General features: G+C 35.0%; 7 protein-coding genes, 2 long non-coding RNA genes, 2 other non-coding genes and 1 pseudogene across 14 annotated transcripts; 6 read left to right on the top strand and 6 right to left on the bottom strand.

Annotated features, from left to right (window-relative positions):
* The first annotated feature begins 8,253 nt into the window (after nt 1–8,253).
* LOC145642091 (ELF3-like protein 2) lies at nt 8,254–15,210 on the top strand. The gene is made up of 4 exons (XM_081693175.1): nt 8,254–9,305; nt 11,123–11,955; nt 13,773–13,824; nt 13,914–15,210. The coding sequence occupies exons 1-4, from the start codon at nt 9,096–9,098 to the stop codon at nt 14,919–14,921; spliced, it is 2,103 nt and encodes a 700-aa protein (XP_081549301.1). The 5' UTR covers nt 8,254–9,095; the 3' UTR covers nt 14,922–15,210.
* Nucleotides 15,211–19,463: 4,253 nt separating this feature from the next.
* LOC145555397 (uncharacterized) lies at nt 19,464–35,860 on the bottom strand. Its single transcript, XM_081617140.1, has 4 exons — nt 35,124–35,860; nt 33,778–35,007; nt 20,727–21,595; nt 19,464–20,608 (listed from the first exon to the last, which is right to left on the bottom strand). The coding sequence occupies exons 1-4, from the start codon at nt 35,858–35,860 to the stop codon at nt 19,464–19,466; spliced, it is 3,981 nt and encodes a 1,326-aa protein (XP_081473266.1).
* Nucleotides 31,591–31,697, top strand: LOC145557002 (small nucleolar RNA R71). Its single transcript, XR_014092086.1, has one exon. It is a non-coding gene; the product is annotated as a small nucleolar RNA R71 (small nucleolar RNA).
* Nucleotides 35,861–38,290: 2,430 nt separating the features above from the next.
* On the top strand, nt 38,291–41,374 carry LOC145556382 (uncharacterized). Its single transcript, XM_081618028.1, has 4 exons — nt 38,291–38,511; nt 38,931–39,038; nt 40,328–40,498; nt 40,955–41,374. The coding sequence occupies exons 1-4, from the start codon at nt 38,410–38,412 to the stop codon at nt 41,078–41,080; spliced, it is 507 nt and encodes a 168-aa protein (XP_081474154.1). The 5' UTR covers nt 38,291–38,409; the 3' UTR covers nt 41,081–41,374.
* Nucleotides 41,375–44,192: 2,818 nt separating this feature from the next.
* Nucleotides 44,193–49,746, top strand: LOC145556381 (glycosyltransferase BC10-like). Its single transcript, XM_081618027.1, has 2 exons — nt 44,193–45,266; nt 48,729–49,746. Exons 1-2 carry the CDS (start codon nt 44,772–44,774, stop codon nt 49,365–49,367), a joined length of 1,134 nt encoding a protein of 377 aa, XP_081474153.1. The 5' UTR covers nt 44,193–44,771; the 3' UTR covers nt 49,368–49,746.
* A 1,027-nt stretch (nt 49,747–50,773) lies between these two features.
* TRNAH-GUG (transfer RNA histidin (anticodon GUG)) lies at nt 50,774–50,845 on the top strand. Its single transcript has one exon. It is a non-coding gene; the product is annotated as a tRNA-His (tRNA).
* A 13,008-nt stretch (nt 50,846–63,853) lies between these two features.
* Nucleotides 63,854–72,844, bottom strand: LOC145642089 (uncharacterized). Of its 2 annotated transcripts, none has more exons than XM_081693173.1 (8): nt 72,622–72,844; nt 72,309–72,370; nt 72,119–72,184; nt 71,925–72,027; nt 70,525–70,931; nt 66,023–66,359; nt 64,219–64,305; nt 63,854–64,051 (listed from the first exon to the last, which is right to left on the bottom strand). In XM_081693173.1, the coding sequence occupies exons 5-8, from the start codon at nt 70,920–70,922 to the stop codon at nt 63,998–64,000; spliced, it is 876 nt and encodes a 291-aa protein (XP_081549299.1). In that variant the 5' UTR covers nt 70,923–70,931; nt 71,925–72,027; nt 72,119–72,184; nt 72,309–72,370; nt 72,622–72,844; the 3' UTR covers nt 63,854–63,997. The 2 variants fall into 2 exon arrangements, with proteins under 2 accessions (XP_081549299.1, XP_081549300.1); XM_081693174.1 differs by having other exon boundaries at nt 64,228–64,305; nt 72,622–72,843.
* Nucleotides 69,346–70,511, bottom strand: LOC145642090 (uncharacterized). Its single transcript, XR_014115638.1, has 2 exons — nt 69,704–70,511; nt 69,346–69,634 (listed from the first exon to the last, which is right to left on the bottom strand). It is a non-coding gene; the product is annotated as an uncharacterized LOC145642090 (long non-coding RNA).
* Nucleotides 72,845–77,588: 4,744 nt separating the features above from the next.
* Nucleotides 77,589–83,679, bottom strand: LOC145642086 (vacuolar-processing enzyme-like). The gene is made up of 9 exons (XM_081693171.1): nt 83,387–83,679; nt 82,068–82,232; nt 81,828–81,984; nt 81,176–81,261; nt 80,736–80,935; nt 79,156–79,204; nt 78,659–78,871; nt 78,194–78,400; nt 77,589–77,987 (listed from the first exon to the last, which is right to left on the bottom strand). The coding sequence occupies exons 1-9, from the start codon at nt 83,609–83,611 to the stop codon at nt 77,805–77,807; spliced, it is 1,485 nt and encodes a 494-aa protein (XP_081549297.1). The 5' UTR covers nt 83,612–83,679; the 3' UTR covers nt 77,589–77,804.
* Nucleotides 83,680–86,166: 2,487 nt separating this feature from the next.
* Nucleotides 86,167–92,347, bottom strand: LOC145642085 (uncharacterized). 3 transcript variants are annotated; one of them, XR_014115636.1, is made up of 4 exons: nt 92,132–92,347; nt 88,691–89,990; nt 88,342–88,539; nt 86,167–86,490 (listed from the first exon to the last, which is right to left on the bottom strand). It is a non-coding gene; the product is annotated as an uncharacterized LOC145642085 (long non-coding RNA). The 3 variants fall into 3 exon arrangements; XR_014115637.1 differs by lacking the exon at nt 92,132–92,347 and having other exon boundaries at nt 86,169–86,490; nt 88,691–89,193; nt 89,388–91,295; XR_014115635.1 differs by lacking the exon at nt 92,132–92,347 and having other exon boundaries at nt 88,691–91,289.
* A 15,615-nt stretch (nt 92,348–107,962) lies between these two features.
* Nucleotides 107,963–113,427, bottom strand: LOC145642087 (vacuolar-processing enzyme-like). The gene is made up of 9 exons (XM_081693172.1): nt 113,128–113,427; nt 110,799–110,963; nt 110,545–110,701; nt 109,846–109,931; nt 109,473–109,672; nt 109,135–109,183; nt 108,788–108,997; nt 108,459–108,665; nt 107,963–108,356 (listed from the first exon to the last, which is right to left on the bottom strand). Exons 1-9 carry the CDS (start codon nt 113,353–113,355, stop codon nt 108,174–108,176), a joined length of 1,485 nt encoding a protein of 494 aa, XP_081549298.1. The 5' UTR covers nt 113,356–113,427; the 3' UTR covers nt 107,963–108,173.
* A 10,093-nt stretch (nt 113,428–123,520) lies between these two features.
* On the top strand, nt 123,521–127,494 carry LOC145555396 (wall-associated receptor kinase 2-like; annotated as a pseudogene).
* Nucleotides 127,495–136,519: the final 9,025 nt, after the last annotated feature.

The raw sequence follows: 136,519 nt of genomic DNA, 5'->3' as shown, positions 1-136,519 counted from the left end.
TTTTAAAATATTAATTCAAGCTTTGTGTGGTGGACAGACATGACACGTGGTTTTGATTATATGGGATTACGATCTGCAAAAATCTACCCCTTTATGATCTAATATCTCAATAAAGGATGATAAATGTGAACATTTTTAAGGTGTAATCAAGTATCCATTAGCTGTGTATCCTAAAGGATAGGATAAGATAGGATAAGTGTTACTCTAACGGATCCATTTCATTAATTTGAAAATCTTCAATTAATCAAAAGTGCGGATTGAGTTGTAGTGCAAGAAAAATATTGAGGCTCGGGCTATCAATTTGGGCAATTAGGTTGGGTTCGGGTCTAGTTAAGTCGGGTTGTGGGTCATATTTCAAGTTGGGTCCCTTTTGTCTCCAAGTCAAGTTCAAGTTCAAATTCAAATTCAAATTAGCAAAGGTCGATTCATATTGTGACGAGTCATTACCTTTTTGGGTGCAAGTTTGGATTGATTTGAGTCACATTAGGGTTGGGTTCGTTTTTAACTTTTGCTTGTGTTGGGTCCATAATAGGCTGTTTTATTGTGGGTTTATTAAGGTTTGAGTGAAGTTAAAGTTGGATTATTCTCAAATTGACCTGGTTCAATTTAGGTTAAGTCATTTGTAGTAGGGATGGCAATATTTCATGGATATCTGCTAACCCGCTCCACACGCTTTAAATAAATGGACAAAAACCCGAATTAAATGGATGAAAAGTGGGTGACGGATGAAGCAGGTGATGGATCGAAAGTAGATGATACTTTTTTCACCCGCTAACCATCTACCCACCCGTTTAACATATATTTAATTTTTAATCTAAGAAATTTAATAATAAAATATGAAATGTCCAATAAAACTACTTGTTTTTTTGTTGCAAATTTATTTTTCAAACAATATGTTGTTATTGTTTCCTTATTTAATTAATAAAATTTTGTATAAATGTTAAATACGGTTCTAGACCGCACCTGTCACGGGAGAGTGCAAGTCCACCACTCCACAAGACCAAGGAGGTTCCACCTCAAAACCATATGCCAATGAGGGGATAGCCCCTTAGTATTATATAGTGGTGGTAACTCTTGATTCTTAATTTCTATGTAGAATTTCATTACCACTACACTCCCCCTTTAGTCTTTAGTGTGGGACAATTAGTCATCTGCTCCACACGTTTCATCCGCGGATGATGGACGAAAGGATATGGGTGATGGACTGATGGGTAAACACTACTAGAAAAAGGGTCATTTCTCACGGAAAAATTCTATTGGAACCCCAAAATCCGTCGGAAAACCCATTTCCGACGAAATTCCGTCGTAATCGGTTGTCAAAAAAGCTTTCTAGGAAATTTGTCTTCTTTCGATAGAAATTCCGTCAGAAACACTTTTTCGACAGAATTTCCAACGGAATTTTCTGTCGAAAGAGGTTTTCCAGCACCAGGAAAATTAGCCGGAAATTTCCGACCGAATTGTAAATTCCGTCGGAAACTGTTTTTACGAAATTAAAAAAAAACGTCGCGCCACCATTGCACGGCGTATCAACCACCACCAACCACCAAAAAAACCCTTACCCCAACACCAGACCACCGCCACTACCACCACATCAAACAACCGCCACTACACTAGCCCCTAACTAACTCCCCACCACCAGCCCACACCACCAACCCCCTAACCCGTATCACTAGCCCCCTTAACCCGTCCCATTCCACCACCCACAACCACCAAAACCCCTACCCACCTAACCTTAACCCTAACCCACACAAACGAGCCCAGATCTACCACCCCACCTAAGCAAACCACCTCACCACCCACCTAAAACCACCACTGCCACCACCACCAAAACAAACTATTACAACCCAAAAATTAAACAAAAAAAAAATTAAAATCCCAACCCAACATCTAAAAACCCGAAAAAAATAAATTCATGACAAAAAAAAGATAAAAATTCAGAACAAAAAAAATTGAAAACAAAAGATAAAAGCTTACCGATTCAACCACAATCAACCGAAATTAGTCTTGAAATTGGTTATATAAGACCAAATTCGACCATGAAAACACTAGATCTTAAAACCATAAATTAGATATTAAAAAAAAACACGTCGGGAGATTAGTCGGAAAATGAATCAGGGATGCTTTGTGGGCTAGCTTGGCCAGAATTCAACATCGAAGAGGAAAGAGAGGAGAGGGAGTAGCAAAGGATAGAGGGAGACTGAAGAGAGCGAAGGAGAGGAGAGAGAAAGGAGAGATAAAGAGAAGAGAGAGAAAGGGGAGTTGATGGATGTGGAAGCGGGTGACATATGGATGTGGATGAAGCGATTAGAACAATGGATGATGCGGGTGAATCTCTATCCGATCCGAATCCGATCCATTGCCATCTCTAATTTGTAGTATCCAGTCAACTTTAGTTGGATTGCATAATGTCAAGGTTGAGGTGGGTAATGTTTGAATTAAGCTAATCACAATTATGTCAAAATCATTATTGGGTTTAAGTCGGATATATACAAGGTTTAGTCATGATTAAAGCTAAAAATTCTATTTCAAAGATGAATACAAACAATTATATTCAATTTATTTTGAATTCAAGATCTACGCAAATCAACTTTTTGGTTAAGTCAATCAATTAATATTTGTCTTTTTAAGTACTCCAATTTGACTAAGCTAGGCGTGTGTGGCACTAATACTATCTTTAATTATCAATAAGTATAAAGTATAAAAAGTTGATATACAAAAACTATACATTAAAACGTTTTAACAAAAACCAATATGACTATTTTTTTTCTTATAGATAAATCATTAATATTGGTCAAAGGGGATTGTAATAATTAAAAAAAAAAAAAAAAAAAAAAAAAAGTCAAAGTTAGGCACTTTAAAAATGAAAATAGTACTCCCTCCACCCTCAAATTAAAATTTCGACCCTTTTGGACGAATTTTAGTCTCAAAATAAGCAACCCATTTGCATTGAAATACCCACCAATTTATAACAATATTTGTGCAAAATTAGCTTCCCCATATAAAATTTGTTTTTTCATGTATTTTTAATACTTTTTTTCTCTACTTTTTTACAAACCCCGTGTAAATTTTTCTTTCCAATATGTTTTTATTTCTTTTTATTTAAGGTTTTTAATAACCGCGAAATCAACCCAAAAAGGGTCGAAGTTTTGGGGACGGAGGGACTCCAGGGAGTAGTAAAGTTCATTTTCCGTTGCTATATCAATATTTGTTGCTAACCCAATTTTGAAACCAACATTAATAGAGTAATAAGAAATTATATTAGTAATACTACATAATATCATAAAATGTTTGTATTTCTATAATGTTAATGTGGGTAAAAAAAAATAAGGTAGGGACGTAGGGTTGACTTCTATTCTCATGCTAGTTTTAGGCCAATGGCAAGTGTACTTAATAAATTGATGGGATGTAATTAGGTTATGACTCTTATGAGTAGGGGTGAACATGGTCTGGTTTGGTGCGGTTTGAGTCAAAACCAAAACAAACCACAAAATACGATTTGGTTAATTTTTCAAACCAAACCAAACCAAATTAGTATTGAAACCAAACCAAACCAAACCGACGATTTGGTGCGGTTTGGTTTGCGGATTATGATGAGACGATATTTTTTCCTAGAAATTGTCAAATAATACTTCGTAAATTTATAATAAAGTTTAATTAATTATCTCAAAGGGATTAAATTGTACTACAAAGTTATAATAAAAATAACTATCAACTAATAATCAAGTGCTAACACAGTAACACTTATAATTTTCTTTTGATTTTTCATGTTTTTTTGTTTTTTTTGTTTTTTTTTTCCCTATTTTTTTTTTAAATTTTATAGTATATAATAATTAATTTAATTTATTTAAAAATTATATAAATATTAAAATATGGTTTATAGGTTTACGGTTTGCTTTGGTTTATAATTTTTGAAAAACCAAACCAAACCATAAACAGTATTTACAAAAAAATCAAAACCAAATGGTATTTTTACAAACCGTGGACCAAACCAAAGGTTATGGCCCAAACCAAACTGTGTACATCCCTATTTATGAGTAGGGGTGTTAACTGAGCCAAAATCGAGCTTGGGTAGCTTAGGCTTGTTACACTATTGCTCTAGTTCAAGTAGAGCCTCAAGCTTTTTCGAGCTTAAATTATCAAGTTAAGTTACACTAAAATTCGAATTATGTTCGAAAATAGTAACAATATAATGTCTATTTTTAAGATATAAAATATTATAGCTAAGTTTATTTATTTTTCTTAGACTTATTAAAATATTCTACCAATATTTAAGGTTACGATGTTAAAAAAACTTCAATTCGAGCTTGTTCAAGAGCTTTCGAGCCGAACATAGTTGTGTCTCAGCTTGTAAAAATTTCGAGCCGAGCTTGAGTAGTTCGCGAGTCGGCTAAGCTCATTAACACCTCTAGTTATGAGTTAACACAAGTTGGGTAAATAATTAAGATGTGTAATCTTGTAATTTGTTCCACCATTCTTTTACATATGTTTAAATTATGTACGCTAAGTATTACACTTCCTTTGTTCTGTTTAACTGTCACTTTTTTTTAAACCTCATATTATATAAACCAATACACAATTTCAACGACTAATATCTCTAATTATTAATAAGCAAGTAAAAAAATTTATAACGCACTGAGGTGATTCTAACAAAAGTCACTCTTGTGACCTTTTTGATCATTTGATAGGGGGGGGGATAGGGAAAGTGGACAAAAGAGACTCGCATTTCCCAGTCGAAAAGAGGGGTTCCTTTTTCGTCTCGAATCTGCCTTTGCATTGTTGGAGTAGTGATTCACTGAGTAGAATTGGAAGCTTGATGGGAGTGTACCCCTATATGCTGATGCTTGCACCTCTGAACAAAGTAGAGTCTCCTTTGCTAGGCTTTTAATTTTCACGTGATTATATATATATATATATATATATATATATATATATATATATACACACACACACTAAAAGGTAGTTTGGGTAGAGTTTGTGAATAGTATCAAATATCAAAACGCTACAACAAAAAAAGAATGTTCGAGTTTTAAACAAGTCTGATGTATTTTGGGTTTAGGCAATTAATTATTCATATCAAATCTTTAATTATCTATTAATATATGGTTGAGTGTAAGCTCAGTGCGAGTTGTAAAGTATTAGTTCTATTTGATTATTGAATAATATCATATCTAGTTTAGGATGTGTTACATGACAATAATTTCACCCAATTTTCAAGTACAAGTTGAACACATGTTATTGTCAATTTAATTATGTTTCTCGAGTTAGGTTATTTTTAATAACTATAACTGGGGCAAGGGAAATATAGGAGGAGAAATGATCGACCATGAATGTGAAATTATTTTATTCAAAGATGCTTAGAATTAAAATTATTGTTATAAAGTAAAAGTAAATTATTAATTGATTTAAACTTGTTAAAGATTGAAAATAATTTTCTTGAATGGAATGGATGTGTCTCCCTCTCTTTATTTGTAAGCAAGAGATGCTCGTGCATTGTAACTTCTATTTGCATGTAAGACACTTTGAAAGTCGGGGAGGGGGTGTGTGGAAAAGGGTTCCCCACCTTTAAATAAAATGTCTCTAGTGATGATTGAACCTTCAACCTCATGGAAGGTACAATAATACTTATTACCAGACCAAGTTTAGTTTGGTATTTAATACTCCATGCGTTCATAATTAGAAGCCTATTTCTCTTTATTATGTGAATAACAAATGTTAGAAATTGGGTTCTAATTATAAAACGGGGGGGGGGGGGGGGGAATAATCATTGTTATTGGAGTATTTTTTAAAACTTGATATTTAGATATGACAAGGGTGGAGCCATAGGGGGGGCTGGTGGAGGCCCGACCCCGTGGCCTAACAACCAGGTCTTTTGTTTTTACAGTGTTGGCCCCCTTAAAATATTTAGATTTAGATTTGTGTGTAAATGTTGTCTAATATGCTATAGCTCAGCGGTAATTAGGTCTAATTGTAGAATAAAAACATAGGTCTTAGGTTCGATCCATACTACCTTTATCCTTTCAATTTTTGTACAAAATTCAAATTAGTATTACCTGTTTCTTTTAATCCAATATATTTTCTTTCTTTTGTTTTTATTTAATTATTTTTTTTAATAAATCTATACTAATATATTAAAAGGCGTTTATAAAAACGTCCATGTGCCACGTACATCCTTTTATAATACTAGGTTAAATCCTGTGCCATGCACGGTAATAATTAAAATTTATAACAAAAATTATAAAGAATGATGTTAATTTAACAATAATTTACCAAAAAAAAAAAATATTTATTGTTAAATTATTGTTACAAATATTTTGTTACAAATATATTTTTTTGGTAAATTATTGTTAAATTAACATCATTCTTTATAATTTTTGTTATAAAGTTTAATTATATTAAGGATATTGATGGTTAAAGTTGTGTCTCGACAAATGTGCAAATCCAATTATAACATATAAAAAATGGAAGGAGTATAATGTTATAAAATAATTTTGTTTGGTTGTTCTTATAAACGTTATGCATATGTTTAAGATTTATACAAAGTATGATACCAAAATATTTTTTTCTATTTTTAATTAAAATAAATTTTAAGTTGGAGGAAAAAAATTTGATGATATTATATTGTAATAATCTTGGATAATGATATACGAAGTATTTCAATACCTTAATTAAAAAAACGGGAAATTTTTTAATGACATCATGACAAGTGTCATTTTAGGTTCGCTTTTAGTATAGGTTAATTGATGCCACGTCACTTCACAGATAATTCATGATGCCACATCACCTACCCAACATCTCTTTATGCCACATCACCACCCAAGCATTACTTCATACTTGTATTAGTTGTATATAAAAATATAATGTTAAGGGGATTTGAACACCCAACCACTTATAACAAAGGTGGCTTATTAACCATCTTATCCCATTATCAAGTGTGTTGTAAATATTAAAATAAAATGTACATAAGTGTAAACCACATGATTTAAAAAAAAAAATCAATAGTGTAGATTTAATATTTCAAAATCATTAAAAAAATGCCCCAATTGCATGATTATAAAAGTAGCAACCGGTGGCAACACCCGGGCTACTCACTAGTTGACACTTAAACTTAAGCCACTTATCAACATTTTTGACAAATCTTACCGTTTGATATCTATAAAAATAATTGGTAAAGTTATGATATATGATTTATTTAAAATTATATAGTGAGTTTAACCATACAATTCAATTTACTTCCTTATTTTTAAAAATAATTAGTGTATTAAATTTTACACATTCGCATGCTCTTTTAATACTCTTTTGTATAAGATCTTGTTGGAAATGTCTCAACATTTGCTTTCAAGCAATCAACTTTTTATAATTTTCATTCATATATGATGTAACATATTAATGGTATATAATGACAATCATGAAATTCTTAACGTTAACCTAGTAACTTTTTATATATATATAAAATTATACGATGTAATTTATATACTAGTAAATATATGGTTAGGTAGATCAAAGCTAATGTATAATAGTGAAAAAGTAAATTTTTTGCTATGAAAATGTAGGAAAAAAAAATATATGTATTGAACTATTTTGTTTTATATAAAGCCTCGCCCCCCTCGAGGTTTAATTCTTTGCTTCGCCCTTGGATAAGAGTATTATTTTTAATAACTAAACTTTTTTTTTTATTAAGGAAAAATAAGTAAAACTTTTGAAGTTTTAATAGAGCATTATGGTTAGCAGTATTAATTAGGACAACCATTAAAAGTTCACCAAAACTCCAATTTTAAAAACTCGTGACTCACCTATATTTGCTTTTTAACGGTTCACAACTTTACATGCTTACCCATGGTAAATGACTTACTTCGTGAAAAAAATAATCCTTAAATTCTTCCCTCAAAAACCTATATTTTTTTTTTAATCAATAGTCATAATCAGATACCTAAACCATAAATCTATTCTTTGGAGGATAGTTAAAATAATCCATTTTAAGGATAGTTAACAATAATCCATTTTAAGATTTGCTCTACATTTGAATGGCCCTACTCATGTACTGTCATCTTCCACTCTAATTATAATACAGAGTTAATAAAATTAACAACTTGCCCAGAAATTTGATGATTTTACCTCTTACCAAACCAATAATAAATTTTAAATTATAATTTTCTAATGATTTCCTTCTTCCCTGTTTGGTTAGATAACATAAATAAGAAACTCAATGGTCCAAAATCTTTGAATAACAATATAATTTGGCAACAAAAAAAAAAAAAAAAAAAATTAATTTTGGGAGTTTTCTAGCTCTATCCAAACAGGACCCACAAAGCTCAACAACACTTTTTGCTCTTTCCTCTTTTCTACAAAGAAAAAAGCTTCAATCTTTCTATCAGAAAATCCCTAATTCTGCAGAAAAAAACAGCATCATTTCATGTTTCTCTCTCTAGAATTTATTCCTTTTCTCTCTCTAGATTAGAAATATCCATTGGTTTCTTGTCTGTTATTGTTGATTTTTTTTTTCTTAAATTGGGGAAACTATTTTTCACTGCTGTGGGATAATTTTCTAGGTCGGTTAGCTTTTTGACTGAATTGGAGGAGACTTGCTTGTTCCCAAGGAGGATATTTAACAAATATTTTGGCTTTTGGGTCTGCTAAAAAGCTGAGGGATTTCAATTTTAGGGTAAATTTTCTGGGTTTTATTTCCTTTTTGAAGATTTTGATTTATTTTTGTTCATTTTCAGTTTGAATTCGGGCTGGTAGTTCTCAATTGATTGCAATTTCTGGCGATTTGGGATTCTGGGTATTTGAAATTTCCAGGTTTTGTTTTTAATTTTAGTGTAATTGGGTATTTTTCAGCTTACTACTAGATTTGAGGGTTTTGATTGAGGGTTTGTTTGTTTGATGATTGAATGGTGTAATTGGGTTTGATTGAGGGGTTGTTTGCTTGGTAATTCAATGGGGTGATTGGGTTTTTTCCATTAAGGGGTTGTTTGTATGGTGATTTAATGGCATAATTTGGGGTTTTTAGGGTTTGATTGCAAAATTTGTGGATAATTGGGTTTTGAGCAAGGTAGTAAGTTAATTTAGAGGAATTTATAGAGAAGTGGGGAAAGAAGATGAAGAGAGGGAAAGATGATGATAAAATGATGGGACCTATGTTTCCAAGATTACATGTCAATGATACAGGGAAAGGAGGTCCAAGAGCACCACCTAGGAATAAGATGGCTCTCTATGAGCAGCTTACAATACCATCCCAACCGCGGTTCAATTCCGGTGCTCATCACAATAGTAACAACACTATGGCTCCTTCTACCTCAACGATGCAGGTGAGGTTCTATGGCTCTTCAAATCATATATATGTCGGTTCTCATATATATTTTGATGTTGATTTTTTGTGCTTTAATTAATTGAAATGTTGCTGCTGTGCTCATTCTTTTTCTTTGTGGATTTGTTGTACTGTAGTTGATTGAAGTGTTGTTGCAGTGCTCCTTTTCTTAGTAGTTATTTTGTGTTAATTGGAATATATGGACCTTGCCTTTGGTGTGCCCAAGACTTGACTGTATTTATGTCAACGTGTGGATATAAAGTATGTGTCAGTAAACAGCTGAATGCCACGGGTATAGAGGTAGAGGTATCCTTGCGTTTCTGAGCTGCCTGAACAAAGAAAGGTTTAGTAGAGTGGGAAATGAATCTTGTAGGGTGGGGGGTGGGGGATTCAGAAACGTAAACATTTTAATTAGCTAATGTGAAGCACTGAAGCATTCCTTATCCTAAATTGACTCGGTTGAATACTTGAATGACTATTGTTATTTCTAGCTTACCAACCTATTTTATACAACATAATTAGTTTTCTGTGATTAATTTGGTTATTCTTGTAGCAATTCGCTTGCTATTTTTATTTGATAGTGGAAGGCATAGTCCTTAACCCTTGTAGGAATTTGGAATGTATTATTAGGAGGAACTTAGACTTTCCCGTTTCAGAACTCCTATGCTTTTTTTCCTAGTCTTTGACTTCAGTCATTCAATCTGGTTGGTGAATTTACATCAACCCAGTTTTCTATTTTGTCTCTAAACTCGTTCTTACACACAATTAAGTCAATCTGCCGGGAAAATGTCTAGCCTTATTGCATTCATTTGTCATCTCTAGTCTGCCTGTTTGATTAGTTCTAAATGTTGATAAATGAGTCTCTATCCTCTTGGTGCAACATCTTAATATTATGTACTGACATGACCTTTTTGGCTGTTGATCTCAACCCCCAAACAGAAAGTGGAAAAAGGCTCGCATTGAATGGTTCCAACCAGATCTGAAAAATGATAAATTGATGGTCACTTTCATACATGCATCCTTTTAATATTCATATTATATAAAGGCCTATAATATAAGCAAGTTTAGTAAGGATTTAATTGGTGAGAATAAAAAGGCAATTAGCATTTTAACAAGGACATCATCTATTCTTTGCTGGTATAGAAAGTTTCTCCCAAAGCATGATTCAGATGTACAACCAATGCATGAGGTGCTTACTAACTGTGGTAGACTTGATCTGTCATAGCTCAATTCTCAACCTATGACCACTATGGGATCAAAGCATCCTTGTAACTTCCAAACTTCACACATAAGCATATTAATGGTAAGGTTGATTCTGTAAATATTGAGAGTTTGATGAAGTAAAGCAATAGAGGGTTGGCTATTACCTTGTAGAATTAGTATGGATCTGCTGTGGTCCTGTTACTTGCTGGTTGGTTTCTTGTGTGTTACCTTTATTTATTGTTGCCCTGACTTGCTGCATCATTGGTGATAGAATCAGCTTCAAAATTTCAGGGGAATTGTTACTATTCTCCTCACTTCCATCCTTTCTGTTCTTTCTATGGATAATCGAGTGACATTTTAATCATGTAGCATTGCAAATTGGCATAAAAACTAAGCGAGATTACAGGTTGTAATTTGAATGGGCCCTATGAGTTATGTTATAAATTTGGCTTTGTATTGTTTGATCTGTATTCTGAAATTATTAAGGCCCTCTTCTCCGTTAAGTTTTATGTTCATTCCCTGTTTGTGCATGGTCTTCATTGACACTTTTTTACTGATCAGGTCTGGTTGACGATTAGAATTTTGCTTCTTTTCGTGTATGGTTTATGTATGCAGGGTACTGGCCATGAACAAAGTATGTACTTCCCTCTTTATCGGCCACCCTTAGCCTCATCTTATGACGAGGTTCAAGTCAGTCGTCCTGAAGTGGTGGATGCAAGAAATCGACCGGTACAAGGGGAGAATTGGAAGCAGCAATTGGAAGAGGATGATTTTATGGTCCCCATATTTTCTCAACCTGGAATTAAGCTTTATAATGGCAAAACTCAGAATAATATGCACGAGGGAAGACGCAAACATCCAGGTTCAGGTCATTCAACAGCGCTTCCAAGTCCCGGTGAAAAAGAAACTGACCACAGAAATAGTGGAGACTTCATCTCTAAGCAGCAAATAAAAAATCTAGATGGAAGAAGTTCAAGAGTATATGATGCCCCTACTAGACACTCATCTGATATATTGATGAGGGAAAAGGATGACTGGAGGAAAGATGCTTGTGCACAGAGTGGATATCCAGATAGTTACAGAGCTATCAATTTAGAGAAAGCAGACGCCAATTTACGACAGGACCATGAGGACAATGTATCAGCTATAGATGCTACAAATCTTGTGGGTGTTTCAGAACAGCCATTGGATTACCCTAGCAAAGAAATTTCCTTGAGGCCGAGTCATGCTGCTCGTGTAGGATGTCATTATAGGGGTGATAACGAGATTGGCAGTGGAATGCAAAGGGTAGAAGAATATAGGACATTCGAGAAAGAAAGTTTAGATAAAGGGGATGATGTCTCTGAAACCTCCATGGAGGATACATCTGAATTGGACATAACTCCTGACGACGTTGTTCGCATAATTGGCCGTAAACATTTTTGGAAAGCTAGAACGGCTATTTCCACGTAAGTATTCTAGTACTTCACTCAGGTTTTATTTTTTCCCCATTGTGGATCAGATTTATTTATGGCTTTATAATAAATGATATGTTGTGAGTTGTGAAAATTTTAGATGCTGGATTAATTTCATACTATCTCTCTTTCTCTCTACATGTGATCTTTTTATCCTTAGCTTAGTTTAATAATAAGTGTAGGCAACCAGACATGAATCAAGTGTGTTCTTACCTAAATCAATCATCAAGTATTCCCTTTAATGAAATGCTCCTTCGTCCCAAAATATAGTGACAGGACTGACAATTTCAAAATGAAGAAATATACTGAGATATACTTTTTATTACTTTTTTCTACCCGCTTTTTGCATTATTCTAACACAATTTCAGTTACTTAACGAGTTAACTACAAATATTAATACCATATCTCTGGGATAAAATTTCCCGGTTAAGGGACGGTGGAATATATTTGGACTGCTGATTGTTTTATGGGTTTACTGTAAACAAAAGGTTACTATGTCGCTCTTTGTGATAATGTGATCTAAGCGCTTATGAAGTCAGATACTGCGGATGGGTGTGTAAATACCATGATGTGTGAAGCCCACATATAGTTCCTCAAGATGTTATTTGGTGCCGTGTAGCCTATTGGTTTTCTAAATGCTCTTGTTTAATTTTACTGGTCAATGGACTATACATGAGAGGGAGATTAATAACTGAATTGTAGTATGGCTTTCAGAAAAAAAAGTTTTCATAGAAATATATAGATGTGGATTTTTCACAAATTTACCTCCCTCTCATAAATGAAATTTGCAAGAAATTTAAATCTCCAAGCAATTTACCAAAAATAAATCTAATCTTTAAATTAGTTTTCTGTATTATGGATGTTGTTTTATGATTACTGTTGAAATGATTTTATATGTTGGATGTATCTTAACTGCTGGGATTGTGGTGAATATTTTTGTGATACTGTAAGCAGAGTGTAAAATTTGCTTTAAGGGAGGGAATATTGATGCCGTGGAGATCATCACTCCCTCCATTATATGGGTTGGCGAACCTTCATAAATTCCTGCAATTTCAATGCATTTGGTACGAGGCGAGTCTTGAGACGGTCAATCATCCATGATATTATGTCGTTTGTCTCTGCCTCTGGTGAAATATTATGTGTCTTTCCTTGATAATGCTTTGCAAACCACTAATGCTTAGGTAAGTCCTTGGTGCTCAGTGGGTGTGTACTATGAGGAAAATTAGTTTGCTGGTGAGGTGGCCCAAGTATCTCATAGCTAAATCAACAAAGAATTCTGTGACAATATGATGAATTTATCATGCTGCAGTTGTAGTAGGTACCAATGGGACAGACCTCCAGTAAAGCTTTATTAAATATGCCTATTGAACACTGATGCTTCAAGTGATTGATGCTTCAAGCTTTATTTTGTTGATGCGTGTTGAAAATAAATTTCATCCACTACCTTGTACCCAAGGATCTAAGAATTTGTGCCCAAGCTTGTAACTATATGATTGTTTTGTTTCTAATCTCGTCTTTCAGAATCTCATTTAGAATAGGAGAAATCTATGAATTCCTAGGCTTTATGCTGATTTTCATTTTTCTGGGTACAAATATAAGAGAGTGACTTGTTGAAACATTTGTATATTGAGGTTTGAGTATTATGCGTATCATAAAATTCAGTGCTTGTTAAGATGTGTGCTGGTAGGTCTTTTTTATGCAGTTATGTTGAGCTAAGGTGTGGCTCAGCAAAAGTACATATGTTTGTTATGTGACCTTTAGCTGATTCAATTTTCCTTATTCTTACTCCCTACTTATTTTACTCTTTTCAGTCAACAAAGATTGTTTGCTGTTCAAATATTCGAGTTGCACAGATTGATAAAGGTACTTTAAAGATGCATAGAAAGACTTGTGAGGATACTACAGTTCTGTGTTTAAACCTCATATATTGAGGCCTTTGGAATATTTTGTAGGTACAAAAACTTATTGCAGAATCCCCAGATTTGCTGCTAGAAGGCACTGCTTTTGTGAGTAAATCTTCTTTGAAGGATTCTGCTGTTAAGAAATATTCTTCAGAGTTTGCAGTAAAAGCTCTTGCTCGTAAGAGCTCGTCAAAAGATGATTCCCACAAGGCAACTGATAAGATGGAAGGTACAGCTGAGAATGCAGTTGCTAAGTCACCTTCGGTCCCAACTCAAAATGCTATCCAGCCTGCGGCTTATCAGCCTTCCTCTGTCAACACAGGCTCATCATTTCCACCAGCTAATATGGATCCGAAAATGAATCCCTGGAGCTTCCATCAACCAGGCCCTCATCAATGGTTGGTGCCTGTGATGTCCCCTTCAGAAGGTCTCGTATACAAGCCATATCCTGCACCTGGATTTACAGGCCCAGTTTGTGGGCCTGAAGGCCTTACACCTGTGATGAATCCGGCTTATGGAATGCCAACTCCACCTTATCTACAAGGGATGGGAATGCCACCAGGCATGCATTTTGGCGGGCAGGGTTACTTTCCTCCATATGGCATGCCCATGATGAGCCCAAGTGTATCAGGCTCAACTGTAGAGCAACTGAACCAGTTCTCAGGTCCAAACCCATATAGTCAAACAGGTCAGCCTGTAGGGACCAGTGCTAATTTTGGCAGCATGCAACATCAGGGTTCGTTCAATATGCCTAGTCAAAAGAATGGAACTATTGTGCCTTCTGCAAGACCCCGCCCCCCCAAGGAACGTGAGCTGCAAGGAAGCACGGCTAGCAGCCCCAGTGAAAGAACACAGGAAACAGGGACAGTTCCGCTCATGGAAGGAAGAGACGCACTTCCTCTTTTTCCTGCGGCTCCAGCCACCCAGATTTCTGAGGGCTCTCCATCTGAAAAGCCAACTAGAGTAATCAGAGTTGTTCCACAAAAATCTACAAGGGAATCAGCTGCACGTATTTTCCAGTCTATACAGGATGAAAGACGGCACTACGAGTACAACTAAACTCACTGTGACTGGGGTTGATGAATACGATGATTCTCGGTGATTTGATCCTCATAATTTTGCAGCTTTAACTGTTCTTATTTTGTAAACATACTTCGTATCTTGTAGAATTCTTGTGTCTGATCTGGTTATAGGGTTACTGATGTGTAGATATTGTATTTCCTCGAGTTTACAACTAATCTATATAAGAGGTTAGAATGTCCCTGGAATTTCTGTTTCTGTTTTGGATCTTATCAAAGAGATATTCAGAATGATCTATGTGTATGATATGAACACAATTTATCTGTAACAGTCCTAAGCAGCTAAGCTTGATATCTCTTGAAGATTTGAGCCTAGTATAGCCTAGTAAAAAAAAATTATAGTTATTACACACGGCAATTCGCTCCATTTTCATTCCCCTCTTTCTTCTTTTCTAGGGTTCCTGATTTTCTCCTCAAAGATTAATACCATTATCAAGTAATTTAAAATCAAAATTATTCAAGCACTTGCAATGACCGGTTTCTTAGGTGAGGTTTTGCCGTTTTGGTGGGCCCTGTTACTTTTTATTTTTCTTTTTTGTTGGGGAAGGGTGTTTTGGGATTGGTGGTGGCAACCATGCATGAATGATGAAGGGGGCAGAATAAAGAAAATGTTTTTTTTTTTTTTTTTTTTTTTTTTTTTTTTTTTTTTTGACAAAGAGTTCTATAAATGAAAAGCAAAATTACAACTTAAACCAAGTAAAGAAAGCAAGATTACACGATAGAACATTAGGGGTAGGACCATACAACTTCTTATGATTAGGAAACCAAGTATACCCGATGGGACAAGATGCTATTCTTTTAGAGCCGCTTAACCTGCAAAACAAAGAGTTAGTAAAAAACGCGGAAGACCTACTTTGCAGAGTGACATTTTTCCTTCGAAACTTGGGACGGGAAGATGAGACAGAGCCCAACAAAAATTCAGATGAGGACGCTGTTGGGGGAACGAATGTCTGCAGAGGGGAAGAAACGGGCAAGTTTGGTAGGAGTGTCGACGTAGCTTCACCTGATGACTCTTGACTTTCCATACCTATGGCTGAATATATATTCTTGAATCAAATCTGGAGTTGTTTCACACCTATCGTGCCCTTCCACCGGGGGGTGACTAAACTCCATTAGTGTAGGACCTTCTTGAGTTACACCACTATCCATCTTCCTTATAGGATTGGCTACTCGGATCGTAATGAAATTCTTTTGGAGAGAACAATAGTATTGTACTGTTCACCCTTTGGAAATCGCTCCATACAATGTTGGAGTGAGATGCAAATAGGAATCATATCGCTTCTGGCTTGAGAACCGAAAACTTGACCCTGTCAGATTTGGGTTTTTTGTTTCTGAAGTTCCCTTCAGGACACAATTGTTATCTATAAACGTCGGGCCTAAAATCTTGGTTGGTAGGGTTGACTTTACCCTCCAAATCCAAATAATTCCCATCAACGTTCTTTTCCATGTTGGTGTCGTCTTGCACACCTATACACCTTCGAACATGACCATTACCGCAACCATCTCCTTCCTTTCTTTTCCCTTTTTTCCTAACTTCCTACATTTATCTTCCTTCCTGCAATGAACATAATCTCTAAACTTCTCATTCTCCTGTGTTACTGCAAGAGCCTCATCAACGAAATCCGGAGACCACCCTGATAAGGATATCACCTCCTTTAGTTTTTGTTGGAACTCACTGTTTTTAGGATCTAACTTAAGGGCCTGTGCAAGATCCATGAAAGCTAAGGTAGGTTTATTAAGTTCTAACGCCGCAATCGCTCTTCTAAAATAAGCTTTCACATTAGTAGTATCAAAACAAAAAACCGCTGAACACAATTGACCCACTCTGTCATAGTCTTTCACCTTGATGAAGCAAGCTCCCAAGTTTAGATTAAGGGACACAGCTATGTCCAAAAACATCAATTTATCCTCATCACTACAAACAAAAGCAAAGGACAACATCTTAAGAGCAATAGAATATTTTGCAATAGCAGACCCCATTTGATTTTGCTTGTAGAGTATGTTTCCCTCATCTTTTAAACTCTTGACAAAATTGAGAATACCAAAAGGATTCTCAAACTACCCAACCATAAACTCCAACCCATGAGAAGAGACATCATTCTCTTCGACATGTGAAATACACAACATCCCCCTTAGTTCCTCAAAACTAGCCATTAAAGAAACTTTAGAAAACAAATTAAAACACCAAAGGCAAAGCTGAAAGTAACTACTATGCTTTCCTTAACTACATACAAGTACTAACCATACCAAGAAGAAGAGAAAACCGACAATGAAGATACCGAGCACTCCACTTTGTCTTCACCGACTGGACAAAAGATGCAACAGGTGGCTTGAAGAAGACTCTTAACTAGCTCACCTTTGAACCATGAAACAAGACGCCTAGAGAGAAGGAAGAAAAAAAACACCCCAAATTGAAACCCTAACCCTACCGATATATATACTTCAAAAAAACGAAGCTTATGGTGTCTAATCTACCACAACACCTTCGAAGACTGCTCGCCGGCGACCTTACAAGAGCAACGACGCTCAGGCCACCGGCGGCAGGGGACAAACACGGGGGTGGGACTGTGGCTCTGTTTTGAGGAGAGAAGGCAAAGCGTTTTTTGTATCATGTGTTGTATTTGAGAGTTATAAAGAAAATGGTTGATTGTGGTTAAAGTTAACAACTATTTAATGGCTTTAGGCTTATTAAGGTCATGGATGTAAGTTTTTAAAAATAAAGGGCACCAAAGGTAATCGAAATTGGCTATCATAAATTAAAAAAAAAAAAAAAAAAAAGGGTTGCATTGAAAATTCACTGTGTCTTGTGTGGAGCTAGTCACATCATGTGACCACTTGTAAAATAACAAAGTAACCTCTATAACACTGATCTGGTAACCCCTATAATACTGACCAAGTAATTCCTATAATATTGACGAAGTAACTCCTGTAAATTAAACCTGAACGAGTAACCCTTATAACACTAACAAAGTAACCTTTACGATGGATGATCACACCGTATGACCAACCATATATAAGATTTGTGTTGAAAATTTCTTTTTTATATATCGTAGTATTATAATTTTTGTAATCAGTGATTAGATATATAAGCTTAATATATCTAATTTTTTCACAAACCCTAAAATAACATATAACCTCGTTCAGTCCCCGATTCTATCGCATCACTTTCTTCTCTCATCAATCCAATCCACCTTCTTAATAATCGAGCACTTAATTAGAGAGAATCGATAAATAATATTCCTTTTTTTTTAATAGCTAAAGTTACTCTTTTCGTCCGTTTTTTTTATAAGCTGAAATCTCTTTTTAATAATATGTTTTTACTCTTTTTTACTTTATCATTTTTCACTCCTTTAATGCTCTCCGCTCCCTATAATTAAGTTAATGAAGCTATAGAAAGAATTTATATTTCTCTCAACTCGTTCTAGTGATATTGCAACAAGGCTGGAATTGCGCATTTTAAAGAAATTTATTTTGTCTATTAAATTCTAAAATTACATAAAAATAAAATATATAAAAATTTAATATTATGAATATATATTACGAGAAGAATCATATTAGAATCCAATATATTTCTCTGAACTTATACTTTTTTTTTTGAAACATCTCTTAACTTATACTTCATATACCATACAGTAATATATAGTCAAACAAGCGAGTTATGAATTATGCAAAAAGTCTAATTATTGTAATATTACTAAGGGTCTGTTCTCTTCATTTATTTTCATTTCATTTCAGTTCAGTTCCAATAAGTTCAGTTCAATTCAATTCTTAATTTCTTTCTCTCATATAATATTCAGTTCAGTTAAGCTCCAATAAGTTTAGTTAACTCAGCTTATTTCAGTCAATTAGAACAGACCCTAAAATAGGAAGAAGTATTATTTAGAATAGCGCAAGTAGAAAAGAGCACACCAAATACTCCCTTTTCATAGCGCCACCACACTTGCCATGTCATCTCATTTATAAGGGGGGTTTTTCTTTTTAGTCAAACTTTTAAGACCCTGTTCACCTCACCTTAAAAAAATAATATTCCGTAAAATTAATTTCAGTTTAACAAAAATAATTTCAGGTCATTCAAAATAAATTCAGTTCAGTAAAAATAATTTCAGTTTAGTGAAAATCAATAACTTTAAATATGAAATATAACAAAATATCAGTAAAAATAATTTCAGTTCAACAAAAATAATTTTAGTTCAGTAAAATTAATTTCAATTCAATAAAAATAATTTAAGTTCAACAAAAGTAATTTCAATTCAATACAATTTATTTCAATTCAGCAAAAATAAGGTGAAGTGTATAGGGTCTAAACACAGATCAATAATAAAAAGATTCCATTATATCAAGAAAAATGTGGAAGAAACTAAGAAAGGAAAGAAAGAAAATTTCAACCAATCAACTAACAACAGCGGAAAAAAAAAATCTAACACATTCATCAATCAAGCAGTTTAGGAAAAATAAATTTACTGGCTTCAATTAATCATCAACCAAATATTTTTTTTTTTTTTTTGACAAAGGTTTAAGCAAATTACATATTAATAGAAAAGCAAATTGAAAGTTGCGCTGCTTCAGCCGCTATTAGGTGAGCTCGATGAACGCGCCTTCTATCCGCCTTATGGACGTCGCACTGCCTGAAAGAAGCCCCAAGCCGTCTGATTTTGCGAATGGTCCAAAGTAGAGTAATGTCACCTTGTCCATTACCTCTAAGTAGGGTAACCAGATTATAAGAATCAGAAAAAAAGGTGACTGACTGAATACCCGCGCCTAAAGCCCAACGAAGGCCATACAAACAAGCTAAAGCCTCCGAGTGTAAAGCCGTAGTACATAACCCAAAATTACTGCCGCCCCTAATCCTCTGATCCGTCGCGTCTGGATTATTCATGCACCAACCCATCCCGGCTATATTTGAATCTGCAAACCAGGAACCGTCTATTTGGATTGAAATCATGTCTGATGTAGCAGCAAATTCCCCCAGTTGCGCTGCATAAAAACCCGGTGGCGTTGTACAGGCAGGAGTTAAGCGAGGAGTGTGGAAAGGTGTAATAGTAGGATCACCCTGTATAAAGAGAATATGTGATTGGAGTACTTCCAGAACTTGCAAAAGGATTGGTCGAGGAGGTGAAGAATCTGATTGGAAAACCCTGTTATTCCGAAATAACCAGAGACTCCAAAGAGTACCAATAAAGGTACTAATACGGGGGCTTAAAGTCCCATCTTGACTAATGAAAAGTCGGATATAATATTGGATCCAATATGTAAGAGAAAGGTCTCCATTGTATTGTGAGTGGATGCCAAGGCTTCCACCCCTCCATGCAATTCTTGCAATAATGCAATTCCTAAATAGGTGAAAAAAATCTTCCGGCTCAGTTATACATAAATCGCAGTGAATGTCTTCTATGGGTACTCCTCTGTGGCGAAGTTCCGTCTTTACTGCAAGAGCATTTTGTAAGAGTTTCCATAAAAACAACTTCCATTTCGGTTGTAATTGAAGGGACCAAAGAACTTTCCAAAAATTATCGAGGTGTTGAGGAGTCGCTGAGGTCGGAAGTTGTTGTTGTAACATTGCATATCCAGTTTTAACCGAATATGTCCCTGAAGGAGTACGAGACCAAAATTGAAAATCTTGTTCTGTTTCCTCCGGTGGTTCCATAACAAGTATTGTAGCAGCGGAATCTGGTTGGAAGCAGCACCTGACCTTAGCAGCATACCAAGATTCGGAATGAGGATTAGAGAAAAAATTAACCGTCCAATCCTTTGAGAGGAATTCCTGGTTTGAATTTTGGAATGGTACCGTTAGCCCATTTGGAAGATCCAGCGAGAATAGTAGCTTCGTTTCCTACTTTCCAACCACACCCTGTAGAAAGTAAGGTATCTGCTCTTGTAAGACCACGAAGGCCGTAAGAATTGCGCCCTGTGACTCTGTGCAGAGAAAGGGGGCACTGTGTAAGGAATTTGGTACGAGCACCAAAGATTCTTGAAACTAGAAGTTGCGGGTGCTTCACAAATCTCCAAACTTGCTTCATAAGAAAAGCTTTATTCAAGGTTGAGATGCAGCGAATTCCTAAACCACCCAGGCCTCGAGGCAAGTGCAACTTACCCTTATTGACCCAGTGCATTCCTTTGTTTTCCGAGTGGGACCAAAAGAACCGTGCTAGTAACGAATCGATTGTATTAGAAACTGACGCCGGTAGCTCAAAGCAAGAAAGAACATGAGAAGCCATAGCTACCAGAATAGAGTTAATAAAAATTAACTTTTGGGGTTGAGAAAGCCTAAACGTATTTAGATCATTTATTCGTCCCAGAATCTTGTCTATAAGAAACTGGAAATGATATATCTTTTTCCCAATGAAGTCAATAGGTATGCCAAGATGGTGGTTAAACTGAAGAACTTGAGTCATTCTGAAGATTGATTTAAATTCATCCTGAGCAAGAGAGGTAGTATTTGGGTTGAATCTGATAAGAGACTTTGACAAGTTAATTTCCTCGCCCGAAACCTTAGTAAACCGGTTGATGATTCCCATTATATTAGTGCAGGAAGCCGTATTGGCTTGGAAAAATATCATCGCATCATCCGCAAAGAATAGATGCGAAATAAGCGGACTGGCTCTTGAGATTTTGACCCCTGTAAACAATTTCAGATCTTGACCTAAATGCAACATCCTGGAGAAAATATCCATACAGAATAGAAAAAGGTATGGAGAGAGCGAATCCCCCTGCCGAAGACCACATTGGGGAAGGAAGGTCTCTGAGGTAGAACCATTTAGCAGGGATTTATAAGTAACCGTGGAGATACATTGTTGAATCATTTGTATCCAACGAGTAGGGAATCCATAGGCTATCAGTATTCGAAGTAAAAAACCCCAATGGATCCTATCGTATGCCTTGCTCATGTCAATTTTAACGGCGGCAAGGCAGTTGTTACCAGTCTTTGAGGAGTTGATTTTTTCCATTAATTCATGGCTAAGAAGAATATTTTCAGTCATAACCCGGCCTTAAACGAAGGCATGTTGAGAGTCTGAGATCAGTAAGGGCAGATACTGACGGATTCTAGCCACTAAACACTTGGAGGCACATTTGTAGATAGTGTTACAAAGGCTGATAGGACGAAGATGAGCTACTTCCGTTGGTGAGGCAATTTTCGGGATCATAACAAGAAGAGATTGATTCCATTCTCTCAGTAGAAACCCTGTCTGAAAGAAACTTAGAATGCCCGAAATGACCGAGGGTCCAACAATGTCCCAGTGTAACTTAAAAAACTCTGCTGTAACACCATCTGGTCATGTAGATTTACAGTTGCCTAAGTGACAGGGTAAAGTCGTATCCCCTAATCAAAATTAATTCCTAAATCCTCTAACTAACGTAGATAGGGAAGTAGGGTCGAATCCACAGAGAAACGAGTCTTTCTATTCCTAATTAATTAAAATAATCCAGATTATAAAGTAACCAATATATTGTAATTTAAGGAAACTAAACTACGAAGATTAAGAGTAGGGAGAAAACAATGAATAAAAGGATCTAGGGCATAGGTTCACCAATAAATAATATTCCAGGGTAGAATATAATAATCATTCATCAATGCATACATCAATCATATTATAAAGGGCTTTCACTACGTATTATAATCACACAATTAATTTACCGGTATTAAATCTCATCTTTCGAATCTCGACTTAACCATTTATAAATTAACCTGTCTATTGAAACTAGACCTAAACATCAATTCTCATCTGTCGAATCTCGAATCAATATTGTTAAACTCATGCATAAAAGATCTGCGCAAGTCTAGTCACAGAGCATTAAATCAATCAATAGGAAATTAATCTAGCATTGATAATCAACAACAATAAATTACCCCTTCATATTATTTATGGATCCCCATAAACCCTAGAAATAGAACTACTCACACATATTAAAAACTAAACAAATCAAAGCAATAAAATAAGTCATGATGAAGGGAAATAAGATTAAGAGAAGAGAAATCGTTACCAAACTAATCTGTATTAATGGAAATAATCAAGAACAAGAGTTGAGAGAAGAGTTAAGAGAGAGAAAAGATCCTAAGTAGAGAGAGAAAGTCTAAGAAGGAAGAAGAAGCCCCAATAATTCCGTACAAAATCGTATTTAAACGTTTTCTAAAACAAGAATTAAAACTAACTTAATCAGGTCTTCTAAAAACGCGCGCCCGATCGGGCGCGCCTTTTTCTTCGCGTTCTTCCCAAGCAGCATCGCCCGATCGTGCTAGCAGCTCACACGATCGGGCGCGCCTCAGCTTACTAATCTTGTCGCGCCCGATCGGGCTAGAGGTTGCCCGATCGGGTCTTTGCTCCTCTTGAGGCTTGGACTTCGATTGGGCTAGATTTCTCGGCCCAATCCGGATTTCCTCTCGGGTCTCGAATACTTGGTCCAAATGCCTCGGGATCCCAATTACCGAGCCCTTAATCACCGGCTCTCACCGATCCTGGGCTCCAAAAGTGGTCGCGTCCTTCTAGCTTCCGTAGTTGATCCATAAAGCCCGGGAAAATGCTCCAAGAGTGCAATTTCCTGTAAAATACAACTAAAACTACGAAAACACTAGAACACACAAATTAGTAATAAAAGTGGCCCGAAAGAGCCAAAAACACTACTAATAACGACCAAGGGACGGGGGTAAAACATTATATAAAATGGACATATCAAACTCCCCCAAGCCAAACCTTCGCTTGTCCCTAAGCAAAGATCTCATCAATGAATCAATAAATATGCTTCACCCCAATCCATAAAAATCAAGCACAAACGATTCAGGGTAAATCAAATAAACATGCTTCAGAGTCAACCAATCAAGTCCATCTAATTACCTTTCTTCCTTAACAATTGTCAAATAGAGCAAACCACAAGAGCATATAGAATTCAATACTAGTGCTCACACACTCAACTCTCATTTTTGTGGCGAGTAAAAGATGTACTCGATCGCTCTCCATCCAACCCCTCTATGTGAACAATGCCCTCCCAACTCACACTCTCGTGTGTATAAAACAATGAACGCTCAATCCTACTAGTCGACTCGAAATATGCCAAATCATAACTTGCATTGATAAACAACACTTTCACATTCATACAATTCTATGCACAAAGGTCAAAAGGTCTTTAAAGCTTGTAATGTAAGACTAGGGTAAAGGGTAGGATAAATTTGGAAATAAGTGAGAGAAAAGCTATGCTTAAAGGAGCCATATCCTTATAAAACCTATGATCAAAATAAATAGTGATCATACATCTCCAACATAACCAACTCTAACATCAACCAAATATACTCCAATCATAATAAATAATCTCAACTCTTACAATTTCACTCATAAGATATAATAATGAAGAAATAGAGTGAATAAACAAACTTTATTTTCCAAACTTGAATTTTTTTCCATTGAGGCTCCTATTTTTTTCTTTTGATCAACCTCAAACTAGAACATTTGAACATTTTTTTTTCTTTTGAAGTTCACTTATTTTTTTTTCACTTATTTTTTTTTTTGAACTTCTCTTTTTTTTCATAACTTCATGCTTTATTTTTTTTCAAGAAAATATAACTCTCAAACTCATCAAAAATAAACATGAACAACAAAACAACTTCTCAAAAACCCACCCTAATTGTGCAAATAATAAGCACACTACAAACTCCCTCACCTCACTCACTAATAGCTCCCCCAAGCCAAGCTTGGGACTAGTAACCAATGGGGCAAAATAGGCTTGTAATATGGCTAATAAACAACAAAAAGGTCAAGGCGACAACATGGGTAGCAAGAAGGGAACAAATGTATCTACAATCATCTGGAGGCTACCTAAAAGAACAAATGCCTTTGTCCTCCTCAATGTGCATAATAATGAATCATATAAACATTACTTATAGTTGCAAACCAATACTTAAATTCATTGACATACCAGGAATTATAGAACCATCACACATTCCTTGCCAAATCAACTAGTCAAGCACTATATTCACAAGTAGTTGGACAAAATTGACGCATGTTAAAGTTTCAGGGCAATCAAACATCAAATCATGATCAACTAATCCACAATGCCTATCATCAAAAACCAAGAATCAAAACAATTTTCTCAAGTAAGGGGCACAGGGAAGCATAATTTATAATTCATTGGAACGTATTTTTGGATTTTTTATTTTTCAATTTTTTTGTATTTTTCATATATAAGAAAGCAATAAAAACTAACCTAGAAAGCAAGAAATCTAACCTAAGAAAACACACCAAAAATAAAAGAAAAGAGAAAGAAAAATACCAAACAAAAATCTTCCCCAGGCCAGAATCAGACAATGTCCTCATTGGCTCGGAAACTAGCCCAGCATAGCTAGTCCTCATCATCATCCATCCTCTCATATCCTCCTCCATGACTCGAGCCGACACCACCCTGACTCGAGCCGGTACCACCCTGGCTCGGTCCAACACCACTATAACCCGAACCACCTGCAAAGGAGTTAGGGTCCACATTCCCACCCATACCCCCAAAAGGAGCATCACCCCCATATCCGTGGACTGAATAGTAGTCCACATAAGTACCATACGCACCGGGGTGAGAATATCCTCCTTGGGGGTATTGGAACCAATCGGGAGTAAGTGAATCGGGAGGAATAGCCCCCCGACGGGCATAATCGTCATACATGGGATATAGGCCCCTCCCGAAGTTCCTCTCTATGTAACCAACCCGCCCATCTAAGGAGCTTAACCTAGAATCTAGGTTTTGCATCATACCCTCAACTCTCTCTTGCCCCGTCTCGATGCGGTCTAATTGGCTCCTAAAAGCCGAAAAGTCATAAGGAGCATTGGGGTCGACGTTGTAGTCGACCGAGGAAGTGGGCATGCCATAGGTGAAGGGTGGAGGTGGTTGGTAGTGTGGTGAATGGTGAGTGGGGGAATGGTCTAGGGGGGATTGGTGGGGTTGTGGTGAAGGGTGAGGTGGTTGAACCTCACCTTGACCATTAATCTCGAAAGTATAAGAAGGCTTCCCCTTCTCAAATTTGGTCAAGGCGGGGTTGGGTAAGGTAAAGGCTTGGTCCCTCCTACCCGATTGTCGGTGGACTATCCACCAAGTATCACTTCCCACGGGTTGCACCCAGTTCAAACTCCCTAAATAGGGTAGGTCCATGAGGTTTGATCCTACAACTTTCCTATGCCCATCCGGGTTCCAACCTAGGTGTTTCCTAGCAATGTGGGTCACTAACCCCCCAAAACAAATAGGTGACCTAGACCTACTAGCCTCGGCCGCATTGGCCGCCCTTTGGAAGTGATTGTCTATCCTGTGGGGTATGTTCAATTTTTCGGTGGTAGGAATTACATAGGATGCCAAAAGTTCCAATTCATCTCTCCTAACATTTGCCGGTTCATGCCTCCCAAAAATAGTGAGGCCGGCAAATCTTTGCCAAAGTTTTGGGACGGGATGTTGAATCCACGTCCTTTTGGCATGCTGGAGGTTAACTAAATCCTCCCCGGTTAGCCTCTTATAGACCACATCGGTGTGGTCTTGAGAGGCTTCATTCGGTTTATCCGATTTTAAATCAAACAGCTTTCCGAATTCTTTAAGAGTTAGTCTCACATCGTTGTTTAATAATCGGAATTGTACATGAGTGTAGGCGTCGCTCGAAGTGCGCCTACGTTAAAAGCATGTGGTGAATATGCTTGGCACTCATAGGAAGTGGGAATTGACATTACGATTAGGGACAACGATTAGGGACAAATAAAGTAGGGAGCCGTCAACAAGTTTTTTAAGGAACTTGTAAACCGTTCACGGATCATAAAAAGGCAACCACGATAAGGGACAACGATAGGCAACAACGATTGACCCGTGAAGGTTACACCCCATTCATAATCCATGAGATTACTAACTTCATATGGTTCGGAACCACGAAAGGAGGATCGGGGATGATGGTACGAAGTGAGTCATGGAGTCACATTCGCCCGTATTGGCCTCTACTCGATTCTTATAGTGAAAAATGATTCCTGCGATCTCAAAGGCATACAAACAAAATATTCAATTCGCTCCAAACTATTATTAATCTAAATTGGTTGAATATTAATGCAACATATAATCCTAAAATATTGTGACCACTTGATTAACAACAAGATTAAAAAGGATCCTAAACTGGTTATCCAAATTATCTTATTAGGCGTGATTTCAATTACATATTCCCTTTAAACATGCAATATGGTGATCAATAATAACAATAGAAGAACAACATTAATATCAAAACCAAATTAATCACAATTCCAACAACATAAAATCGTTAGAAAAATAATAAAAATAAAAGGAGCATGATCCTTACTTTGATTCTGTTTGTTTGCAACTACAAAATAATAAACGAGTTAGTAACTTCAAGAAAATAATAAAGCAATGATTAAATTAAATAAAATAAAGTAAAGTTGATTTTGGGGCCAAACCCTCAAACAATTCTACCTTTCACGCCTTGGCTTAAGGATGGAACCACGAGTGAAGTATGGACTCCTTTGAGTACTTGAAGAAGGAATTTTGAAGTAGAAAAGGGGTAGGCTAGTGTTTAGGCTAAAGCATAGAAGAGAGAAAATTAAATCAGAGAATTACTCGGTGCCCCTTTTCATCAGAAATGAGGGGGTATTTATAGGGAAAATGTGCTGAGGGAGCACACGGAACCCTAAAATGATAAAAACCCTAAAAAAGTATCCCGTGACACGGTCAAACTGTACCGTGACACGGGAAGCTCCATCGTCAGACGGTACACTTTCCCGTGACACGGTACATTTTTGGTGTGACGCGGGAAATTTTCAGAAAACGGGATAAAAAACGCGTTAAGGGTTTACGCGGAAAAGACACGGAATGTCCCGTGTCACGGGAAATCCCACCGTCAGACGGGAAGGATTCCCGTGACACGGTAGGTATCTGCCGTGGCGCGGGAAATTCCAGCCTGTTTTTCCGTCTAAATACATTTTTAACCCTAATTTCCTTCGGCATTTTAAGTGCCGATTGATAATTTCGGGCCTTTTCTGACTTTTTATTATTCGGGCTAAAAAATTAAATAAAAATAAATAAAGGGTTTGGGCCAAAAATAAATAATAAAACAATAAAATAAAAAAGGCTTGGGCTAAAAATTAATTAATAAGTTTAGGCTGAAATTAAAACTATGCCTTTACCAAACATCAAGACTAATCCATGGACTGTTCAAAAATATGAATTTAATAAAATACGATTTTTTAAGCACTCTCGGGATTAAATACTAAACCCGACCAATAGTGGCGGTGAAAGGTTGTTCATCATCGGGTTTGGTTTTGGGGGGACATTTTTAGATGTCTACAATGAGTAATTAGTGCATTCATTTTAATAACATTAAAACTTGAAATAAATTCTAATGTTAAGTAATCATACGTATCATGGCACATTTGAAAGAAACCACTCATGCCTATACCTTTGAACAATTTTTCCAAATATTTATCTAGGCTTAACCTAACTAGTGTGGGATGATGAATAGAACGGGTAGAGATTACTTGGCGATCGATGAGGTTTAGCATCCTAGCCCGTTGCTCCTCCGAGGTAATGACAACCTCCTCCCATCCCGGAATTTGAAGATCCGGGTTGACCGTTGGTTGTGGTGCCCTCGAACTCTCACCCCTTTGTGTCCTTGAACATTTTGAGGCCATTATATTAGGAAAAACTTGATGCTTGGAGCTTTCTCTCTCTAGGTGTTTGAAGGAAGTATGAGAGAAAGTGGGAGAAAATAGGTGGGAAATGTAGAGGGAGATGTGAGGATTAATAATATGTAAGAATTTTGAGGTTTTGATGGATGAATATGAGGAGATCTTGAAAAAGAAGTGAGTTTGAAGGTGTAAAAATGGAGGTTTTAGAGAGAGAAAGCTATGGAGAAGAAGATGAAATAAGAAGAAAGTGAGGAAAGAAAGAAGAGGAAAAGGTTAAAGGGACGGTCAAAATAGGCGCGCCCGATAGGGCGAGCCTCGCCCGATCGGGCGGATAATGCTGAAGTCCCAGAACTCAGTTGCGCGCCCGATCGGGCGAGCTCCGCCCGATCGAGCGCGAACACGAATGATTTTTCGCCCTCATACTCGCCCGATCGGGCGAGCTCCGCCCGATATATCTTTTCCATTCACTCGATTTGCGCCCGATCGGGCAACCTCGCCCGATTGGGCGAATTTTGCTCGATTCCCAGCTCTCCTTTCGCGCCCGATCGGGAAGCCACGCCCGATCGGGCGAATTTTAGGCTGGAAATATATCATGCTTGCGCGCCCGATCGGGCGAGCTCCGCCCGATCGGGCCCGTGCCCGGTCTGAATTCCTTAGCTATTTTTTTTCTTCTTTGTCTTCAAATTTCTTCTAAGTCTTTCGACCTCTTAAACCTATACCTGTACAAAGACACTTATAAACGGTAAAATTTCACTCTCCTCGCCTCTCTAAAATAAAAATAAAAATAAAAAAGAAACTAGTCTAGAAAGCAAGAAATACGGGTTGCCTCCCGCAAAGCGCTGGTTTATCTAGGTCCCGCACGACCTTCTTACCAAATACAATATCTAGGACCCTTGGCCTAACGCTTGATCGGGTGGTTTCTCACCCGGTCTAGCGGTGTTTAGGCTGCGATGCGGCTTTCTGACATACCTTGTGGGACGCCAAATCACCTTATCTGGTGGATCCTCCTTGACTTGAACTGAGGGATCTTCAATGCTACGCACTAAAAATCCTTCTTCGATCGAAGGTTGCTTCAAATTGTCATTGCGTTCAACACTTGTAGCTCGATCTGGCGGAACACTTACCGTAGGCTCGATTCGCACAACTTGCTCGATCGGTTCCACCTGTTCATCCTCGAAACCAAGACCAACATTGTAGAGTGCTCTTTCTATTGCATCGACTTCCTTCTGCCATTTGTCTATCTCATCTGAAAAGGATGCAACACAAGATACCGCCTCCAAGGGATCTTTTTCAAGAGCTTGGGGCTTGTTAGAATAATTTACAACCACATTAACACTGAAACATTTCTCCTCAGTCATGGAGCTTTTAGGGGCATTATTCAGGTTAAAAATAACTTTATCATCCCCTACTGATAGTGTTAACTTACCACTTCTTACATCTATGACTGCTCCTGCAGTGTTAAGGAATGGTCTACCCAAAATAATTGGGGTTTTCATATCCTCAACCATATCAAGAACAACAAAATCTACAGGTATATAAAATTTACCTACTCTAACGGGGACATCCTCTAAAAAACCTAAGGGGTATTTGAAAGAACGGTCGGCCATTTATAGAGTTATATTGGTAGCTTTTAATTTACCCATATTCAACTTAGAACACACAGATAATGGCATGACGCTAACACTAGCACCCAAATCACATAATGCATTATCAATCAAGAGATTGCCAATATGACAAGGGATAGAAAAACTACCCGGATCTTTTAACTTAGGTGGAGACTTATTTTGAAGTATGGCACTGCATTCTGCAGTGAAAGCTACCGTCTCTACCTCACTAATAGACCTTTTTCTCGTCAATATTTCTTTCATAAATTTTGCATACGAGGGGATTTGTGTGATCAATTCAGTAAAGGGAACTGTTACCTTCAAATCTTTTACTACCTCCAGGAACTTACCAAACTTCTTATCCAAGTTTGTCTTCAATTGACGATTGGGGAATGGAAGTTTGATAATTGGCTTTGGAGCATTATTATTCTTGTCTGGAGTAGCCACCTTCTCTGGAGTTGTACCCTGCAATGTAGAATTAGATATGTTAGTATTATCTTTTAGTCCTGCAAGGCTATCAACTACATTGTTTGGTTTAACGGAATCAAGATTAGCATTATTTAATAAAACAGGTTCATCAACTCTGGGCATAGAGGGCCCTTCATAGTTTGAACCACTCCTTAGAGTAATTGCAAATGCTTGATCCGTAGGTTGGGTTGGCTGCGCCGGCAGAGCTCCCTGTTGGCGGGCTTGTAGAGTAGCGGAGAGTTGCACAATTTGATTATCCATAATTTTATTATGCGCTAGAATTTGATCAATTGTCGCATCTCTTCTCTCCATGTGCTTTTGCATATTAACCAACATTGCTCTTATTTCCGCCAGAGAAGGGTCGGAAGATGAGGGGGTTTTTTGTGGTTGGTTCTTCTGGCTAGCATTGGGGTGATAATATTTCTGCTGCTGTGGCGCCTGTGGTTCTTGTGGTGGTGGATTTTGAACATTAGTGCTCCGGTAGGAAAGGTACGGATGATTCCGATACCCAGGATTGTAGGTGTTGGAGTATGGGTTATTCTGCCTATAAGCTAGGAGGGCATTAACTTGCTCCACGGAACTCCTGCAATCTTGCTCCCAATGACCTACAATACCACAATTTTCACAGAAAGCCTCATTAGAATTATTATTAATTGCAGAAACATTAGCTACATTAGCAGTGCTCAGATTATCTAATTTTTAGCAAATAGAGGTTAGTTGAGCTTACAAAAAGGATACAGAGTCGACACTATGCTTCCCCTTGTTAGCAAATCCTCTAGGGTTCCCATATTGGGAATTGTGTATCGCCATGTCTTCAATAACCTGACCTGCATCATCAACATTAAGATTCATAAATCTCCCGTTAGCTGCAGAGTCTAAAATTATTCTAGAGGAATTTCCAATGCCGTTATAAAAGGCTTGGATTAACTGCCATTGCGCTAAATTATGGTGAGGGCAGTCTCTTTGTAAGTCCTTGAACCTCTCCCAAGCCTCATATAAAGACTCATCGGCTTCTTGGGCAAAGTTCTGGATTGCACTCCGTAGTACTGCTGTTCTCTCTGCAGGATAATACTTGTTATAGAAATTCAAAACAAGAGTTTCCCAGTCAGCTATACCAAGTGTAGTTCTATTTAAGCCATTAAACCACAATTTAGCTTTTCCAGTTAAAGAGAAGGGAAAGAGAATCTCCCTTATTTGGTCTTGAGTGACCCCGGCTTGCCTAATGGTGTTGCGATATTGACAATAGTCGGCAATGTGAAGATTCGGGTCTTCACCCTTGGCTCCACTGAATTTCTTCCTCTCTATCATCGTTATAAATTGAGGTTTAATTTCAAATTGAACCCCATTAAGAGCCGGAGTAGGGGTGAGATGTGGAAAATTCGTAAGCTTTGGTTGTGAATAATCACTAAGCTTCTTTGGAGCCGTCATCTCTGATTCGGCGTCTGATGATGTCTCTGAATCGCTAGAACCAGTTGGAGGATTTCGGTGATTATTGTTATTATCACCCGAATCCGCCAGGATTTGCTTGTAGAGATTTTTCTGTCTATGGAAGGAACGTTCGATCTCATGATCGAATGGGATGTAACCTGATCTGGAACACCTGGGCATAAACAAAAACTAGAAGAAAATATGAGATTTGTCTCAAAGAACTAGCGCTCTCTGAGACAAAAGGGAAATAATCTAGAATACAAAAACAATCAGAAATAAAAATAAAACTGTTTCCCCGACAACGGCGCCAAATTTTGACAGGGTAAAGTCGTATCCCCTAATCAAAAGTAATTCCTAAATCCTCTAACTAACGTAGATAGGGAAGTAGGGTCGAATCCACAGAGAAACGAGTCTTTCTATTCCTAATTAATTAAAATAATCCAGATTATAAAGTAACCAATATATTGTAATTTAAGGAAACTAAACTACGAAGATTAAGAGTAGGGAGAAAACAATGAATAAAAGGATCTAGGGCATAGGTTCACCAATAAATAATATTCCAGGGTAGAATATAATAATCATTCATCAATGCATACATCAATCATATTATAAAGGGCTTTCGCTACGTATTATAATCACACAATTAATTTACCGGTATTAAATCTCATCTTTCGAATCTCGACTTAACCATTTATAAATTAACCTGCCTATTGAAACTAGACCTAAACATCAATTCTCATATGTCGAATCTCGAATCAATATTGTTAAACTCATGCATAAAAGATCTGCGCAAATCTAGTCATAGAGCATTAAATCAATCAATAGGAAATTAATCTAGCATTGATAATCAACAACAATAAATTACCCCTTCATATTATTTATGGATCCTCATAAACCCTAGAAATAGAACTACTCACACATATTAAAAACTAAACAAATCAAAGCAATAAAATAAGTCATGATGAAGGGAAATAAGATTAAGAGAAGAGAAATCGTTACCAAACTAATCTGTATTAATGGAAATAATCAAGAACAAGAGTTGAGAGAAGAGTTAAGAGAGAGAAAAGATCCTAAGTAGAGAGAGAAAGTCTAAGAAGGAAGAAGAAGCCCCAATAATTCCGTACAAAATCGTATTTAAACGTTTTCTAAAACAAGAATTAAAACTAACTTAATCAGGTCTTCTAAAAACGCGCGCCCGATCGGGCGCGCCTTTTTCTTCGCGTTCTTCCCAAGCAGCATTGCCCGATCATGCTAGCAGCTCGCACAATCGGGCGCGCCTCAGCTTACTAATCTTGTCGCGCCCGATCGGGCTAGAGGTTGCCCGATCGGGTCTTTGCTCCTCTTGAGGCTTGGACTTCGATTAGGCTAGATTTCTCGGCCCAATCCGGATTTCCTCTCGGGTCTCGAATACTTGGTCCAAATGCCTCGGGATCCCAAGTACCGAGCCCTTAATCACCGGCTCTCACCGATCTTGGGCTCCAAAAGTGGTCGCGTCCTTCTAGCTTCCGTAGTTGATCCATAAAGCCCGGGAAAATGCTCCAAGAGTGCAATTTCCTGTAAAATACAACTAAAACTACGAAAACACTAGAACACACAAATTAGTAATAAAAGTGGTCCGAAAGAGCCAAAAACACTACTAATAACGACCAAGGGACGGGGGTAAAATACTATATAAAATGGACATATCACTAAGTCAAACATTGCATTTTTTATTTCAGCCGCAGAGAACGGCCGCTCCAAATTATTGATCTGAGAGGCTGTAAATTGAGGAATATGCAGCTCTAGAAGTACCGTATCAGTCTCTGTATCATAGCTTGGAACCGCATCCGTCTTGAAAGTGTTTTTGAGTGAGTTAATCACAACTGAATGTACATCATGGTGACCGTATTGCAGTAATCCCTGGTCATCAAGTATAGAAGTAACTTCATTCTTTTTGTGCCTAGCTTTGACCTTAGAATAAAGGAGTTTAGAAGGGCATTCTCCATTTAAAAGCCAGTTGTGCTTACAACGTTGCTTCCAGAATTGGAGTTGTAAGGAAATGTTTCCCTTCGACTGATCTATATTGCCCATATAAGTATTTGCATCTGAGAGAGTATGAACCGCTTCCCCCTCCGTAGATAAGGTATTTGAGAAATTTTTCCAATCTATCCCCCAGAATTTTTTGTTGTTGATGCACCACTTTCGAACTAAATTCCTAATGATACCAAGTTTCCGAGAGAGAGTAAACATAGGCGATCCCTGAGTATGGTTTTCCCAAGTTTGAAGCACAAAATTGTGTATATCTGTGAAGTCAACACACCAATTATCCAATTGGTAAGGCCGGTTGGATTTGTGCTTAAAAGGTTCATCATCAAAAACTATAGCCGCATGATCAGAGACTAAGATTGGCTGATTAGTAATGGTACTATCCGGGAATTTAGTAAACCAATCTGAAGTCATGTATGCGCGATCAAGTCGTTGAAGAATCAGATGCTCGTCTTCACTATTATTTGTCCAAGTATAGGGAGGACCTTTGAAAGTTGTAGAGTGAAGACATGATTTTATACGAAAATCAATAAAGGCATCCCATCCTCTAATTACAGTAGACCCTCCTAGCCTATCATAATGGTGTTCAATTTGATTAATATCTCCAATAATCAAACAATTAGGCGCTATAGCTAACAAGTCTAAAATCAAACCCCACACTTGAGGTCGATCTTCTAGAATAGGAGCACCATAAACAAACATGGTACATTTATCTATATCATTAAGTACTTTTATGTTACAGAGTACTACATTTGAGGAGAAAAAAACGCAAGAAATATCATCCGAACCAAACCCAAAAACCACCAAACCCCCACTAGTCCCTATAGAATCGACCCCCTTAACAAAAGTGGGACTAGAAAAACCTAGAAGACTAGAAACTACAGAAACAGAAACTTTTGTTTCACTAAGAAACAAAAAGTTAGGAGCATATTTATTAAGCAACCAAAAGATATAAGGTAGTTTAGGAGTAGTAGTGTCATTGAGTCCCCGACAATTCCAAGTTGTGATCCTCATAAACACCTTGGGGACTGTGAGAGGACAGCCGCCAAACCAGAAGTGTAAGAAGTATCACCTGCCAAGTAAGAAGTGGAGCTTTGGGACTCAAGAGCAAAGGTAGCCGAATGCAAAGAGCAAATACGGGAAGCATCATCTGCCCTTCGAAATTTCATAGAGGAAGTGAGTGATGTAGTAGCCTTGCGTTTAGTACCTAAAAAGATGGGAGCTTTGTTAAATTGTGCATTAACAAACCCATGGGAAGAGTACCCTATGAAATCCAGGTCCATAGCAGTAGCAACATCCGAATAGCACTTAGGTTGGGGAGTTGTTGTTCTTGGAGAATCCGTGAAGAAGGAGTAGTCGCCTTTGCTATGCAGGTCCAGATTCTTAATCTTTCTTCTTTTTTGAGCCCAAGTCGAGCCATGATAACCAAAGTAAGGGAGTTGCTCATAAGAACGACATCGATGAAAAGGCCCATTTCTACTTCTTTTATGCGGCCAACGGTTCCCTGTTTCTTTGGGAGAACCTGACTGTTGCTGCTTGTTACAAGTGGAAGAAGACCCTGCAAACCCTTCCTGCATCCTAGGATCAAGTTTAGGTGTTGCATCGAAGGAGGAAGTGGCAGTTGACTCTTGCAAGGAAAGACTTGCAAATAAAGAAGGAACAAATTGAGATGGAGATTGCGCATCTCTCTGAGATATAGGAGCAGAATCCGAGTCCGATTCTTCTGAAATATAGCTTTCTTCGAGTGCAGCTGACATTCAGAACCCTCCCCCAAAGGATAAATTCGATCGAGTTGCTGTAAAGGGGGCATAAGGATCGCCCTCAGGTCGCGCAGTTCGCTGCTGCTGCTGTATGCGCATAACTTCAGCTCTATTTTCTTCAACAAAACGCATAGAGTTGGGATTGTGATATGATTCAGGCGTTGTAGGATCTGTTTCAGAAGAGGACCTGCTTGAAATCCTTTGATCAGAAGCTGAATCGTAGACAGAAGTATCTGAGGAAGTGGAATTAACAACCTGTTGCGTATGAGACATAAACCCATTTTGATATACACCATTAATAGGAATGAAATCGGGTTCTACATTGTCATTGGAATCCCCTGCATTATCCGCAATATGAGCATGACCATTAGGCAAACCCCCTCCTACACCAGAAGAGTCCGAATCTGAATTATCAGATTCATTAGCCCCATCTGAATGTTCATTATCCCCACCATCCTGATCATTTTCCGATTCCTGATCATCATCATTATTATCAGGATTATCATCATTATTTTTGGAATTATCATTATTATCCTCATTACCATCATTATCCTCATTCCCTGAACTAGAACTCTCATGAAATTCAAAGTCCTGTGCCAATATCAGTAAATTGACTCTTGTATTTCGAGTTCTAAAATTCTCTTGAGTACCTTCAACCATATTCGTATACAAAGGCCTATTATGTGGGCTATAAATCACAGTATATCCCTGGGATTCGAATGCCTCCATTCGAGATTGAATGCGCCTAGTAGCCACATAATCTGAGCAGAAGCAAAATTCTGAGTAATGGCCTACGCACCCGCACTTCTTGCAAAATTTAAACACGCCCTCATACCTAAAATAAATACATATGGGATCAACTTCCCCAGGAATGAAACAACCAGGAACTAAGGGTTTAGAGAGGTCAACTAAAACTTGGCCACGAAATTCTGGTTCCTCAGGGAGGCCATCTCCATCATAATCAAGAATCTCAACCAAACCCACAAGGTCTAGCGTTTTGACAGCCCATTCAGGGTCAAGAAACCCTAAAGGCAGGCCATAAACACGAACCCACAGCCTAGTCATATCAAAGTTAATAGAAGCAGGCACAGTAAACCTATTGCACCTACGAACATTGCAGATTCTACCATCCAAAATGAAGGTGTGTTGCTCAAGTAAGGCTTCGACGTCCGCTAAGTTTGAGCATGCAAAAATAAGGTAACAACCAGTACGATGAACAACGATATTACCTCGTGTTAGCCATTGAGTGTCTACCATCTGTTGAACAATCGAACGACTTGGAGGATTGGGGCCAAAGAATCGCCCAATAACCGCTTGGTTCCAATCAATATTAGTAAGATAATGCTCCAACGGTTGATTTAAATACACTCCTTGTTGGTACACGGTCCAATGATTGACATTTGCCATTAATAAACGTAGACAAAGGTTAGAAAATGAAAGGTCGAAGTAAAGAGAATAGAAAGAAACAGAGCAGTAGAAAGGTAGAAGTAAAAAAAGAAGATGGAGTTTTTGACTACTGAAGCCAAAGAAAACCCTCCTATATTGTAAGAAACACTAAGCTTTGATGCATGTGATCCACGAAAAACAAAACCCACAAAATCCAGGCCACCATTCTCACGAAAAACCCCCCACGAATCCAACGAAAATTACTACAAAATCATCACCACCAAATCAACACACCCATCACGAATTGAATTTCTTGAAAGTTGAAGAAAGAGAAAGAAGATCTTAAATCCATGAAACCCATTACACATTTTTTGAATGTTGAGGAGAGAAAGAAGATCTAAAAAAGATGAAGAGAGATAATGAGATTGAAAGAAGAGAGAGAAAATATGGGGGAAGATTAAGATGAAGATGAATGAAGATGGTTTTGGGTTTCTTAAAATGAAGATGAAGAGTTGATGAATTAGATTGGGTTGGTTGGGGTGAAAATTGGGTGAGAATTAGTGATTAATTAAATCTGATTATAGTTAGTAAATTGTGTTTGAGTTTTTAAAATGAGGGTAAAATTGACATTTGACTATTTTTAATTTTATTTATTTTTTTTACTAAAAGAGGAAAAAATTTCTTAGTTACACTTAATGTTTAGCGGATAAAATAGTAAAAGTTGCACATAACATTTAACGGAGGTAATATTAGCTCTTACGCAAAATTTGTCGGGGGTCCGAAGTTCAAAATGTAATATGACTCAAAAGTAACCCGATCCAAATTACAATTTTTATAGACTTAATTATTTAGACATTTAGCATTGACTCAAACTTCAAATAGACTCGGGCACCGACTTAACTAAACTTCACCCAATTATTCGAATTGACACCTTAAGAAATCAAAACCGCTTCACAGATTGGGTAAATTTTACTTGTACACATGATATCAATTCAGCCCCATAATACTAGAATCATCTGGACCTAAACCAAACAAAAACCCAAATCACAAATACAACCCATTTCCCATTTGACCACCATCATCAACTAAACATTTGAGGAGAGAAACTCTTGTTCTGCAAGAAAGAGAGAGAGAAACAAAGCTTACAATCAACGCCAAAAATGGTGACCTTCAACCTCATGATCACTGCTGAAGTCGAAAATGTTTCCAACATTCTACCAATGGGCGGTCTTGATGATCCTAACTTCCTTTACTACTTCAAGGTCTTTATCTCTTTCTTTCTCTCTATTGCTTTTTGTTATGTAATTTTAGTGTTGTTTAAATTAGCGGGGTTGATGTAATTTTAACTTAGTATTACGCCTCAGGCGAGTATGGATGTTGGGTTTGTATCCGAACGACCCGATTGGTCACCTCTTTGTATAATTACATATATTAGATGGTGTACAATGATTATTTAAGCTTGTATTTCTCGAGCAATGTGTTTTTAATTAAATTTGATTTGGGGGTTGATGTAATTGGTGGGGATGATGTAATTTTGGCTTAGTATTGGGTTTGCTTCCGAACGACCCGATTGTCACCTCTTTGTATAATTGCGTTTGTTATATGGTGTACAATGATTATTTAAGCTTGTATTTCTTGAGTAATGTGTTTTTAGTCAAAATTGATTTGTGGGTTTTTGCAGGTGAAATGTGGGAATTGTGGAGAAGTGACTGAGAAGGAGAGTTATGTGATGTTGGGAGAACTTGTTCCTATCCCTAAGAGTCGTGGTCAGGCTAATCTTGTTCAGAAGGTTTATCTCTGTTTCTCTCTGATAATCTGTTGTTCTGTTGATTGTGCTCGCTCTATTTAAGACTTAGTTGTCGCGTTGATAGTGTAATTTAAATGACTAATGTTGCAATTATATTTGAATGGAGGTAGTATTTTGGCACTATTGATTGGTTTTGTCAGTGTTTATTTCTTTTTCTGGACTAATTTCTTGCCATTTAGTTTCATGAGGGTTTTAGCATTATATTGACTATTTGTTGGTTATTGTAGTGATTGTAGTTATGTGTTGATCAATGAATCATATGCTGCATTTATCTTACTGTAAATGTTACATAATTATTGTAGTGATTGTAGTTATGTGTTGATCAATGAATCATATGCTGTATTTATCTTACTGTATGTTACAAAAATGTGTGTTATTAGTGTTTATGAAGTCTATTTCTAGCGTATCTTATAGTGAAGGAAAGCGTTTTTAAGTTTTTGAGAACTTGTGGGTTCTAGGAGCTTTGAACTTTCATCTTTTATGTTTAGTGATGATCTTTCGTCAATTTGCTAGAAGCGAGTTGAATACCCCTTAAGCTTCTTCATCCATTACAGGAGTATTGAACATGTATTAAGGATTATGAACACCAGGGTTGCAACTGGAAATGTCTCCTCGTTGTTTTGATACCTGTCTGATTTATTGAACTATTGAACATGAAATAGCGTTTAAGTTTGGTATGAAAATTCTGCAATTCTGTTATCTTAGGATTATTTTCTTAGGAGTTAGGACTTGTTTAATATGTTTCTTCCGGATGTCAATTGATGGCCTTGTATTGGCAGTTTGGCACTTGGGGAATGGTTTATGTTAGTGTATTGGTGTTGTACTAGTACTTCTGCTGTGGCTATTAGAATTCTTTTTTTATCTATTGTTCAGTCATTTGCTGTACTGATTCCATCTTTTTCGATAATAGTGTGCCCGTTCAAGTGATATATGGCTTACATTGTTGCTATATCTGTATTGACTAAGCCTTGTATAATGTCCTGCAGCTATAGAATGCGTTTAATGCTTTGATCTGTATGAATCACGTGTTGCATATCTGCATTTTTCTGGTTTACACGTAATTGACATTTGATGGGATTGATGCCTGAATTACATTACAATGTGTAAATTTTCTGTGAGCTGTTAACTTTGTTCCATTCCAGCTATTAAAATTTTGTTGCTTTTTGTGTGTTATTGCCTTCTAAATTTTGGATTTTCTTACATTGGGTAATGGTGATAGTCACATCGTGTTTTTAGCTTGTTGCTAATCAGTCACCCTTTCATTATTTCAGTGCAAGTTCTGTGGCAGGGAGGGTACTATCACAATGATACCAAAATCTGGCCGCTATCTAACAGGTGATGACTGTGAAGCAGGAAAGTTTGTCCGTTTGATGAGCTTTGACTGCCGGGGTTTGGAGCCAGTGGACTACTCCTTTGGTGGTGATCAGTGGAAAATTATAACTGTAAGTCTCTCTTGTGTGATTTGTGTATTGAAATTTGCTAGATTCATCAGTTCAAATTCCCTTATTATCTCTTCATGTGATGATAGTGTCCGTGGGTATGACATTTTTGCCTATGTGTTTTCCTCGTGCCAGCTCCATTTGTCCAATCACATCAACTTGAATACCCCTTCCCCTTTGCTGCTTCACCTGAATGCTCATCTATGCTAGTTGACATTATGATAAGCTTACTTATTTTTGAAGTGAGGGCTTGGTAATCTACCTGATTTAGCAAGCTTAAACATTCTCATCTCTAGCTGCTAGCCACGGAAGGAACTTCTGTCTGTTGGCTTAGGGCTGGAATTAGTCGTGGGAATAAGACTTTTGAAAAATAACATTATTATTAGATAGTTTTGATTTTATTTGCCGTCTACCCTTTACTGGTTGTTGGCTGATATAAGTTTAATCTTTTATGTGCAGACTGCTGGTACTGTTTTCGAGAATGTGGACCTGTCAGACGGGGACTGGGCTGATTATGACGAAAAGAAGAAAATGCCAACTTCTGTCGGTAACCTGCAAGCACGTTTCGAGGTAATGAAGACATGAAGCAGAGAAGGTGGTAATCGGGAGGGGGGTGTTTACATGAACAGTTCTTGAGAATCAGCCACTGACAAATGAAGTGTGAACTTAATCAGTACATTAAAACTGCTTAGGACTATGAATTCCATACTTGAATGTCTATGCTAGTGTAAATGTAGCACAGCTTGCTGCTGAAAATTATATTTCGTTTGTTGGTCATCAAAACGTGTATTTCACCAAGTTTCTTGAAGGCTCTTTGGCTGGCTACTTTGATGCTTTGTGAAATTAAATGATGTGTTCAACTACTAATTCTGTTGTTTCCTTGCCCTCTTATATTTGTCATGCCCGGAAAGTCAGTTAAATGATCGTCTTCTCAAGCCTTTCGCCGAATTAAATCTGTTTCATCTCAAACTACTTTGTTGCCAAGATTTCTTTTCATTTGGTGAATTGATTCAGAAAGTTTCTGCTGTAGTAAAAACAACCCTCTGGCTAAAGCGTTTGGTTTATTAGCTCGACGAAAAACTATCAGTACGTACACCTTACAGGTTTCAATCAATGAATCGCTGCAACATTTGATAATTATTGATTCATGCCTTTTAATACCGGCCTGGCTTTTGGTCCAACTAACTGCCCTAATTTGAGAAAAAAGAAAAAAACAAATGTCACAAAACTAGTGACCTAAAAAATTCACCACCAAAAAATTTGTTGAGCAGTTAAAAACTTAGAACTATATCTTAGTTGAAAAAATCATATCATATTATACATCAGAATTAATATGATTTTTCACATATGATAAACAAGATTAAAAAATCTTGTAATTTGCTTACATGAATAAAAAAGATACCAAAAAAATTAAAGATTTAGGTTACATGATCCGGATTAACACTAAAGACCTCACTACATATATAGTCGATCAAGGTCATACTTAATGGCCTTGGAATGATCCAAAGCCCTATTCTTAGCAAGACCCCATTGAGAACAACATCTTGATCTTCTGAGCAATGGTACTCGGCAAAGAGGACAAGTATAACGACGACCATCCTTCACCCATCTATCCATGCAAGATTTATGGAACATATGATTACATGACAACAATCTTATAACTCTAGTAGACATGTCACATACTTTAGCATCAACACAATCTTGTTCTTGTTCTTGTTCCTCTTGCTTTTCTTGTCGCGCTACTTGTTTATCATCATAACTCGATCTCTTCCTCTTCTTCCCCTTGTTTGTAGCCCCTTCAAGACATATAGCACAAGTAAACTCATCAAGCTTCTTAGACAAATTCCTTGCCTTACTAGCCATCTCATCCACTACGCGCAATGAAGGATGTTCCTCATGTGGTTGCTCCCGAAAGTCTACCCAAGTGATCAACCACTCTTTACCGTGTGACACACAATGTCGCTCAATGTGGTTAACAATCTCATAACCAGTCCCACAAATTTCCACATCATGTGTCATGGCTACTTGAAATCGAAGACTCGAAACCTTCTTGTATAGATCATGTAACACATCATCCGGGTTAGGGTGCAACACGGAAGACTCAAGATAATCCAATAACCAAGCCTTGCATTCTTCGCAATCTACCGGATTAAACAATCCTAATGAGAACGATGTTTCATCTCTTTTAATGTACATACTTTCATCTTGTTTGTCACAACATTTGATCGTTCTTTCCCACTCTTCGTACCATACTTGTACCTCTAATTTACGTGTTCTTGACGGCCAAGAGTGATGATCACAAGCGATCACAACCTCAGAGTTAATCTGTAAACCCATTATTAAAAATCACACTTTTTTTTTTTTTGCTCTCTATTTTTTGTTTGTATGAAGTGATTCTACCTTAGGAGTTAGGAACCTTTTATGTATAGAAACAGATGAACTTGTAGCACAAGGAGAAAGTTCTTGTAGCGCAAGACTTTCCAAAATATATACTGTTAATAATTTATTTATGTAAATTATATCCAATTAATATTATAGATTTTAATTTTTGGAAATATTTAACGTGTGATATTTTGATATGGACCAACGTGTAGAAAAGTCAAAATCATTACTGCTGAAAATTTGTTGTAATGCAACACGTGCCGTAACAGGAGAATTAATAATTTGTTTGTGAGGCAGTCTAAATATCAACGTATGATTTTTTATTTTTAAGTTTTAACATTTAATGGTCTATTACTGTATTTTCTTTTTTTATAAAAAACTTACCAGCTCATTGCTTTCATTTTCTACATAATGGTAATATATTTAAAATATGTTTATTTATGATACTACAGGTCGCCTGTTCACATTTACTTAATTTCAGTTCAGTTCAGTTCAGCTCCGCTCCAATCAGTTCAGTTCAGCTCTGCTCCAATCAGTTTATGTATGAGAAAATAATTTTTAAAAAATAGATTATTTTTTCGTTATTATAGATTGTTGTTAAATATATATATGTATAAAATTAAACATTAAATCTTTAAGTTCATGAATATGATTATTGTTGTGTTTGGCAACTATCTTATTTGAGCAAAATCAGCTTATTTGACCAACATTAGATTATTGGTTATTAAATAAGTTATTTCAAGGTGTTTGGTGGGAATCTTATTTAAAGGGCTTATTCTGCTAAATAAGCTCTTTTTCAAATAGTTTATTCAATTCTTATAGTAAAATGACACTTATATCCCCCATTTAATTTAAATTTAAAATATGATAGTAAAATGACACTAATACCCCCCATTTAATTTTAATTTTAAATCTTATACTATGAACTTACCTACCCTATAATTAGCTTATTGGTCATTTTACATAATCAGTAAGATTTAAGCAATCATCTATCTACCAAACACTTATATAATAAGCTAATAAAATAATTAAGTTAATACAATCAACTAGCCAAAATCAACTAATACAATCAATTTCAGCTTTTCATCAAACATAGCTTAACTCTTTTTAACAAAATATTGTAGACAAAAAGATGAATTATAAAATACACCGTAAAATGAGTATGAGGTTATAGGTTCGAACATTAATCTTAACAATTAACCAAAAGTGATGAACATTTTGGACCTAAGCTAACTATCCTAATTTCTTGGCAATCATTAGGGAAATTCCAATTTTAAATTTTTTTGACAATAAAGTGCCTCCGACAAGGGCGACTAGTGCGTGATACAAAATACATACTCCAAAAACCTGGAAAATCCCAACATAAAATCCTCTTACTCTCTCCTATATTTCCCCATCCCAGATTTTCTTCTCTTTCTCTTTCGATCTTTCTTTATTCCCTTATTTCAAAACTCTCCAATTTTTTTCTACATCTCTGACTCACTCTAATTAATTTTTCCCACTTTTTTGACCACTTATAATTGTCTACTTAGCCCTTCCAATTTAAGAAATAACTCAGAATGATATGTTTTGATTTTGGTATCAGTTTATTTTGGCAATTATTTTGATTATCATATCAAGTTATGATTTTTCTTACCTTTTTAATCAGATATTTTGTGGTTTCAATCTTTGTTATATCCCACTAAATAATCCTTTTTTATTATAAATTCAGCTCTTTACAGATCTGGCATAGTTTTTGATGCTACAGAGGTTTATTTTTGAGATGGGTATTGATTAATTTTATCACCCATTTCTTAGAAATTTGAGAAATTGGGTAATTTTGGGAGATTTTGAGTGATTTTAGGCAAAAGGGTATCTTTGATCTTGTTATTTGAGCAAATAAACAAGGGTTATAATGGCAATAGAAGAAGGGAAGGACCCAGTTCCTGTTACTAGAACTAGGGGTATATCAGTGAGATTACTATTGGTATTTTTGATGTTCTTGGTGCTATGCGTGTTGTTTTCCTTCATTAGTCTTAGTACATTTAGGCGATTTGGTTTTGATAGCGTTGCCGGTGTTGTGAAGCCTAGTTTAGAGCCATGTATTGGTGAGTCTAGTGGTTTAGATCAGTGGATTAGACCCCCATCCAATTTGATGCATACAATGAGTGATGAAGAGCTCTTTTGGAGAGCCACATTGGTGCCTAAGATTAGGAAATACCCTTTTAATAGGAATCCTAATATTGCATTCATGTTCTTGTCTAAGGGGCCATTGCCATTGGCACCTCTTTGGGAGAGGTTCTTTAAGGGGCACGAAGGGCGGTTTTCGATCTATATTCATTCATTGCCATCTTACAGTGAGGAGTTTCCTCCCACATCAGTTTTTTACAAGAGACATATACCTAGCAAGGTATGATTCTCACTTTCTTTCTGCTCATTTTCATTGTTTGCATAATTTTAGTTTGATTTTGCTATTCTATTTGTCTGAATGTTTATATTACTTTGTGATCAATGACTGTATGTTTATATGCTATTTATATGCTTAATTATGTATTAATCCTTCATTACACTGGTGAATCTGTGCACAAGTGTGAATTTTATTGCATTATGTCTTTTACATCGTCTAATATATGGCTTAAACTAATTGAGCCATAAGGGGTACTCTGATCTTTGCAAGGTTTGAGGTGTGAATATGTCTATTTGGGGTGTTATGGAAATTCACAGGCTTTAAGAAATAAACATTCAGTAATCATGCTATTAACTTATTTAATAGCTTTCATAATTGAGGTAAAACCCAAATTATGTTGTTGTGAGAAGGAAAGAATCTTGATTTGAATAAGATTAGTGTTATGCAATTAATATATGCTGTTACTATCATAAATTTTCATTCAATTGTCTGTGAACAGTCTTTGTCCAATTGCAGCATATGGTTGCATGAATTTGATTGTCCTAAAACCGCCACACTTTTTGTAAGATACCAGATTTATGTTATGGTATGTGTAGCTTTAAGTAAGCATTGATTGCATAGACTGTTTCGATTTGCACCCCTGATGGTTGTTAGAACTTAAATGATATATAATCATTCTCCTCATAAGGCACCACACCATTTAAGATGTTGTACATATATACACTGAATTCAATTAAGTACCTTAAAGCCTGTAGTCTGTAGAAGCTTCAATGTGTAATGATACAACAAAATTAAGTCGCAGAAATCTTATATAGTCCATACCTCAAGTTAATCTAAGATCAAGAAAGTTTTTAATGGCGATTTAGTCACTTATATGCTGTTGAAGATATCTTGCTTTGCTACTTTTTGAGGTGTTGTAAAATATTGTACTCAGAATACATGATGGATTAAAGGATGGGTTATAGACTTATAGCTTTATATTACCTGAGTTTAATATTTGAATTGGGAACTAAATACCCCTTATAAGTTGTGAGCTTGTGATTCATCTTGTGATCCTTTTTATCTTCAGTGTGGGTTATATTGAGAGGTAGTGTAGACCCTAAGGGAGTTGAACCCCTGTGGAAGAACAAGTTTTTATTTATGTCCTTATCACCTTTCAGAAGTGAACACATCTTTAAGGCCTTGTTTGGCAACTAATTGTTAATTTGTCGAATTTTTGAAGTGCTTGGTAAATTGCAGTTAGTTGATAGCTACTTAATTATGTAAAATGACCAATAAAGATATCGAAATAATTTTTTGCCATGGTTTTGAGAACTATCAGTAAAGGTATTAAAGTTGAGTAACTTTAGGATAGAATAGTCATTTCACTTCCACATTCTTAGTTCTTAGTCTACATCTTCAACTCTTACTTCCAAAAAGCTTTCCTATTTCTTTCCAAATTAGCCTTTGGGACTCAAATCTCTCTTCCAATCTTCTTTTAACCAATATCCTTTTAGAGGATTGGTCCTGTCAAACCTTTCTCTTGGCCTTAAACTTCTCTCAACCAAACTCCCTGCATCTTTTTTGTGCATTCAGTGCATTTTACACTGGGCCACTGACTAAGTAGTAAATTAACAATTTGAGTGACTGCTGGATTTTAATTTGCCTTTTGTACTAAAGTATTGATCATTATAAAGACGGGCTATTCAGAGCCCTTTGATGTTGAAGGAATAAGGTTGATTCTGGTGCAATTACTAGATTTTTAATAGTTTCATACATGTGGGAAAAAACTCAAAAAAGGCATGTATGAGCAAGATAAGGAGGGTCCAGGATCAATACTAGAGAAAATTTAAAGTAAGTTGTTGAAATATATTTTTGGGTTTGTTTGGGTATGATGCTGTGGTCAGGTGCAAAAGTCTATTCTCCGTATTTGTTTGGCTCTTGGAATTAAAATTTTGAATTTATGTAGCTTAGTGATAGCCAGTCATGCATAGCCTGTGGTGTAGTGTGTTTTAATTTTTTTTATCTTAGTGATGAACAGTCATGCATAGCCTATGTAGTGTGTTTTGAATTTTTTTTTTATCTTAGTGATAGGCAGTTATGCATAACCTGTGTAGTGTGTGCTAAGTCCAGATTGTTTTGCCGTAACCTAATATCTATCAAATTATTACTATATTAAATTTGGTTGGTCTGCGGTTGCTAACAAGTTTCTGTTTATTTTGCAACTTTCTCGTTCTTTGCTCAAGATGTTATGTACCCTTAAAAAGTTCATGCTGTACCTGATTTATTTCCTCTAATAACATCTGAGTTATTCCATATTGGCACAACTTAACATGGTTGTGGGTGCCCAACTGTAGCTGGGAATTTAAGCATGTTCTTCCCCAACTAGATAGATAGCACTCTGGTTTACATTTTCAGAAAATTCTCATGACTTTTACAATGTGATAGCCTGGGATATGGGCTTAATCTTTGAGAGTATTCTTGGTTTTTTCTGTCACTATTGGGGATATATATCTTCAATTTTCTTATTCCATGAAGTGACTGGTAAACAAGTATTTTTTGTGAAATTTCGTAGTCTTGAAACATGATGAGAAGTCTTCTGTTTGTGGGGCTAGGTATGCATGTGTCTTTTATAAAATTGTCCTGAGATTTCTATTGTGAGTGCATTATTCTTGGTCTGATTTCACTTGTAATTACTTTGTTCACTGAGAACACTCCAGGCTTGTCCTTTAATTGTTCATTTTCCTCTGATGTCCAATCACTCCAAATTACAGAACAGACCTGTAAATTATCTTGCAAGTTTCTGGGTATTTTCTCAAATGTTAATTTACTTTGCAAGATGTCGTCTGCCAGTGCATTAAGTTTGCAATCTTGGACAGATATAATTGTTAGTTAAATTATAAATTTCTAAGGCTGTAATGATAGAAAAAGGAGTTATCCTTTGGTGAGTGTCATGATTTTGAGGAATGTGAATGAATGCAAGTTCAGTGGTCTGTTTGTGATGTGAAAGTCTGGGTGGGAAATGAGAAAGTTGAGGACTTGAGGGTAATCACTAGTAAGCAGACCTGTCAATTCTTGACCCAACCCGACCCGACCTGATTCTAAACCCGTTTTGCTGAGAGAGAACCCAAACCAAACCCGACCCAAATGACCTTTTTTGACCCATTTGTCATAATTTTTAATGATCCATGCAATCCAAACCACTCAAACCGAAGAACCCGAAATTTGACCCGAACCCGACCCGTTGACCTGAATTGACAGGTGTACTAGTAAGTGCTGAGATCATGGAAACAGTGGTTTTGTATCGTCAGTAGCATGTTAATAGTAAAGAATTATAATACTTGTATGTGAATTATTATAGAGCAAAGTCGCAATTTGTATCCTCTGACTTGCTGAAATTAGCATTATTGTTTGAAATTTTGCTTGTATCAAATTTTTAGAGCTAGAAATATGGCTAATTTACCCTTTTGCACTTTTGTTTTGCAGGTGGCAGAATGGGGGAGGATGAGCATGTGTGATGCTGAAAGAAGGCTCCTTGCCAATGCATTGCTTGATTTTTCAAATGAGTGGTTCATACTTCTTTCCGAATCTTGCATTCCAATCTACAATTTTAGCACAATTCTGAAATACATCACAGGATCCAAGTATAGCTTTATTGGTGCCTTTGATGACACTGGACCATATGGGAGGGGACGATATAATGAGAGCATGGCCCCTGAGGTTAACCTAACCGACTGGCGTAAAGGATCTCAATGGTTTGAAATCGACAGAACATTGGCAATTAACGTAGTTGAAGACACTATCTATCATCCCAAGTTTGAAGCGTTTTGTAGGCCTCATTGCTATGTGGATGAGCACTATTTTCCCACCATGCTTACGATCCGATCGCCAAATCTCCTGGCAAACAGAAGTATCACTTGGGTGGATTGGTCAAGGGGCGGTGCGCACCCTGCTACTTTCGGAAAAGGAGACATCACAGTGGAGTTCTTTAAGAAGATTAGGGAGAGTAAGACTTGTGAATACAATGGGAGGAATACTACCATGTGTTATCTCTTTGCTAGGAAATTTGCACCAAGCTCCTTGGAGCCGTTGTTGCAATTAGCACCTAAGGTTCTTGGTCTCTGACAATGAATTTTGGCAAACGCATCTGATTTTGAAGATTGCAAACGTAGAAACTTAAAAGAGTACAATTGATCTACAGAATTTAAAACAAGAAGTACAAAACCACAGCTTGCAGTTTCTGCTGCGTACTCATATGACACATGCTGCATCCTCTTTCTTTGGCCTACATTTACCCAGAATATTTCTGGTGTACAAAGCTGTTTAGCGCTGGTATCATAATAGGAGAATTATATCGATGAGGTCTTGTAGATTTTAGAATAATGCTGGATGTAATTGAGGCTTAGCTTTTTGCATTTTTGAGCTTGTGTATAGGTGTGGCATAACACAAGACGATATTGCAGGAATTTATTGATATATACTGGAGATGCATCACTCTCATTTTTGTCAGTTTTGTTGGAATTTTAGCAGTTGAACTTTGGAGTTAAATGCATTTTAAAGCTTCTTAGCCTTGATCCACAAACCAACTTATGCAGCTAAGATGGTTTAGCATGATCGACAGAAGGTTTCTTTGCCATATACCCCCATGCTTGGCATGCACACACACGTGCGCCTGCACAAGGAGCAAACAAATACTCCGTAGCTACCAGTTCTGGCCATCACCCTACGCCTTTTTTGATACTTTATTTAGTCTTAACATACAAGTACGCAATGGTTGCCCAAGGGATGCAGTTCGTTCTCTGCTTTATGACTGTATTGGTTAAGTTTTCTGGGACGGTAGATGATGAAGTCACACTGGCAAGTTCTAACCAGATTACCATGATCAGAAAATCTTAATGTTAATTTATTATCTGGAATCACTTAATAAGCTAAGGCCTAAGGACTGTTGTGTACTGAAGTATTTTCCAAAGAGATTTTAGACTACATGAAGATTGGAGCTTCTTATTCTTATCCTGCATCTAATGAATATCATGGGAGTTCAGTTGCAAAACAGCCTGATAGAATCGGAAAGGTGCAGGAAAATGAGCAGTCTAAGATAATACATAGACAAAAAATGATCGAGTCAACTATACTTCCTTTGTCCCTAAATTCAAAAAGGGGTTACAATGGTCCGGAATTTTACATTTAATTCGGGGTTCTATATAAGAAGCCTGGCTAAAATTCGTTCTACCTTTCACTAATGACGTATTTTACCAAATTTTTGTGTTTTTCTTTGAAAATATTATTACCTATATAAGGGTATTATTACCGTGAAGGAACAAACTGAAAATAGTTCCTTTTGTTTAGGATGAACTAAAATAGAAATTTGGTGCACGAAATAGTATAATTGAAAAGGAAGAAAAATATACTTGCATAGGAATAGCATAGATGTGAAAGACAGCTTGTTGTTTGAGACTTCGAGACTCTCATTTGCCAAGTTTCATATCTTAAGCGTAAATATAAATTAAAAAATGCACTGTATATCTACCAAAGTGGCTGTAGTTTAGTGGTTAGAATTCCACGTTGTGGCCGTGGAGACCTGGGCTCGAATCCCAGCAGCCACATTTTTAGTTTATTTTTTTTGGGATGATTTATAAAAATATAGCTTTTAAAAAACTTATTTACGGTTTTGCGTTGAAATGAAACTTATTTACGAAATTACAGTCCACGTAAGCTCGGTAGCAGTCCAATTAGACTTGATTTTATTTGAATCTCAAGAACATCATTTATCTAAATCGATCAATACATTGGACAAAGCTTATTTCTCTTTACTCCACACAAAGTTTTTTTTTTTTATTATAAAAATATAGCTTTTAAAAAACTTATTTACGGTTTTGCGTTGAAATGAAACTTATTTATGAAATTACAGTCCACGTAAGCTCGGTAATACATTTGGAGTAATTTTTTCTTTAGAGACAAACCACTAGTCTAAAACCGCTACTTAAGGTAGCGGTTTGCCTTTAGTACACTCTAAGTAACGATACGAAGTAGCATTATAAAATTATAAAGGGTAAAACCGCTACATCAAGTAGCGGTTTTAGTACATAAACCGCGGTTTTACTCTGAAAATACAAAAAAAAAAAAAAACAAAACAAAACAAAAAAAACTTATTCGAGCCTACGTGGACAGTAGTTCCGTAGTTAAGTTTTATTCCAACGCAAAAGTGTAAATAAGTTTTAAAGTAAACATATTTTGGTAAATCATCCAAGTTTATTCCACGAAGTCTTGAAAAAGTATAAGGAAGTCACGAAAGAAAAAGTTAAATGTAATTCAGTCTCACAATTAAATGTTACACAGTAATGCTAACAATGTTTTAACTAAATAAGATAATTGCCGACGAAACAATATAATAAAACCATACAAGTGTAACAGTAACGACATGTTCTATTTCTGATTATTTTCAGTTCAGTTCAACTCTAATAAGTTCAGTTCAGTTTACTTCTTAACTTTCTTCTTTTATAAAATATTCAGTTCATTTTAATTCAGCTCAATTCAGTTAAATAGAACAGGCTCTAAAACAAATGATTAAACGAGTATTAATACAAGGATGATATGAAAAGGCTTAGTTCAAAGCTAAAATTGGTGCGCAAATGTTGTAGTAATCTGAAAAAAGAATATCATGCGTAATCAAATGCCAAACATAAAAAGATTAGTGGAGTGTGGAATATGATGGAGAATATATATTAAGAATAAAGAGGCTTCAGTAAATTTGTAGTAGGAAACTTCTGGAAATTACACACTTGGCAACGTTGGCATGTCGACAACTATTAAAGGTCAAAAAATACCTGCTTGTTCCAGCTCCACCCCAACACCACAGGACGTTTTAATCACGCCGATTATTCCGCATAAACTTCTCAATATTTTTGGGCCAAGATTTTTTTATTCTATTTCTCATCCCAAATTAATAATCAATTCAACACATTTACATTTATCTTTTTAAGGCCATGATCGACAAAGTATAGATGTGAGGGTAGCTGTTAGCTACTGTCAAACCGTGTATAAATTTGTTGTAACGTTGTGATTATTAGATTGTGGCAAAGAATGAATTGGATGGAAACTATGGAGTAATATTCTTATAAGATATGATAAGTGTTGTAATCTTGTAAAGGGTAATTCATGTCCTATTTATAATCTATAAATATACCATATTAAAGTAATCTTAAAAGTATTCCTAGGGTATGGACCTGTTCTAATTTACTGAAAACAGCTAAACCGATTGGGGCTGAACTAAATTGCAATGAGTAGAGCTTAAATAAATTGTTTATAAGAGTGAACTGAAATAAGTTGAACTGATTAGGCTCTACAAGTTAGTTTTATAAGATAAGATAGAAAAGTCTTATTTAACATTTACAATTTCATTCAATTTTTACAGCGTGAAAGCCGAAAAGTTTGTCAAACTTGATAAAATCCATCGACTAAGTAAATTATTATAAAAAATTAAAAATGTAAGCATCAAACAGAATAAAATTTCCATATTATGCATAAAAATAATGAAAAACTTTTGTATACACCCGGTTTACAATAATATTAGTGTACATCGAACAGTATAAGGTAACTTTGAGCTAATTTTAGGGTAACTTTTTGCCTTTTTTTGGGGTAACTTTAAACATAATACAATTTTTATATAAATAGACAACAAGAAAAGTTTTATAAAGGTAATTTAATTACATTCAATCGCTAATAATTGATTTTTTTAGACATTTAAAATGTGATTCTTTACTAATAAAACATAGATAATTTATATTTGTATTGGGTTACTTTTATGCATATTGGGGTAACTTTTATTCATTTTAGGGGTAACTTTAGATTACTTTAGGCTATTTTTATAATGGATGTACAATAATTATTGTACACCCGATTTTTTTTAGAAGTTTGTGAAAAGTAATTCAACCATTTATTAAATAAAAAATCCGAGCATAGTTCGGGCTTTAACTAGTTAAAATAAAATATAATGAAGTGTAATTATTTTGGATAAGCTAAATTTAGATTAGATAAGATATATTTAAATAAATTAAGAAAAGATAAATAAAGAGTGGGTTGAACACACCTTAATCCCAACCAAATTTTGGAAGGTAGAATTTTTTATTTATTTATTTTTATTTTTTTGGAGATAATGTACAAACAGTTATTAATTTCAATTTCTATTAAGATAACTCAAAATCAAATTAGTCGAAAGAATAAGTTCATTACCTTGTGTTCTTGTTGATCGGAGGAATAACTTACTACGTACGGAGTATATGATCTAAACTTGAACCCCGAGGGCTCTAGTGTGGTCAATTGGTCATGTGACTCGTGCCCTATTCTAGTCTCATCCTATATCAAACTTTTTTTTCAAAAGAAAAAAAAAAAAAAAAAAAAAAAAAAGTCCATATCAAGCATCAATCCTATACCTTTAAGGTTGTTAGATATAAACCTTCCTTCTAAGGGCTTGTTCTAATTTACTGAATTGAGCTGAATTGAACTAAACTGAATTAAATTGTGTATGAGAGAAAGAAATTAGGAAATGAACTGAATTGATTGGAGCTGAACTGAATTGAATTGTTTATGAGAGAAAAAAAATTAGGAACTAGAGCTGAAATGAATTGAATTGTTTATGAGAGAAAGAAATTAGAAACTTAATTGAAATGATTGGAGCTGAACTGAACTGAACCGAAGAGAACAAGCCCTAAATCAAATTCGACTTAGTCCATGATATTTCAAGTTCTTGGGTGCTTGTACAGGGTGATGTAAGACACTATAATTACTTAAACGTTAAACAAATAACTTTAACTTTATTAAAAATAAATATAAAAAAAAAAAACTTTAGTGAGAGTACATTATAGATGTCGATATATTAATCTAACAAGAAAGACAAGTGTGGCTGTGTTTGTTAATTTGTTTGTAAACTACCATCTCTAACCCTACCAGAGTGTAAACATCATATAAATGGGCCCCATTTCCAGCCCAAACCCAACGGCAGCATATGCCCCCAACATCACTCATTCACACCCTCATTTCATCATTTTTTTTTTTTGAATTTTATAACTTTCAAACTTTTCATAAATTTAATTTAAAGGTAAAAATTTAAGTTAAACAAGTAATTGTACATGTGAGACATCTATTATAAAGAATTTCTAAGTAGTTTGGAATAAGTTAATATGGTTGAGAATGACTAATGACCCAATGACTATTGACTAATGAGGTAGAAATCTCTACTTAAGAGTGCATTATACGTAAAAACTAATTGATTGAGTGAGTTTATTAATCCTATGTAGTTAATTACAATCGTTTATTGCTAATTTGTTGTAAAAGTGTTTATGACGATTATTTATTTAAATACCTTTACATCCCTCCACCTCATAAAATTTAAAACTTCATATTGTTTGGTCGGTAAGAATTTATTAATTTATCCATTTTTTTTATAGTAGAATGATTAGAATGTTTTTTGTTAAGAGGTACACAGTACACTTCTTCGTACCACATTATAAGTCCTTTGTTTCATTTGAATTGAGATAATTTGGCTAGGTTTATTTGCCAAACATACAATTTTGACAATTAACTTATTAATTGACATATTGAAATAGAGCGAGAGATAATTTAAGTGGTTATAACTTATAATTTCTCTTCTTATTTCATAAAATCTTATTTTACATACATTTATGTTATCTAAGCTACGGAGTAATACTTTCTTAATAGAACTTATCCAAACTTATTTTTTGAATAGATTAAAGCCTATTCATGCTTATTAATAAGAAAACATAATCAAATTGTGCATATTCAAATTAAAGTATACTTCATATCATGCAAATGTTATTACTTGAAGAAATAAACCAATCATTAACTTATAATCATTCAAATATTATAATAGTTATATAATATTATAATAGTTATATTTCAATCGATCACTATAAAATTTTTACAAAATATTATAGCTAAATATATAAAGCACTTCGTAAGAGATATGAGGCTAAAATCGTCTGACGCATCTCATGTGTAAATTCCCCTTGACCCCCTTCACTTGAACTCCAAGAGAATGGAATTCTCCCCAACCCACCACTCCTCTTCAATTCTCGTAAACCTCAACAATAATTCAAGTAATTCTCAAGGAAAAAAAAAACTTTAGCTTGAAACCATGAAAAATGCAAATTATGACAAAGACAAACACTATAAAAAAACAAGTTTTGATAGTACAATACACTATTCTTTTGGCATAAATAATCACTCAAACAAACAAGTATTTATGGTAAAAATCATAAACAAACTCACAAAAATCAAACATTAAAATCCTACCAAAAAAATTATGGACAATTGGACAGCATGTTATGCTAATTTCATATTAATCATAATTAGTGGGATTATAATCAATTAAAACACCCATTAAAAACCCTACTAAATGTGGTCCCCCACTTTACACAGCTGGCAACCAGCTAATAGCTACTCTAAAAACCTCGGTCAGCTGCCCGCTCCTACAACTCACCTGCCCGTCTTCTCCCCTCTATAAAACCCCACATTTCACCTTCATTCTCACGAACTCTCAACTTTCTCTCTCCTCCATTACTGCAAATACAAATACCTCCATTATCTCTCTCCTCAGAAAACCTTCAATTCCTTCAACAATGGCGAAATCAGCTCAAGCTTCTTTCATGGCGGTCCTCTTCGTCGTCTTCGCTATCATCAGCGTCGCCATGGCAGCTGATGCTCCAGCTCCAAGCCCTACCTCCGCCGCCGGAATTGTCGCTCCGTCGCTCGCTGGTGGTCTCGCCGTCGCAATCGCCGCCGTATTCTTCGGTTCTTTTCTCTAGATCTGAGGAATTTGTTGTGGTTTAACTAGTGAATTTTCTGGAGATTCTGATTTTCTTTCTGCGGATGGTATTGTGATTTTCTAGGGTTTCAGTAGTAATAATAGTATTATATATATACATTTCGATATATATATTATGAATTATCGTTGATTATCTTAGGGTTTTATGTTCTAGTTTTGGTATTTGATTAACTTTTGAGTGTGTTCTTAGGATTTTCGATTTTATTCGCAGTTTGATGCGTTTGTGGGTACATTTATTAGCACATATTTTGTTTTTCCGTTATTTATATTAATGATTATGGTTTAAAATAATTATCTATTTCTTCTCGTATTTCGTAATCGTTTGTTTAATTTTTTTTTTTTTCATGCGATTGCAAAATATGATAGAAAACAGAGTTAAATTGCAGTAATTTTCTTATTTTTTTTTTTTTTAAACCAACAGTAATTTTCTTAATTAATTGGGCTACTTCAATAAAATTATTGAACGCAATTCTAATTATTGGTGGAAATTAATCAATTTTCTACAAATAATTGAGCGTAATTAATGTATCAAAAGTAAGTTTGTTTTGAAAAAGCATAATAGCTTTTCCAAATTTGTTCTGTATAATCTTGATCAAATAAGAATAAAATCCGCATTTTTTTATGCTTTAACTTTGTTAATAATTTTGATTTACGTCATACACTAGGATTTACGTCATACACTAGGCTATATTTGGGATATTTTAGCTCGAAATGAATGCAAATTGACTGTAACGTCTAAATGATAGACCCGAGTGTATAATGTTCGTGTATATTTGTGAGAGCTCGAAATGAAATCGAATTAACCGTATATGGTAGACCCGAATGTATAATGTTCATTCTACTATCGAATTTGAAAATATCTAACTATCGATGTAGTATGTATGAATTTGAAATGAACGATGAGCTGACCAATTGACCATAAGGGTCTGAACGTGGTGTATATGATAGACCCGAGTGTAAATTGCCAAAATTACGTTGTGTATATGGTAGACCCGAGTAGATCCGAGTGTAAGTTGCCAAAATTGGTCATCTTTTAATCAAATTGATAAATATCTTGTAATTGATGGAGTATGTATGAGACTAACCTTGAAATAATCAACCAATTACATCGAAATTATATTTGTTAATCCCATCAAATCACACCATATGCTTAGTATGAACAACCATACCAAAATCAAATAAATAATCATACAAAATTTAATTTAAAACTTTAAATTTATGATTCATATGTTGCCTCTTGATTGGAGGGTGGCCCTCAATTAACATTAATTCCGAAAAAGCCCTTGGAAACCACAATGTCTTGCTTAAGCTCGAAGAATTTGTGCTCCTAAGTTAATAAAATGTGGACTTGAAAGTAGCTTTATGATTTTTGGGTGATTTTGCTGATAATAAAGGACAAAGGAGTTGCATGCAAATAAGGCTTTTTTTGAACCATAGGTAGTTGCAAAAAGAAGAGGTTCCTACTTTTATTTCCCCATTATGGTTCATGAATATGATGCTCTTGCTTTTTATGAATATAAATCAAAATTGATGTCACATAATTTGGGGACTTTGGTGTAGATTCTAGATTTGCATGGCTCTATAAATACATAAGTAGAAGGAATGTAGAAAATGGGACACACGCCATATTAAATTCGTAAAGGAATTGTCAAATAAAAATAGTCCGTATTATGTTCTATTCAACTTTTTTTTTTTGACAAGAAGAAGAATATTATCATTAATAAATAGCCATACGACATCTACAACAATAATAAAGATTTGTAAACTACAGATCTAAAGAAAATAACATAACTTTTACAATCAAAATCATAACTAATTTGCATATCGAGCATAGCTCACACTCCACCGCTTCAAACTTGACGCGAGTAGTGATTTTCGATGTATTTGCATCTTTCCAAGTAGAGACCTTCGCAATCTGCGCTGATGTTTTGATCGTATAGTTGATGACGAACCCTAAACCCATATGAATCCAAATCACCTTCTCAATTATTATTAAAACACTAAAATTAAAATTCTCATCCATAGATGAGAATCAAAATCCCAAAAAATTGGGGAAAACCCAAAAAAATTGGGACAGACTCTCACAAACAGAGAGAACAAAACAAAGCAAAACAAATCAAATAACAAAAAGGCAAACAAATCGAAGAAATTAGACTATTTCCGGCCTAAACGGCCAAGAAAATTAAAACCCTAAAGAGAGGAGAGAAAAGAGAGAAGAGGGAGGCGGCTTTTTATGTTCTATTCAACTTATCGTAACTTAATTTTGTTGAACTTATGTGTAGTAGGTCGTAACTATTAAGTATATCAAAACTTTTTATTTGAACTTATTTGTTGTTAAGAATGAGTTATATTATTAGACCTTATCATAATTTATTTTAGTTGTAAATTAACGCTTATTGGAACTTGATAAGTTAGATAAAAAGTTCTGATGAAAGTTAAAATATACCTAGCTCAATTTACATTTAATATAAATTTAATACAATTCAGATAAGTTTTACTAAGCTCAGATAGATTAAGATAAGATTGATTTAAGTTTATAAATAAAATAGACATTTAAGCTAAACAAAATAAAGCCCAACTTTTTACAAGGTTGGAATATAAAAAAGAAAAAAGAAAAATAAAATTCCAAACAGTAGCCTAATCTTTTAATTAGGATCTCTTCACATTTACTAAACTGAGCTGAAATGAACTGAACTTATTGGAGCTAAACTGAACTGAGCTAAACTAAACTGAATAGAGCTAAAATGAATATTTTATGAGAGCAAGAAACTAAGAGCTGAATTGAATTGAATTGAACTCAACTGATTGGAGTTGAACTGAACTGAAATTAAGCTGAAGTGAATAGACCCTTTGATCTAACTTCTATGTTATTAGAGCCTATTTTGATTTACTGAACTGGACTAAAAATAAGCTGAAGAGAACGGACCCTTAGATTGTTACTGATTGGAGCTGAACTTATTGGAGCTTAATTGAATTGAACTATAAATTAAAAAATAAGCTGAAGAAAACAGGCCCATAGATTACTATTGCTTTAAAATACTTAGATGAAATTTGGTCCACTAAAAAAATAAAATAAAGTCCAACATAGAAAAAAAAATTAAAAAAAATTCCCTATGATAATTTGTACGAGTATTAAGGGTATGTTCTCATTGACTGAATTCAGATGAACTGAATTGATATGAACTGAACTGAGCTGAACTGAGCTAAGCTGAGCTGAACTGAACTGAACTGAAATGAATATTTTATAAGAAAAGGAAATTAGGAGCTGAACTGAACTGAATTTCAACGTATGAGAACAGGCCCTAAGCAAGTAAATACAAGTGGTGATCATCATTCATCAAGATCTATACATCATAGTTTTACATGAAAAAGTAAGGCTAGCTTTAAGCCTTATGAATTACAGAAAAAAAATTACTTGTATTATATTAAACATAATACGTATCAAATTACAAACCGCCTAAATATCACAAAAATCAAGTAAGATACGAAGTATGTCGAAGTTATATTGATTCTTTCCATAGTATTAAGATTAATAAGATTTCTTGGTAGCTACGGTTTGATCTCATTTCTTAGGCCAATTGACCATATTAGTATAAAAGTTAACACCGTTATGACAGATTGGTATAAAAGTTATTGCCGACAACATATTGGCATAAAAATTAACATGTGGCGACATATTGGTATATAAGTCAACAAATTGCGACATTTACCCCTATTTTCTCGTCAGAGGATATGCGTATGATACACGCGCTTAATTTTAATACTAATAACTTTTATTTGACATTTTGTTTTTTGTACTTTTCTCTACTTTTTATATTAATTTTAAAAAATTATGAAGTAAAAATCCAAAAAAAAAAAAAAAAAAAAAAAAAGTTGAAAGCCCAAAAGTGATGAGAAAGAAGCTAGGGGAAAACGAATAGGAAAGCTTGAGCAAAGGGATATAAGCTTGAATGTATTGAGGGCGTTGGTCATTGAAGCATCACAATGGTAGATTCTTCTTTTTTTTAAAAAAGAAAAAAAAAACAATATATATATATATATATATATATATATATATATATATATATATATATATATATATATATATTATATTATATTATATTATATTATATTGTTGATTTACAAAGTTGTGGGTATAATTAAACAAATGAAGTAATAATGAAAGTTAGCGTCTATTGGTAATTGGTTTTGAAATTAAATAACTAATATTGAGATTTTGTTTATTGTGTATTAGTTCTTTGGGGTTTTATCGTTTGATTGATTTATCAAAGTTATTGTATTGGAAGGGAAGAGGGAAAAATTATTATTTGTTGCTGAATAAGTATATTTTTTTTTTTTTTTTGGTGTTTAGAGAGCCACAAAGGGCGAGGGTGAGAAATCGATCCCAGGATCTCCTGGAATCGGGAGGGAAACTCTAACCACTTGAGCTATACCTCACTCTCACACTGAATAAGTATATTATGATAATAAATAAGATTGCAAAAGTAACTAAAACAAAATTTTGAAGTATACAACACGCTCTTTTATCCGAAGAAAAAATAGGGGTAAATGTCACAATTTGTTAATTTATATACCAATATGTCGCCACATGTTAATTTTTATACCAATATGTCGCCGGCAATAACTTATATATCAATATGTCATAAGGGTGTTAACTTATATACCAATATGGTCAATTGGCCTCATTTCTTATGCTAACTAGCCCACAATCCCATCTAACCTTGCAACTTGCAAACAAGCTAAGTAATATTCGTATGTAGACGCTCTTTTCTTGCATTAGACTTTGGACTATGTACATGTAATATGAACATCTATTAAAATAAAGTTGTATTTGTTCAATTAATTATCCATTAGTGGCACTTTAAGGGTGATTTCTCACTGGTTTACCCCTACTTAAGAGACATTATCAATTAACCCGTAACAAATTGGTTTGTATAAGGTTTTGATTTGATAGGTCGATAAAGTACCTTCTCTATGACCCATACTAACAAAAAAAAGTACTCAATCAAAATCTTTCACAATTTGCAACTTTGTCAAGATAATCCCTACGCTTTAAAGTTTAGTGCAACTACTTTATGTTTCAAAGGCAAGATATAAGAAATTAACTTTATTATCCTTAATCTTCTTTTGATTAAAAATGGTTTGGTCAATAACTTGGATAAATACAACCACTTCCAAAATTTACTATCAATTAACCTTAATTTGTGAAGCTTATGGCTTACGATTAAAACCCCTTTAATCACAATTCTCGCTAATTATGATGTTTATTTGCTCTAAAAACTCAATTTACATAGTTCCAAAATGCTCATTCTTCAAACATAGAATTAAATTATATTTAATTTACGTCGTTATCATGATCATATGATACTAAGAATAGTCTAAACTACCTTCACCAAATTAGTCACTTTCAGCAAAGAATTTGTCTTTTAACTAATAAAAAACAAAAACGGTATTCAGAAGCAAAGCATTTAAATGTATAGTTGACAGTAGCCTACATTACATGTATAGCAATTACTTCTTGTGCAGGTTTATTCTTTCTCTGCAACCATGTAAACCGAAGCTAACGTGTTCACCATATTAACAACAATCACATACTATGATACTAATTACGGAGTATATTAATTTAGGATGTTTAATTTATAATTTTAAATAAGGGTAAAGGAATTTTCTAGTCGCCTCTCTTCTGTCTCTTCTTTAAAAAAAATGAATTATAAGTCTGTTAAAAGCTAAACCCTAGTTTTCTTTGTCAATCTAGAAGGTAATTGTATTTTGAGCTATTTTATTTGGACTCGAGTAACCATATGTCCATATCCGATACAACTAAATGTGTGTCCTAGACTCCTAGTGTCCGACTTGGCTATTTAGTGATTTTGTTTCAATGATTTTGGGCTAAAATGAAGTATTAAAGCATCCCACTTAATTATATCCAAGTGTCAAGGTTTTGAGTTGCTTGATATGAAATGAAATAATTGATAACAAACATACTTAGGATCCGCATACTCTACATAGAATGCATAAAGACACTCATCATTCATCATTTCATCATATCAAGTTGATAACAAAATGTAATGTTTGCTATTTATTAATTGTGACAATTTGTTACAAAGTAACTATTACAGTATAAATCACAAATGCTTGATATATTAAAAATATACATTGACATTAATCCAAATATCAAACAACAAATAATACCAATATTGTTAGTAAACATGTGACAAAAAATGATGGAGTGCTTCTTTCAATAACTTAAATCCGCCATTTTTTGTTAAATTTTTTTTTTTTTCTAATCACTTAGGCAACAACAATAACAACAAGGAAATTTTGTCTAGAACTACCCTAAAGATAGGGTCATTTGTGAACAACTACCCATTTTTTTTATTTGTTTAGAACTACCCGCAAGTTACAAAACGTTTGGGTAACCCAAACGTTAATGGGTAACTCCCCTAATTAACTTCCTCTCCATTCTCACTCTATAATCCAAAATATTATACTCAATCAATTGAACACAAATTCTCAATTATTCAAATAATGTTTCACACTTTCCTTTTAATTTATTGTTTATTGTATTTGTATACAAGTTTTAATTGAACACAATTAACATAATTAGGGTGTAAATTAGGGATTCGAATTAGGGTTTATGGGTTCAAATAAATTTGGGGGTTTTGATTTCTAGGATTTAGGGGTTTAATTGAGTTCTAGGTTTCACTTATTTTGACATTGAGATTGAATTCAATTGCACTTCAATTACTAATTGGCCATTGCAGTTGGTAGGATGTCTAATTGACCATTGTAATTGATAGGATGTCTAAATTTAGGGGTTTTAATTTCTAGGGTTTAGGGGAAGTTAATTAGGGAAGAGGGAGAAAGTAATTAGGGGAGGTTAATTAGGAAAGAGGGAGAAGGTAATTAGGGGAAGTTAATTAAGGAAGAGAGAGAAGGTAATTAGGGGAGTTAATTAAGTGGGAAAAGTGAAAAAGTGGACCCCATTAACGTTTTTTTGGACGGAAAACGTTAACGGGTAGTGTTATCCAAACTTTTCTTAACTTCTGGGTAGTTCTTAACAAATAAAAAAAACACGGGTAGTTGTTCACAAATGACCATATCTTTAGGGTAGTTATAGACAAAATTTCCTAACAACAATGATTCCAACTTCTCTTCAGCAAGGTACAAAAATAGTTGCAAAATTACTTCATTTAGCTTGGTGCCTTCTATGACTCCATTCGCATCACATAAATTCTCTTTATCCCTCTCTATTTCTCTCCTCTAGTCTTCTCCATAAAAACTATACACCCTCGTAAAAACTATACACCCTCGAGTCCTCGACAGGCCAACATTGCAATTTTAAAAAACGGAGGAAGTATACAAGTATATACGTAGTACTATATACTCTGTAATGCAAAAGGCTAAATTGATGTCATTTTAAGAAAATAGAAGAACTGTTACAGTAAAATTCTTTTCTATTCTTTTCTTTTAAGCAGGTAGGCCAGGTACTTGTTTTAAAGCTAGTTAACTCTTTTTTTTTTTTTTTCTGAATTGACCAGAGTGAGCTAGGTTCTTGTAGAACTGAAGCATGCTTTATGAACAGAGTTACATGACTTACATCTCCTACATGACTGGAAGAAGGCAAAATCATCAAGATTATGAATTTGTTAGAAATCTAATTTCATGATCTATGCATATGAAATTGTAAAATGGCCATGATATGGTGTCAACTACGTTAGATTACGATGGAGTAAAAGGGATTAGAGGGATAGGAAGAAGGCAAAACGAGTATCAGAAACAAAAATCTATTTTCTTCATCATTGCTTTCATGGGATGAAAAAGTGATAATTTACATAAACTTCCTTCCTTTTCCATCAATATGCTGATGCTACCATAACTTATACGAAGTATGAAAGAACAACCCTACCAACTATTAATCAGAGTCCGACTCCATGTAGTTGCCCATTGCCTTCAATCCTCTTGGCCTCTGCAATACATAACAAGAACATTAGACTCAACATCGAAATAATCCAAACATTAACAGTAAGCGTTTATACAATTTTCATGGCAGTATGGGTGGCTATCATCTTATTAGAAAGCCATCTTAGTTTCTTAGCTATGAAGTGTAAAATTGAATATGCTTTAAAGTATGACCTGAATTACCTTCTTTGTAATCTTCTTCTCTCTGACCTCATAGCGCTCCAAAGTAAGATCGCACAACCAACCTCCAGGGCTCACTAACTGCACATAAATTACAGTTGAGTTTAAACAAACCATATACGACTTCACATGCAGAAAACATAAAAGCTAATAAATATCGATAGTTGGATTCTTTGCCTCAAAAGGAAAATAAAAAGGGAAAACAATAACTTGAATTCATAAGCACCATACAAGTAAAGGGAAATGCTCATACTTTTTCTAGCTTTTAAACTATTTCTTGTACCCGTATGCAAGTTTAAACAGCACAAGCTAGCGTGGTAATACTGGCAAGTAGATTAGACAGAGAATGAAGCACACCCAAATTAAGATCATCATACTGAACCAAAAGCCCATAGGTGCATTGATATTACGACCTGACTCAATAGAACACCTAGTAGGTTACATCATATTGACAAGTATTTTACCATTAAGCTTCCCTGGAATCGAGTTGTATAAATGGCAATATTTGCTGTAGGCTAAAATATTGTTTTGGAACTGTCAAGGACTATGTCTAAATTTTGCTTTATATCATATGAAGTTATAATAAGTTGGAGCACATACACCTAACACCTTAATTACTTACTTATAACCAAGTCACCCAAAATTTAATAGCTGATGGACTGATGGTCCAATGCCTAATTTATTCGGGTGGCCCAAAGTATAGTAATTTCAACTTCAGTTTGCATTTTCAGGCAACATTGTATGAAGTAGATGATAATGTGCGCATAATAAATGACATCTCAATTTAAAATAAGCACCATTTCTGTTTTTCCCAGACAACTTTTGCTTATACAAACCCAACTCAAGAACCAAAATATTCTCTCAAACCGTAAAACGTCACTCTTATTTGTTTTTTTCAAATTGCCCAGTTCAAGTCTGTTTTTAGAAGCTCATACATGTGCTTTTCTGAAATATTACATGACTTACTATTTGTGTAATCAACATATAAGGAAACCTTTCATCTTTAAATAATTAGTCTGTCTATCTCTAGATAATAGACCACATTTCCGTATCTATGCCGTCTCTCAAAATTAATGTCACATACGTACTCACATTAACAAGTTTTCAAAATTTTCCTTAAAAACTCTTAAATCACTCTCATTATTAAGAGGTTGCAAATAATATCATCAATAACGTACTTGCATATATTGCACTAATATATGCTTCCTAACATGGTACAAGTACGCGAATTTTAAAACAAAATCACACGACAGAATCATCTACACGCTAACTTTTTTTTTTTTTTTGGTGTTTAGAGAGCCAAGGGCGGATAATAAGAAAGTTATTTGCGTTAAATATTTATTAATACGAGTAATTTCTTTAGTCTTTTATATGCGGCTTTAATTAAAAACATAAACAATTTTTTAAAACAATATAAAATGTGGTCTATTATTTAAGCACCTAAACTTTAAAATCTGCGTGACAGAATGTAAAAAATGCTTTTAGTCAATTTTTTTTAATAAACAACAAATAAAGCTTTTTTTTTTTTTTTTTAAAAAAAATGAAGTAGGAGAGAGAAAGAGAGGAAAGCGGAAGAGAAGGCTTACATTGAGGGTACGTTGAACAAAATTTTTTTAAAACAATATAAAATGTGGTCTATTATTTAAGCACGTAAACTTTAAAATCTGCGTGACAGAATGTAAAAAATGCTTTTAGTCAATTTTTTTTAATAAACAACAAATAAAGCTTTTTTTTAAAAAAAAAAAAAACAAAATGAAGTAGGAGAGAGAAAGAGAGGAAAGCGGAAGAGAAGGCTTACATTGAGGGTACGTTGAACAAACTTAGCACGCTTTTTGGGTCTTTGAGGTAACTTAGAGCCTTTGATTGCCATAAAATCCTCCTCTTTTTCTTTATTAGTAAGAGCGATCATAAATTTAGGTGGCCAAACGACGTCGCTTCCACCGCCCGAAGATGACCCACCACCTTTGGTCTCAGACGACGCCGTTTTACCTCCACCATTCACCACCAAATTCTCTTGCTGATTATGATGGTGGTGGGACCCACCTTTCTTTTCTCTCTCCGGTGACCCCAACCCTCTCATCCCTCCTCCTCCATTACTATGCTGCCCCTTCATTCCTGATCCAACTTCTGAATTCCTACAAAAAATTCATAAAAAAATAATATAATTAATTAAATAAAATAACCATAGAATAATATTTATATCATAAAAGTTACCATTTTTATGTGACATATTAATAAGAAATTACAAAAATAACCTTGGAAGTTTGTTAAAAAAGTGGGTGAGTTTAGTTTTATGTAAAGGGCTAAATGGTCTTTTGAATGAAGAAACAAAAAATAAAAAGAGGAGAGAGAAAGAGAGAATAATGGGGTTAGGCGAAAGGGGTTACCTTTGCTGAAAACGTAGAGAAAATTGAGACAAGTGTGATTCGATAATATTAATAAATGAAAAATTTTAGGCAACAAAAAAAAAAAAATTAAATAAAGATGCGATTTCCGATTGTGTTTTGGACCGTCGGATTACGGTGTGATTTTTATTTTTTTTATTGCCTACAGAAAAAGTACGTGTCCATGTGTGAGTTTGCTGGTGGTTGTACTAATCAAACGGTGTATATACAATGTCTATGGTCCACGTGGCATGACTTTACCTTTTTTTTTTTTTTTTTTTTTTTTTTTTTGGGTCAATGTATCAAATTCATACAAAGTGTTAAATAGACAAGGGAGTATAATCCACATCAAAATCGGGAAATTAGATAGGTGTTTCAATCCATAAAATAAAGGATAAGAAAATGTTTAAAGCACTAAACATACTAATTACAGAGTTTTCGAGTGTAATGACTAAGAACATTTGGTTAAAAATTACTAACTTTGTATCATTTTGGAAAATATAGAGTTGCATACTTGCATATTAAGCGTAGAAGAGTAATTAATTTGTTCATGGAAACATATTATTCAAAGGTTTAATCCATAATTCTAAAGATTCAATTTCATGAAAGAAATGGAAAGTTCAGGCAATTAATTGTGACAGTCAAACAAACTCACACAAGATTGTTTTAGATAATTGATAGACCATAAAATATCTTAAAGGCAGGTAAAAAAATCAAACGAGAATCAAATTGAATGATATCCTATGTGAATATGTGATCCTCCCAAAAAGCAATAAATATGTCATTCATATGGAAAAAATCATTCAAGATTATGCCTATTTGATTTCATACTTCATATATCACAAAGTACTGTCTGTTCACCTTATTTGAAAAATAAATTCTGAATTTTCTGATAATGTTAACTAAATTCAAATTACAACTAAAATAATTTTTAATAAGATCTAATAAATTCATATAATTCAAATAAGATAAGATAAATCCAAATAAGTGAGAATCAAGTTAAATATCTCATTTTAGTCATAGATCATCATGGCTTTTAAGCGCAATAAAATTAGTGTTCAAAACTATCATTTCATGCGCATGACAAGTTTGTTATACGCAGTACAATGTGTCTTTTCATATCAAATACAATACGAAACAACTAAATTGCTGTTAGCTAAAAGAGCGTGAAATTATCAAGCAAAGATAACATGATATTTTTGCTACATTTTAAGCTTAAACTAACTACTAGTACTACATTATTCAAGTAATCAAAATAGGAGTACAAAAAGGCCACAATAATTCACTAATTCTGCCCTTTGTGTGTGGGACTGTGGGCCTAACACAGGAACCAAATGCTACACTAGGAGCGTAAAGATGCCGACAGAAAATGGCCATTCATATAAAGATTAAAGAAGGAAGAAAAAGTTTGAAAAGTCTATAAACATGTGCTTCGTCAACCCCAAGATTAGTCCAAATTTAGTATGTTGGTACAATGGTACATTCAACATAGGTCATCGGCCACGGACATTGTTACTATACCTTTCAGTTTAGTTACTCCGGATCCGTGGTATCACATTAAAGTTATACTCCGTACTATTTACTTGACAATTAATTTCAGATGAAAAAAAATAAATGGGGTTACAGAGACAGAGATGCAGATTATTGAAGTCGATGTAATAATACAACAAGAAGGATAGGTGTTTGATAACAGGACCAAATAATTCAACATGACCTATCGTTTAAACTAATCCAACATGAGCTATCCTCAATTCATCTAGATTGAGAGAGGGAACACCAACCCAAATAACAACAAGTCTTCATCTCCCACATTCGTTTCCTTCACACTCATCTTACTATTTAGCAAAATTAAGGAACTGATCGAAGGGTGGCAAAGTATTATGATCATCAATCAAATTGCTCTAAATGCAACGATTGGGAACAATCTGGTCAGATACATTTCAGTAACTACTCTGTATCGAAACCAGAATAACTGGGGCACTCAATACTTCAATAGTGATGGTAAGTTTAGATATATATGGGAAACAGCCCTATGCCTTCCAAGTCCCAAGTCCCAACTACAGGAGATGAGATAGGACTATAGGAGAATGAATACTAAGAAGCCACCAATATTGAGCACCAAAGAGCACAGAGCCTACTACTGGACATGAGAAAACACAATGCTACGAGTCCTTGGCAGCACAAATATTATTGGTATATCACAATAACCCCCATACTTTAATATCTACTTCTACATACTAAAGATCTAATAAGACTTGTCTATACCGAAGTGACTCAAACAAAATTCAATCCGTATGAACACAACCCTAGCATGAGCCAAATCTCGTAAAACCTAACTGAACCATCTGATTTTTCCATTTTTGAGAGTCTCCATAATTATCTATAGATCTAACAAAAAAAACATATTTAATCTCTTAATTAATTACTCTAATTAATAAACACTCCCCAAAGAAGCCGACAAATATTTAATTTGGAAAATTCTATATCTACCCAGTGGGTAGATTACCCATTAGAAATATAATTGTTTATAGTCTGTTTCTAGTGGATAATGTACCTAGTGAGTAAATATAACATTCTCCATCAAAACAAAAGATTTTAATTAACACTGGGTTATACTCCACTAACTTTGCAAACGAATTGAGAGATAAATTTTCAAGCTACATTCATAACTTTTTTGCATCCCTATACTTTGGAATATTAAGTCAAATACATCCAAAATATTGCCGAAAGGACACCAAAAAGTTACAAAACACTTAAAACTTTTCTCTTTTAAGTTTACAAAATTTTGAACCTAAATCACTATAATCATTTAGTTACAAGACTTACAACCAACTATACATTGCATTGTACACCACAAAGTATATTCAAGACATGAGCATGCCTCATGGGTACATAGTGCCTCGTGGGTGCATCATATAACTCTTGTATTGTATATTTGTATAGCATACTTCACCGTAAATTGGCTGCTGGGCGCTAAGACTAAACACAATACCCACAACTTCTGTACGAGAGATCACCCACCAAATCTAAAAGTTAGAAGGAACTGTAAGAGAAAGAAACCCTCAAAATCCAGAGTATTTTGGCAAAAAAGGTACCTGGAAAACTTCCGTTCGTCCCAAAATAGCACCTTTGCAAAGCAATGCTCTTACGGCTTATATAGCATTACAAGCTAAAAAGATAAGATTACTTCCTTGCGGTATAATGGTATCCACTTGACTACTTGAGAAAAACCAAATGAAATCTAAATGTCTATATCATGGCTTCTTCCTTGAGGTAAGCCAAAGTAGACAAGAAATGCTTGCGTGTAATGTACTTGTTATCATTCATTTATAATACTATCCAACAAACTCTAGATACAGAAAAACTTAAAAAAGAAGGATAAAGGAGAAGTCTGAAAAGATGGGTGAGATGTAAAGCCAAACTCATATAAATTGACCCAATTAAAGATGAAAGCACCAACTTAAGCATCTTCTCCGCAAGCCGACATCATAAATTTGAATTTCCACCAAAATCTATTCACCCATTTTCAAATAATCTAAAAAGTTTAATCTATCATCACAAACCACTAGATGTCCTTAAGAAATCATCCTCAACAAGAACCACATTCGATGGCGTTCAAGGTGGTTTTATTACAAGGTGGATCTACCTTAATCAAAGCATTTTTGCACAGTCCTCACATCAAGCCATCTTTGGCTCACAATTCACAAAAATAGGCTCAAGTTGGGATGAATTGGCAAACAACAATCCAATTTTGTTTATATATGTAAACAGTCATAATTCTCAACAACTATACACACACAAAATAGCAGATACACCAAAATATATGACAATTAGCTCATTCAAAAATACACAATAAAACCATGATCAAGAATTGAGCAAAAATTCAGCAGTTCAGCAAAAATTATAAAAGTTATACCTGAGAATTCGCGAAGGAGGCCGAGCTGGAGATGCAGGCCGTTGCCGGAGATTAAAATGCCCATTTGCAGGATGATTACCACTACCAATTGTATTATTATTATCTTTATTATTATTATTATCGGATCTAACTACCCGCCGGTCCACCCGGACAGTTGTCCGGGTGGTGACCGGGGTAGAGTCATTTTTAACCTGGATCTTCATACACCTGAGACGTTTCCGGCTACCCCACCGCAACACGAAATCGGCCGATTGGGGAGGCCTAATGAATCCCTCCCCAATTATGTGCTTCTCTCTAAGACTACTTGTTGAGGTAGTAGTATTATTGTTGTGGGGATGATGATGATGATGCTGTTGTTGCTGCTGGTGATGATGATTCTTTACCACTTCCTTTTCCATCTACTACACCTGTCCCCATCATAGAACAAATAGTATATATAGACATAATTTAGAATACAGTCAGAAATTAAGCATTATTGACTAGAGTTAATTCAAACATTATTTGGTTTAGGTTAACTTGGGTTAGTTGGGTATGATTTTTAAAACAAAATTTTAAAAAAATAAATAAGATTCTGGAAGTGGAGAAGAGATGGGGTTAAGCTGCCTTTATTACTTTATATCATCATCTCATATTTCATACACTAAAATACATTCAACTTCAAACCCATGCTCATCATTGACATTTTTTAAAAGAAAAACAAAATTCATTTCTAACTCCTTCATAACCAAAAATAAAAAAATAAATAAATAAATAAAATCAAAGAAATACACCTAAAACTCAGAGCAACATTAATGGCGGAAAATAAAATAATGAAAATCAATTTCCCAAAAATAAATCAAAATTAACCAAAAAAAAAAATTAAAAAAAAATGGCCTACTCTAATTAGCCAACAATTGTGCAAATTAGGGATCCAAAATTTTGTTTTGATAAAAATTTGTTTTTTTAGTAACTCATTTAGAAACTGAACCAGATAGAACAGAGAAGAATTTTTTTTTTAAGAAATTATACAAAATTAAATGAAAAAAAAATGGAGAAGATTGGCGCAAAAAAATTAAGAAGAAAAACAAGTTAGAAATTGGTGTTGAATAGCTGAAAAGAGAAAACCACTAAAACAGCAGAAAACCGCCGTTTAACAACTTCTGAATTACATTGCGATAAAAAAGATGAAGAATTCTGGTAAATTAAACCACTCAAAAGACAGAAATTCTGCAGAAAACCACTCAATAGAAGAAAAATCTACAGAAAACCGCCGTTGTAAAATACTTTTAGAAATACATTTGGCGTTATGAAATTGAGAAGAAAATAGAAAGAAAAAACTGATCGATTTAAATTCAGCAAAAAAATCAGAAAATTGCTGAAAGTGAGAGAAAATCACAAAGAAGATAGAGACATTGTTTTACCTGAAGATTAAACTTGCGATTTTTTGGAAATGGAAAATTAAATCTCAGTTTCAATCTTTGGATTCTAAAAATAGGAGGAAAATGTAGAAGATTCTTCAACGCTCTGCAAAATTGAAGATAAACCTTAAGATTGAGCTGATTTCAACAAAAATGGCGGAAAATCAAATTGAAGCGACGACTTCGAAGATCGGTACCAGTAATTGCAGTTTCTCTCCTCTTCTTTGTGATTGATTCTTCTGTACTATTGAGCTTTCAAATCGCTGCAATACAAATTTGTTGAGCACAATACCAGGTTAATAATCAAAATTGGTGAAGAATCAAACAAAAATGGAGCAAAAATCAGTGTTTTTCCAGAAATTTTTCTCACTCTTCGCGACAATTTACCTGTTTTTCTCTCTGAATTCAACCGCAGAACTGAAGAAATCGATCGATTTCCAGAAAAGTAGCTGTAAAATAGAAGAAATTTGAACAAAATTAGTAGATTTTTACCAGAAATGCGATGAATTTGTTAGCCTAAATTCGATCAACAACAAGTTTTAATTCATTCAATTGTTCAATCGTCCAATTCTATATCAAAATTTTCAACCAGGATGAAATTTCTATCATGAAACTTCACACATTTTAATCAATTTAACCACAAATTTCCGATTTTAACTGATTAATTTCCAAATTCCGCCATTGAAACAAAACTACAAACCTTTAAAAATCCAGCACCAAAATCCAGAAACAAAACAAAGCTCATTCAAGATCGTCAACTACAGAGAAAAACTACACTCATAATTCGTCAATTACTCTGTTTTTCATTGCATTTTCTTCAAGAATTATCAACAAAATTGTAAGATTGAAATAGTTGAAAAGAATTGAAGAAGATGAAAGTGCATATGAAAGAGGTAAGAGAGAGAAAGTAGAGAGAGAAAGCTTGAATTATACAAACAGAGAAACGAGAGAAAAGAAGAAAAGAAATGTTCTCTCTCTTCTTAAACTGCTCATTTTATACCCACCCGTTTCTTTCTTCAACTCCCATCTTAAAATCACAGCCGTTGATGTACAATCCAACGGTTAATACATCGTCTTCCCCGAAAACTGTGACGATTTTTCATTACCGTTATATATTTAAGCGGGTTAGTATTTAACGCCGTTTGTAGATCTAACGGAATCTTGAACATCCCCGTTTTTATTTTTTATTTTTTTATTTTGTAATTTGGAGTATTTTTAAATGGTATTTCTCGTTCACCGAAGCAAAGGAATGGCATTGAGTGGGAATTTAAAACCAAAGGAGTTGGGTTAGTTGAAGGGTTGGTTAAATGTTAACCATGGTTAGGTTTAACCCTTGTTAATTGTCACGAGTGGATGATTCATGAATCATGCCTCATAGTTTAAGATCAAAATTCATGATAAAACATGGTCTCATATAAAAATTGCACGGCGCATTGCATAATGTACTCGAATACTCCCTTTGATTTAAGATACCTAGCAAAATCGGTTCAGTTTGAATTTGGAGCGTATTTTAAAGTGGATGACTTGAAATTGATCTGATAAGGAGGAATTGAAACTTATCAAATGTTAAATTTGACAACTTAAATAGATTGGATTGAATTTAGATACGACTAAAGTTAAATTATTTTGCACAATAAGCTATTTCTAATAGACATGTAACTATGCAAATGAGTTGATCCACAATTTGAAAATCTCCTCACCCTAACCCAAACTACATGAACATTTCTCGTAAAAGTGGCACTAGATTTGGCCAATCCAAGACACGACATAACCCAATACAAAGTATAGTGGCACTGGGTTTGGCCAATCCAAGACACGACATAACCCTAATAATAATAAAAATAATAATAATAAAAAAAAAAAAAAAAAAAAAAAAGAATAGCACGACACGACATGTTATAATCCATGGGCTAGTCTAGGCCGCTTTATTTGAGATTTGCACCACAAGGTATAGTAGAACTAAGGATGGCAATGAGTTGGGTCAAATAGAAGACCTGTTCCAATGGAGTGGGGGTGAAGGGACGCTTGGCAGGTGAAAGGGTGGGAATGGGTATAAGAAGTGTACCCGCCACAGATGGTGGGGCGGGTATGAATTTTAAAATAAACCCGCCCTATTCCTACCCCGCCCCATTACCTACCTTATATCCTCCTTATACTAATTTTAGTAAAGGTTAAAACAAACTTGAAAGAGTCTAGAATATTGTTACTATAATAATATACTCTGTATGAATTATTGAAATTAACACCATATGAATTCCGCCAAGTAGATGGTAAGAGACTTTTGTTAGAAATGATAATTTGTCATATTATTGTGATGTAATATGGCATTATGGTAGTGGGTTTGGGATGAATATGAGGCGAGTATGAATATCCAAATGGATAATGGGATTGGGATGGATATTAGCTTGTACTTGGTGAGGCTGGTATGAATGTGAATATTGTACCCGCCAAGGGTGGTGGGGCGGGGATAAGTATAAGATTTTTGACGGGTATGGGTCTGGAGATAATATCCTCCACATCCAACCTGCCCCTTTGCCATCTCTAAATATAACACAAAATGACATAACAAAATATGTTAAAATTAGTTAAATTTTGGCTTAAGCACACAAGGCACGACATAGCAACACAAAGGCTTAGGCCATGTATGGGCGACCTACCCTATCAAAAATGTTGGCATGGTATGACATTACACATAGCTTATGGGTTAGGCCTAGCTAATTTCAAAGCACGTGAACCTGACATAAGGCACAACCCGCAACTATCTTTACTTGCTGTAGTTACTGATACTGAATCCAAAAGTCTCTTTAACAAAATGTGATACAAAAGAAGTGGGCTTGCCTCAAATCAATTAATCCATTTTCCGCCCCTAGATGTAATTTTTAGTAGTATTGAACGAGGTATAAGTTTGTCCTTTTCTAAGTTTCATAAGACTAAAATAGAAAAAAGTATTGGGATCATGTTATTGCAAAACACCTTTGCCTTCTCTTTACTTTCCCTTCTTAAATTGTGTGTTTGTTTATCTCAATTCTCGTTATGTTACTTTTTTCCCTTCGTTTTTTAAAATTTAACTTGCTTGACTTTTTCATGATCCATAATACAATTATTTATTTGATAAAATAAAGCCATTTCCAACACACATTTTTTTTTTTTTAATCACAACATCTCTGACTATGTATTTATTAGTGAAAATTCAAAATTATAAGAAGTTAAAATCTTGAATAATTATTCAAAAAAAAAAGTCTTGAATAATTATTATATTCTCTCTCCTCTTTTATCCTCCTCTCTTCTAGAATTTCTCCAAATTCTTGGCCATTTAGACCGAAAATAGTCTAATTTATTTAGTTTTCAATAAATCTACACGAGTTTTCAATAAATTTATTTAGTTTTCAATAAATCTACACGAGTAGTGTAAATATTTGTCCGTCTTCGTATGGTGAAGTTGTTAGTTTTGTTGTTTGGTTTTGTTTAGGATTTTTCTTTTGTGTGTCAGGGTTTATAAATAAAGGTAAACCATTTTTTACCCTATTATTAGTTCGTCAGTAAAGAGTTGTCCGGGATTGCAACGGTTGTCAAATCTTCAAAATCATTCAAGTGATTCAGATGAAAATCATCCTTACGGCTACAACAAATCGTTAGACTGTTTCGCCAAAAAGGATGTACATTCCAGCGATCTGTGCGAGAGGAGTACCATAGTGCAAGATATATATTTGTTGATTTAAATTTCATTTGTAGATGACGTATGACTTTTGATTAATGAATTGATTTGTTTTTTTTTAAAAAAAAAAATACATAACAAGGCCATCTATTGTTAGTATTTTTTAAAAATATATATATAAATCATTTTATTTTGACCACATGGATGTGATCAAACTTTTAGTGTGTGTTCTATTTACCTAATGTTCACTTATCTAAACTTCTATGAGCAAAATGAATATATGGTGAACAAATAGAGTACCTATAAAACAAAGAGAATGTTTCCTTTTTTTTTTTTTTTTTTTTTTTCAGTTAACACTAAGGGCCTGTTCTCTTACGTTGAAATTCTGTTCAGTTCAGTTTAGTTCAGCTCAGTTCAGTTTAGTTCAGTTCAGCTCAACTCCTAATTTCCTTCTCTTATAAAATATTCAGTTCAGTTCTGTTCAGCTCAGCTCCTAATTTCTTTCTCTTATAAAATATTCAGTTCAGTTCAATTCAGTTCAGCTGAGTTCAGTCAATGAGAACAGGCCCTAAGATATTCAAATTATGTTCTCCTCATTTGAACTAATTAAGGTGTTATGGTATATTTTCATTTTCTAGAGTTTAGTCAAGTTGATAGATTTTGGTCTTTGTGACCTTAGTTTTGTTTGAGTAATATACTAGTTAATTTTTATGTTACATGTTAATAGTTTTTGCAAATATATATGGAATCAAAGATATATATTTCTTCCATTTTCTATCAGATGCATTACTTTTGAAATTGCGGACTCCTAAGCAATTTATATAGAGAAAGATTTTATTAACTATTACTAAAACAAAGCATGATGACATCATTAAGGGACACAAGTTAACTTCTTATGAAATTTTTTCCTGCCAAAACTATTTTTGACATCATCATTTGTTTTTTCGCTAAGTTCCAAGACTTCGTACATAAATACAATATTTCTTTCAAAATTAATTAATGAGATTATAATTACACTTTTTTCGAATAAAAAAAATATTGACAACCATTTTAAATAAATAATATCTATTTAATCTGTGCAATGCACAGAACTAAACTAGTTTATTAACTAAAACAGAAAGTGATGCATTTAAATTAAAACTTCTATATATAGAAAGTGATGCATCTAATAAAAACAGAGAAAGTAAATGTATATAGATGCAAATGAAAATAAAAAATTTTGATCTCATTTGATGTAATATAATTTTTTAACAATAATAAATATAAGGCGAACAGAACAAAGTATAAGTGGAATGGACCATAACTCCCTAACTCCTCTCCATGGCAACCAAATCAATTTCAATTGCAAAAGGAGCCCTACCAAAATGACTAAAAGTTAGAACTATATCTAAAACATAAACAAAGCTAAATGAAAACATGAATTGACATGCCCCAAAATTGACCTAGCTTGGTAATACAGTGTGAATATGTACCTAAATTGAAATCGCCCATCTACTCAAGATCAATAGTTTTCCATGTTGATTGTCAAAAGATCTTAATTAATCTAACCTAACTTGTATTTCCAATCCAACTAGGAAACTTGTACATAAACCGAATGCCTTCAATTTTCACCCGAACTAACTTATCATGGTCGATGAAAAATTCAAACCAAAAGATCACTACTTCTATCCTTGATCAGCCTCCTTCATAAAATCATACCTCATCCGTCCTGCCACAATTATTCGTGTCAACTCACCAAGTGACACCAATGCTCCACCTTCGAGTAGCAAGCGTAGATCACCAGAATTACCAACTACCAACCTTAATCTATGATCCATCCCTTCTCTTCGTCTATGACATGGGAAAGGGAATTTACTCTCAATGTTCACCAGAATTTGTCCAACTTAGGCTAACAACTCACCTTAATTGCGCCAAAGTTAGGGTCAAGTGGATAACTTGCATAAAGGTCATTACTCTTTAGTGTTTCATTTTGTATCAAGACTTGAAGGATATGTGAAATGTGATTAGATGAATTTCAACATCAACAACACTGCTTTTACATTCCAAATAAAATTCAGTACACAGGCACGGTATATTTACAGGAAATGCTTTTACAAGGAATATGGGGATACAGAGGAACCTTTGAGATAAATTGACAGTTCCTAAGCTGTGAATTTTCACTTGCTCATTTCTTTTCTATCACTTTGTACATCGCACTGGCTTTGTTAGTATGCAGCAGGATAATCTGATCAAGCACTGAATCCCCTGTGCAGAGAACTCCAATGACCGGAAGGAACGGTAGGGCAAGCCTGTGCTGATGCTTCAGCCATCTGATCGGTTGTGATCCCAGCATTGCAAATGTTTGCGACGGAGCGCATGTGCTTCATTCCATATTGAGATAGAGATCCGCAGTGCATCTCAAAGGTCTTGATCTGTATATTACGATGTTAAAAGAGTTTCCCCCTGTTAGATTTCAGTTGTTGGGGGCTTTAATCGAATTTCTCAAACCAAAAAGATATGTTCTTATACGGCAAGAATTGGAATATCAGAACAATTTCAAGTAGATGAAAGGATTTTAAACAATGGAAGTAGAAGGCTTTCAATGATGAGAAATAGACCGGTAATTCAGGGGTCATACCAGTGTTCTTAGACATTTCCAGTCATCAACAAGGGGTTGCCCAGCAGGCCGGACAGTCTGAAGGACCTCTGGACCCTTTGTCATTCCAAACAAAAGCTTGCCAACAAGTTTAATGCTGTGATCTAGGTGAACTCTGTGTGACATTGCCTCCACAAACCGTGACTGGGCTTCCATCTTTTTTTCAGAGCCTTCAGGAGCTTTGCGGAACTGTGAAAGTCACAAAGACAAAAGCACATAACAAGTGAACACCGGTCAAACACGAAATTTTAAGGCTCTAATACTAAATATCAAGCTACAAATACTAATTTAACAAGACCATAGACTAATACATGGTGAAACCAATTTTCGAGGGTATTCTGTTTGTACTATTATCCCATAACACAAACCCACTATGCGAGTTAAGCATGTATCCACCTAGTCATATGAAATAAGCAATCAGTATGTAAAAGATAAAAGTACAAGAACCTTTTCCCAAAAGTGGACAAGATCAGCATCCCGCTGGTTGACAGCTTTAGAGGACCTTGGGCGCAATGCATTATCATCAACAAATGTAAAATTCTCGTTAGCAGGATTTGTACCCATGTACATGTAGAGTTTGTCTTTGCTAAGCTCTTTATCACCAAACTGCAAGACATGAGAGCCATAATAAGAGCCTCCATTGGCTGTCCTCGTCTTAACCTGCAATGACCAGAAAGGCAGAAACAACATTATCCCTTCAAATTTTCTAGAAAGTCAATGTAATATTTATCACTCCTTAAAATTCTTAAGAAATAAAATCTGTTAAAAGTATTTTCAAATTCATGTATCAACACCCTTCCACCCCCTACTAAATTCATAACGATGAAAAAACCAAACTAAAAAAAATGCTTGCCCATTACAACTGGGCACTTCAATCCTATGATAGTAGCAATGTACAATGTAAAAGGTAATCCAATCCAATTGTAAAACCCATGAGTTCTCACCAGTTCATATTGGCGCTTCAAGGTTTCAGTCCGCAAGTTGTGGCTCTCACTGTGTTCACAGAATAAAATATTAGAAATCTAAAGATGATATTACAACAGTCAACTGCTACCATCCAAAAGAAAGAGAAAGGAAGGTAAATTGAAAAGTTCACTCATAAAGTTTACGTGAGGCTTAAAATAAAATTTCAGAAACAGGGATATTGAGTGATGTGGAAAAAAGGGCAAGATATGATTATATGAATGATATACATACTCCAATAACATGCAGGAATGAAAAAATAATAAATCAACAGCAAACAATGCTGACATTTTATATACACAACTAAGCACAGGTCATACAGTCAAATCATGTTACATATTATATGAAGCATTATCAAAACAGACACTCCAAGACTCCAAGAGACCAAAGCAACAATGTGCCTTCTTCAGTCAGAACGAATTTTCTACTGCCTTTGAAGCAAAATGTCCCTAGCTAGTATTAAACCTATACTAATGTACTTCACAGGACATAATTTTCTTCATCAACTTAAGTACAAATGTAAATCAATCTGTGATGGTGTGTGCTATGTGTTTTAGCCTCCAGTCTTAATCATTAAGTAGGTCTAAAGTGCAAGTATGGTCTTGCATGCAGGGAGCCGAACTGGTGATTGGTGAATGAAACCACAACAGGTCAAAAGTAGTCACCTTCCAAAGATATCTCAGACTTTCTTTCACCTATCTAGAAACTGCTAATGCACACAGCTAAAAATGACCGTACCCTCGCCCCAGCTTCCCTTATGAGTAATAAGCTATTGTTCTCTAAACCATCAGGTTATGAGCCATTGAGATGACCCAAGAATTTCACTGAGCCCTAGTATTAATCTTATGTGCCAACTTGCTAGGTATTAGGGTGCTTTATCATTTGGTGTGTGATAGTGAACCTACTTCATGCATCTTTCCTCCATTGGGGAAACTTCAATCTTGTCACTCATCACTTCATTTTCCTAGGATCAATTTACTCTTAACTTAGTCCATTGACATATCCTCATTTAGACCCAAGCAAAGTTTATTCAATGAATAATTTTCACTATTTATCTTCAACATGAGCTATTTCACATTGTTGTCCAAAATTGTTGTCTCAAGATCACTTGTATTATGTATACTATTTTACATTATCACATAACTTTAGATTGTTAAACATGCAAACTATGGATACAGGAGCAGTTTCGTGCTTGATCAGTATCAGTATAAAGTTAGGACCAGCTTAATCAGAACAACCCCACCGGCCCACCCCTATAATCCAAATTTGAAGGGCCGGTAAGGGGAAGGAAACTGTCATTATGTGGTTATACACTAATTATTATGCATGATTTTGTATAACAGATACAATCATACAAGTATAATTAATACCTGTCTTCCATCCAAGCCGCACTATACAATAAAGTTAGGACCAGCTTAATCAGAACAACCCCACCGGCCCACCCCTATAATCCAAATTTGAAGGGCTGGTAAGGGGAAGGAAACTGTCATTATGTGGTTATACACTAATTATTATGCATGATTTTGTATGACAGATACAATCATACAAGTAAAATTAATACCTGTCTTCCATCCAAGCCGCACTATACAAATCACCTAGACATGTATCATACTCTGGAGGAGGGCTAGGATAATCACCAGGACAATAGGCCCCCCAACTACTCTCTACAGCATTGGACGCGGTAGTAGCATATATGTTTAGTCCTTCAGGAAGAAGACCCTCAAAAATGCTGCCAGACTCACAGGCTTCAACATAAAATACCTGAAATTTCATAAATTCCAAATTTATGAGAACCCAAATAAGATTGATGGAAGATACAAGGGTATATAAGGAATCTAGGAACCTGCAAATAACCTAAAACAAATACTAAAAAGAAAAGGCTGGTCATCATTCTTTCTTTTCCTTTTTTTTTTTTTGTGTGCGGCATGTTTCTTTTTCTTTTTTTCTTTTTTTTTTGGGGGGGGGGGGGGGGGGGGGGGGACAGGGGGAGGGTAATCTCACCAAGCTCTTATAGGTTCCAGAAGCATGCTTTTTCTTCAAAGTATCTATCAGCTCATCAGCATAGAGGAACGGAGTTGTAGGCATACCTGAACAAGCACAATGTATTTAAATCCATTCACAATGTATTGAAATCCATTTTTTCACAATGATAAAAATTGATTGAGCACATTGGTGAGGATCCAACAAAATGTAGTAATAAAATTGAACATGACAATTGACAGTCCTAGGAGTATGTTTATCTTCAAATGGTTGCACTTGTAAACCCATAAATCTTCATAAAATTAAATAATCCTTGTGTGCTCACATTGATCTAGTACTAAACAAGGCACGGCATAAGAACAGCAGGAGTTCAATTCCACATGTATTTAAGAACCTGCCAATGTACTATCTACTATATGATAATATGAAGAAGGATTTTATATAAATAAGTCAAATAGACAACATGAAAGAACCTAAAAGCCAAGAGAGAGTAGCCGCACAATAATTTCCGTAATATGCTGTTATTCCCAGTAAATACTCAACACTCAAAAAGCTATAGTAGTACAATATAAGATATTGTAAGAGATTTATACTATTAACATGGAAAACAAACAGATTTCACAAACAACAAAAGTATGACTTGCAAGAGAACAATGAGGATCAAAATAGTAACCTAGCACACCAGCACCACCATGGTCCGAATAATAGATGAATATATGATCATTAGGGCCACTGTCCACCACCTTTCCACTGCCACCATTAACAGCTGCTTTGTTACCAAGTAACACTGCCAAAAAATTGTTGACAGTCACATGTTCCCCAGTATAATCCTGCCACACCACATCAAGCAGATGAGATTAAATTCTTCATAACATTCATCAGCTGACTATGGAAAGGGTGAACTAGAGAAAACCTTTGGGACTCCAGCATAGACATCACTTCCATGGGGATTATTGATGATGACCCCGGGTCTCGGATTCTCCTCATGATAAGCGATGTCATCATACATGAAAACAATAATATTTTCATCTTTTAAACCACCTTTCTTCAAAATTTGGTAAGCATGACAAACGTCAGCCTGGACAACAGATTTAGCAACAATAAGCTGATTGTTAGGAGGACTACTAGCTAACTCTAGAAAATTGTAAAATCAATCACAAGCACAGTGGTGCATTACAATCACACAAGCAAGTTTAGGAATAAACTCACACTCTTTAATAAGCATAGAGTTAGACATTGAAAAAAACAAAATTACACTTCAAGATAGATGAGAAGTCAGTTGGTAGGAATGGTAGCTACTCCCATGCTACTTCAACAAATTCAAATCATGAAAACGTTCGAAGAAGATCATTGCAGGAACTACAAATCTATTTCCTTAGACTTGTGATATCCAAGGTCCAGCCTTTCCCACTTGGCCACGAGCCCACGGCACTTACCCTCTAAGACAAACGCACAACCCCCTTATGTTTATCAATTATGATATCTATCCACTACACAATTTCCAAGTAGGTGAACTTGCAATGAAATTAAGTTAGGTCCATTTCTTCCAAACATCAAAATAGCACAAATATATTATTTGACTGATGCCTCTTCCAAACACCTTGCAAAGAAATTAAGCAAGTTGCACAAATAGAATCACCTATTTGAAGTTCAATAGATACATGACATACATCATAATATCATATAACAAACTAATGTAACACTTCTTCAAATGCAACATGCCAATATAGTTCTAAAACCGGAGGTAACCCTAATTCTCTAAATACTGACAAAGCACGATGTTTCCCAAACCAAAAAAAAAACACACACACACATTGACAAAACACAAACCCTCCTCCAAAAATCAATTTCGAAGTGAATGCCAGCTAGTTAAGTTGGTAAATTCTTCGGTTATTACCCGACTAATCGATATTAAATCCCGTCTACATCATTACCCCATCTGCACCTCAATTCTATATACATAACAAGAAAATTTACCGTCACTATGACAATCAAAGCAACAAAACCACTAAAAAATCAACAAAGTTCAAGTCTTTCCATAATCAATCATAATTACTGAAAAAAAAATTATCCACAATTAATTCACAAAACCCAGTTGATAATTTCCAACAAAATTGAATACCCAGAAAAATCCAACCAGAATTATAATAAACACCAAGTCAAAACTTCACTTCTTCAAATAAATTCAAAAATTAAATTGAACTAAAAGAAAATTAAAGATGAAATTACAACCTGGTGCCTGTAATTCCAGTACCCATTAGACCCAGCAATCAGAACCGCCCATCTAGTCCCAACAGAATCATCATCAACGGCGTCAATTTGAGGAAAAGCATGATCAAGTAATGAAGAACGATCAGACGGCAATCGAATAAACTCGTCGGAAATCTGACGGCTCTCAACGACTGTAATCAAAAGCAAGAGTACGATTAACGGTACGCCGGCGATGTAGCGGATCATTATCCCCGGCGACAAAGTGTTTGGTAAAAATTAAAGTGAAAAGAAAAAAGGAGAGAGAAAATATCAAAATAATGGCGGAATTTTAATTTGATTATGATATTTGATTTTGGTGTATAATATAGTTGATTTTGTTGTTGGAAAAATAAGGATATTTTAGTTGGGTATATTAGGTGGTAAATTGTGGAGCGTTGATTGTTGTGATTAAGGTGGGTGATGATGAAATTGACGGTTCTAATTTGTTTATTGTTGTTGGGTCCACCTCTGCTCTAGAGAATTTTTTATATGTAACGGCTAAGCTATTGCTTCTGATTGGTTGGATTTTTTTGGCCTTTTCAATTTAATTATTTTGTGGTATTGTTACTATTTTTGCCCCTTCATGTCTACGAGTATATCAAACAAAAAAGGAAATTGCTCTCACCAAAAAAAAAAAAAAAAAAGGAAATCACAAAGACATTATTGATTGATTGGTATGATTTTTTTTGACAAAGATTATTGTAATATGATTTTTAAAATAGTATAATTTGTAAATTTAATAAGCTTAAAAAATTTAGGGCTTGTTTGGCATCAGTTTTGGTTTTCAATTTCCAGTTTTTTTTTAAAACCAAAAACCAAAAACAGGAAACAAGAAAAAGGTGTTTCCACTTTTCTGTTGTCAGTTTTTAAAATTATCATAATTTTAATAAATTTATATAATTTTTGATTCATTATGGGACTCATATCATATACTTTTAGAAAACAAAAAACCAAAAAACAGAAAACCACATCAATGCCAAACGAACCCTTAACAATTAGTTTACTAATAATCAAAGTTTATTTTAATCAACAAAGATAAGCATAATAGAAAAATCCCTTTCAACTAGTGTAAATTCAATTAAATAACTTAAAGTTGAAAAGAACACACCATTAATCCATTATTAATGAGGAGATACAAATGAATAAGTTTGATATGCTAAATTGATATATCATGGGGTATATTGGTCATTTCAGCAATGAAATTGGAGGCAAAATTCTAATTTCAATCATTGTCTTCCTCAAATCCTCCTTTTATTATTACAACACTACTCACGACCATGGCTTCAAAATTCATCCTCTTTCCCACAAGCGGAGCCAGTTGAGATGCATGTGGATTGTCATCGTGAAATGAATTTATTTCCATAAGGGGCTTTTATGACCTAAAGGTGATAAAAATAGGGCGGTAGCCTTAACATCAAATATCATGCTTGAGCCCGCAAAAAACTAATGAGTTTATCAGGCCAAAGCGAGCTTTTTTCAGACTTTTAATTAAAAATGTATTTTTAGACTTGTCTAAACACGTGCTATTTTTGAGTTGAGCTGAAGTTGATCACTTCTAACTTCTATCATACTTTACACTCTTTGCTAGCCAATAAGGTGTCTTTTTATATTGCCACGTGGGGCGGTGGGGCTAGTATTGTTATTAAGAAAAGAAAGAAGAAGAGGACAATAGAGATGAAGGCCTTTGTGCTTAATTGGTGAGAATACGGAGAAATGATGATATTTAGATGGGTTTCGAGGTAAGAAGATACAAGTTGATATCCTATATTAACAAAACTTGTTAATATTAAGGCTAATTTTGTAAATTTAGCAGTCTCACCAAGGGTAATTTTGTAAATTTAGCAATCATACCCTCTATCACCACAGTATAATCTGTCGCACCAACTGTCGCTTCACCAACCGACCACCGCACGACCCCTCTTTACCTTCACCAGTCGATCACCGCACATTCTCTGGCACCATCGATCGACCGAGCACCACCATTCGACCCTCGCAACACCACGAGTACGAACGAATCCCTTTCCCTAAGGGGTTTTTATGGGCCCAATTTTCATAATTTGCTACTAGGGTGTCTATTGTTTGGCCGGCCAGCGGGAGAGAGAAGGAGGTAGTGGCCATGAGAATGGAGGATCGGAGAGAGAAGGAAAAATTGGCCATGTAAGGGGAGGAGAGAGAAAAATTGATGATAGTAACATGTTTTTGTTAATAGGATATTAACCTGGTTTTCCTCATTTTGGGTGGTGGCTGTTATGGTGGAAGTCTAGAAGAAGGGTTTGATTTTTTTTTTTAAAAGAAAAATAAAATTAGTTTTTAAAAATTAATGAATAATTTATTATGCCAACTGTAAACAAAACTTATCACGTACGGAATAGTATGTTTTAATTTAGACTTAAAGGCCTATTCACATTTACTGAACTGAACTGATTGGAGCTGAACTAAACTGAACTAAACTGAAGTGAGCTGAAATGAATATTTTATGAGAGAGGGAAATTAAGAGCTGAACTGAATTGAACTGATTGGAGCTGAACTGAACTGAATGAATTGAAGCTGAACTGAACTGAAATTAAGTAAATGTGAACAGACCCTTATTATATTAAGTGGGGCTTGCTCATTAATAATGGTTCTAGATAAAACAATTGTAAAATAGATTATTACGGTTTACACAATAAATTTATCTATATGATTTCGTTCCTACTCCCTCATAAAGAGGAAAAAAAATGTGATAGAGGAAGAATATCGAAAATATGGGTCATTTTATGGCAAGCTTTTTGGTCATGTAAGAATTGATCTCCCTCAAATTAAATTGAAGCACCTGTGGAATCTCATCAACCCTCAAAGAAATAAAAGCAAATATTAGAAAGCATCCAAGGCTTTGACTAAATGTATTTCTCTTATCTTGCCTTAGTTGAATATACATGCATCATTAAATTTTGTTACATGGGCTATTCAATGTGCATCTTACTTACAGCCTTACAGTACAGGGGAGCCCTTTTTAGTTTTTACAAGGACTGCAGGATCTTACAGAAACATCAGCCGCGTAATATAGAAATGAGCCCAAATTTTACAAAATAAATACGAAATACTCCCTCCGTCCCGGTTTAGTTGCAACGGTTTGACTGGTGCTGGATTTTATGCAAAGTAATTGACTTGTTTATTATAATGTATGTAAGTTGGTAGTGGGCATTTTTTTATTATAGCTAGTGGAAGTGGGTCATAGCATTTTTTTTGGGGGGGTGGGGGGGGGGGGGGGGGGGGTGGGGTGTGCTGTTAGATACACGTGCATCTAACATGTGAATCCAAAAAATTTGATTCCTTTTTTAACTTTTGCCGTTAAACACCATAGTGGATTTCATTCCACCGCCAATTTTTTCATTACACCACAATACCAAAATTCAAAACTAAAAATTTCAACAAAATTCACTTTATTATACCGCCAACATTTGATCCCATCACCAGAATTCACTTTATAATTTTTGAATTTGGAGCTTCCAAATTATGGCCTTTATATATTGAACCATAATAAATGCTTCTTCTTTATTTCAGCTTCACCTGTAGATTACCAAAAAAAAAAAAACACAGCAAATAGAGAGTAAAGAACAAACAGAGGAGTGGTAGCCACTTCACGTTCTGGAGTGTCGGGAACAACCCACTCTCCGTGCTCTACCGAAAAAAACGCACTTGGAAGAAAAACGTCCGGTGGAGTAGTCACTTCACGCTCTCGAGTGTGGAGAACGTCTGGCGGAGTTTCAGGAACTATTGAAAATGGTTCTACAGAATCATCGACCCAAACCCCAATTACATCAGAATTGGGGTAGATGAATGAGTCTTGATCTTTGTTTTTAGCAAAATCAGGATTAATTTGATGTTTTTCAGTATCATCCATGAGATTTTTTTCTCAAATCTACAGTAATTTGTTTCATGATTTGGGGAAGAAGATAAATGGAAAGAACTAAACATGGGCAACGGGTCGTGCCGTGCCGCCGCGGGCCGTGCCTGACCGTGCCGCGGTGGTGGGCGTGCCGTGCCGGCTTTGCGGCGGGCCGTGCCGTGCCTAAATTTGGCACACCCCAGCCCACGTGCCTGGCGGGCCGTGCCGTGCCGGGCCGCGGGCCAAACCGTGCCACTTTTTTTTTTTTTTTTTTTTTTTTTTTTTTTTTTTTTTTTAAATGAACGTACAAAAAAAACGATATATAAATATTTTTTAGTACAACTTAATTTTATATAAATAATGTTATTAATTTATATTTGTGTTTATGTTAATGTTAATATATTTTGTTTTGAACAAACTTTATTTTAATTAAGGTTATAAAAATTATTTATCTAATTATGTTTAAGTTTTTATAAATAATTTTATTAATTTAGCAAAAAACAACAATACATATAATAAAAATTAAATTACCACTGCCGTGCCAGACCGTGCCACGTGTCATGCCGGCGTGCCGACCCACGGGCCGGCCACCGTGCCTCGTGCCGTGCTCGTGTCGATTCCCAGATTTTTGTTCACGGCACGGCCCACGGCCCACAGGTGGGCCGCCGTGCCGTGCCGTGCCGGCGATCGTGCCGTGCCGGAATCGTGCTGGGCCCGTGCCGCCCGCGTGCCGGCACGGCCCATGCCCATCTTTAGAAAGAACCTTGAAAATGGGTTAAAATAATTTGGAGTGAGAAAGTGAATTGCAAAAGTAAAAGTAAAATAAAAAAAAAATATGAAGGAAAGAAAGTGGCGTGTGAAGTGAAATTAGATGAGGGGGTATGGGTAGGGGGGGTTGTAAATTTTTTATCATTTTTTTTACAAAAGTGAAATAATAGTGGGCCATTGATATTTGAGATGAATATTAAAAAAATAGTGGGACCATGCCTTTTATAGAAATGTTGCAAGTAATTTGGGACGGCCTTATAAGGAAAGTGATGCAAGTAATTTGGGACGGAGGGAGTACTACCCAACATAATGTAAGGAGCTAAGTCCTCTATGCAGAAAGCTCCAGGAACCGGAAGGAAAGCTTAGACAAGCCTGTACTGAAGCCTCAGCCATCTGGCCAGCTGTGATCCCGGTGTTGCAGATGTTTATTTGCTATGAAACGCATGTGTTTCATTCCGTACTGAGAAAGAGATCAGCTATGCTTCTTAGATACACTTACCTGCATAAAAATAGTGTTACCATTTTAAGATTTTCATTGTAATTACTTCAATTTCAAACACAATTCATATTATGAGGGATTGTCCTGTTCCTGTAGGCATAGTCTGCAGTACATGCATTTAAACGCTTTGCAATTCCAAATAAAAGCTTACCAACGATTTTGATGCTGTCATCTAGATGTACAATGTGTGACATTACTTCCATAAATTGCTCTTGTTCTTGTATCTATCTTGTAGATCTTTCAGGACCTTACGAAACTATAAAAAGTTGAAGTCATTGTAAGACATCGTAGTTGGGATGCATTGTTGTAAAGCATATCCTGCTTAAGCTCTGCATCAACATACTGCTTAACATGTGAGCCGTAAAAAGGGTTTGATGCTGTGATTGCTGTTCTCTTCTAAACTAGAATGACACAATCATTTTTAAATCGTACGTACCTTTTAAACGAAAATTCTTCAAGAAAAATCTCAATTCTTTGTAGAGGAATAGAAGGCACACAAAAATCAAAATAGTGTAGATTATCAGATCAATCTGTAGCATGGATGCGTGCTTAAAATCTCCCTAAGTTCTTACCAGTTCATACTACTGCTTTGAAGATTCTGTCAGCCAGTTATGTATGTCTTTCATCACTTTCCGAATATCATGATTTCCTCCACTTAGCCATATGACAGTACAAATGTTAAATTGAGCATATCAAAGAGAAAGAGAGTGAAATTTAAGTTCAACTTACTTTCAATTTTAAAACAAAATCGAGGCAATAACAAGTGAGTTTATAAGAAACATACGTACACTAACAATAATAATAGTTATAATGAAAAAAATGTTGCAGGAAAGTGAGTCATTACTAACCGCGAACACTCCAGGACCACAATGGTATGGTCTATGTTAAATTGTGATCATTAGGTTCGTTCTTCATCACAACCTTTCCATTGCCATCAATAATGGTTGTTTTGGTACCGGGTAGAAAAATTCTGGTGCAGTCGTCGGCTACCATCAACTATACTAATTTAAGAAATTGATTCTTGATCGTTTATATGTGAATGATCCATCTAAGATTTACTTGTTTTGTTGTTTAAGCTCATGTTCAAACGCATTAAAATGATCATTACAACATTTTAATCGCTAAATTTGAATTAGTGGGTAATAAAAAAATTACAAAATTACCACTATTTTACCCCTAACAAAAAACCAGACATGATTTCAATTACTTAAAATAAAAAGTAAGATTTTGCAAACTTTTTTTTTTTTTTTTTTTTTTTGAGTAATTAATAGATTGATGGCTAAGATTTATATTATAACATCAAGTCATCAATGATATGGACTTTTATAAGTTGATATATAGTCGATTGTAGCCGACGATTACACTAGAAGTTTCCAACCGAGTATATATAGCTGCTAAAATATTGTTTAGTGCCAGTTTAGTCACATCTTCCCCAAATTACCAGTATAATCCTACCACAACAAGCATATTTTATTAGATAAATTGATAAAATGCACATTATTGATAGACCCAACCAACAGGAAATTAAAATATAAGGAGACCTAAATGGTACACATAAAAACACAAAACTTTTTTTTTTAGCTTCGCTAGCATTAATTAAAGGGACAAAGAGTTCATGAGTACATAAGGAGTAACATTATGGGGACAATGATCTTCCCATATTTGTTTAACTCCAAACGGAACTAGCTTAGCGAGAGAATAAGCAACACAATTACCATCACGTTTTACACGAGACCGAATAACGGAATAAAAGTCAGGTTCTGTTCACTTCACCTTATTTTTGCTGAATTGAATTTATTTTGACTGTATTGAAATTATTTTTACTGAACTGAAATTAATGTTACTGACTTGAAATCATTTTACTGATTCTCTTTAATATTTCTTCTTTAAAATTACTGATTATTACTGAACTAAAATTAATTTTATTGAACTGAAATTATTTTTACTGAACTGAACTTATTTTTACTGAATATTTTTTTTAAGGTGAAGTGAGCGGAGGATATAACATAGCATTGTGTCAATATCACATAATTTACCTAATTAAGTTAATTGAAAATGGCAAAAACAATCACACTAAGACCCAATTTACTTCGCCTTATTTTTGCTGAACTGAAATTATTTTTACTGAACTGAAATATTTTTTTTTTGAAGGGGAAGTGAAATTAATTTTACTGAACTAAAATTATTTTTGCTGAATTGAAATTATGATTACTGATTTTCAGTTATTTTTCTTCTTTAAGGTTACTGCTTTGAACTTATTTTTGGCTTTTTGTTGAAATTATTTTTACTGGATATTATTTTTTAAAGATAAAGTGAACAGGGCCTAACACAGTAATACATAACCTAATTAAGTTAATTGAAAATCTATTTATGTTACACGGGCCTAACACATTAACACACTAACACATAACCTAATTAAGTTAATTGAAAATCCATTTGATGTTAAATACTGATCTTTTCATGGTTGGAAATTTTCACTTGAAAAAGCCTCATAAAAATTCCCTCTTGCTTATGTTTACAACCTCACCTACTTTTCCATTATTCTTTTCTTACATTTACCTTTGATCAATTTGTGTTTCATATCATCTCCTCTTCAATTTTTATACATTTCCTAAATTTGGTTTTATTAAAGGGTTTTGTAATATGTGGCTTCAAAAGATAATACATATATTAAATAATTTTTTTTGACAGATAAATAAAATCATTTTAAGCCTTTATTAAAACAACAAATCCACAATGCTTTTTTTTTTTTTTTTTTTTTTTTTTTTTTTTTTTTTTTGAGAGAGAGATCGAATATGTCATGTTTAATTTTTTTTTTCAGGGCCATGTTTAATTTTACTGTTAGTTTCTCGTCACAAAAAAAAAAAAAAAAAAAAAGCCTTAGATTAATATATATCATAGAACAATTATAGGTTTTTATGTATAAAATTTATGTAATATTATTTATGATTTTTCATATCAACGTCATATAAACAACCAATTGTTTTTAACTATTTAATTATACTTTGTATTTATTTATTGTAACTATGTATTATAATCAAATGATTTTTTAAAAGGAAATTATAGGGTTGATAACCAAAAAAACAACCGTATTACTTCATATTATAATCAAATAAATATAGGGTTTCTTGTTCTTTAAGGCTAATAGTACAATTCATCCGTACGAAATAAGGTTCTATAATTTGAACAACGCAAATTCAAGTCCAATCTACAACTATAATGCATCACGAATATTAGGGTCAATTATTATTTCATACTCCGTATAAGTTTAGATAAGTACGGAGTATATATTACTATATATTTTCTCAGTTTCTTTTTAGTTGCTACACTTTTTTATTTTGCAAATTAAAACTTCGTAATTAGTTACAACACTTTTCAATTTTGACATTTCTTTCTCTCTATTTCTTTTCTATCCACGTGGGTTTCTTTTATTTTTCTTTCTAACTCGCTCCTGTTAAATATGAGTAATTGTCTAGGAGACTGTGAAAAGAATAGTGTAACAACTAAAAGAAGAAACGAAGTACTTCGTATCTTCGTATAAATAATGGCTAATAAGCTTAGATAAAATAAAATAAGTTGAGACAATATTTACCTGATGCCTGTGATTCCGGCCAGTACGGCAGTATCCGATTAGACTGGGCAATGACTACGACCAAAAACATGATCAACTATCGAAGAATGATCGACGGCAGCCGAATAAGATAATCCTAAATCGGACGACTATGAACGACCGAGCTCGAAAGCAGGAGTACCACAAACAGTACACCACCGGTGTAGCGGATCATTACCTTTTCGGCAACTCTTATAGAGAGTCAGAAAGGGAGATGATAACGCAAATGCTGTTTTTAGTTGGGTATTTGTAGTGAATGAGCTAGTGATTGTTTTCAGGGGTATTAAAGTAATTTCATACTTGAATAATCAACTGCAATAGGTTGTAATGGGCTTCATTTGATAGGGGTAATAAAAAATCTGGTTGGGTAGGACCGTTCCTATGGATAATTTTTGTGGCTGCAAATCAAGTTTATTGGGTTAAAACGAACTCTTTTCATATCGGGTTTAGATTTTGAATTAAAAATACTTTTGTAGCCGAGCTTGATTAGGCTAGTGGGTCGGATCAATGGACCATTGATGATCACCTCTCTATTATAAATGAGCCGAACATTCACAAATTATTCATTGTCAAAACTTGTTTGTCAAGTTAATAAACAATCTTGAATAAAAATGTTAAGTTTGTTAAATAAACAAGCAAAGCTCTAACAATGTTATGATGGACTTGATAATATTCTTGTTCATCTCGTTTAGGTTTGTCTATAAGATTGTTCATATCCATTATAATCTAGTTAAAGGTTGAATAAATCAATAACATTTCAAAACTACTAATTTATTTGTACTATGTATACTCATATCTTTTACTTTTACTTGTTCGTAAAAGCCAAAAGTATTTCATCATACCGAGTATATAGACATAATCTTAAATAAAATTAAATGAATAGATATAAAGTCAAAGACATAAATTTTTAAAAATATAACTTAAATCTCGTTTATAAAACAAGCTTGATTTTAGCTTGTTTAAGCTTGGATTTCAACTCAAAATACACATGTGCACATTCGTAAACAAAGGTCGAACGACTTATTATAAAAAAAAAAAATTACTTTAAAAGTTGTCAATAAAAAGAATAACTTATTCTGTCAAGGTATAAGTCATACAAGTAACTACTAAATTGAGACATTTGTACCAGAAAAAAATAAATCAATTGTACTCTATTTACAAACTCGTCAACTGTCATATTGATAGTAGAGCTGTAGACGTGTCAAAATCAAACCTGACCTTATCTAAAATTACCAAATATACATAACTTAATTCATAATGTATTTTAACTTATATGAGTACGATCATTTGACAAATTAATAAAACTCAAACTTGACATGTACCCACCCCAAACCAATTTAACCGAATCCAACCTAGTTATCCAAATTTATGCTTTTAATCAACTCTTTTAGAGTAGATACATGATGGATCAAACTAGGAGGATCCAACCGACAATATATCATTATCTAATGAAATTCATAACCACTCCGCCACACTAGAACTAATTGAGAATAGTGCAATATGGCAACTTTTCAATTTTAATTTGGCTAATGGAATCTGCCGTTTGCGACTTTGCGTATGTTAATGCCAAAAATCGTCACGGGACGTCGACGGCTAGACAGATTAAGCTAATAATAATATCAAATATAAAGAACAAAGATTGAACACATCGATATTTTGTTGACGCAGAAAACCTAATATAGAGGGAAAAACTGCGGGTGGGAGAAATCCACCGATTGTACTATGAGTGGTCGAACGTTACAATGTATTTTTATGGCTTAGAGATTGCTAAGTATTGAACTGCCTTTCTCAGGTTACAAGAGTATCTATTTATAAGCAATTAACCTTCTCAGATCTGTCGTTATCCGTTGAAGCTCAATGATTATCTTCCGTGATTCTAGGAAGTCAGTTAATTGACCTTTTCCTCCTGACTTGAACAACAGATCTTTTTTTTTAAATGATAAAACCAATCGGATATGCATTCCTAGTCAAACAAACTCCTGAATTATAGAGACGTCAGTTACTGCCTTTGACTCGTGCTGCTAGTTGACATATGAACTCCAAGACGCGTCATGAAAATTCCGCACTAACAATTTGCCCCGGATTGTTGCTTTGGATTCCTCGAGATACGAAGGAACAATCTTACAATGCCAACACAGCGCACTAACCCTGAATAATCTGACCGTTACTCTAGCTTGTCCAGATTTTTCAACTTCCATGTCTTTGCACGTTTTCCCACTTCCTTTGATGAGATAACTGCTAACTACTCATTATAAATGCTGATTTAATTGAGAAGTTAATTTTTCCAACTCGCTTCCAAACTTTTTCAAAAATTTTCAAATACTCTAAATCGAAGGATTCCGGTTGAGCTCCTTGAATAATTCCAGTGCGATCTTTCCTTTTGCGTTCAGGTAATTTCTTTGACTTTATCTTTTAATTTTTTCAATATTTTTGCTTCGAAATGAAGGGGGGTAGCTCTAGATCTAGGTTTTCACTTAGAATTTTGGAGAAATCTAGGGATTTACCTGTTGATATCATGGCGACGAACGAGAACCCTGCAAGTACAATTACTGAAGGGGAACTTCCGTCCTTCTCTTCCATGGTGGGCTTCCCCGAGAGCGCTCTGATGATAGTCCCTTCCAATGACTAGCGTCCTGAAGACTGTCCTGAAAGTCACGTCGTCTTTTATGAATATCCCTTTAAGCTGGGGTTTAATTTCCAATTTAATGCTTTGACCCGCTCCTTCATGGAAGTGCTCGATCTGAGCCCAGGGCAAGTGATGCCTCTAGTCTGGAGAGTTGCGCAAGTAATTGCGAAAGTTACTGAAAGTTGGGAAGATCCGTTCGATCTTTCCGATTTAGCTCATGTGTACAAGATCCACGTCGAGGCTTCTAACAGGTGTACCCTCCATGTGCGACGTGGTCGTTCTCCTTTGGTTGGGAAAGTGAATACCAATGATCGTGGATGGAAGACGCGCTATGTATTCGTTGACAAGGAAACTCTTGGGGAGGACGCCCAATGGATGAGGACTGGATGGCGCGGCGGAGGTACATTTTGTTTTGTCCCCGTCGTTCATTAATGTTTGTTGTTGACACCTTTTCTTATATGTGTCGTTTTGCAGTGATTGATGTGAACGTCGTTGTTGCGGGGGATAAGAGTGACGGCAAAGTAAGAGCCTTTTTGAGGTTCCCTTTGAAGGACAGGACGTTTCCTAGTACTGGCGCTGACATTTCAGAGCGATCCGGCTCAGATTCAGAGGAAGACGTGAGATTTCTCGACGAGACTACAACCATGGTTTCAGGTAACGTCGCATCCCGTGAAAATTCTTTGAAGGAACTCGCATACCCTCTTCTAATTCCTTTTCGGCTTTCTTCAGACGCCGCCCATTCTTCTAAGAGCAAGGCTCTTTCCATTCCCCATACTGAGATGTTGGAAAGGGCTATGAAAAAGAGAAAGAAGTTGACGCCTTCTGCTGACGTCATTTTAGACACCAAGCCTATTGACTTCAAAGTTCCTGAGAAAAAACCTGCTGAGAAGAAACCTGCGGACAAGAAGTCTGTGGATAAGAAGATCCCTACTGTTCGCTCAAGCTCTGCTGCCAAAGATAAACAAGTTAAGGAGGAAGAATATGAGGTCAAGGTTCCTGCCAACTTCTTGTCTGGGGAACCTAATGCTGCGTCGCTGTGGCCTACCACAGAGAAGTGTTCTTCCCTGGTTCTGCGAAGCGTTTAAGTCAGTTTTCTGCTCCGGAGATAGTGAGTGAGGCCATAAACCTACAATTGAACGTAAGAACTCCGTTCCCTTTCATCTGATCATTTCTTGACGTATGACTTCTGACGTCATATTTTTTGCAGTCTTTTCAGGATATGTTGGCCATCAGAGGCCATTTTATTTCTAACGAAAAAGAGATGCGTACTATTAAAGTAGCGCTTACCACTGCTAAGGGGGAGACTCGTGCCAGCAATGAGGAACTAGCCAAAGCTAAACGCTCGCTGGAGGCTGCGCAGAAAGTTTTGGGAGAGAAGAACCAGGAGGTCGCCAAATTAAAAGATGACGTCAAGGAATTAAATCAGAAAGTAGCTGACCTGACTAAGAGCGCAACTGACTTGGAAAAAGAGCTAGTTGAAGTCCAGGAGGATGCCAAGGACTCCAAGTGTCTTGACCAGCTGACCGGTCGTGCCAAGGTGCTGAGACGTTTCCTGGCTGGTCGTCTGTCGAAGGAAGATGCTCAGAAAGAGGTGGACGTCTTCCTCGCGCAACTGGGTACTGAGGCTGATCTTGCGTCGGAGACAGAGAAAGATGCTGAGGATTCAAAGTCTACAGCTGAGTCTATGCCGACCTTTGTGGATACGTCTGACGTCTTGGCTGAAGCTCCAATTTGCACCACTGGGCCAGATCAGGGCGTTAAGGAAGCTGCTCGTGACGCTTGACTGTTGATGTCTCTTTCTTCTGATTTTATGCTTGACTTGTTTATTTTTGAACTAGAAAACTTTTGGTACTTTGTGTTTTGGGCGTTTTGTACTTTGAACAATTTGCTTTTGTTTCGCTTCCTGCAATATTTCATTGACATGCATTCCAGAAAATACTTACGCTTTTGCTTTTATAATATTATCGCGAACTAGATGTGATTACATCTTAGTAGGAGTTGCAAGAAATGGTGCAAAGAAAAGAATTACATAGGAGAATGTTTTAAATGATTACAGCAATATTTGCTAAGGATTTGACGGTAATAAAACCATTTACATATCTGGCGTCAAGGTCACTGGCGTCTAAGGCCGAATCTGGCGTTAAAGCCGTTCAAGAAACTAGCGTCAAGGCTACTGGCATCTAAGGCCGAATCTGGCGTCAAGGCCGTTTAAGAATCTGGCGTCAAGGCCACTGGCGTCTAGGCCGAATCCGGCGTCAAGGCCGTTTAAGAATCTGGCGTCAAGGCCACTGGCGTCTAAGGCCGAATCTGGCGTCAAAGTCGCTGGCGTTATTGCCCATGTTTGCCTCCAATGTTTGATGACGACGCCGATGCTTCTGGACTCATATGCGTTCAGCGTTGAACATTTTATGTGCTCTAGCGTCCATCTTGAAGTATACTGCAAAACATACGTTAGACTTGGCCGTTTGCGTTTTTGCCAACGGCCCTCCGATGCTAAAGTCAGTACTCGAAATAAAAGAAAATATAGTGGTTTTTATTCAAGAACTAAAAAGGAATTGAAATTTTAACGGTAACACTGAATTAAAATTAATAATATTTTAAATATGTAGCATTCCAACTGCGTGGAACGATCTTACCTTCTTTAGACAAGAGTCTATACGCTCCCTTACCTGCGATGTCGACGATCTGGTAGGGACCTTCCCATGTTGGGCCGAGCTTACCGTCTGCGGGATTTTTGGTGTTCTGGAAGACTCTCCTTAACACCCAGTCGCCGATTCTGAAAACTTTCGCCTTGACTTTTTTATTGAAGCATCTTGATACTACCTGTTGCTGGGCTGCCATTCTTATGAACGCTGCTTCTCATAGCTCTTCACTAGAGTCCAAGTTGGTGACTATCTCTTCATCATTTTGCTCTGTCGTCATGAGGCCATACCTTGCTGTTGGAATGCAGACTTCTGACGGGAGTACTGACTCGCACCCATATACCAAGGAGAAAGGCGTTTGCCCTGTTGACGTCCTTGGGGTTGTCCTACTTGCCCATAAGATGGAGGGCAACTCTTCTGCCCACTTTCCTTTAGCTTCTTTTAGCCTTTTCTTTAGTGATGCAATGATGGTTTTGTTGCTTGATTACGCCTGTCCATTAGCTTGCGGATATCTGGGGGTGGACGTGCATAGCTTGATATTCCATCTTTCGCAAAATCTTCTTGTCTTGTCACTAATGAATTGGGATCCATTGTCGCACACGATTTCGGATGGGATGCCAAACCTGCATATAATGTTGCGCCATATAAAAGATATAACTTCTTTGTCGCGTACCTGAGTGAATGAGTCGACCTCGATCCATTTTGAAAAATAATCCGTCATGGCTAACATGAAGACTTTTTGCCCTGGAGCTTGAGGTAGCTTGCCCACGATGTCCATTCCCCATTTCATGAACGGCCAAGGACAAAGCGTGGGGTGCAATCCTTCCAGGGGTTGATGTGACACTCCTGTGTGATGCTGACAGCTGTCACATTTTGCAACGTATTTTTCTGCGTCTTTTCTCAAGGTTTGCCAAAAATAACCCATCCTGAGCAGCTTGGTTGCTAATCCTCTAGCTCCAGCGTGGCTTCCGCATTCACCGTCGTGGTGCTCTTGTAGCGCTTCCCATTGTTCGTCGCCTACTAAACATCTTTGGAGGAGACCTGTGGAAGACATTTTGAACAATATGTTATGTAAAATGGTGTATCGGGACGCTTTGTACCTTATTTTCCTTGCTTCCAGGGGATCGTCAGGGAGGGCGTCGTCTCTTAAATATTTTAGGATAGGCGTCGTCCAATTGTCTTCGGTTGTTATCTCCATGATGTCTGGTGTTGATGCGGCGTCAATTGATGGTGCCGTTAGGTGGACGAGGGGTATACTAGAGAAGGGTGATTTTCTGAGGGCCGACCCTAGGTTAGCTAAGGCGTTAGCCTGGGTATTTTTGTCTCTAGGGATTTGCTTGATAGTGAATGGATTGAATGTCTTTGCTAGGGTTTTTGCTTTTTCGAGGTATGCTATCATCTTGGAATCTTTTGCGGCGAATTCTCCGTTTAATTGACTGGCGATTAGTAACGAATCGCTGAAGACGTTGAGCCCTGTATCTTGCAAGTCTTGTGCTATCTTCATCCCCGTTATTAAGGCTTCGTATTCTGCTTCGTTATTCGTTGCCTTGAAGTCGCAACTGATGGATTGCACTATTAACTCCCCTTGTGGCGACTTTAGCACGACTCCTAATCCTGCTCCTCTCTGGTTAGACGATCCATCGCAGAACATAGTCCAGATAGCTTGCTTGATGACGTTGTTGATTTCATCCACTTCTTTGCATGCTGACGTCTCGAGTTCCGGGCTGAAGTCTGCCACAAAATCGGCAAGTGCCTGGGATTTGATACCGGTTCTGGGTCGGTAGGTGATGTTGTATGTGCTGAGGTATATGCTCCATTTTCCGAGTCTACCTGTTAATTCCGGCCTATGCAACACAGACTTAATGGGAAAGTTAGTCCTCACCACCACTGGGTGAGCTTCAAAATAATGACGTAATTTTTTGACGGCTGTATATAAAGCAAGTATGAGTTTCTCAAGGGAAGAATACCTGGTCTCTGCGTCGAGCAGAGACTTACTTATGTAATAAATGGGCAGTTGCTGCCCTTGATCTTCTCTTGCGAGGACGACACTGACGGCTACTGTGCTGACGGCTAGGTACAATTCCAGCGTTTCGTTCAACTTTGGCTTCGACAGCAACGGAGGAGTCATCATGTAAGATTTTAAGTCTTGCAAAGCCTTTTCATGCTGCTCAGTCCATTCGAACCCCTTATTTTTTCTGAGGACGTCATAAAACAAGTGGCATTTGTCTGAAGATTTGGAAATGAAGCGGCTCAGCGCGGCGATGCGTCCTGTTAATTTTTGTGTTTCCTTGACGTTCCTCGGAGATTGAATGTTTATTATTGCTTTAATTTGGTCAGGGCTTGCTTCGATTCCTCGTTGCGTCACAATGTACCCTAAAAATTTTCCTGCAGATACTCCAAAGGAACATTTAGTAGGGTTGAGTTTCATACCGTATTGACGCAGGACGTCGAAAGACTGTTTAAGGTGGGAGATGTGGTCTGACGCCTTTTTGGATTTGACCAGCATGTCGTCGATGTATACTTCCATTGTGTCTCCTAGCTGGTCCTTGAACATCTTATTCACTAGTCTTTGGTATGTTGCACCTGCATTTTTTAGTCCAAATGGCATAACTTATAACAGTATATACCTTTATCCGTCATGAACGCCGTTTTTTCTTGATCTTCCGGATGCATCAGTATTTGGTTATATCCAGAGTAGGCGTCCATGAACGTAAGCAACTCATGTCCTGCCGTGGCGTCGACCATTGCGTCGATGTGAGGCAAAGGGAATGGGTCTTTGGGACACGCTTTATTGAGATCGGTGAAGTCGATGCACACCCTCCACTTGCCGTTTTTCTTGCTCACTACGACGACGTTTGCTAACCAGTCAGAGTACTTTACTTCCCTGATTTTCCCTGTTTCGATTAACTTCTGCACCTCCTCGTTGATAATCCGGTTTCTCTCTGGTGCAAACTTTCTGCGCTTCTGTTTTACTGGACGATGGCTTGGGTCGACGTTCAATTTGTGCGTAATGACGTCGGGACTTATACCTGTCATATCTTCGTGCGTCCAAGAAAAACAATCTGCATTAGCTTTAAGAAACAGAATGAGGTCTTCTCTCATACCTGAGTCCAAGGAAGCTCCGATTTTGACGGTTTGCTCAGGTTTGCTAGGATCCAGCGCTATTTCGTCGATGGATTGATCATCTGGTTCGTCCGACGCTGGTCCATGCTGTTATTGCTACGCTGTCCCCTTGTTTGGCTTTAATGTAGAGCTGTAGCAAATTCTGGCTTCTTTGGGCTCTCCTTTGATCTCTTGGACTCCCCATTTCGTGGGGAATTTTAAACTCTGTAGGTTGATGGGACAGCTTTCCTTTTGTGAATCCAAGGGCGTCCTATGATGGCGCTGTATGCCGACGGGAAATCCACGACGTTGAATTTGGTTTGAAGGTTGATTCCTCCTGCAAAAGTAGGCAAAACAATTTCTCCACTAGTATTAAGTGCCTCACCACTGAAACCTACCAGTACCGCGGATCTTCTGACCACGTCTCTTGCATCTATGCCCATGTCTTCTAGCGTATCTTTGAAGAGGACATTCGCTAAGCTTCCTCCATCTACCAGGACCCTCTTGAGCAAGCAGTTGCCTATAGTTAAAGAAATGACCAGCCCATCATGATGCTCTTCGCGGCGGTCTCCGAGGTCGCAGTCGTCGAAGGAGATTGTCATGGCTTCCAAGGCTTTGTCCTGGTTTGACCTGACGTCTTCGGGAATGGAATCTTCTGACGCGTCTCTCCTGGCCGTTTTTTTGGCTGCAGAATACGTTAGTCCACATATATCTGATCCACCAGAGATGACGTGAATTTGGTCACAGTCGGCCCCTTCGGGGGTTGCTGGTCGGTCGCGTCCTTTTTAATTGATTTTCCCTTGCCCAGCAGCTCCTTCAGGTAACCTTTCTTCAACAGGTACGCCACCTCGCGTCTTAAGCCATTGCATTCTTCGGTCTTGTGACCATGATCGCTATGGTAATCACACCACTTAGACTTGTCCTTTTCTTCGTCAGGCTTGTCACTCTTCCTGGGCCATTTGGCTGCGGGCCCTAATGAATGAAGGGAATTTACCACTCCCCCAATGTCGACACAGAAGCCATACTCTTCCACGTCGGGATACGACTCGACGTCAGACCTGTCATCTGCATCTAATGGCATAGGGTTAGCATCAGTAACATTATCGACGTTATTTACCTGATTAGGCCTGTCATAGGGCTTGCGATGCCAACTTTTCTTGGGGTTAGAAGGTCGTCTGTCGACTCTGTCGCTGCTGAATGGGTTGAGGCTATTGAGGCTGTTGACGCCTTTCCTGGCTGCCAGATCATCTTCTAACCGCATCTGAGCTAAAGCCCTTGTTCTGACCTATTCGAATGATATGCATGGATATTTGGTCAACTATTTATAAAGCTCTAAGTCAGGGAATAATCCCCTCTTGAAGGCCTCAATGGCTGTACGGACGTCATAATTCTTGATCCCGATCATTTCTTTGTTGAAGCGTCCGAAATAGGATTTAATTGTTTCTCCATTGCGCTGTACGACGCGGTATAAGTCACTGGTTTGCTTCTCCACTTTGCAAATATTGTTGAATTTCGAATAAAACCTGTTGCACAAAGTTTGAAAATTAGTAATAGACCCTCTTTTCAGGTCGCACATCCATTCTAAAGCAGGGCCAGTAAGAGTTGCTCCAAAAGATTTGCAGAGGACAGGCTCGAGCATATCGCGCGGGATGGAATATTGCCACATCCGCTGCTTGTAATGGTTGACGTGCTCTAATGGACAAGTGCTTCCGTCATAGAGCTTTGCCGGCGGAGGGATATTGAGTCTTCGAGGGATGTCTGCCATAGAGATCTCGTCCACGAACGGCGACGCGGCATAACCATCTGGCTCTTCCGTCACGGTTGGGACTGGCGCTCCTGGCAGCTTCTTCAACAAGCGCAGCAGCTTAGCGTTCTGGACTTCAATCTGCTTCAGCTTCTAGGCCGTTGGGTCGACTTCGTCTCCGTCGTTGAAGGCGTTGCCGTCCTCTCCTCCTCCTTCGTCGTCATCCTTGTTGTCGCTATCATCCTCTGAGTCTAGGTTCATCATGTATGAAATGTCGTGAGTACTGCGGCGCTTTTCGGGGCCTTGCTTTTGACGGACTCTAACTCCTTCCGCAGGGAATCTGCGGTCTTTTGGCTTTCAGACGCCAGACGCTCGTTCTCAGCTTTTTGCCTTGCAAGGTCTTCCTGAGTCCTACGGACTTCTTGCATTAACTGCTCCAACGTCACATCTCCTGAAGAAACCATGTTGGCAGAAAGAATCTTTTGTTGAAAGGGAAGTGTTTTTTGAGGTTTTACGAATGAGATCTAGTCGTCGGCCCCACGGTGGGCGCCAAATTGTTAATGCCAAAAATCGTCACGGGACGACGTTAGGCTGGGACGTCGACAGCTAAACAGATTAAGCTAATAATAATCAAATATAAAGAACAAAGATTGAACACATCGATATTTTGTTGACGCAGAAAACCCAATATAGAGGGAAAAACTGCGGGTGGGAGAAATCCACCGATTGTACTATGAGTGGTCGAACGTTACAATGTATTTTTATGGCTTAGAGATTGCTAAGTATTGAACTGCCTTTCTCAGGTTACAAGAGTATCTATTTATAAGCAATTAACCTTCTCAGATCCGTCGTTATCCGTTGAAGCTCAATGATTATCTTCCGTGATTCTAGGAAGTCAGTTAATTGACCTTTTCCTCCTGACTTGAACAACATATCTTTTTTTTAAATGATAAAACCAATCGGATATGCATTCCTAGTCAAACGGACTCCTGAATTATAGAGACGTCAGTTACTGCCTTTGACTCGTGCTGCTAGTTGACATATGAACTCCAAGACGCGTCATGAAAATTCCGCACTAACAGCGTACACGTTAGAGATTGTGGGTAGCTGGTCACAATCAACAACCTTCCAATTTATTTTTATTTTCAGTATATTAATTATGAGTAGTAATAACTTCATCCGATCTTTGTTACTTGATCTATATTATTTATCACGCTTGTCAATGTAAAAAATTTTAAGTAGTGATTGATCTGTGCACTTGGTAAAAATAAAAAGACGAAAAGAATATACCAGTGTTTGAAAAAGAACATATTTGTATTTGACAAAAGCACATGTTTGTTTTTTACAAAAAAACGTGGCTTTACCAAGAACATAAATATTTTTACAAAAGAAGATAATAATTTCATCAAATTAGCCATTGAAAAAGAAACCCTTTTGTTCATTCATTCATGCCATAGTTACTCAGGTGGGCCCCACAGTCAGTTTCCATCACCGGAGCTAGAATTAGGTGGTAAATCGATTTTTTTTTTAATGTGGTGGTAAAGTAAATCCTTTTTTTTTTTTTTTTTTTTTTTTTTTTTTTTGGAGGTGGTAAATTCAATTAAGTAGTTCTTTGAAGGCGATAAAAGTAATCGATTGCTTGGCTTTGGAATGTTTAAGGTGCGGGGTAAGTTTTAACCATTTGGCTTGGCAGCAATTAAATTGCACTGCTGAAACCCTATGGTCCTGTTCTTTTGGACTTGTTTTTAGTTCAGATCAGTTGAGAGTGAGCTCAGGTGGTTAGAGTTTTTCTCCCGATTCAGGGGGATCCTGGGACCAATTCTACATCACCCGCCCTTGTGACTCTCGAAACAAAAAAAACAAAAAAAAAAAAAAAAAGGTGATAAAAGTCAAAATTACCTAAATTTTAAACTTGTAGAATACATAAAAAGGAATAAAGGATTAAGGATGCCAGGATGGTGTGGCTTTTTCCTTTTTGGGTAGCCATACTAGCCAACTACTTACAGATAATTGGTGTTTAATGTTATTATTATATGGAGTATACTATATCCATTTCATAATAGTTGCATGGACCCAATCTCTAAACTATACTAATTTGACGAAACATAAATTGAGACGACATTTATTTGTAACTAATTCCTCCTTTATTTTTCTGTTGGTAGGAGAAGGGTTCTACTGAATCGGAACCTCAACTCTTACAGATTCTTCCGGCCAGATTAGGGGGTAGACACTTTGAGGGTGGGTGGGTGGGGGGGGGGGGGTGTAAGGGAATTCTCACCTAAAATGCCTTTAGTGGGGTTTGATCCCACAATACCTCAAGCTTGTGAGATGCAAACCTTACCACTAGACCAAGCTATACTTGGTTTCTAACTAACTAATTCTACTCGTATATGTGCAACAGTACAAGTGACAATTTATGGTCCATTAATTGAAATTGAAATCCTTTTCATCTGTTGTTATCAAAGACAGCTCAAGTAATTGAAATAGAAATTGTATCTAAAAAGACAAATAAAATAAAATTATCATACAAAATCCAGTGTCAATTGATAACCTATACAGGCTATAGCAATAGTATACTATAGTATACTTCCTCTCTTTTTTATCGCAGAGAGAGAGAGAGAGAGACAGAGGGATAAAAGTACAAAATTGACCATGTAATACGTAGTATAAGGCTCTGTTCATCTCACCTTATTTTTATTGAATTAAAATTAATTTTACTAAAGTGAAATTATTTTTGCTGAACAGAGATTATTTTTACTGATTTTCTATTATATTTCTTCTATATATTTACTTAATTTTACCGAACTAAAATTATTTTTACTTAATATTTTTTTAAGGTGAAGTGAATAGGACCTAAGAATAAATTAAAGAATCAAGTGTTAAAAGTAAAAGTATATTAGGTATTTACAATGTGAATAAAGACATATATTTTCTTTTTAAATAGATATAGTGCAATATTTGTGCAACTTCCTCAAATGTCAAGTGGTGTTATAATTAAAAACATAGTAATTTCTTTATCTTCGTTTATGTGCAGGTTTTTATCGCTAAATATCTTTAATTTCATAATGAAAAAAAATTCTAAAAATCACATATTAATAAAATACACATTATTACAAATCTAACAAAACCCCACTTGATATATTTTTTCCATATAGATTATCGTATATTTAAGGTCAAAGTTTGGTCAAATCTGATATTTAAATCAAACCAGACCAGACTAGATCAGATAAGTTTAGATAAGTGAAAATAAGGTGAACCAAACAAGTCCTAAGAGAATAGTCGTTGGAACTATGCAAAACAAAAAAATAGCCTATTAAATTAAGGAAATTTTACAAAAAAACCACCTTTTATAAGCATTTTTTTTGCAAGAAACCACCTTATAATTTTTTTTTTGCAAAGACACACCTTAATCAAAAGTTTTTTTTTTTGCAAAACCATACCTTTATGCCGGAAAATAGAGTCAAACCCTATTTTTCGGCGTTGACTACGCCATTTGCACCCACAAAACTGACAGTGGAGGGGAGAAGGGTGGCTAGGGCTATAGAGGAAGGTTTAGGGTGGTCAACGTCGTTAAAGGGGTGTGTTTAGGGTGGTCAACGCCGTAAAAGGGGGTGTGTTTATGGTGGTCAACGCCATGAAATGGTGGTTTTGTGGGTGGGGCGTAGGAGGGAGGTGGTTTCTTGGGTGGGGCTGGGGAGAGAGGTGGTTTCGTGGGTAGATTGGGGTAGTCAACGCCGGAAAATGAGGTCAAACCTCATTTTCCGACATAAAGGTATTGATTTGCAAAAAAAAATTTGATTAAGGTGTGTCATTGCAAAAAAAATTTATAAGGTGGTTTCTTGTAAAAAAAATTGCTTATAAAAGGTGGTTTTTTGCAAAATTTTCTTAAATTAATTAGGGTAACGCTATACATAGCCCTTAGGGCTATATATAAGCATTAAAAACACTCTTGAAAATTGTATAAAATTAGAAATTCATGACAAGATCAGTGTAATTAATGTGAATTTGTCATGACTTTCTAAATTTAAACAGTTTTCAAGTGTATTTTTAATGCTTATATGTAGCCCTAAAGGCTATGTATAGCATTTTCCAATTAATTAAGAGAAACATAAATGTTCACAACTAACTTGGCTCATTATATGGATTATATACAGTTCATTCTAGATAGACTATCATTCAATCTCATTAATGGTGATACGTACGATAGTCTTTGTTTTTCATTTTGGTGATATGTACGATAATTTTACATTCACTCACTAAATATATGACATTTTTAGAGGGACACCGAGTTAATCTTTGTTATTGTTTTAGGTTGTCAATCTATTTCGCCAACTCAGAATTTGAAGTTAGATGGTGACGAGTCAGTAGCGCATATAGACACGTAGGCAAGCGATTTGTAAACGCTACTTCTTTCCTCCATTGAAGCTACCACCGACACTACTTCAATTTATCATGTCCACCAACACCACAATCTTCCTTGGTTAAACTGTCCATCGACACCACCACATCTGGCGGCTCCATTGCCGAATTAAACAAAAACCCTAGTAATAAAAGGTGAAATTAAGGACTTGGTGGGTGGAGACTGGTGGAGAGATAAAGGTGGAGGTGGTGTTTCTATGCAGCTGCCATTGATGAATGAAGGTAGGAACGAAGCTTTGAGGAGAGAGAATGAAGAAGGTTTAGTGAGTGAATGGAAGGAATTGCGTTAACTCCGTCTTCTTACGTGTTCAACCGATTCATCGTCAAAGTGGGCGTATGAACATGTCACCTAGGTAAAATGATCAACGAATCCCCAATTTTAATGATGGAAATACTCAGAATACCCCTAAATTGACGTTTTAAAGCAATTAAAGAAACAAAAAGAAAATTGCCGTATTTTTTTAAAGATCAAAATAAAGATTTAGTTTATTTTTATAAGAATAATGACACTGAATTAAGGCGGTCTAATAATAATACTTACAATAGCCATTGTCCAATACTCAGAATACCCCTAAATTGACGTTTTTGAATCAATTGTCTTGTTTTCTTAAACTTGCTTGACATATATGTTACCAATTTTTTATTCTGTTCTTCAGTAAGCTGGTTTGTACCCTAGTTAAAAGTGGCTTTGTCATAGTTATGAGTTAAAGAACTACTCCAAAGAACTCCTCAATTTTAAGAGTATTTAAGGATGGATCAATGTGTTCGCTCTTGGACACTTGGTTGTATGCCACCTTACCTCGCGAAGTTTGTAATGATGTTCATGACTTATGTTCCTCTGCTAATGTTTGGAGTAGATCAACTTAAAGAGTTTTTTTCATGCAAGCAAGCTAAGTATGGCTCATTCTATGGAATTAAAAAGAAGGCTCACTCATAAGTTATTTGCATGAAAGTAAAGTGATTGCTGATTCTTTGGCTGTTATGCAATTTCCTGTGACTCAACATGATTCAGTTGAATTTACTCTGTTTACTCTGCATCACAATTGTGATTGTGATAGCAGGAAGTAACAATACTTGTGGTTATGTTGGTATCCATGTCACCAAGGCGATAAAGCTGCTAATTGTCCTCACAGGTTTAATCCTAATTCTGCCCCTAATGCTTAAGATAGTATGAATGTAATGAATCGTGTATTTGCTGCATCGTCTGTTGGTGGTGACTTACCTATTCACCCCCGAAGAAAGGAAAAAAAAAAAAAAAAAAAACCAGGTGGCAGAAGGCATCCAAGGAATTTACTACAATACTCTTGTATTAGTTAAATATATGCATCATAAAATTTGTTACATGGGCTATTTAATATGCATCTTACTTATAGGGAGCTATATTTACAAGGATTAGCTGCAGGGCCTTAGAAGAAAGCATAAATCGCGTAACATAGAATTAAGCACCAATTTTACAAAAATATTTACCAAGTACTACACAGCATCATATCATCAGGCACTAAATCCCCTGTGCACAGAGCTCCAAGGACCAGAAGGAAAGTTTGGACAAGCCTGTGCTGAAGCCTCAGCCATCTGATCAGCTGTGATCCCGGCATTGCAGATGTTTGCAATGGAACGCATGTGCTTCATTCCATACTGAGATAGTGATCCGCAATGCTTCTCAAATGTCCTTACCTGCATAAAAAAAGATTGTTAAAAGTTTAGGATTTTCATTGGGATTTCTTCACTTCATTAATACTTGTTATTATTACAATGCATGAAATATGATAGTGTTACCATTGTTTTTAGGCAGTTCCAGTCATCGACAAGGGGTTGTCCTGTAGGCCGGACAGTCTGCAGTACATTTAAACCCTTTTCAATTCCAAATAAAAGCTTGCCAACAAGTTTGATGCTGTCATCTAAATGAACCCTGTGTGACATTACTTCCGTAAATTGCTGTTGTGCTTTAAACTTTCTTGGAGATCCTTCAGGAGCATTTCGGAACTGAGGAAAATCAAAGATAAGGTAAGATATCATTCATAAGTTGATAATATAGCTGTCTTAAGAAGATAATAGCACTGTGATTTATGTAAAGTGTTGGGATGTAATAGGTGAAGGACCAAGACCTTGTTCCAGAAATGGATGAGATCAGCATCGCGCTGATTGACAGACTTAGAAGATGAAGTATGCAACGAGTTATCATCCACATATGTAAAATTTTCATTAGCAGGATTTGTACCCATATACAAGTAAAGCAAGTCCTGCTTTAGCTCTGTATCACCAAACTGCATGACATGTGAGCCGTAAAAAGGGCTTGATGCTGTCCTCGTCTTAACCTACAATCGCCACAATGAATTCAACCATTCAAAACAATATCAATTCTATGTAAAGGAATAGAACACAAAAATCAGAATAGTCTGAATGATTTGATCAAAGTAAAGATGAGCGCTAAAAAAAATCTAAACTTTGTTACCAGTTCATACTGCTGCTTCAAAGATTCTGTCAACAAGTTGTGTCGTTCACTGTTTCAAATATATCAACCATCAGAAACATTGATATACTACCACTTACAGAGGGGAAATTTGCTTAGAGAAAAAGAAAATTAACTCCAACAGCAGCAACATAGAGAACAAAAACATGCAAACAATCCACTTTGTTGTTATTACTTTCTCACTCTCTACAATCTCCTTGAAAAAAGGTAGTGGTATGCTTCTTCATCAAGGGACGGAGGGAGTAGTACAACACTCTTGAAAACCCAAAGTATGTCACAAATGAGGATATCAAGAAAATGATTTCAGTCATATGCCATACCTGTCTTCAATCCAAGACACACTGTACAAATCACCGAGACAGGTGTCATATTCCGGAGGAACAGTAGGATCTTCTCCCGGACAGTAAGTTCCCCAGCTACTCTCTACAGCATTTGAGGCAGTGGTAGCATAAATATTAAGTCCTTCAGGAAGAAGACCTTCAAAGATGCTCCCAGATTCACAGGCTTCTACATAAAATACCTGACATTTCAGAGACAAAAATCCTTAATATACACTGAACATGATAAACTAAGATAGAAGACAATATATTAGAAAGATATGAGAGCCAAATAATCAAATATGCTACATAAAACAACAGAATAATACCAAACCATACTATATGGAGGGTGTTAGGCTGATTTCTTGCTGCTTACCAGACTTTTATAGGTTCCGGAGGCATGTTTTTTCTTCAGGGTGTCTATGAGCTCATCGGCATAGAGGTTTGGATACGTAGGCATACCTGATTAAACATAAAGATTGAGAACCGTCTGACAGTACGAGTATTGTATAGATAAGGTTGAATTGCATATCAGAGAAAAGCCATCATCAGAATGATAAAACATCAGACTGAAATCAGTACGACTCTTCTAGGTTTTAGCACATTTATCATTAATTTTTAAGCATTAATCATCACAATAACAATGGTTTAGGTGATTTGATGAATATCAGGTAAGACTCAGAGCACTTGGTACTTCTTACTTGTAGAAGATGAGAAAAAATCATTAAATTGTCAGAACAAGATCAGATAGCATTCTCTTAATCATTTGAATGGTAAGTGTTATGATTAATGAAACAAAGGTTAGTGTTCAAATTACATCCATTATTTATTAGAATCCACCAGTTTATAAAACTAATTTGAAGCCTTTTAAAGCTCCAATATTATAAGTATCAGGGGATCAGAAAAACAATCCAAGAAAACTTGGATTTCAGCCTCCTTACAGGGCAATCTTAAATTGAGTCATCGCATAACAGTTTCATACACGAGTCCATTAGAGCGTGCATACAAAGAACACAAACATTAATAGAAATTATGATTAAGAAGAAAGCAATAAAAAAAGTGGGTTAACACTAACCGAGCACCCCAGGACCACCATGGTCCGTGTAAAAGATGAAGATGTGATCATTAGGTCCACTATCAACCACCTTTCCACTACCACCAGTAATGGCTGTTTTGTTACCAAGTATAGCTGCTAAAAAGTTGTTCACAGTCACGTCTTCCCCTGTATAATCCTGCAACATTAAGCACGTTTTATTAGATGAAATGCACATTTTTGACAGAACATTCAACAGGAAATTATCTTTAAGTTTGATGAACTTCATATCAAACCTTTGGAACTCCTGCATAAACATCATGTCCATAAGGGCTATTGATGACTATCCCTTGTCTTGGATTCTCTATGTCATAAGCAATATCGTCGTACATGAACACAATGATATTTTCATCCTTTAAACCTCCTTTCTTCAGCACTTGGTAAGCATGACAAACATCGGACTGTAAAAGACATTAACTCGAATGTAAGATCTTGCTGATTGCAATTAAACATACAAATAAGGTTAAGCAAACTTAAGGTGCATTAGAAAAAAGAAAAATATAGAATTGAAGAATTTGCTAAATCATGTAAGGCTAGCATATTACAATTAAACAAAGTTCTCCAAGTTGAAGCCTTGAAAATAAGTCAACTTTTTTTATGGGAGTTCAGTTGGCATAGGCTACTAGAACAAAAAATTTTAAGGTTTCAAATTCCTTGAACAACTACCTCATGGATAATTCTGTTTTCACACTACCAATGGAATGCTATGTTGTCCAATATTGACTAATTGGACTACCTAATAGAAATTAAATTAAGATTAGCGCTAAATACATATAAAACTGCTAAATACATTAGGGGTTGTATACATTAATCCAAACGGAGTATTTAGAAGCTAAGCTTGACCTAGTGTTTAAGGTTTGACCTCTTCGCCTCAAGGTTATTGGATCAAACCCCACTCTAAGGGTTGGTTTGGAAACTTGTGACAAGTCAAGTCCAACTACGTCACTACGTCAGCTACCTCAACGACCCAAAAAAAAAAAAACTGTAAGAGATTAACGTCCATAATTTCAAATGGCCCCCCTATGTCCCCCTCCAAGATTAATGAAGATAAATAGTCTCAAAATAGTGAAACTAACCTATGTACACAATGTAATTCTAGGGGATGCTAACTATTTCAGTCGGCAAGTGTTTAAAGAGGATTTAATGTGTTATTCTTCTATGATCAAACGTCGATAATTTTTTTTTTTTAAATACTTCGCGACTTTCTCTACATCAAAATAATGTACATTCGTACTCTCTCAATTTCTCCTAAGAGATAAAACTAATATAATTTAGTAGTCCTAGAATATTAACATGTCATTTGGCTATTGATGTCTCTCTAGTCAATATTCTCAATAGTCTTTTTCAAGCCCTCAAAAATTATATAGAAGTAGACACATAATGGTTAATTTAGGCCCAACCGCCCAACTAATAAACAACATAATATTATTTGTTGAAAAGAGAAAAAAATATTTTACATACAAAAATGACATGTCAACAAAGCTTTTAATAAGTACAAAAGTATTAGATTATTGTCAATTAAGACTTAAAAAAGTTCTTACAAGGACCACTTGCTGAGTTAAAAGATACTCTAGAGTCTAGAGTCAAGATGTGTGCTCTAAGTACGGAGTATATGGCCAACAAGAGCGGCCTTCCAAAACGTTTAGTAAAATTACTTAAACACCCTTGGTATATCTAAGATATACTAAGGATGTAAAAAGCTTATTAACAAAAGGCTTACCTCAAAATATTAACTCAAGTAAGATCATAAATACGAAGTATAATTTACTATACATAACAAAACAATACAGTAAGTTTTTAATCTAATGGTAATGAATTGTATGCATGCAGCAGCACACAACACAAGCATATAGATTGCATACTAAGGGTGCAAGCGGGGCACACAGCACACACAACAATTTGAAAACATAGAAATTATGACGTCTAAAAACCGAAAAAAAAAAAAAAAAAAAAACCTAGCTTTCACGCCTAAATTTAAATGAAGATATAGTTGACTATTATAGAAAATTATTGTGAGTTTGTCGCATTGTCCAAACATATCATAATCAATAAATCAAACATAACTTTATTAATAAAACGACCAATAGTAATCTGTATGTAATTAGAAAACTTATATTGCTCAATTTTATTGGGACAAGTCGATCACACATCATATTGACCACATCGTTATGATCAAGTGTCAATTTAACCAAATATAAGTGACTCACTAGTGAATTTAAAGTTGTACACTTGTACTTTCATACTCCTTGATTCCCATGTCCCACCTCACTAGTGATTTGTAAATTTTTAAGATCTAACCCTAAAAATTAAAACAAATTTTAAAAAAAAAAACGCAAATATTATAAGGGTTCCTTGTTCTTTAAGGCAAATAAGTTCATCCATCGAAATACTTATTTAAATTTGCACAAGACATATTCAAGTTAAACCAAAATTAAAATACGTTACCATTACTAAGACCAATCATTTCAAATTGGATTTCATTATATTATGGATTATTATAAAATATAAATAACGGCAGATAAGTTTAGATAAATTAAAATAAATTTCGAAAACAACAATATTCACCTGATGCCTGTAATTCCAGTACCCGTTAGACCCAGCAATGAGAACAGCCCATCTAGTCCCAACAGAATCATCATCAACATCATTTCCACGACCAAAAACACGATCAACTACCGAAGATTGATCGAACGGCAGCCGAATAAGATCGTCCAAAATCAGACGGCTGTAAACGACCGAGCTCGAAAGCAGGAGTACCACTAGCAGCACACCACCGGTGTAGCGGATCATCATATTTTCGGTGAACCTTAAAAAAAAAAAATTGAGGTTGAGAGAAAATGAAGTGGTAACGCAAATGCTATTTTTTTTAAAGAAGTGCTATTTTTAGTAAGGCTATTTGTAGTGAACAAGTGATTGTTTGTCAGGGGTATTACGGTAATTTCAAGTGAAGGAATCAGCCGCCTTTTATTGTTGTTGGTGACTACATCTACGGTTGTAATGAAAAGTTGAAAATTTTGTACGGTTGAGATTGGTTTTACTTGGACAAGACATTGGGGTCCACCATTTTTTTTAAAGCAACAGATTGCTGATACGCATGAATCTTTCTTTCTTTTTTTTTTTTTTTTTTTTTTTTTTTTTTTTTTTAAATTATTATTAATTTTGTTTTAATTTTTGGTTTTTCTATTTTTATTTTGGTTCGAATATACACGATTGATAAGATAATAGGAGCCACTTGGCCATTGGGGTTTGGGGATGGCCCAATTTTTGGATCTTGATTTTTTATTTCCAAAAAATTAATAGTCTCTAATTTGTGTCATTATTCGATTGAATGATAATGTTACACTAGAGATGAGGTAAGCATTAAGCATCATGCATTCATGGCATCATTGTAATTTACTCTTTTAATTGGGACATTTGTGACGAGGTTTAACACTTCAACTATTCAAACTTGTATTAATAAGAACGATTTTCATAGATATTGTTTTATTGGTAATTAATTCTCCATTTGTATCGATTCAAAAACTTTTCCCCACCATATTGTCCACGTAGAATCATGTAGTGTAATCACAAGCCAAAAATTTAAGCAATAAAACCGTAACGATGATAGTGATTTTATAAGTAATATGCTAATGATGATTGCGATTTTATTTTATAAAACGCCATCAATTTTAGCGGTTTTTTTTTAAAACAAAAAATTCAAGGTGCATGAGATATCATATTCAGTATGCAATGAGGAGAGGTTGGATGACGATTTATTTATCGGTATCGTACCCATCGAATGAGTTAGAGAAATGGTTTAGAGAGGTGGGAAAGATTTTTTGGCGGTTTCCAAGGGATAATTATAAATTTAAAGATCCGTTATCCATCTTTTATTGGTTATCTCTGATTTATCAACATTTTTTTCTAAATATGTGTTAGCCTGTAATATTCAAACTAGGAAAAGTAATAAGTTTAAATTAGAAATTGAAATGCGCTTCTTATCTTAAATACTCTATACAAGTATAACAAAACAAGTGTCTTATTGACTTCATTGCAATCTAATAAAATAAATACTAAAAAAGCGTGACAAAAACAAGTCACTCATGTCTCTCCCATCGTATCAACCTTCATTTGCTGAATTCTAATTAAAAAGGGTGTTAGAAGGTGAAAAGATCTTATATACTTGTGCCATCTCCTCCTTTTTATAATTTGAAGTTAACAAAAGATAGTTGTCAAATGTCAATAAAGAATAAGATATGGAGTAGAAGATAATATTTCACAAATGTTTCAAGATAAGATGACTACATACTAAATTGACATACAAAAAACTCAATTGTGCCCTAATTCAAGCTTGATAAATGTCATGTAAACACTTGTTAGAGTAGATAAATGGTGGAGCAAACAAGGAGAATCCAACCTTGCAAATATAATTGAATATCTAGATTCCTAGACAACATATCACTATCTAATCAAATACATTGGCACACTAGAATAGTAGAATTAATTAATTAAGAAGAATACAAATATACAATATGTCAACTTTTCACTTTCAAATTGGCTAAATGGAATCTGCCGTATGCGTACACGCTAGGGATTGTGGGTTGTCACAATCAACAACCTTCCAATTGCAATTTATTTTCATTTTTTCTAAGATAGCAACATTCATTATTCAAATATAAGTTCTATTTAAATTAAAGTGAGTTTCCTATGTTGTACTACGTATGCTATTAATATAATGGATCATATATATTTCAATTCAAATTACTCTTTTATTTCTAATTACTTAATTAAGTGACATGATCAAAGTGTAGCGGAACAAGATGAAGTTTTCATGTCAAACCAGAGTTTGACAATATACGCTCTATTATGTTAATTATCTAGAAAATATATGGAGGATCGTGTGGGGTTTTGGCTAGCCAATATCTTCGGCAGCTAATTAATGCTAGCTAGTATATAACTATATACAATATACTTTATTGTATCAAAATTGTTGTACAACATTTTTTCAATCACGGACTCAATCTTTCAAATGTACTAATTAATTTAACAATAAATATCTATAGTTATAAATTTATTAAATTTTAAAAGATTAGTATATTGAAATATATATCGTGATATTTCTAACAAAGTTTCTTAGTCATATTTTATTTATAATATACGTGCAACAATGCAAGTTAGAATTTATGGTTAAGTATTTTATAGTTTTATCACTAAGAGAAATGAGTAGGAAATTAAAGGTATATAGATAGTCTACAACATAGCTAAAAGTTAATTAATACTTCATAGATCTTTCCGCTCGATCTTACTCCCTTTATCTCACTAAATTTACCCTATTCTAATTTTTTATGAAACGATTTTATGCCTTAACAATCCACATACAGTCACAAAAAAAATAATCCTTGCTTTCACATGCTTTTAAAGTGAAACATCTAACTAAAATATACTTCGTAATGTCATACAAGACAATTTTAGTGAGACAGAGGAAATATATATATAGCTAGCTATGTGAGTAAGAGAGTGGTAGACACTGGTAGTAGACTTTAACTCGCTCTCTTGTAAAGTACTGACATTTGAGAGTGAGGGAGTAATTGAGGAGACGGAAAATATAATCTCAAAGTGTCATAGTGAGGATTTATATATACGAATTCATGCATAAATAAGCTAATTATGATGGTCCGCTTATATTAATATTTAAATAATTTGATGTACGGCATATATCTTAAATTCTTTGATTAATAAGTGAAGAAACTACAACTTTTCTTCTTCAACTTAACTGGAGTATGCGTACACGATTGAAGTACTTACCAATCCAATTAAGTCAAAATAATCTTTTTCAATCAAATCGAATACAGTGAATATGCCTATATGTTCAAACACCTCCCTAATTTTAAAAATACCAAACTAATCAGTTGGCTATATTAACATAATTATATGAAGTATTAATTAAGTATTCACGTATCAAGCTCATATAGTCATATATATGATATCAAGATTGTGATGAAAAGTTAAGGCATCACTATACATAATATATAAATCTTCGAAAAAGATTATATATTAAGGACAGTAAGTTGTTAGATTGTATACCACTTGAACATAAAGACTTTAATCATCCATCTTTACCTTATCAATTTATTATCGATTAAACATCATACTTGTATTAGTTTTAGGACCTATTCACATTTAATGAAATGAGTTGAACTAAACTGATTAGAGCTGAATTGAACTGAATAGAACTGAACTAATTGGAGCTGAACTGAACTGAACTAAATTGAATAGAGCTGAAATGAATATTTTATGAGAGAAGGAAATTAAGAGATGAACAGAACTGAAGTGAACTGATTGGAGCTAAACTGAACTAAAATGAACTGAATAAGGTGAACTGAAATTAAGCTGAAGTGAATAGGCCTTACTACCTTTTCAATTTTAATCAACTTATCACAAGTGATTGAATATTATGTGCTTTAGAAAGCAAATCAAATTAGCATATATCCTGAGTCAAATATTGATAACCTATAAAAACTAATATCTCATGGAATCTTATCTATATATGGACACTTTTCATAATGAGAAAACAAGTGACTGAATCTACCAAATGACAGATTCCTCCCTCACACAACTAACAACTTCAATAGGAAGACAAGAATTTCAAGACATGCCATGTGCATGTAGCTTTCATAATCTTTATAGTAAGACTAGTTGTAGGAACTGTGCAAAATAAATATCTAGTTGCTTAATTGACAAATGTTCACAACCAAGTTGGCTTGTGATATGATGTGGATAAGTCATAAGTCCGTTCACTCCATCCTATATAGTCTTTGGATCAATCTCATAAATGGTTATACTATATATGCATTCATTGTAACATTATATGATAGAAAATATAAATATATTTGACTTTTGTAAATAAAGATGTCATAAGATCGAGCTGATCCGATATGAAAAAGAACAAGACGTGACAAAAGTACATTGACAACATTGTACATACTAGATACCAAATGTCACAATTGGGATTAGGAGTGCTTGGTCTGACCCAATTCGACTCAACCTGAAAATTGCCTGGATTTGGGTAGAATTTTTAGACCCGTAATACGAGCTCAAGCTAATCCAGCTAGATTTTTACTTGTATTATTTTAGGTTTTGGATGGACCTAAAATTTAATTTTCAGTTATTAATTAGTCAGCCCTAAAATGGCCCAAAAAACCCAGTCTTTTGGCCCGAATAATAAATTTGGATACAAGTGTTTAGGCCTAAAATGGCCCAAAAAGTCCGATAATTTGGCCCAAATGGCCAACTTTTTTTGTAAAAGCCTGGCACGGTCTACAATCAGGTCTAGGTCCGACATGCTGAAATGAGTGAGATCGAAGGCATGACATTCTCATACGAGTCATACCACCTTTATTTGTGATTAAGATTGTAAATCATCAACAAAATGGTAACCAAGAAGCCCAAGAAAGCTTTTGGGCCAAGAAACAAATGTTAAAGAAATTGAAAATTTGAAACTACACCATGATTGGTTTTATTATACCAATAGGTCTATGGTAGATCCTGGTCCATCTAAAATAGGTGGACCACTAGCCCAAATACCACAATCCATCATCACAAACACATTACAAATAAAGCGGCCCAACCTCTCCTTTCTTTCTTTCCACTCCAACAACACTCTGACATAATAAATTCTGAACTTATAGCCATCAACACAAACACTACGAAAAATTCTCGTTTCTCTCTCCTCTGAAAATCCAAGCATAGCCACGGATGAAAAGCAAGAAAACAATGCGGAAAGGTAAATAAAATTTCTGAACTTATACTTTCTTTAAATTTGCAATTACTCGTTCCTAGTTTTTATAATTTGTTAAAATTTCATTCGTAGTTTTTGTAAATTGGGTATAATATTTGAACAATTTTCACATTTTTTAGGGACCCAAATTCTTCTGATAGTGATGAAGATCAATTGTAAGTAAATTAAAACCCTATATAATTGTTGAATTTTGAAATTAAATGATGAATTGAAACCCTGAGTTATTTGAACAGGACAGTTTCTCAAATCCGAAACAAAAGGAAGAAGAAATTGGATATAACAAGTCAAATTGTTGATCCAAAGATTTTAAAAGAGATAGACAAGCAACATTCAGAAAATGGAGAAACCGGGTAAATCATAGGCTCAAATATTTCGTGTTTTTAGTTCATATAATTCGTAATTGCTGTCCAAATGATTTGTGGTTTTAGTACATATAATCTGTGATTATCGTTCAAATATTTTGTGGTTTTAGTTCATATATTTCGTGATTACTGTTCAAAAATTGATATTGTTATTTTTTAAACTAAGAAGCATTTATTTTTATAAGTTCAAATGTTTTGTGTTTTTAGTTCAAATAATTCGTGATTACTGTTCAAATATCACTACAAAAAAAAATCAATATAGTATCAACTAAAATTTGTTGCTATTCACCAAAAATCCGTTGCCAACTCTATTTAGCAACGGGTTGGAAACAAAAATTTGTTGTTGCTAAAAGGCTTGTTGCCATGGGATTTTGGAAACCAGTTGCAAAGCAATTTTGTTGCAATATTGCATCAATTTAAATATAGTTTCCATGATTGTTGCTGTTTTTGGTGCATTCGTTGCCAACTTTGGCAACATATTACCATTGGTTGTTGCTAAAATTAGAAACAAATTATTAATGTTGGTTCCTAAAAATAGCAACAAATTATTAAAGTTGGTTCATAAAAATAGCTAAAAATCATTAATATTGGTTGCTATCAACACTACGAGACAAAACCCAATCCCTATTAGCAACTCAACCCGATCTCGGCCTTTACCAATGTGAAATCTCACTCAGGTTAGGTCAACTCGGCTCGACTTTGCATGTAAGGCTCTTTGAATCCCCAGTCTCAAGAATCGCATTTGGTAGGAGTCGAACTTGCGACCTCAAAGTCAAATGGTGAATCTCTTACCAACTATACCAAGTACTATTTGTTTACTTCTATGCATATAATTTATAATAAGTGAACAAAATAATAGAGACGAAATTGAAAATTTTGTCTCTAAATTAGGGACAAAATCAAAAATCCGTCTCTAAATTAGAGACGAAATTGAAATCCGTCTCTATTAGATGTTATTTTAGCAACAAATAATTTTATACATTACAGCAAAAGGTGGCTTACATATAAATTAACAACAATAAGTAACACAACTCGTTTCCAATGGCAACAAACAAAATAATGCGTTATCAATTAGCAACAATAATTTAGAAGACTTGTTTCTAATGGAAACAATTCAAAAATTCATTGTATTTGTTTGTTTCTAAATCAATACAAATAAAATATTTGTTGTCATAGTTTGTTACTATTTGGCAACAAGAGAAAAATATGATGCCGTCTAGTAACAACTAGTAAGACAATTTGTTTTAAAAAGCAATAAATCAAAAATATGTAGCCATTGTTTATTAAAAACTAAAACATAAAATGTCGCTTTTAATTAGGCAATGAAAAAATTTAGATTCGTTGCTATTTAGCAACATTTTAAAAATCTGTTGCCAAACTTAGTTGCTAAAAACCTTTTATTTTTGTAGTGTATATTGTGGTTCTAGTTCATATAATTTGTGATCAATGTTCAAATATTTTGTGGTTTTAGTTCATATAATTTGTTATTACTGTTAAAATGTTTTATGGTTTTTTTTCATATAATTTGTGATTCCTGTTCAAATTTTGATATTGTTATTTTTTAATCCAAGAAGCATTTGTTTTATTACAGCAACCAATCTGAACTTCAACCCAAATCCACCACCCAACACCAATCCAAGAAGTTGAGAATCAAGCTCAAAAGGAGGCTGAGAATCAAGCTAAAAAGGGAAGTCAAAAGGAGACTGAAAATCAAGCTAAAAAGGAAGCTCAAAAGAAGGCTAAGAAAGAGTCTCAAAAGAAGAAAGTTCAGAAGAAGCAAGAAAATGTTAAGAAGAAGAGAGAGGAAGTTCAGAAGAGTGAAATTAAGGAGAAAAAAGAAAAAGAAGAGATAATGTTATGATTTCTTTGATCTAGACAATGATGTGGATCTAAATTATGATCGAAAAAGAAGTAAAAAAAATCAGATTAAATAGGGAAGAGTGATCTTATAAAGAAGGGAAAAAAAAAAAGTTAAGATGGCGGGATGGATTTGAAGAATAAGGTGAAGTTATGTTTAATTAAGAGAAGAGTGTGTTTAATGTCTGGTCCACATAGGATAGGTGGACTAAGGTCTATGTAAGAATTTGTATTATTATACTCTTTTCATATTTTTTAATGCTAAACTTTGATTTTATGTTTTTTACTATCTATATAATGATTTTGATTTGATTTTTTTTTTTTTCTAATTCATAAAACACAAATGTTGTTGTATTGCACTTTGGATTCATCCTATATATACTTTCATACTATCAATTTTCTTATAATGTTTATTAATGTATAATTGGAGAAAACAATCATGTCTCAATATACGTGTTTGGTCAAAGTGTAAGTCAAAAAAAAAAAAAAAGAAAGAAAGAAAGAAGGGAGTACCGTGTCTACTTTTTGATAACAAACATAGACAAACAACATACACGATGCACCACTTGTAAATTTCTCTCCTTACACGAATTATGTTGCTAAAAAATAATATATATTTTTTTTTCTTTCATGCATAAGATTTTGCCATTTAAGTGTTAGTTCCTTTGATAAGATTTTTACCCCAAATTCTAAAGATAATATGGAATTTGAATTATGCTAAAAGAGGGTGCTTAGGGGTAGGATTTATAAAGTTTATTACAAATTTACAGATAGTCTTAATAAATAGACTAACAATCCTACATATAAGCAACTACAACTACTAGATGTGTCAATTTGGATCTCAGGGTCGGGTTTGAAGAAGTCGGGTTGAATCAAGTCTAATTTTAAACTTAAGTCATGTTAAATTTTTGTGTCTATGTGAATCAATAAATCGGATATTTTTAAAGTCAAATAGGTCGAATTAGATTTTGACACCTCTAAATACTACCACTCAAAATAAGTTTTTTCTTGGTAGCGCGATGAATTTTCAGAAATGTAATCAGGTTTGTGAAAAGTTGAGGAAGAAAAATCAAAGGCAAGAAAAAATATTACAAAATTTGAGCCCGCCTATCTTAAAACTAACTTGACTACTAGCTTTTAGGACAATGAAGAGTCCAAATTAAAAACAAAGTACTCCCTCCGTTTCAATATGATAGTCCCATATGAAATCAATCAAATAAAATAAGAAAAGGAGAATATTTGGAATCTAGCATTAATATAAAAAAACAATTCATAAATAGTTTTTCAATATTTAATTTTTTTGATTTATTTAGGAAAGCATTAGCCATAATTGCATAAATCAAGGGAGTAATTTCTTTATTTAGAATCATGTCATTAATTCACAATAAATTAATCTATCCAATCAAATTTAATATATATAAAATAGGAAATAAAAACTAAGTTAAAAGTGGAATATATTCAATATGGGTAGACATTTTTGAAACGCCCAAAATAGTATATGAGACTAACAAATTGAAACAGATGGAGTAATATTTACTAAAAAACTACATCAAATGACTAATAAGTAACCAAATATGACAAGAATTATGAGAACATCCATCCAACAACTCATAATTAGTGGTATGGAAGTACTACCTAAATGTGGTTCTCATAACATTAAAAAAATTGTCTTAATGAATGGAAAGTCTTTGGACATTGAAACACAAATCATTTAAGATTTTATTATTATGGTATTAATCAAGTTTAAGAATGTTCATTATCTGCATTAAGACGTGCTATAGTCATTAACTAGTAAACTATCCCAGCCCATTTAACGCCATGATTCTCTGTAATGACGGTGATTATTACTGATTTATCATAAAATTAGTCATGAGTCAAACTTTGTGTATACTTTATTAAGCTAAAAATTTCCAATGAAATGGGGTTGTAGACAACTCATCATATGATAAACGTAACCTCCCTCCACGATAGTAAATTATATATATACTCTGTAGTCTTATTATTTGCGATAATTAAATTTTATGATTAACAAAAAAAAATAAAAAAAATAAAAAAATTATGACCAAGGATTCCCCTAATTTTGACTAGTGAAAAATTATAAAAGCTAGTCGTAATGTTTAAGAAATATTTAGATAAATTCAACAACATTTTGAATTATAACATTTAATTGTGTATGAAATAAAGTCATGTGTGTTTTTTTTTCGCCTTAATGTGTAGTTTTGTAATATCTAAAATTTAAATTTTTATTAATACATAAGCTATCGATGGTAAATTCAAATCATGAACATCATTCCAGGATGGAGTAAGTATATAATTCGTGCAAAAGTTCAAGTGTTACCAGAATTAAAGAATGAAAAAAAGCTCGGTTCACTTCACCTTATTTTTACTGAACTGAAATTATTTTTACCAGCCTGAAATTTTTTTGCTTTATTGATTTTTACTGAACTGAAAATATATTTTGCTAAACTGAACTTATTTTTATTGAATTATAAAAATAAGATTCCTATAAAAATAACCAAACTAAAATTATTCTACTAAATTTTATTTTTATAAGGTGAAATGAACAGAGTTTAAGTCTTATTATTATATTTACTGATATAATATTCTTTATTAATTTGATTGATAGTAGAAGAGTAGAAGTGCTTTTTATTATTACGGCCTAACGGAGGTTGATAAATGATAATACATCTTGACTAAGCTACTTACTCTCACATACAACATCAATATCTTCATAAAACATTTCTTCATATTCAGCTTAGTTGTTAAATATACAATAGATAGCCTTTATTTGATTGTTTTTTTTTTTTTTTTTTTTTTCCAATCAACTTTTTTTTTCTCCAAATTTATGTAACATTAACAAAATAACCAAAATCCAACCAAAGAAACCATGCATTTCTCAATGTTGTCAATAATAGTACTACTACTCTACACCATTCCGGCATGCTCAACCACACCAATAACAATGTTTAACGCCCCGAACATCACCAAGCCCGGTTGCCCTCGTAAATGTGGCAACCTAACCATCCCCTACCCATTCGGTGTCGGCTTGGGAGCCGGCTGCTCGAAAGGTATTTGGTACGACATCTTTTGCATGACTTCTTCTGATCCTCCGAAGGCTTTTCTACCCGGAAGTAATGATGTTGACCAAAATGCAATGGAAATCCTCGACATATCTGAAACTCAAATCCGTCTTAAGAACCAAATTAGTTACGTATGTTTCAATTCAACGGCTGAAACTTCTCCTATGAGTTCCGACTACACTAGATTCTTTCTCAAGACAGTGCGTGCTCCGTACAGTGTATCCGGTATGTGTACAATACACCCGTTCTTCAATGTTTACTAGGATCACAATTAAAAAAAAAAAAAAAAAAAAAAGTCAAAAAATAAAAATTTGTCAGAAATTTACTTTATAACACATTTTTATTTTTGTTAGTGGGAAAAGTAAGCGAGAGATTGGTGAGGAAAATTTTGATTTATTCATTGATGGGATTAAAAAAATTCCCTCACAAAAAATCTGATGTGGAGGGGAGGGAAAGGCAGAGAGAGAGTGGTGAGGAAATTTTTTTTCTTCACCATTGGTGTATGCTCTTGGAAACCACCTTACAATTTTTTTTGTTGTTAAAATGTACCTTTTTTTTTCTTCTATCAAGACCCACCTTAACCCAAAATATGGTCGTTGACCCCTAAACCACCCCTCCACCGGCCTCCACATGCATTAGTTTGGCCGCCATAACATCAGCCCTAAACACACTCTTGTACGAATTTGCTTAACTTGAATTTTTTTTTTCCCCAAAGATTTTATGCTTTTTTTTTTTTTTTTTAAAAAAATGAATTAAGTTTAGTATTACAACCAAAAAAAAAAAAAAAAAAACTACAATTAATAGGTCTAAAACAACATATATTTATCATTTTTTTTAGCACACATACTAATGTTACAATAGTTAAGAAACCAGTTAAACTGGCTACATAATTAGCCCAAACTACTTAATTAATTTTTAGTTATTATTATAATCACCTACATAATTAAACATGTTTTATATTATTCACGTACTGGCACCAGGTACCGCAAACAAACTCTTCGCCGTGGGGTGCCGCGACTATCCCCGATTCACCGGAAGCATTGACACTGGCTTGGTTACATTGACAGATGATGGAACTGCCTCATGTAGAACCAACTGCAGCTCAGGGGGCAAGAATGTCGTCGCAAGCGAATGCAATGGCATAGGGTGCTGCCAAGCCAATATTCCCAAGGGAATGAGGTCTTATACTGTGACTCATGATACTTTCGACAGTAACCACTCAACCATTACATCTTACAACCCTTGTGGGTACTCATTCGTCGCAGACCAAGACAGTTTCAAGTTTCGAGGGATGAAAGATCTTAATGACCCTAACTTTATAAATAGGACAGCGTATGATGCTCCTTTGGTGCTCGATTGGGTGGCTTCTAATAAAACGTGCGCTAATGCTAAGCGCGATCTTGATTCTTATGAGTGTAAGGAGAATACTATGTGTGTAGATGCTACTGATAGCGGTATTGGAGGGTATCGTTGCAGTTGTCTTCCTGGTTATCAAGGTCATCCTTACCTTAGTCCGGGATGCACAGGTAAGATAACTAAATTTATGAACATTGTTATACTCCGTATTTCTGTGTACCTTACTTATGTGATTAAGATTTTGATTTATTGATCGATAATGGTTACTATAAACGATAGTTTGAGGCTATTTTTACTTTTTATTTTTCATTTTTGTTTAACTAATTGGGTATAAAATCGTTTTGACTTTTTCAAATGGTGAAATGTATTCTCCTCAAAATCAATAAAACTTTTCCTCATTTACCTGTATTGGACATACATATAGTTAACACATTGTTAGTAAATGTGTGTGAATGTGTTATTTTTCGTTATTTTGTTAACATACATTGCATTTCTTGTAATGGTATTTGGATATATATCAGACATTATGCGTTGACTTTTGGGTAAATCATGCTCTAAGTGGACTAAATCTTTTGTCAATTCCATGTACAGTCACATACATCATCAAATGATGGCCTGGATAAGAGAATAGTGATACACATACACTACCTTCGTTAACATTTAGTTGCAACTTTGGAATATTTTATGTCCTCGAATAATACCTCAAAATTGCAACTAATTGTTAACAGAGGTAGTAGATAGGACTGTAGATAGTTTATTAATTTTTTTTTTTATTTTTTATACAATTTGTTGAGTTTGCTCTTTCTTATTTGTTGGCAGATATAAATGAATGTGAAGATCTCGATAGTAGTCCATGCTCAATGAAATGTAAAAACACTCTAGGAAACTACACTTGTTCTTGCCCGTCTGGATACCTCGGTGATGGTAGAAAAAATGGAACTAGTTGCAACCCACAGTTTCCTGCTTTGAAAGTTGGCTTAGGTAATGTCTATTTATGAACACTTTGTTTGCAATATCATTTACACTTAAACTATTCTCTTCACTTGAAACAAGGAGATCTGGACTGATTTTATTAAACTCTATTCTAGTCCAATATGAATTTTTATTATTGGTTTATCTGATCTGATTTAATACATTGATTTAACTTAAACCGCATTTTAGTACTAATTTATGAAAAAAACATCATAAAAATGAATATTGTTAAATTTGTCGTATTATGAATTTTTCAAATATGTAATTTTCTTAATAATTTTTTAATACGCAATTAATCATAAGTAATAAGTAATAAGTAATAAGTAAATGATAACTAAACGTTTTGATATGATCTATCTGAATTTGTTAAGGAATAAGTAATATGTATATGAAACAAGTTGAAATGAACAAGTTCTTAACATATGATGACCCGATAATTTTTTAACATTAATTTGTATTTTGTACTATTCCATGATGGTACAGGTGTTGGATTAGGCTCCTTATCTTTACTCCTCACTTTAAGTTGGGCATTCTTGGCTAGTAGAAAAAGAAACCTTGCGAAAATGAAGGAGACGTTCTTTCAAAGAAATGGAGGGTCGCTATTGAAGCAACTAATTTCTCCTAATAAGCAAGACGACGTGGAGCAAGTGAAGGTTTTTACCATAGACGAGCTTAAGGTAGCCACCAAGAACTTCAAGGAAGAACGGATTGTTGGTAGAGGTGGTTATGGGACCGTTTACAAGGGATTTTTGCCAAATAATCAAGTTGTTGCGGTTAAGAGATCAAAGTTTGTGGATGAAGATCAGATTGAACAATTTATTAATGAGTTGATCCTTTTGGCTCGAATTAGACATCCTAATGTGGTACGGCTTATAGGATGTTGTTTGGAGGTTGAAGTCCCGTTGTTGGTGTACGAGTTTATCTCCAATGGCACACTATATGATCATATTCATAACAAAAACGGAACGACTTGGTATTCTTGGAGTAATTGTTTGCGTGTTGCCATGGACTCGGCTAGTGCTCTAGCACATATACATACAATTCCAATATTTCATCGAGACATTAAATCCGCCAACATATTACTAGATGATAGTTACACGGCAAAGGTATCCGATTTTGGAGCTTCGAGGTTGATTCCGTTACATGAAACTCATTTGTCCACCGTGGTACAAGGTACACTAGGATATCTCGATCCAGAGTACTTTTTTTCGAGTCAATTAACAGAAAAAGTGATGTTTATAGCTTTGGTGTGGTTCTTTGTGAACTCTTAACAAGGACAAAGCCACTTTTAACGGAGAGACAAAGTGAATCACAAAACCAAAATTTGGCAACATTCTTTGTCAAGTCTATGCAACTAGACAATTTGTTCAATATTTTGGACCCTCAATTAGTTATGGAAGCGACTAAAGAGCAATTAATCACGATTGCAAAGCTTGTACAACGATGCTTAAGTGTTCAAGGAGATGATAGGCCGACAATGAAGGAAGTGACAAAGGAATTGGGAGATTTATGGAGGCAAACAATTTAAATTACATGGCACCGGGCAAGAATCTTGATTATGATCATATGGGCTTCAATTGTACTACGAGTGTTTAATATAGTTCTATGAATTTTGTTATTGAATTTGTTGTTAGTTTTAAGCAGAAAAACAACCGATCAAATAGTGAAATAATGATCAAATTGTAAAATAATACTACCTCCAGTTTTTTTAGTTGCAACTTGGTATTATTTGAGAGAGATAAAATATTTCAAAGTTGCAACTAAAAAAAATCGGAGGTAGTACAATTGTAATGAATTGAAAAAACAATGAAGAAAAGAACGTCCAAATTTTATATTGAATCTTGTTAAATAAGAGAAGGTAAACATGACTTGAGCCCTTCATATGAGAGCATGTCGGAGACCTAATTCGTAAGAATAGGCTAGTTAAATTTTGTGGAAATTGTATCGCAAATCTAATCAACAATCTCAAATCTATTATTAACAAGATCCCAAATAATTAAGATCCCAAATAATTCTTGTATGTCGTTCTTGTTAGTGTTGTAGATTTTTTAGTTTTATCTATCCCACATAAACCTTAGAATATTACATAGTATTATTAACTTAAAGGAAAAGTTGTCAGAAAGGTACGTATATTAACATTTTTGTGAAGAAAGTAAAGCCTTAATTATATGTTTAAAGTGGTGAAAAATATCCTTATAAGGACCTCAATGTCAGAATATGACAGTTCACTTCACATTTCAGGCGTTTACCATCATGTGGTTAGCACTGATGTTTAAAAAAACGTCCTTTTTATTTTTTTTTTCTTTTTAAACAATAACATGGTAACACGTAGCAGTATTGTAGAACCCTCTTAATGGGCTTTTGTATGAAAACTATTAAGTGGTGGTAAAATCAATTTTTTTGTACTATTTTGTGGTGTTAAGGTAAAAGTTATTTGTTTTAATTTTTTTTTTTGTAATATTAAAAAACATTATTAAAAAACATTTGAATGCTTTTTTAGGGTGTTAAAAATTAGCATACTCCGTGTAACAAGAATGCCTAAGTGACTAGATTCTTCAAGGCAAATACTTAGCATGACTAAATAAATTGATAAGATCAAATGATAAATTAGTTAACGTCACTGTTATAGTTGGCGTCACTGTTAGGTGTATGATGATGTATTGATATGCATATGCTCTTGTAGTGGTAGGCAAGTTTTTAGCAGGACGGCATATATAATAGCTGCACATTTGACCTCGACGTAGCTTGCTGGCCATGTTCCGTTGAACCTTAAAACCTAGATTAAAAAAAAAAAAAAAAAAAAAAAAAAGAAACTATAAATTCATGATAATAATTGAAGTCCCTTCTTTTTCCTTTTTAATATACTTCATTCGGACTTGAAAATCCAAATAAAATATAATAATAGTTTTAAAATAACTATTAAACATTTTAATTATAATACAGGTATATAATTATATGTATGTTCAATTATAAGGTTAGATGTTTGTTTATGTAACTATAAAATGATAATATACTTTAAAGTTGGTAAAAACAAGGACCTACTTTAATTTCTGACACTAATTTATTTGTAAGAACAATAAATGAGAAATAAACAAATAAAGAACGGAGTGAGTAGGGATGACAATTTAGTCCGGATCCGACCCTATTCCGCCCCGATCCGAGGTAAAATATCCGCTCCGAGTCCGAGAAAAAAGTAATCCGAGTTCGACTCTGTTAAAATAATCCGACTCCGAGTCGGAGGAGGGTCGGAGTCGGATCCTACAAAAAATCCGACTCCGACAAATGTCCAACTTTAACGGATTATCCGACTCCGACTCTAATAGATAGTGGATTTTTGTATGGGTCATGGTGGCATTGGGTGTGGGTTGTAAAGGCCCAAATAGCCCAACATCTCAAAGTATATTGAATAATGAAAAAAAAAAACTCGGAGTCAGGTCGGATCGGAGTCGGAGTCGGAGGTCGGATATTAAAGTCGGAGTCGGAGTCGGATGTCGGAGTCGGAAGTCGGAGTCGGAGTCGGATTTAACCTCCGACTTCCTGTCGGGTCGGAGTCGGATTTAGCATAATCCGCTCCGAGTCCGACCCGTTGCCATCCCTGAGTGAGTATATTAGCTAGCTAGTACGTGTAATTGACTAGGTGAGTGCTTGATTAAAATTACATGGATGAACTTATAATTGTAATTATAATTATAATTATAATTATAAAACTTAAACATTCTTCCAAAGTCGTATAAGAACATGGTTGTAACTTCTATTATAGCTTAATAGCTTCTCAATGGCCTGGAAAATAATTTGTTCTCTTCATCTTCTTTTCTACACATCTCTTTCTCTAATAAGTTTGACAACTAGTCAAAATAATGCTACCTTTCTAGGCTGGAAATGTATAGACTCAAATGGCATTGGCAACTATACTAAAAATAGCCTTTTCCATTCGAACCTCTTAAATGCCTTATCTAATCTTACCTCCCTCTCCTCTTCCAATATCTTCTCCAACTACTCTGAAGGCGTACGCGAGGATGCTGCAAACGAAGTCTTCGCCTTATACGACTGTCGAAACGATCTTCCACTTCGAACATGCCATGATTGCGTTGAGGAAGCCACAAAGAATCTCTTGGAGATTTGCACCTCCAAAGAGGCCATAGCCCACTATGAGGTATTGGTGTTCATAACAATTTAAAGAATATACTCCGTACTTTATAAAAGTTCCCTATTCGTTTTTTTTACCTACCTGCTCCATATTTATTTGATTTGTTCTTCAAATTAGGATTATGCATATAAGCATTATTATTTTTTTTTACATATAAGCATTAAATTTACACTTGAAAATTGTAAAAAGTTAAGAAATCATAAAAATATTAACATTAATTACACTGATTTACGCGTGTTTTTATCGTGAATTCCTAACTTTATACAATTTTCAAGAATGTATTTAATGCATATATATAGCCCTTACGATGACCGTTGTTATTATTATTATTATTTTTTTTTTTTAATTTTTTTTTTAAATTTTTTTAATTTAATTTTAAAATTTTTTTTATCTTCTTATTTTTGCTTTATTTTATCATAATATTTTTTTTGACACTATTTATCCAACCACAAGATCACATTAAATAAAGTAGAATAATACAGAGCACTAATCATTGAAATTAATTTTTCTTTCCTATCTAAAAAGTATAAGTAAGGACCAAATTTCCATTTACTACCGGTACTTTATTTTATATTAACAGTAAATAAGAAGATTTTTTTTTAAAAAAAACGGAGAGAGTAGAGTTGTCATTTGAGATAAATTTTTTCATCCTAAAAAACTATCCGAAAAAATCAAATAAAGGACGGGTGATTGAATAAAATGGGTGAATTATTCGAATAGTATGTGTCCAAAAAAAAAAAAATTAACAAAAATTTATCTGAATAGTAACTTGTAGTTTGTAAAAATACCCCATTCGTCCTATTTAATTTTTTTAGGTCAAGCTTATAAACATTTGACATACTTCGTATGACTTCTGTTATAAAATACTTCAAATATAGTTTCATCTCAATATACAGATATAGATAGATGTGCATTAGTCATAAAAAACAAACAGAAATATTATGGTGGGACCAAATGAATAATTAATTTTTTTCCTAGCTAATGAACGAACTTACAACTACAATGATTCTCTATGGCAGCAATGCATGTTACGCTATGCAAACCGTCCAATTTACAACATCATGGAGTTGAAGCCCCAACTTTATTTCTGTGAGATCAGTATACCTGATGGAGGCGAGTTAAATCGAACCGTTGAACCGATCTTAAAAGGACTAATAGATCAAGCTACAATGGAGAAATCATCGCGCTACTTTGGACTAGGAGACGAGAGTTATTTTGAGTATCAGAGAGTATATAGTATGGTTCAATGTACTCCTGATATAAGTAGGGAGCAATGCAAAGAGTGTTTGATGAATTCCTTGAATTACACCCTTCAATGTTCAAATGGTAGTATGATGTCAAGTTATCACGGTGTGCCAAGTTGCTTTATGAGATACGATTTTGTATCTTTCTACAATATATCGTCACCAAGCCCTTCACCAGTTCCTCTCATGGCTATCAATCAGTCAACACATTCAAGGACTACTAGTAATAATGGAGGTCAACGTTTGTATTCTACTAGAAACTTGCTTTTTATTTTCTGCTTTTCTTTTTCTTTGGTAATCATGCATGTGATGTTGTAACATTGTTTCTTAGAAGAGGAGTATTCTTAGAGAAAATATGTACGATACTTGTATATTTATGGTCAAACTAGTTCATTGTCACAAATATAGTTTTAAAAAGGTTGATCTTAATTTGCAAACTTGAACGAACTTATGGTCTTTTCCATTTAATGATCTTACCTTTGAGTATCCTGCTAACATACCGATTTGGACTGTATCTGCACACTATTAGTAGTACTATTTGGTTATTTGTAGGATTGGTTAGTTCATTCAACTACCTTGACGGGTGGTGGACTGGTGGTTGAAAATCAATTTTCATTTTTTTTTTTTTTTTTTTTTTTTTTTTTTTTTTTTGTGGTGACAAAAATCAAAATAACCCATATAATTTATTTTATTTTATTTGAAAAAAAGTTTATATTTACTACACAGAAAAACTGTACCAATAAATAAAATATGAGCTTTCTTGTCAAAGAAAAATAAAATAAAATAAAATATGAGCTTTGTGTATGTTCTTTACTTTCCTTTATCATTATCAAATCAGGGACTCGATGAAGAAAATTTTGGATGAGTAAAAAACTACTGAAAATTGAACTCGACGTCTATAAGTTATAAACTTTGGATATGTGACAGTCAACACATACCATGATACCAGTAATATATAATTAACCCAATAAAAAAAGTTAAAAACTTCTTCAAATGGATCTCGTAATATAAATGGTACAATGTGCTATAATTCAGAAGCTTTTTGCTGATCATTGTACGTCTATAAGCTATCTATAAATATGGTGCCCTCCTGATTCTCGCTCGGGATTATGTAAGTTGTTTGCTTCCATAATTCTCCTAGATCCATGGTCGGCCTTTCTTCACCCTTGATACTTAAGCATCGTATTACAAGCTTTGAAATCGAGATTAGTTGCTCTTTAGTCGCTTCCATAATTAATTGAGAACCTAAAATGTTAAATAAATTGTCCTCCTGCATTGATTTTATAAAATATGTTGCCAAATTTTGAATTTGCTCTTCATTTTCCCTCTCCGGTGATAGTGGCCTTATCCTTGTTAAGAGTTCAGCAAGAACTACGCCAAAGCTATAAACATCACTTTTTTCCGATAACTGACTTGAAAAAAAGTACTCGGGATCAAGATATCCTAGTGTACCTTGGACAACAGTTGATAGATGGGTTTCATGTAATGGAATCAATCTTGAAGCTCCGAAATCTGATATCTTTGCTGTATAGCTATCATCGAGTAAAATGTTTGAGGACTTGATGTCTCGATGAATAATTGGTATTGAATGTATATATGCCAATGCATTGGCTGAATCCATAGCAATCCGCAAACTATTACTCCAAGAATACCACGAAGTTCCATCTTTATTATGAATGCGATCAAATAATGTACCATTGGAGATAAACTCGTAAACCAATAGGATCCTTTTATCACACTTAGGTTGTAAATAGGATCCTTTATCCGGATTTAGGTCATTGACTTTTTTCCGGTCTAATCAACTTTTAAAAATCTTTAAAAAAAGAAAAAAAAAAAAATCTTTTTTCCTTTTTTCGGTTATTCACTTTACCTATTAATTCATGTAATTAATTATATTTTAGGAAAATACAAAAAGTTATATTATGTAATTTAGATTAATTAAGGGCCTGTTCTCTTACGTTGAAATTCAGTTCAATTTAGTTCAGTTCAGCTCAGTTTAGTTCAGCTCAGTTCAGTTCAGTTCAGTTTAGCTCAGTTTAGTTCAGTTCAATTCAGCTCAGCTCCTAATTTTCTTCTCTTATAAAATATTCAATTCAGTTCAGTTCAATTTAGCTCAATTCAGTTCAGTTCAGTTCAGCCGAGTTCAGTCAATGAGAACAGGCCCTAAGGCTAGGGGTGAAAGTTCGGTTTTCGGTTTGGTTTGTTGCCCAAACCGAAACCGAACCACCCTAATTCGGTTTCTGGATTTTAGAAACCACACCGCACCACTTCACTTTAGAAACCGAACCAAACCAAACCATATTTATTTCGGTTTCATAAAAAAAAACCGAACCAAACCGAATTTTCATATCAAACATCATAAACATCAAACTTTGCAAAAAAAAAAACCGAACCAAACCCAATCAAAACCGAACCAAACAAAACCAAACCAATCCATACAAACATATTTAAACAAGTTTTAACCTTATTCACCACCCCTAACCAAGATCCGCACCCACAACAACCCACAACCCACCTTATTTCACCACCCTTCATCCCTTTCACCCAAACCCTAACCCTAACCTTAGATCGACCCAAAAAAGCCAAAACAACCTACCAGTCTACCACCACAGCAATTGAATCACACACCACCATAAAAACAAAGTAGAAAAAAAACTCAAACCAAATTAAAAGAAAGAAAAAGAGGACATACCTCATTCCACCGAAAAACCTCAAATTTGGGTTTCAAAGGTCAAATTCGACCAAGAAAACTCTAGATCTAGTGTTTTCATGGTCGAATTTGACATGAAAACCCTTTAGTAGATTCCCTTAATGGAGTTTAAACTTCAAAAAAACCTCGAAAGTTCGTCGAAGGTGATGCAAGTGAAGGTGGATCGGAGAAGTGAGAAGAGAAAGGAAAGAGAGTGAAGGGGGATAAGTGCAAACTGAGAAGAGGACAGGAGAAAGAGTGAAAAACGACTGAGAAGAGGAGAGAGAGAGGGTGGAGCCGCTGAGGAGAGAGAAGAGGAAAGGAGAGGTGAAATATGAGAATTAGGGTTTTTTTTTTCTTTATATACTTAGGGTTAAATCTATTGGGCTATGGTATTTTTTTGGGTTTGGGCCTAATTTCGGTTTGGTTCGATTTTTCACTTTCTCAAACCGAAACCGAACCGAAAACCGAAATATTCATTTTTTCAAAACCGAAACCGAACCACTTAAAAAAAAACCAAACCATATTTGTTATTCGGTTTGGTTCGGTTTTAAACCGAGTTTATTTCACCCCTACCTAAGACCCTGTTCTCTTCACCTTAAAAAAATAATATTAAGTACAAATAATTTAAGTTCAGTAAAAACACTACAAAAAAAATGAGAATAGGCAACACTTAAGATTGCAACACTTACAGAAATGATACTCTTAGTAATCTAAAGCAACAATATTTATTTGTTACCTTGAACTAAAGTAACATATAAAAAAGTGTTGCTCTAGAATATATAAGGCTACAGTCGCTTAAAGTGCTACCTTTTTCTAGTCTAAGACAACAAACATAATAATTGTTGCATGAAAAGATAACAATAACAAAACTATTGCTTGAAAATGTAACATTAATATCTATGTTGCCATCTACGGCAATATTTATATTAAAAAGACAACAGAATTTAAGATATTGCTTTTATATATATATATATATATAGTTTGGTGGAGTTGGTGGTGAAGTCACCTTGTGACTTTGAGGTCACAAGTTCGAGCCCTACAACCTACTAAATGCTTGGGAGTGGCAACATTTAGAAACATTTTTGAATTGTCTCCTTAGATGGCAACATTTTTCATTTGTTGTCTTTGTAAAAGTGTTGCCTTATGTATTATTTTACCTTGGTTTTCAAAATTGTTGCCTTTGAATAAAAATGTGTTGCCTTATGAATAGACAACGGGGGCATATACTACGCCTCATATGTGTTGCCTTAGCTACAAGGCAACACTTTTTTTATATTAGGCAATGGTTTTTCACTGTTACCTTTGCTTTATTTTGTTGTAGTGCCGGCTATACTCACACCTTAACCTTCACCCTTCAATTCTCGCAACCAAAACCAACATTACTTACCAACAACCACAATACCTGCCACACAAACAAAGCAACATCAGCAGCCCACAGTCCCACACCTACAACCGCCAAGACCCACAAATCCCGCCTCATTTCAACAACAATCGCCACCCACCAGCCCTACTACGTCTTTTCCCAACGCAACTCCACCACCAATCATACAAACCCTAATCGAACTCTTCATCAACAATATCAAAAACATTGAGGGACGAGTCATAGTGTTGCTAGCCGGCGACAGGTTGCGAGTTGCAAGTTGAGGTGTTGCTCAGTTTATGGGTTAAGGTGTTACAAAATCAACAACGATGATTATGGCCTTACAAGGGTGTGATTGGTGGCGATTTTGGGCTGTGGCTGGAGGAGGAATGTGTGGTGAATGGTGGTAAGGAAAAGGATGTGGATTGTTGCGGCAAAGTGGTGGTGATTGGTTGACAATTGAGGGGTAAATTGTGGCGTAGGAGGGTGGTTTCGAGAAGGTGATTTAGGGTTTGAGGGTGGGGTTGCTGGCACCGGGAGTGGTTGGGCGTCGTCCGTCGACAGACAGAGGGAGGTGGGGAGGCCGGCAATGGATCGGGGGTTGAGTTTTTCTTTTTTTTTTAATAATTATTTTAATTTAATTTTATTTATTTTAAAAAGGTAGTAAATGGAAAATAAAAAAAGTGACCGGTTATTCAAGTCACAAGTCATTTGGGTTTACTATGGGAGAAAAAAAAAAAATTCAAACTTGTGTTTATTTTGGGCAGATTTAAAGGTTGATTCATTTTGGGAGATTGGAGCAAAGGTTGGTTTTTTATTGTTAAATTTTCCTGTTTTTTAATAGAGTAGTCATCCTTATATTGACTACCCTTGTACTAATTTTTTTTTGGCTAACTTTGATTTATTTTTTAATGTTCAAATTAAATATAAACTATTATCTAATTTTTAAAATTCATTAATTAATCTTGTTAAAAATTTGAATATCTATTAACTTTCCTAATTAATTTACAAAATTCAGTTTTTATTATTGCTGAAATTAAAAAATTATTCATCAATTAGTTATGGAAATAAAAAAAAATTTAAAAAATATTATAATTAAATTTGAAATAA

This window comes from Chenopodium album, chromosome 8 (assembly GCF_948465745.1).
Source record: "Chenopodium album chromosome 8, dcCheAlbu1.1, whole genome shotgun sequence".
Taxonomy (NCBI): domain Eukaryota; kingdom Viridiplantae; phylum Streptophyta; class Magnoliopsida; order Caryophyllales; family Amaranthaceae; genus Chenopodium; species Chenopodium album.
This window is presented reverse-complemented; position numbering and strand designations above follow the sequence as displayed.

Excerpts from the sequence above, each read along its gene's own strand:
- LOC145642087 (XM_081693172.1), bottom strand. The coding sequence starts at position 113,355 with ATGATGATCCGCTACACCGGTGGTGTGCTGCTAGTGGTACTCCTGCTT. Across the intron at positions 110,702-110,798 it reads TTTATGCAGGAGTTCCAAAG|GATTATACAGGGGAAGACGT; the intron begins GTTTGATATGAA and ends TTAATGTTGCAG. Across the intron at positions 109,184-109,472 it reads GTGTCTTGGATTGAAGACAG|TGAACGACACAACTTGTTGA; the intron begins GTATGGCATATG and ends TATTTGAAACAG.
- LOC145556381 (XM_081618027.1), top strand. The coding sequence starts at position 44,772 with ATGGCAATAGAAGAAGGGAAGGACCCAGTTCCTGTTACTAGAACTAGG. Across the intron at positions 45,267-48,728 it reads AGAGACATATACCTAGCAAG|GTGGCAGAATGGGGGAGGAT; the intron begins GTATGATTCTCA and ends TTTGTTTTGCAG.
- LOC145555397 (XM_081617140.1), bottom strand. The coding sequence starts at position 35,860 with ATGTCAGCTGCACTCGAAGAAAGCTATATTTCAGAAGAATCGGACTCG. Across the intron at positions 35,008-35,123 it reads GTCCTCTCACAGTCCCCAAG|TGAAACAAAAGTTTCTGTTT; the intron begins GTGTTTATGAGG and ends TTTGTTTCTTAG. Across the intron at positions 21,596-33,777 it reads GCTGAAATAAAAAATGCAAT|GATGTTGCATTTAGGTCAAG; the intron begins GTTTGACTTAGT and ends TATTTTCTCCAG.
- LOC145642086 (XM_081693171.1), bottom strand. The coding sequence starts at position 83,611 with ATGATCCGCTACATCGCCGGCGTACCGTTAATCGTACTCTTGCTTTTG. Across the intron at positions 81,985-82,067 it reads TCTATGCTGGAGTCCCAAAG|GATTATACTGGGGAACATGT; the intron begins GTTTTCTCTAGT and ends GTGGTGTGGCAG. Across the intron at positions 78,872-79,155 it reads TGAAGCGCCAATATGAACTG|GTTAAGACGAGGACAGCCAA; the intron begins GTGAGAACTCAT and ends TGGTCATTGCAG.
- LOC145642089 (XM_081693173.1), bottom strand. The coding sequence starts at position 70,922 with ATGGAAAAGGAAGTGGTAAAGAATCATCATCACCAGCAGCAACAACAG. Across the intron at positions 66,360-70,524 it reads CCTCCTTCGCGAATTCTCAG|GAATTCAGAAGTTGGATCAG; the intron begins GTATAACTTTTA and ends AATTTTTTGTAG. Across the intron at positions 64,052-64,218 it reads TTACAAAGAAGGTAATTCAG|AGGCCAAGAGGATTGAAGGC; the intron begins GTCATACTTTAA and ends TATGTATTGCAG.
- LOC145556382 (XM_081618028.1), top strand. The coding sequence starts at position 38,410 with ATGGTGACCTTCAACCTCATGATCACTGCTGAAGTCGAAAATGTTTCC. Across the intron at positions 38,512-38,930 it reads ACTTCCTTTACTACTTCAAG|GTGAAATGTGGGAATTGTGG; the intron begins GTCTTTATCTCT and ends GGGTTTTTGCAG. Across the intron at positions 40,499-40,954 it reads ATCAGTGGAAAATTATAACT|ACTGCTGGTACTGTTTTCGA; the intron begins GTAAGTCTCTCT and ends TTTTATGTGCAG.
- LOC145642091 (XM_081693175.1), top strand. The coding sequence starts at position 9,096 with ATGAAGAGAGGGAAAGATGATGATAAAATGATGGGACCTATGTTTCCA. Across the intron at positions 9,306-11,122 it reads CTTCTACCTCAACGATGCAG|GGTACTGGCCATGAACAAAG; the intron begins GTGAGGTTCTAT and ends TTATGTATGCAG. Across the intron at positions 13,825-13,913 it reads AGTTGCACAGATTGATAAAG|GTACAAAAACTTATTGCAGA; the intron begins GTACTTTAAAGA and ends AATATTTTGTAG.